The sequence below is a fragment of the Bubalus kerabau genome, chromosome 10, assembly GCF_029407905.1.
Source record: "Bubalus kerabau isolate K-KA32 ecotype Philippines breed swamp buffalo chromosome 10, PCC_UOA_SB_1v2, whole genome shotgun sequence".
NCBI lineage: Eukaryota > Metazoa > Chordata > Mammalia > Artiodactyla > Bovidae > Bubalus > Bubalus kerabau.
In genome coordinates this window covers 104,182,040-104,326,218 of record NC_073633.1, presented here as the reverse complement: position 1 = coordinate 104,326,218, position 144,179 = coordinate 104,182,040, and the positions used below count along the sequence as shown (strand labels likewise).

Below are 144,179 nucleotides of genomic sequence, written 5' to 3'. Positions count from 1 at the left end.
TTAGATAGTGGGCTTCCCAGGTGGCGTTAGTGGTAAAGAACCCACCTGTCAATGCATGTAGACTTCAGAGACAAGAGCCTGATCCCTGGGTTGAGAAGATCCCCTGGAGGAGGACACAGCAACCCACTCCAGTATTCTTGCCTGGAGAATCCCATGGACAGAGAAGCCTGGCGGGCTACAGTCCACAGGGTCACACAGAAAGTGAAAGTGAAGTTTCTCAGTCATGTCTGACTCTTTGCAACCCCATGGACTGTAGCTTACCAGACTTCTCTGTCTATGGGATTCTCCAGACAACAATACTGGAGTGCGTTGCCATTTCCTTCTCCAAGGGATCTTCCCAACCCAGGGATTGAACCCAGGTCTCCCGCATTGTAGGCAGACACTTTACCCTCTGAGCCACCAGGGAAGTCCACAGGGTTGCACAGAGTCGGGTACAAATGAAGTGATTTGATTTAGCATGCATGCAGATTAAATAGCAATGTGATATCGCTAATAATTATCTGCTTTTGAAAGTTATATGAGATGTTAACAGTTGGAGAATCTGGTTGAAAAGTGTAAGAAGATTCTTTGCATTATTTCTGCAAAACTTTTAAAAATTTCTTTGTAATTGGAGGGTAATTGCTTTACAAGGTTGTGTTGGTTTCTGCTGTATGATGTGAATCAGCTACATGAATACATATATCCCTTTCCTCCTGAGCCTCCCTCCCAGACCCCCGGCCCAGCCCAGAGTATGAAAAACTTTTGAAATAAATAGTTAAAAAGAAGTTCCTTACTTTTTTTTGAATTCATGAAATTTTGGAGATGAGAATCCTAATATTAAATCTAAACCAATGTAAATTAGATGACAATGTGGAAATAGGCTACGTTTTGGGGGAAACAGGTAGACTGTTTGAGATGACAGATTTTGGAGCAAAGATATTAGAGTTGTTGAGAAGAGTGTGACATTGAGGAAGACCTTGTTAAAAAACATAGAAATTGCCAAAGTAATGATTGTGGTCACATTTTGGAATGCTGTCACATGAGAGAGGGATTAGATTTTCTTCTCCATGAACTTAGAAGGTTAATTAAGGTCAATGGATAAAAGATATAAAAGATGATTTGAAGGTTATTATGTAAAAAACACTTCTGACAGTTACTTAAAAATGAAGTAGACTGCCTTATAACACAGTGTAATTGCCATCGCTGGGAAGTTAAACCAGAGGGCAAGTGATGCTTGCCTTTTAAAACTGCAGAAGGGGTTTCTGAATTGGGTAGGAAGCAAGAAAAAATAAGCTGTAAGGTCTTTTCCGATATTAATAGTCTATGATTTTTTTATTATTAAATACTAAAGTGATGCTCCCAGTTGTGTAATTTACTGTACCAATACTACTGTATTAATGAATACCACTTCTAGCATAATATTATGTTTAGCATGTGTATATTTGTGTGTGTGTGTGTGTGTGTGTTTGTATGTGAACCCCTAAGGTTCAAGGTTTCTAAAATATTCACCCCAAGCTGATGATTTTTACGGATTATATAAGTGGATACTATTAGATGCTGCACAGTCCTGATTAAATGTGATTTATTTGTCTGTATAACAGTAGCTCGAGACTGCTCCAAATATATCTGCAGGGTGCAGGTTTGGAATGAACGTGTAAGAGTGCTGGGACCCAGGGAGTGCACTGGCTGGGTTTGCTGATGTTTCGTGCAGCCAAGGACTCTTAACTTGATGGATGGTTGTTTCTTTCTTGATCAATGCGTGAATCATCTCTCATAGGTCAACAAAGAGAGAAATCAGTGGGTGAGCCTGCCCACTGCTGGATTAAGATCAAAGCCTGGAGAGAACTTAGCATTTCTAGGGCAGATATAAGAAGGTGTTTTTATTTGAGTCCTTGGCATGTTATTCTTTTTCAAGCTTATGTTGCCCATACTGGATGAAAAAGGACCAGTATTTTTTCTTTACTCAGTGGAATAACTTTAGATGAGATCATGGTAGACCATCCTTAGACTTCTGTCTGGATGTTCTGCACAAAATAACAGTTAATTTATAAATGAGCTGTAATAACTGTAGATTAGGGTAAATTCTTGAAAATGTCTTCGTTTCATAAATCATCATTTTTCTTTAGGAAATGAGATAGTACTTAAACATACAATATAACACTTCAATTAGTCAGTCTTGTTTCAGTCTGTAAGATGAAGGAAGAGGATCTTTTACTCCATTGCAAAGGTGCAAATGTTACTCGAACAGTTCCTATAGGTGGACCATGAAAACACAACCTAAGGGATACTGCTATGCTCAGATGCTTAGTCCTGTCCAACTCTGCGACCATGTGGACTGTAATCCACCAGGCTCCTCTGTGCCATGGAATTCTCCAGGCAAGAATATTAGAGTAGGTTGCCATTTCCTCCTCCAGGGGATCTTCCTGACCCAGGGATCACACCCACCTCTCTTGCATCGCCTGCTTTGGCAGACAGATGCTTTCCCCTAGTGCCACCTGGGAAGCCTATTAAAAAGCTTTGGAGTTTCAGATATTAGTCTTTCAGATATTATTGTCTTAAGACAGTATTAGGAATATATAGATGTGTTAAAAATAAATGGGAATTCTACAGGAAGATCCCCTGGAGAAGAGAATGGCTACCTACTAGAGTATTCTTGCCTGGAGAATCTCATGGATAGAGGAGCCTGGCAGGCTACAGTCCATGGGGTTGGAAAGAGTTGGACATGACCAAACAACTAACACTACAGGATAATCCTTACTGACTTGAATTCAGCAAACAAAAATATAGGTGAGAGAATGAATAAAAAGCCCTATCTGTGGAAAGAACTGGCTCCGCTTGAGAAAAATGGGATTCAGAATCAGATAGCTCTTTACTGATTTTGCAATATTGGAGAAATAATTTATTTTTCCTGAGTCTTAGTTTTTTTATTTTTAAAGTGGGTAAACAGTATGTATTTCAAAGGGCTGCTATGAGAAGGAAAGGAGATAATCTTGGTTAACCAGCACAATGTCTGGCACAAACCAGACACATTCAATGTTTCATTAAGAAATTAATTGCATAATTATTTTTTTTGGATAGAAAATAGTCTCAGGACAAGACTATATATGTAGTCTTCTTTTTGCTATTCTAAGACTCTAGCACTGTGCCTTGGATATAATAACTGATTAGCTATTATTTATGGTCTGAATTATTTCAATAATTTAGTTCCTATTCTCTTGGCAGTTTAATTGAAGTGTGGCACTGTGGGGTTAACACTGAGGGAAGCATTGCAGAAGCCAGCCATGAGCCTCCAAAGCCTTGAAACTGGCTACTTGAACCGTTCCATCTGTTAATACAAAGATTCTCTTTTTCCAAGAAGGAAAGATGTATCACCTGGGAATTGCAAATATAATCTTCCTCCTAGAAGTGAAATAATTCAACCTGTTCTGTATTTACAGTGAAACACTGGGGCTTTTACTGGAGGAGGAAGGCTGAAACAGTGGTAGTCAAAAGATACCAGGAAGGATAAGGAAACACAAACTTGGAAAAATCACATCATTCTGGTTTCTTTCAGGATGCCTTGCAAAGCCACAACAGAGTCAAGTCTTTTTGGATCTATCTTCTTAGATTTTAGATGAGGACAGCTGTTTCTGGCATGAGTGAAATTGTTTTTATTCCTTCAAGATTTGGAAATCAACTCCATCTTTCACACTAATCAGAGAAGAGATGACATTAACTTTCATAAGTGATTAAGTCGCTTCCAAGAAACCGCTCAACCTTTCCATGAATAGAAATGTATGTATATATGTGTGTGTTCTATCAGTTCAGTTCAGTAGCTCAGTCGTGTCTGACTCTTTGGACCCCAAGGACTGCAGCATACCAGGCCTCCCTGTCCATCACCAACTCCCACAGCTTACTCAAACTCATGTCCGTTGAGGTGGTGATGCCATCCAACCATCTCATTCTCTGTCATCCCCTTCTCCTCCTGCCTTCAATCTTTTCTAGCATCAGGAACTTTTCTAAGGACTCAGTGCTTTGCATCAGGTGGCCAAAGTATTCAAGCTTCAGCTTCAGCATCAGTCCTTCCAACGAACACTCAGGACTGATTTCCTTTAGGATGGACTGGGTAGATCTCCTTGAAGTCCAAGGGACTCTCAAGAGTCTTCTCCAACACCACAGTTCAAAAGCATCAATTTTTCGGCACTCAGCTTTCTTTATAGTACAACTCTCACATGCATATATGACTACTGGAAAAGCCATAGCCTTGACTAGGCAGACCTTTGTCGGCAAAGTAATGTCTCTGCTTTTTAATATGCTGCCTAGGTTAGTCATAGCTTTTCTTCTAAGGAGCAAGCATCTTTTAATTTCATGGCTTCAGTCACCATCTGCAGTGATTTTGCAGCCTAAGAAAATAGTCTTTCTGTGTTTCTATTGTTTCCCCATCTATTCACCATGAAGTGATGGGACCAGATGCCATGATCTTCGATTTTTGAATATTGAGTTTTAAGCCAACTTTTTCACTTTCCTTTTTCACTTTCATCAAGAGGCTCTTTAATTTTTCTTCACTTTCTTCCATATAGGTGGTGTCATCTGTGTATCTGAGGTTATTCATATTTCTCACAGCAATCTTTATTCCAGCTTGTGCTTCAACCAGTCTGGCATTTCACACGAGGTACTCTGCATATAAGTTAAATAAGTGCAGCCTTGATGTACTCCCTTCCCAATTTGGAACCAGTCCAATATTCTGGCCTGGAGAATTCCATGTACTGTATAGTCCATGGGGTCTCAGAGAGTCAGGCATGACTGAGCGACTTTCACTTTCACCTTTGTTCCATGTCCAGTTCAAACTATTGCTTCTTGACCTGCATACAGATTGCTCAGAAGGCAGATCAGGTGGTGTGGTATTCCCATAACTTTAAGAATTTTCCAGGTTATTGTGATCCACACAGTCAAAGACTTTGGCATAGTCAATAAAGCAGAAGTAGATGTTTTTCCAGAACTCTCTTGCTTTTTGATGATCCAATGGATGTTGGCAATTTCTCTGGTTCCTCTGCCTTTTCTAAATCCAGGTTGAACATCTGGAAGCTCTTGGTTCATGTACTTTTGAAGCCTGGCTTGGAGAATTTTGAGCATCATTTTGCTAGCGTGTGAGATGAGTGCAATTGTGTGGTAGTTTGAACACTCTTTGAGATTGCCTTTTTGGGGATTGGAATGAAAACTGACCTTTTCCAGTCCTATGGCCACTGCTGAGTTTTCCAAATTTGCTGGCATATTGAGTGGAGTACTTTCACAGCATCATCTTAGAGAATTTGAAATAGCTCAACTGAAATTCCATCACCTCCACTAGCTTTGTTCATAGTGATGTTTCCTAAGGCCGACTTGAGTTCACATTCCAGGATGTCTGGCTCTAGGTGAGTGATCACACCATCATGATTATCTGGGTCATGAAGATTTTTTTGTGTGTGTGTATAGTTCTTCTGTGTATTCTTACCACCTCTTCTTAATATCGTCTGCTTCTGTTAGGTCCCTACAATTTCTGTCCTTTATTGAGCCCATTTTCACATGAAATGTTCCCTTGGTATCTCTAATTTTCTTGAAGAGATCTCTAGTCTTTCCCATTCTATTGTTTTCCTCTATTTCTTTGCACTGATCACTGAGGAAGGCTTTCTCATCTCTCCTTGCTATTCTTTGGAACTCTGCATTCAGATGGGTATATCTTTCCTTTTCTTTTTTGCCTTTCACTTCTCTTCTTTTCTCAGCTATTTGTAAGCCCTCCTCAGTCATTTTGCCTTTTTGCATTTCTTTTTCTTGGGGAGGGTGTTGATCACTGCCTCCTGTACAATGTCATGAATCTCCATCCATAGGTCTTTAGGCACTCTGTCAGATCTAACCCTTTGAATCTATTTGTCACTTCCACTGTATAATCATAAGGGATTTGATTTAGGTCTTACATGAATGTTCTAGTGGTTTTCCCTATTTTCTTCAATTTAAGTCTGAATTTGAAAAGAACTCTTAGTGTAAAGTTGCTTATGTAGACCAATTTGTTCAGAAGTTCACTTACTAATTATGAGATTTTTGCCATTAGGATGCTATAATAACAGTTCTCTGATAAAAATTTTTAATTTTAAAAAGCTCTACTGAACTAATTTTTTTCTTCTGTCTCATTTTCTGTCGTTCTTTTTTTCTCCATTTTTGCAACTCATCCGAGGTCTCTGGTCTTTGAGTCACTTCTGATCCTTCACTTTTTGTGTAATGAAAGTTCTGATTTTTCCTTCACATTTATAGAAATGAGTGATTCTGTACCAGCAACCCCAAGCCCTTCTCTGAGTACTCTCCTAAGAGCACACCCTCTTTAACATTCATATCCATACAAAATGTATGAACAGACCACAGCAGTTAAAAGAAATATTTCTCTAACTGCTGTCAGCAGTTCACTTCTAAGATGGAATATAGTAAAACCTTGCCATTGGTGAAAGTTTTGGAAACAGAGAACAAGGAACCATTGTCTGCTATGAACTCCATAGGTCTATAGAGACTTAATTATCAGTGTAGCTGCATGGAATGTCACACCTGATGTAAAATGCCAGTGAAACTACACAGAGCTTGGGGCAGCGGGGGGATTTGTTGAGGCTATGCTGTAGCATGAGCTCTGAAGTCAGAAAACCTCACTTGAGTTTCTGGCCCTGTGACTTGTTATGTGATGTCTACGAGTCTCAGGATTCTCTTCTAGAAAACAGGAATACTTACATACATCTCAGGCATTAGTTTTAATGCCTCTCAATCCTCCTATGAGAGGAAATTAAGAGCATACATGTAAATACATTAGGGCTTCTGTGTTTCTTTGCTTCCTCACTAGCCACAATTTGAGAAGCAAGATGTGTCTTGGCAACTTATCTCCATCCTGGGCTGTCTGTATACATTTTGAGAAACAAACAACACTTTGAGTTAGGTTTTTATTTTCCTTCCTTCTTTCTTTCTTCTTCTTCTTTATTTTTTTAAGGACAAAAGGCACTCAGATACAGAGAGTTGAGTTAATCATCTCCCTCAATCCATTGGACACCATCGTCATTGGTCCATGCAAATGTCCTCCCATTGTATTTGTTCATTTCATTTTTATATCTATTCCTACCCTGTTATGCTTGCTTCTCATAGGTGAACCTGTTGTGGTGTTGCTGTGTATCCTTTTATTTGTATATATTCTCAGAAAACAAGTATTATTGATTTGTTTGTGTGTAGTTTTAATTTACATAAATTGTATTGTGTTCCAGATCTCATTTTTTTTTTTTTTTTTACTCAATGCATTGCTTTTTAAAGTTTGGTCCAAGTTGTGTGCTTGTATATCTACATTTTATTGCGTTGTCTACCTCTGCTGTATTTGCCTCTCTCTTCTCTCAGTTCTGGGGATCTGAATTTTCTCTAATTCTATTGGGTTGGCAGAAATTGAGAAACTGGACATTTCCAAGTGATAGGGATACAGAATCCTCATGCGCTACCTGCAGGAGGTTAGGTGTGCATACTCTGGAGAGCAGTGCCTGAGTATACGTGTGTGCACGTGCATGCATACGTTAGCAGAAGGATATAGATCTAGACTATGGAGGATATAGAAATATACTGATAAACACACACACACATGTCTTATGATCTAGAAAGTGCTCTCTTGAAGTCTGAACAATGTAGGTTCATGGCATTCTAGTCTGCAGCATAGAAAGGCAAGATAGGAGGAGGTATGAAGAAAGTGCTGAATGTCAATTCACCGTTCTGTCATGGTCTGATAATGTGTGTTATGGAAGACACAAAGTTCCTTCTGTATTCTTTCTGGTGAGAATAAGGCAAATTTCCTAATCCTCTTGGGCCATGGAGCCCTTTGGCAAACTGGCAAGACCCATGAAACTCTTCTCAGGATGTCATTTTTAAACACATAAAATAAAATTTATGTGATTACAAAATAAACCAATCATACTGAAATTAAGTTATAAAAATATTAAAATATGCTGTGTTAAAACTATCTATGCTTTGTTAATGTAGTAAATAACACACTCTAGCATCATGTCTAACAAATAACTATCTGCAACAACTGTAATGTGATAAGAAAATAACTGTGATTAAGCTGGTGATGGAAATCACAGATACTACTGACGCTACTGTGGTATTGATATTCATCACTGAAGGACGTGTCCTGAACTCTAGGTCAAGAGTCCTTGGTTTAAGGAAAGAAAATTGTCTGAGCTTTGGTCATCACTGACCTCTCCTGCCAACACCTATTTGCAGTCAGACCATTGGACGTCTGCTTGGGTCAGGATCACAGATTTAACTTCTGAAAAAGAGTCAGCCTTGGAAGACGCATGCTTTCTATAATCCTGGAAGCCTGAAGGTGGATAAACACAAGCTCAAGGGACAACAGCTACCAGTATTTGTTTCATCAACATGCTATCCCTGCAGGGCCTTTGTCTTGCTCTGCTGTTACCCTGTGGACTCCGATGGTCATCCTTTGAGACTAAAGTGCAGCCAAAGAGTGTTCTGTTGAGAGTGTGTGTAGGTGAACATTTACAGAAGAAGCAAGAGCAGAACTGAACGCTTTGAACTCACCCCTCTCTGCTCCCTCTCTCCACCCTCCACTCTAGACGTCGGCATAGCCCCTCCTGTCTTGTCTTGATCAGACACCCTCCAGCTCATGAGAATCTTCAAATTCCCCCAGTTTCTGGCAGTTTGCTTTGTTCTTCCTTTAGAACCATAATCCTCTCTTGCTCCAGTTGTTTCCTTGGGGTTTATTCTGAAGGGAAGCAATCCATAGTTCTTGCTAGTTCATCCTCTTGACAGGAATATATCAGCTTCACTATCTAAAAACTATTTTCCAGTAGTCATGTACAGATGTGAAAGTTGGACCATAAAGAAGGATGAGTGCCAAAGAATTGATGCTTTTGAACTGTGGGGCTGGAGAAGCCTCTTGAGAGTCCTTTGGACTGCAAGGAGATCCAACCTGTCAATCCTAAAGGAAATCAATCCTGAATATTCATTGGAAAGACTGATGATTAAGCTGAGGCTCCAATACTTCGGCCACCTGATGCAAAGAACTGACTCATTGAAAAAGACCCTGCTGTTGGGAAAGATTGAAGTGAGGAGGTGAAGGAGGCAATAGAGGATGAGATGGTTGGATGGCATCATGGACTCAATGGACATGACTCTGAGAAAACTCTGGGAGATAGTGAAGGACAGGGAAGCTTGGCGTGTCCATGAGGTCCCAAAGAGTTAGATACCACTTAGTGATTGACAACAATCATCTGAAAAATAGCAATTTAATATATAGTCTTTATGGGATGGTATTGAGAATGAAATGAGGCAAAGCAACATCCTTGGTACAACTGCTGGCCCTAGTAGGTATGCATGCTATCTGCCCTAGTTTTCGCACGTGTAACATGTCAACAGCAGTCTGGTATGTGCCAGTGTCCACCACTGGAAATAAGGCACGTAGCAGAGGTGCTTCCCTCTGACACAGTGGCTCTCAACCTTGGCCATGTAATAAATCACCGAGGAAGATGCATCTGTGTGGGGCCCACCCTGGTGCAGTTACACAGGAATCTCTGTGGGAGGGATCAGAGCATTTGCACTTTTAAAAATGTCTCATGTGATTTCAATATGCAGTCAAAATAGAGAATCTCTGAATGAGGTTCTTGACTTGAAAATTACTTCTATTCCTTTGTAGCTCAGTAACTCTGGGTCATCAATGAACAGAATGAAATGCTCAGTTTCTACATAAAGTAGCCAAGCTGGATGTCACCTATGCACACACTCACCTAGATACACTCTGTATGTGTGCTAAGCCGACTGTTTGAAGCACTCAAGGGTGAGACAGATCTGAGGAGGAAGAGGAGGGAAGATGACGTTTCTGGATGGCAGAGCATCTTTCCATTATTCTTCGTAGAGAATAAGAAGATATATCCCCAGCGAATATTAAAATCCTAAATTTAGAGAACCGAGCCCTTTGCAAAAGGGTTTGCTCACTTGAACTTAATAGAAACAAAACAGTAATATTCCCTGAGATGACCACATCATCCGTTAATATAAAGTTTGCCTCTGTAGGGCTGGATCTGCGGGAGATTTGTCCAAGTGAAACCTGTGGTTCTGGGTTATGTGACTCATCAGTAGTTCTCCTGGCTCTCTGCTATTTGAAATAAACCAGATTTAGAGCATCTCATCTCGAGTTATTATAAACCCTAGTGTTTTAAAGTTGCCTGCCAATTCAGAGTTATATCTGTCTGTTCTTTCCAGGGAGTGAGGCATGATATGGGGAGGAAGACTTGGCACCCAGGGCCCTTCCTTGCAAAGAGAGAGCGCAGATGGTCCTGACAGCTGGGGACGAGGAACCACAAACCATGGACGAGACCGCAGCTGAAGACGGATTATGAATTTTCCTTGGAAAATATTGCCTGAGCAAGAAGTAGTGGAAGTTTAGGCAACTCTACTATATGAAAAATACACACAAAACTTTGCAGCCAGCGTCTCAAGGTGACACTTTGAAACCCTAAAACTACCGTGGGTGATCCAACGGAGGCGGGAAACTCAGCCCTCACTAGTGTGACTCTTATGCCATTTGTTTTCTCAATTCTAACAATGTCTTCCAATTGCCACTCACTGCAAATTTAGCCAGCAGCGAAGAGCAGATTGCCAGGGCGAGAATGCAGAAAAGGAGAGAGCCTGGAAGGATGACAATTAACGTATGGCTGCCCCGAAGAAAACATCTGAGGACACCTGTCTGCAGAATCTTCCTCTTCTTTTTAACATCAAACTAAAAATCACAGGAACCCATCTGCCAGTGCCTCTGACTCAGGGTTCAGGTGGGAACTGACCCCCCCCCCCCGCCCTTTCTTTTTTCCTTCCCCAGCCCCAGTCAGATTTATCTCTCCTTGTCTTGTTTTCTCCAGGTCTACTCTGCCAAGTGACAGTAAGTTTGACAAATGACTCCTTACTCATAGATTGAGTGTTAATGCATTCATTAAAAAGTAATAACAAGCATTCATTGAATGCTTTCTATATGTCAGGAAATGTATTAAAAGCATTCACATGTATTACTTCCAACCAAGTTAACATCTTCATTTTGAAAGCTAGCTAATGATTTAACCCAAGAAGACGGCCCAAATGTCAGAACTTAGGCTCCCAGCAGGGGAGACAGGGTGTCTTTATTGGCTACAAAACATGGAGATTCTCAAATCACATCTGATGGCCTATCATCCATTTTATCCTTGGAAAGGCATTTATTAGAAAGCATATAAAATATGGGTCAGAAACCCTAAATTAGAGATGAGCATCTTTTATAGACAGTGATATTTAGCCATCACTGAAATTCTCTGAACTTTAGTCAGAAGCCCTAAATTAGAGATGAGCATCTTTTATATACTGTGATCTTTAGCCATCACTGGTTTCCCTGAAATTTAGTTTCCTTACCAATAAAAGCAATATAATCAATAAGACCTTTATGGGTGATGGTGGAGATTAGATCTCACTATCAGTTTGTAATTTATGTGTGAATGAGAAAACCCTTAATTGCAGTTGGTTAGGAGGTCAAATGGAGAAGGCAATAGCAACCCACTCCAGTACTCTTGCCTGGAAAATCCCATGGATGGAGGAACCTGGTAGGCTGCAGTCCATGAGGTCTCTGAGAGTCGGAAATGACTGAACGATTTAACTTTCACTTTTTACTTTCATGCATTGGAGAAGGAAATGGCAACCCACTCCAGTGTTCTTACCTGGAGAATCCCAGGGATGGGGGAGCCTGGTGAGCTGCCATCTCTGGGGTTGCACAGAGTCAGACACGATTGAAGTGACTTAGCAGCAGTAGCAGCAGCAGCAGCTTAGTTGCTCAGTCATGTCTGACTCTTTGTGACCCCATAGACTGTAGCCCAAACGCTCCTCTGTCAATGGGATTCTCCAGGCAAGAATACTGGTGTGGGTTGCCATTCCCTTCTTCAGGGGATCTTCCCAACCCAGGGATGGAAGCTTTGTCTCCTGCACTGCAGGCTGATTCTTTACAATATGAGCCAGCATAGAAGTCTATTTGTAATTTATAATTATGTGTATATATATAAAATTATGTATATATATATATAATTAGTCATACTGATGTTTGTTACTAATAAGTCTCCTATAAATTTTTCAAACAAGAATCACCAAGGTCACTTTGGGATTCCCATGGATATTTTTTCAATACAATATTTGGAAGTCTTTAATCGTGTAAGAACTTCATTCTAATTTAAGACAAACTTAAGACAATATTTGCCATGTTTATTATGGATTAACATTTACTTGATGAACAGATGATAATTACCTTAAAAAGGACTATTTTCAGTGAAGTGCTAGTATATCTTGTGGACAACTTTAATTTCTTACTCAGTATGTGTATGTTTCTGGGTTGTGTGGGTGTCTGATAGTCTTAGTAAAAGTTTAGATATATGAGTATAATGCTGCTGCTGCTAAGTCACTTCAGTCGTGTCTGACTCTGTGTGACCCCAGAGACGGCAGCCCACCAGGCTCCCCCGTCCCTGGGATTCTCCAGGCAAGAACACTGGAATGGGTTGCCATTTCCTTCTCCAATGCATGAAAGTGAAAAATGAAAGTGAAGTCTCTCAGTCGTGTCTGACTCTTAGCTACCCCATGGACTGCAGCCTACCAGGCTCCTCCGCCCATGGGATTTTCCAGGCAAGAGTACTGGAGTGGGGTGCCATTGCCTTCTCTGATGAGTATAATAATTCCTATTTAAGCTCAAAATCATCTCAGCCAGTAGCTGCCAAATTATAAATGGTGCTATTGTTACAAAAGTGCTTCCCAGGGGCCCTAGTGGTAAAGAACCTGTCTGCCGATGCAGAGGATGTAAGAGATGCTGGTTCGATTCCTGGGTTGGGAAGATTTCCTGGAGAAGGGCATGGCAACCCAGTCCAATATTCTTGCCTGGAGACTCCCATAGACAGAAGAGCCTGGTGGGCTACAGTCCGTGGGGTCGCAAAGAGTTGGAGACTAAGAGACTTAGCATGAACACACGTATTGTTACATAAGCACTTTTGAAAGGCCTGGGTAAAATTATTAATATTTTTTTAATGCCAGAACTTATACATTTTTCCTGGTTTGGCAAAAAAGTAGAGAGCAATAGTTTGGGAAATTTGATTCATTTGGGAAATGAATAAAAATGAAGTAAGGATTTTTCTGTTCAATTTCAGGATGTTTTGCTCATCTGGTTTGGAACTTTTGCTCATTAGTCTGATAGGTCCATATTAAAAGAAACGAATACTGCTTTGGATAAGTTTTGATGGTCATATATATAATAAGAGAAGTAGGTGATGTTTTCCATTAGTTTCTTAGTAGTGATAGTAAGAGAGATCCAGATTATTTTTGTACTGGCATTGAAGCTATTCTAAATATGACTTAAGTCATATGCAAGCCTTAGTTTTGACAACTGTTTCCCACTCCATTCCTCATGCTGTGAATTCTGCATCAGAAAAGGTAGTTTGCTCTGCTTCCTTTACTGGAGGATGAGTGAACACCTGTACAGGTTCTGGCTGTGTTTTACTTCCATTTTCATCCACAGTCTCTTGCTCAAAACCTGCACCAAAACATTCAGAATGATCTGCAGCTCTGACATCACAGTTCCTCTGGTCTCCATTTTTACCTGTGAAAATGTTACCTGAATTTCAAGGTTCTTCTTGAAATTAATATTTCTTTCATTTTCTCTTTCTTTCTTCCTCTTTCTTTGTTTCTGTTTCCTTCCTTTTCTTTTTTTTTAAGATCCAGGCTTCATCTTTCCAAATGTGGTTTTAAGAAATGTGTTTTCTATTTTCATGATAGTTTTTAAGGATATTAAAATGTTTAATAACTTATAACTTTTTTGAGGATAGAAATATTAACACATACCACCATGGTTCCCAAAGCACATGCCGTTGCACTCGGGGGCCCCACAGTGAATGTATCAGGGTGCTGCTGGGTATTTTACATTTTACAGGGAAACACTGACAGCTGGCATCTGTTGGTCAGTGCCTGAACTACAAGCTTGAGGTAGTTGGCAGTTTCAATATTGGATCACTTTATATTCCTTTTCATGATCTGCAAAGCTGGGTTTTGCTTTGATTTTTAAAAATGCAAAAAATGAATGTGAGGCAATAAATGAAGGCAGTCAAGCCCAGTCTGATACCAATATTTGAGAATTTGTACTGGTTCAACAGGCATATGCATCCTGTTAGTAAATACAAATAAAGTATAATATTTGTATATTTTCTCAATTTTAGTGCATTATTTTCAAATGGCTAGTAACTTGTTATGATAGAATAGTTAGTGTTAGTGGAGCCTAATTGCTTAATAAATGAAATGATAAGTGTTTACTTTTACTAAGTGAGTGCTGTGAAAAAAAATTATTGAGACACTGAGGGTGCTGTGAGTCAACAAAGTTTGAGACCCTTTGTTATATGTATGATATTTGTATTCTTTGCTAGCACCCAGAGTGCTCTACTCAGTGTATATTCAATCAATACTTTTTTTATTTGAAATAACTTATGTTCATGGTATAGTGGGGAGTTTACTTAGAATTTGCTTCTCTTTCACATAAATAAAATATTTGAAAGATTTCAAGATGAAAAAACAGCCAGCATCGGGTATTTGCACACCCATGGTGCTGTGCTAGGTACACTGTTATGAGATGCAAGTGTATTGCCTTATATAGTCCCCACGATAGATGTCGTTCTCAAATTACCTTTTCATATCACTTCTCTTACATATCCAGACTCTTCAATGTCTGACAAGGTGAAGGGGAAAAAAAAAAGGTATTTGACCTAACATCCGACTCGTGGACTATAAAAATTTTTATTAAAGAAGGTGGAGACAACGTCAGCCTGAACACGGACAGTCAGCATCAGTCAATAAGGGCCATGCAATAAAGCTCTACAAGTTTGGTTTTAAAAGAATCCCGAGAAGCTTGCCTCTGCGGAATTGTATTGATTGCCCTTTCCCATCAGATGCTGGGTAAATTACACAAAATGCTCACTCACACTATTACACGAGACAGGGAACAAACGGGCAGGTCAGCAGCCAGCAGCTTCTTACAGTGGGCAGAAATTCTCTCCAAAAGGTTTTGTACATGCACAATAGATCGAATATACAGGGGCACAGGAATTTCTTAGTCTCTGAGATGGGCAGTATCATGGGAGATTAGATGGAATAGCCGAGATGAGTGAATATTGTCATGGACAGATGGGTAAAAAAGGGTACAGAGGTTCCTGGAAGAGGACGAGAGAAATAGAAATCACACTTTGCAGATTTTACAGTTTTTGCCTCAGGCCAGCCTGGAGCTACCAGACAGTTTGATTGTCATTTAAAATCTGAATTCCTAGCTTATTTAAGAGAATGTGAACCCTAAAATGTCTCTTTACTTCCATTTGCAATAGGGCAAGTGAGGGTTTTTCTCACACATAACTTCTTAAGGTCATCCAAGATTAATAACTTTGTAGAAATGTAATAATTTTTGTTGCTGTTCAAAGAAATCTGTTGCCCATATGTCATCTTCTTTATCATTTGTGTTTTTTTTAGCAAATTGTGAAATTATGGTCAAGAAAGGGAAGGGAAAATAGGGAGCTGTTGCCTCTCTTAGAAACATGATTTGAGAGGAAATGTGATGTTTTGATTATATATGCATTAATTCATTTCAAAGTTGGAAATGCTGAGGTGCTTAATTGATCATTTTTTAATAACCCAGATAAGGTTGTTAAACAGTATTTACATTTAGGAGCTGTAGCCAGTCAACAATGGGCTTAGTGTTTTTAAGAAAAATTATCTAAAATTTGAAAATAAAGCCAAAAGCATGATTCAATGCCTTTTCAATGTTATTTTGGGATTTTGTAAATAGACTCACACACACTTTACTTAATTATCTAGCAGAACGCACATTTGTTTGACTTAGCTATTTACTATTTGGTTAGAGTCCAGACATCAAGAAGCTACATGTTAACATGAAGATATCTTCCAATAAGAGAGATAAGTTCAAAGGGTACAGTTTTATTGCTCTGTAGAGCATCAATTGCTTTTGTATCTATTACCAAATAAATTCCAGTATTCCTTTGATTGACTCACAGTACACATCACCATTCTTAACAGGCTTGAACTACCTTTATCATCTTACTGACATTCTTGTTAGTTAATGAGTTGAATAAAACATTAGGCACGTGGTTATTCTGTTTGCATGAGAGTCATGTTTTAATCTTTTTTGAAAATTACATTGGGGTACCAATGAGATGGATAATCTTTGCTACGTTCTCTGATCCACCTCTTTAAAGCAATCAGATCTCACACTATTAACTGTTTAGAATTCCAGACAGGCTTAAACTATAATTTGGATGAGGAAGAAGTACTCATTAGAAAAACTGCCTAGGCAGTTCAAGCGATTCATGTGTGTTGGCCATATGTTTTCTGGCCAGAAATGATGCCTTTTAACTGGAGTATATGTTGTATCCATCCCTAAAGCAGGCATCACATTATCTTGGCGACTCAATGAAGCATATTTGGGGGATGCAAGTGGTCGAGAATGAAACTGATAATTCTGAGTGCTTACCATATGTGAAGCAGTTGTTATTCATGCTCTAATTTAGTCTTTTAAATAGCTCTATATAGTAAGATTATTGTCCCTACTGTACAGATGGGAAAATGAAATTCAAAGAGGAAAACTTATTTGGCCAAACTACATGACATGGATTAAACCCAGGTTGACCTGACTCCCAACTCACAGATTTTCTACTACCCTGAAACCGAACCTGAGGGTTATTTCCATAGTTAGCTAGGAACTATCAATTAATGAGAATACTCCCTAACTCTCTAAAATCATCACATTTTTTCTTTTGAGAGTGACCAAAAATTTTGGTCAGGTATTTACAATGATATTCTGAGCACTGCGCCACCAACAATTTGTAGAGTTTATAATACATAGAACCAGAATGGGCAAATGAAGCAAGTGAAAGAAAATAGATTGTAGAATGATTTTAAGGTGAGAGCTTCTTTAGCATAATGTATTTTATAGTATATTCCAGCTTTCTAATATCAAGCATGTTCTTCTGGTTTTCCAATTCGGGGAATTCTGTATCATGTTAACTCTTGATAGTGTCAATGCTGGGTCCTGCTGTGGAGTTCAAAGAGGCTGGATCCCCTCTCTGCCTGCCTCAGTGTATCCATCAGTGGCACTTGTTGATTTTGGCTAGGCCAGTAAGTCACTCTTTCCTGATATTCTGAGACTTTAGTGGACCATGTAAATATAGGAGGCAGTAACAAGTCTGAATCACTGCAGCGGCAGGATGGTTTGCTATGGCTCCTGCTTGGCTAATCCTTTGGGATTCTCTTAATGTGGCTGAGACAATGCCCACTCTACATTATTCTTTTATTCATTTTGGTAAATTTTAAGCAGGGTAAGTGACTGACACATTCAGATGCAAACTTCCACCCCTCCTTGTAGCTAGATGTGGCTAATTGACTACGTTTCAGATAATGGGATGTGAGCAGTCCAAACACTGGTTTTCTTGCCCTGATGCTCTTTTCTGTCTCCATTTCTGGAAGTTTCAATGAGGCTGTTGTAGCAATGAAGTCCTGACCTTGCAAAAAAGGACAACAATTTAGGAAATGGCAGAACAACAAAATGGAGGGAACTGGATCCCTGATTGACTCTATGGAAAGGGTGGAACCACTTATACAGACTAGCATGACTCTTATGTGAGAAAAAAGTCCAGCATGCATAATTTGTAATTCAGGGGCATCTCCTTATTCTAGATGTGGAGTCTCTACTTTATATATTTAGAATCTTCCCAGTTTTTTTTTTTTTTTTTTTTTTTTACATTAGATCCTTCTGTCTCCTTCAATTCTGTGTACTCCCGATTTGCCTCCAATAAATTATATTTTGATTAAGATAGTCAAATTTGGGTTTTATTGCTTGCCACTAAGAATTCTGACTGATATGGTCTTCTTCATTATGTTATTTAAAGTGCTTTTAGTTTGTCCTGACGGAGAAGGCAATGGCACCTCACTCCAGTATTCTTGCCTGGAAAAGCCCATGGACGGAGAAGCCTGGTGGGCTGCAGTCCATGAGGTCGCTGAGTCGGACACGACTGAGCGACTTCACTTTCACTTTTCACTTTCCTGCATTGGAGAAGGAAATGGCAACCCACTCCAGTGTTCTTGCCTGGAGAATCCCAGGGACGGGGGAGCCTGGTGGGCTGCTGTCTATGGGGTCGCACAGAGTCGGACACGACTGAAGCGACTTAGCAGCAGCAGCAGTTTGTCCTGAAGTCTCTGCCGTAGTAATCACATTTTTTGTTTGTTTTTGCTGATTTATTTAGTGATTGCCAGGCACTAATTTTTCTCTTAATGGATCCCCGTTTACTAAATATGAGTTTAGATGCAGACAGCTCTCATCACCGTGCCTCATCATTCAAGAAAATTTTTAAAAGGTGGCATAGACCACTGACAATATCTTGAGTCGAACATCTAGAAAAGATCAGGAGGAAAATATGCTTAGTCCATCAGCTCTTCCAGGACCAGTCCCAAGACTCTAGTCTCTACTGCCTAGGACTGATTCGTAGCTGATGTCTAAAGAATGTGTGTTGAACTATTTGTTGACTATGTCATTGCATTACCAGCAACAGGAAGGACTAAGTCCACTGAAATTCTAATTAGGCAACTTCTTACAAATTCACTGAAAACCATACTTAAACATATATAAGGACAAAAGCAGGACACAACGCTCTTCTCTCTGCACCTATACTTTCCTCCTTTCTTTGGCAGAGCTTCTCTCTGAGCTGAACCTGTGATACCATGTGCTGCTTTACAGGCATTCTTTGCCCTTCTCTACCCTAAGAGGCTGGCCTCAGGGGCAACATCAGTAGGAATCCTGGGTGCTCAGTTTTCTATTGAATTTCCATCTTTTGGAAGGGCAGCCTTCAGGGATGGAGAAGTTGGGGAAAATAGTGATGTCAGAGTGTTGAACTGGGTGGTTCCTTGACTGAAGAAAAAAAAATACTCCAATTAAAAATTCTAATTCTTTATAACCATCTCTCTCTCAAGAGCTGACAAACTGTTCCCTTAGCTCAGCTCTTAGGTCCCAGAAGTGGTAAAAGCTCAGGTCCTATTAGAGCCAGGGTACTGCCTTGTCTCTTTGATTCCTCTACAAGCCCACATATATGATAGTCATTTCATAAACAAAACTTCTTAAGGTATCCCAACCTGTGTGTGCCTTTTGTTTCCTGTTGAACCTCTGGCTGACATTCTTTATGTTCAGAATTTGGAACTAGAGAGTTGTATTAGCTAATATATAAACTAATGAAAAAACTCAGTGTCCAGGGACTTAAAAATATTGGATTGTATTTCTCCTTTGTAAGGAGAAATTCTCCATCAGAGAGAAGTGGGGATCACAGGGCTGGTAGCAGCTCTGCCCTCCCTGACAGACATCTTCCACAGGGTAGATGGATGCTAGTTAGCTGCCCTGGTCCATGGTCTCCAGCCAGCATTACAGAGGAAAACACCCAAAGGAGTTCACTCCCTATCTTTTGTTTATTTATTCATTTGGCTGCATCTTGTCTTAAATTTCCATTGCATCATGCGGGATCTTTCACTGTGGCATGTGAATTCTCTCGCTGAGGCATTTGGACTCAGTAGGGGAAGTGTACGGGCATAGTTGCTCCTAGACATGTGGTATCTTAGTTCCCTGACCAGGGATCAAACCCACATGCCCTGCATTGCAAGGCAGATTCTTAATCATTGGACCATCAGGGAAGTCTCACACCTTAGCCTTTTAAGAGAAAGATTCCAGAATGAAGCACATTACTTTTCACATTGCATAGGCATTGCCTCTCATGGCTGCAGTTAGGTGACGGAAATGCTGGGAAGTTTAATTTTTCTTTGGGCAGTAATGTACCTCGCTGACTTTCTATTACTATGAACGTAGAGAAAAATTGTCGTTAGTAGGTGACTAATTTAAAGCCAGAGGTTCATTTTAGTTCAAGAGGAGCCAACCAGACACTGAGTATACCCCAAGGATACAATATTGTAAGGTATTTCCTCCTCTCTATGAATTGATGGCTTAGCAAGAGAAACAGGAGCTAAGACAGATAGTTTCAACACAATACACAGCATGTAAGGAAAGGCTGGCACAAGTGCTGTAGGTGCATAAGGGGTAGTGAGTCCTTGTTTTTAGCTGCAAAAAGGCGTAAGGAAGGACGGAGTTAAACTGTGGCTTGACGTCATGAGGGCTTCCCTGGTGGCTCAGATGGTAAAGAATCTGTCTGCAATGCAAGAAACTTGGGTTTGATCCCTGACTCAGGAAGATCTCCTGGAGAAGGGAATAGCAACCCACTCCAGTATTCTTGCCTGTGTTAGAATTCCACATCAAATTTCTTAAACAAAAGAAGACAGGAAAAATGGGCTTGGGGATGACACAGAATCTGTGCAAGTCACTAACTATTTATAGCTACATTTGGATGCTTCTGAGTCATTGCAAGGGTTGGGGCTCCAGATATTAAATTCCTGGATTCCTTTGCCACCTGGCCTAAGGCCGGCTCTCCCAGGGAGGGAGCCTGGCAGACAGGGGAGAGGAGCCCCTCTCTCCTTTCTTGGTCTCCAGCTGCAGTGGTTGTGACGGCAGCCACAGAGAGGGTGACGGTACCGGTGGCCGTAGCAGTGCTGTGATTGCAGAGGCTCCTGGGATCCCTCTCAAGAGCTGATGTCCTTCTGTGAAAGCCTCTGGTGTAAAGTGGTCCTGGGCTTTTATTAACAGGTCTTCTCTTTTTGTTCCTCCAGCCCATAGATGTAACCAATACCTGTATTTCTTCCTCTCTGTTTGAAATACCTGCAAACATTTCTGCTTTCTATTTGGATTCTGAGAGATCCAAACGGAGTATGGACGGGTGTTGGTTGCTGAAACCAATGCAAAGGAAATGAGGAATTGAAAATAACTACTGAAGAATAGTGGTTATTAATTAGGCTTTTAAATCTGTTATAAGAAATGGGTAAAGATAAGGGCTGGTGCCCTGGGCACTGGGGATGATAGAAAGGCTTTTTTTCTGAAGTGGCTGCCCCTCTTGTGATAGTTCATAAATCCTGAGAGGGACTCATGTGGTTAGATGTACAGGTGTCCAAGTCAATACTGGTCAGAGAGAGATTATTTCTCCAGTACAATTGCTGATCTAGACACCATTCACATATATGGACATTTTCAGAAACAGATTCCCCTGTCTGGTCACTGGATTGTTTATGTGAGCACAAGGAAAGGGGGAATGTTCCGTATGCCCGGAAAACTGTGGTGGCTTACTTCCCGTTTAAATGAAGGAGCTTGCCCACACAGTGACTTAGAACTGGGCTCACCCAAAGTGGATCCCTTTTCCCATCACCCCCACACAGAATCCCATTGCAGGAACAACCATCTGCGTGCTATTCTCCTGGTCCAACACAATGTTCAGAAGGTCATGGGTCTGTTTATGCAAATTAAAGGATTAGGGAGGTGTCCCTTGGAAATAAGACTGGATGGGATTAGATTAGGTGAGATAAACAAAAAGCCAAGCAGAGGTCAAATTTTTGCTAAAGAGAGAGAAAAGGCGTGCGTTCAGGCCATTTAAAGTCTGAGGTAATTGAAGTACGATTGATCATAAAATGATGGAGTTTATTGGACTGAGAATGGAGAGGGGAGGGCCAGAACCAAAAGGAGAAAATAACTATGAAAGCGGAGTCAAACCAGCACAAAGAGTCGGCAGATAAGTCCTAATGGACTCAGAAATGAAGGCTAACGGGGACTCAGCCTCCGTGAAGCCATCTGAAGGGTATATTAATTCAAAACTGAGATGAAAAAGAAACCCATAATCCCAAGGTGTAGGGAAAAGAATGGAATATCAATATGTGAGTGGCAAGAGAATATAAGAGACCAAACCAGCACAGGACATCAAGATATATCAGGAAAAATTATAAGAGAGCAAATAGCATATGAAGAGCAGGTGGTAAGGGGGTTATGCCTGAGAGTTTCACAAAAAAGAACAAAATAAATTGTGGTGCATGGGAAGTGAGATCTAGAAAAGTACAATTTCTTTTTCTTTTTTTGCAGCAAATTACAATAAGCGAGGAAGGATCTGGCATTCTGGTATATTTTCAGGGATGCTACTCTGACTTGGCTAATGCTTACAGTGACCATACAATTTATTACCCCAATAGGGACATTTCTGAGAATAAAAGAAAGAAAGAAAGAAAGTGAAATCATTCAGTCGTGTCTGACTCTTTGCGACCCCGTGGACTGTAGCCTGCCAGGCTCCTTTGTCCATGGAATTCTCCAGGCAAGAGTGTTGGAGTGGGTTGCCTTTTCCTCCTCCAGGGAATCTTCCTAAACCAGGGATCGAACCCAGGTCTCCTGCATTGCAGGCAGATGTTTTACCATCTGAGCCACCAGGGAAGAGAATGCTATAAATAGTTACACAGGGCAACAAGCATAAACAGAAATGATCCTATGCAGTTGGGATGTCTGGTTATTACACTTAACAGGGAGCAGTATACAGGAGATTAGGTACTATGAGGAAGGTTAATATGGAACACAGACAAGAGTGTTTGCAAGTGTGAGTCAAAAAAAAATGGAAACAAACAAATGTTTGGATCTGTTCCATTCTGCTTTTCTTTTCTAGCTCATTGAATGCAAATGGCATCAAAACAAATCAACACAAAGGCTCAGCCTTCCCTGGATCATTGGAAAAGGATGCTTACTCTTTGTATGCCAGAGCAACTAGCTGGACCAAGTAATACCTGCGGTCCAGCAAGTTGCCATGGTGATGAGGAAGGCAAAAGCTAGGTATCAACGGCTAAAGCTTGCAAGAATGAACAGGGCTGGAGGCAAAGGAAAAGTGAGAACAAATTAGGAGAAAGATGATGTCTCAAGTGTGAGGACAGCCAGTGGTACCGCAGGCCAAAGCTCGGGGGCATAGAGTCCCCCCTTCTCATGTGACCTTGGTTGGTAGATTCATCTTTACCCTGGAAGGTGGGGTGTGAAGCTGTGGAGGAAACAACACAAGTGCCTATAGGACTTGGGCATGTAATAGGAATAAGGGAATCTGGGCTGCTCTAAGTAATAGGAAATGCTGGAAAGTGGGGCAAAATTGAGAGTGCATTGCAATATAAAGTTAATTTAAAGCAAAACAAAACTGTTGTAGTCAAATATACATCTTCTATAGCTCCCTGGGGGCTTCCCAGGTGGTACTAGTGGTAAAGAACCTTCCTGCCAATACAGGAAATGTAAGAGGCATGGTTCACTCCCTGGGTTGGGAGGATCCCCTGGAGGATTACACAGAAACCCACTCTAGTACTCTTGCCTGGAGAATCCCATGGACAGAGGAACCTGGCAGGCTGCGGTCCATAGGGTCACAAAAAATCAGACATGACTGAAGCAACTTAGTGCACGTGCGCACACACACACACACACACACACACACACACACAATCTGTATGTACATTCCTCAACCTTTAAAGTTCTGAAGAATAATGCAGGGTGCAGGAAGGAGAGGTGGCAGAATCCAGTTTCCTCAGAAAGTCTGACAGTGGTTGACAGAAAAGTCCTGATTTTGATCACCTGGGACAAAATAGTGAATTCCATTGAGTCGTGTTTTTGACTTCTCTGCTTTAAAAGTTCATATATCCTCTTCCCTCCCCCAGTTCTGCGTCAGTTACACTGATGTTGCTTCCCAGTTTCATGGGACATCTCTGGCTCCTCCTTGTTTCTTAGTTGCCTACAGTTCTGCCCTATGTATGCAGTGCTTCATGCTCGGGAGTTGTACCCAACGACTCCCCTGCTCCTGCCCCTGTAGAAGGTGTTCTCTTGCTGGATGTGAGATCACCAGGAAAGATACTGGCGCACTGATGGCTCTCCAAGTGAGGGTGTGGAGGGCAGAATTGTAAAGATGCCCTGAAATGCCTGTAATTGTAATCAGGCAACCCTAGTTTAAGTACTCTGAAGGTCTGACAGAATGTGGTCCGCTGGAGAAGGGAATGGCAAACCACTTCAGTATTCTTGCCTTGAGAACCCCATGAACAGTATGAAAAGGCAAAATGATAGGATACTGAAAGAGGAACTCCCCAGGTCAGTAGGTGCCCAATATGCTACCGGAGATCAGTGGAGAAATAACTCCAGAAAGAATGAAGGGATGGAGCCAAAGCAAAAAGAATACCCAGCTGTGGATGCGACTGGTGATAGAAGCAAGGTCCGATGCTGTAAAGAGCAATATTGCATAGAAACCTGGAATGTCAGGTCCATGAATCAAGGCAAATTGGAAGTGGTCAAACAAGAGATGGCAAGAGTGAATGTCGACATTCTAGGAATCAGCGAACTAAAATGGACTAGAATGGGTGAGTTTAACTCAGATGACCATTATATCTACTACTGCGGGCAGGAATCCCTCAGAGGAAATGGAGTAGCCATCATGGTCAACAAAAGAGTCCGAAATGCAGTACTTGGATGCAATCTCAAAAACAACAGAATGATCTCTGTTTGTTTCCAAGGCAAACCATTCAATATCACAGTAATCCAAGTCTATGCCCCAAGCAGTAACACTGAAGAAGCTGAAGTTGAGCGGTTCTATGAAGACCTACAAGACCTTTTAGAACTAACACTCAAAAAAGATGTCCTTTTCATTATAGGGGACTGGAATGCCAAAGTAGGAAGTCAAGAAACACCTGGAGTAACAGGCAAATTTGGCCTTGGAATACAGAATGAAGCAGGGCAAAGACTCATAGAGTTTTGCCAAGAAAATGCACTGGTCATAACAAACACCCTCTTCCAACAACACAAGAGAAGTCTCTATACATGGACATCACCAGATGGTCAACACCGAAATCAGATTGATTATATTCTTTGCAGCCAAAGATGGAGAAGCTCTATACAGTCAGCAAAAACAAGACCAGGAGCTGACTGTGGTTCAGATCATGAACTCCTTATTACCAAATTCAGACTTAAATTGAAGAAAGTAGGGAAAACCACTAGACCACTCAGGGATGACCTAAATCAAATCCCTTATGATTATACAGTGGAAGTGAGAAATAGATTTAAGGGCCTAGATCTGATAGATAGAGTGCCTGATGAACTATGGGATGAGGTTCATGACATTGTACAGGAGACAGGGATCAAGACCATTCCCACGGAAAAGAAATGCAAAAAAGCAAAATGGCTGTCTGGGGAGGCCGTACAAATATCTGTGAAAAGAAGAGAAGCGAAAAGCAAAAGAGAAAAGGAAAGATATAAGCATCTGAATGCAGAGTTCCAAAGAATAGCAAGAAGAGATAAGAAAGCCTTCTTCAGTGATCAATGCAAAGAAATAGAGGAAAACCCCAGAATGGGAAAGACTAGAGATCTCTTCAAGAAAATTAGAGAAATCAGGGGAACATTTCATGCAAAGATGGGCTCTATAAAGGACAGAAATGGTATGGACCTAACAGAAGCAGAAGATATCAAGAAGAGATGGCAAGAATACACAGAAGAACTGTACAAAAAAGATCTTCACAACCCAGATAATCACGATGGTGTGATCACTGACCTAGAGCCAGACATCCTGGAATGTGAAGTCAAGTGGGCCTTAGAAAGCATCACTGCGAACAAAGCTAGTGGAGGTGATGGAATTCCAGTTGAGCTATTTCAAATCCTGAAAGATGATGCTGCGAAAGTGCTTCACTCAACATGCCAGCAAATTTGGAAAACTCAGCAGTGGCCACAGGACAGGAAAAGGTCAGTTTTCATTCCAATCCCAAAGAAAGGCAATGCCAAAGAATGCTCAAACTACCACACAATTGCACTCATCTCACACGTTAGTAAAGTAATGCTCAAAATTCTCCAAGCCAGGCTTCAGCAATACGTGAACCGTGAACTTCCAGATGTTCAAGCTGGTTTTAGAAAAGGCAGAGAAACCAGAGATCAAATTGCCAATATCTGCTGGATCATGGAAAAAGCAAGAGAGTTCCAGAGAAACATCTATTACTGCTTTATTGACTATGCCAAAGCCTTTGACTATGTGAATCACAATAAACTGTGGAAAATTCTGAAAGAGATGGGAATACCAGACCACCTGACCTGCCTCTTGAGAAATTTGTATGCAGGTCAGGAAGCAACAGTTAGAACTGGACATGGAACAACAGACTGCTTCCAAATAGGAAAAGGAGTACATCAAGGCTGTACATTGTCGCCCTGCTTATTTAACTTATATGCAGAATACATCTTGAGAAACGCTGAACTGGAAGAAGCACAGGCTGGAATCAAGATTGCTGGGAGAAATATCAATAACCTCAGATATGCAGATGACACCACCCTTATGGCAGAAAGTGAAGAGGAACTGAAAAGCCTCTTGATGAAAGTGAAAGTGGAGAGTGAAAAAGTTGGCTTAAAGCTCAACATTCAGAAAACTAAGATCATGGCATCTGGTCCCATCACTTCATGGGAAATAGATGGGGAAACAGTGGAAACAGTGTCAGACTTTATTTTTCTGGGCTGCAAAATCACTGCAGATGGTGACTGCAGCCATGAAATTAAAAGGCGCTTACTCCTTGGAAGGAAAGGAGTGACCAACCTAGATAGCATATTCAAAAGCAGAGACATTACTTTGCCAACAAAGGTTCATCTAGCCAAGGCTATGGTTTTCCTGTGGTCATGTATGGATGTGAGAGTTGGACTGTGAAGAAGGCTGAGCACCGAAGAATTGATGGTTTTGAACTCTGGTGTTGGAGAAGACTCCTGAGAGTCCCTTGGACTGCAAGGAGATCCCAGTCCATTCTGAAGGAGATCAGCCCTGGGATTTCTTTGGAAGGAATGATGCTAATGCTGAAACTCCTGTACTTTGGCCACCTCATGCGAAGAGTTGACTCATTGGAAAAGACTCTGATGCTGGGAGGGATTGGGGGCAGGAAGAGAAGGGGACGACAGAGGATGAGATGGCTGGATGGCATCACTGACTTGATGGACGTGTGTCTGGGTGAACTCCGGGAGTTGGTGACGGACAGGGAGGCCTGGCGTGCTGCAATTCATGGGGTCGCAAAGAGCCGGACACGACTGAGCGACTGAACTGAACTGAAGGTCTTTGCAGATGGAATTAAGGTACTGATTACTAATTGATGGACCTTAAAATGGGAAGGTTATCCTGGTTTATCAAGACTGTCTCAAGGTAATCAGGGAAAAGGAAGGGGGAAGAAAGAAAGTGAAAGGTGTGGCAGAAGAAGGAGGCAGAGGAAAGATGAGGATGAAGGGGAGACAGTTGAAGAGTGAGAAGGCTTCGCTCACTATTACTGGTTTTGAAAATGGAAGGAAGGGACCATACCCAGGGGATGTGGATGGTCTCTGAGGATGGCTGAGGATGACACCTGATTGATAGGCAGCAAGGAAACAGGAATCTCAGTCCCACAACCATGTGGAACTGAATTCTGCCAACAATCTGAACATTCTTGGAAGCAGATTCCTCCCAGAGCTTTCTGATAGGATCCCAGTCTTTCAATACCTTGAAAGACTTGGATCATAGAAACCAACCAAGCCCACTGGATTTCTGAACTGCAGGGCTGAAAATAATGTATTTGCATTATTTTAAGCTGATAAATGGTAATTTGTACAGTAATGATAGAAAACTAAATCATAGGGCCAAGTGGTAGATCAACAGTTCCTTGAGGGCAAACTTAGTATTTTCTTAACTCTGAAAGCCGAACAGCCAGCACACTTCCCAGCAGACATTCACGCCACAGGCACATTTAGAGAAAAATAAGGTGCTTCTAGTGGTAAAGAATCCACCTGCCAGTGCAGGAGACACAAGAGACATGGGTTTGATCCCAGGGTTGGGAAGCTCTGTCTCTGCAAGGAGGGGTTAGCACCATGGAGTCTGAAGCCTGTCTGCCTGGAATCATATCCCTGCTCTACGGTTTTTAGCTGTGTGACCTTAGCCACGGTCCTTAATCTCTTTGACTAATTCTTAATTCATAAGATGAGGATTATAATACTACTTTAAACATAATGTTGCTGTAAGGATTAAGTTACTTGTGCATAAACATGTGTATGAGCCTAGAATATAATAGTCAATGCATAAATGCTAATGTATTACTAATATCTCTGGGGTAGTGATCATGTTGTTCCTTTGTGTCCTGACCCTGTTTGGCCATGCATCCACTCGACTTGAGTGCCGGGCTGCTATTCTTTGTGCACAGCCATATCATGAGCACCTAGCGAAGCACATGTAATGAGTTCTTAGTAATTGCTTATTTCATGAATAAATGAATGGATAAGTGAATAACATCATTGACAAGCTGCATGGATTGGCAAAATCAGCAAAGACTGTTGAATCTGACAGGTGTAGGAGTTGGCTTACATGTATTTTCCTGAAGCTGTCTTTTTTTGGAAAAAAAAAAAATTCTGATAAGGGTTTGCTTTTTCCATCGTTTTTCTGTTCTAATAAATGTGCAACTCATTTAGAAAATCAACTTCAGGTCGAGTTGGTGAAGTTAGTTCACAATTAGGTATGTCTTTTTGCTCCAAACATAGAGAACCAACAGGAAGTATAGAGAGATATGAAAACACAGAGGAAGACTTGAAAACATGCTAAGTGCTCTCTGGTTTAGCCGAATGTAAGCTGACTGGGAATGGGAGTCCGAGGCAAACTGTTTCCTCGGGTTGGAAGCTGGTATTGGTGACATGAATTTGAGCAAATTCTGTGAGATAGAGGACAGGGCAACCCACTCTAGTATTCTTGCTTGGAAAATCTCATGGACAGAGGAGCCTGGTGGGCAGTCCATGGGGTCGCAAAGAGTCAGACAAGACTGAGCGACTGAACAACCACAACAAATGGTGGCAGGAGACCTGAGTGTTGATGGAAATTTAAAATGCTCCTCCTGAGTTGGGGCCAGAACCAGGCTTGGCATTTGAACCTAAAAGAGGATGTGAGACACATTTCACTGCAAAATAGAACAGAGAGATGTGCTGGGGTTCCTGTTGCTAGGGCGACAGTTTTACAGGAAGTCCTGGCCTAGGATGTGGGGAGACCAAACACATAGCCATAGCTGGGACTTGAATCAGGCCCCACGTGGTTTGCCTGCTGCATCCTTGATGCCCTGGGTGTTTCCATGAGGCAGAAGCTCTGCTGTGGGCTAAGTTGCTTCAGATCAGATCAGATCAGTCGCTCAGTCATGTCCGACTCTTTGTGACCCCATGAATCACAGCACACCAGGCCTCCCTGTCCATCATCAACTCCCGGAGTTCACTCAGACTCATGTACATTGAGTCAGTGATGCCATCCAGACATCTCATCCTCTGTCGTGCTCTTCTCCTCCTGCCCCCAGTCCCTCCCGGCATCAGAGTCTTTTCCAATGAGTCAATTCTTTGTATCAGGTGGCCAAAGTACTGCAGTTTCAGCTTTAGCATCATTCCTTCCAAAGAAATCCCAGGGCTGATCTCCTTCAGAATGGACTGGTTGGATCTCCTTGCAGTCCAAGGGACTCTCAGGAGTCTTCTCCAACACCACAGTTCAAAACCATCAATTCTTCAGCGCTCAGCCTTCTTCACAATCCAACTCTCACATCCATACATGACCACGGGAAAAACCATAGCCTTGACTAGATGAACCTTTGTTGGCAAAGTAATGTCTCTGCTTTTGAATATGCTATCTAGGTTGGTCACTCCTTTCCTTCCAAGGAGTAAGCGCCTTTTAATTTCATGGCTGCAGTCACCATCTGCAGTGATTTTGCAGCCCAGAAAAATAAAGTCTGACACTGTTTCCACTGTTTCCCCATCTATTTCCCACGAAGTGATGGGACCAGATGCCATGATCTTAGTTTTCTGAATGTTGAGCTTTAAGCCAACTTTTTCACTCTTCACTTTCACTTTCATTAAGATGCTTTTGAGTTCCTCTTCACTTTCTGCCATAAGGGTGGTGTCATCTGCATATCTGAAGTTATTGATAATTCTCCCAGCAATCTTGATTCCAGCCTGTGCTTCTTCCAGTCCAGCATTTCTCATGATGTACTCTGCATATAAGTTAAATAAGCAGGGCGACAATGTACAGCCTTGATGTACTCCTTTTCCTATTTGGAAGCAGTCTGTTGTTCCATGTCCAGTTCTAACTGTTGCTTCCTGACCTGCATACAAATTTCTCAAGAGGCAGGTGAGGTGGTCTGGTATTCCCATCTCTTTCAGAAGTTGCTTCAGTCCTACCCAACTCTTGGTGACTTACGGACTGTAGCCCGCCAGTCTCTTCTGTCCATGAGATTCCCCAGGCAAGAATACTGGAGTGGGTTGCCATGCCCTCCTCTGGGGACCTAACTGACCCAGGAATCTAACCCCTGTCTCTTGCATCTCCTGCATGGGCAGACAAGTTCTTTACCAATTAGTTCAGTTCAGTTCAGTCGCTCAGTCATGTCCGACTCTTTGCGACCCCATGAGTCACAGCACGCCAGGCCTCCCTATCCATCACCAACTCCTGGAGCTCACCCAAACTCATGTGCATCCAGTCGGTGATGCCATCCACCATCTCATCCTCTGTCGTCCCCTTTTCCTCCTGCCTCCAATCCTTCCCAGCATCAGGGTATTTTCCAATGAGTCAACTCTTCACATGAGGTGGCCAAAGTATTGCAGTTTCAGCCTCAGCATCAGTCCTTCCAATGAACACCCAGGACTGGATTCCTTTAGGATGGACTGGTTGGACCTCCTTGCAGTCCAAGGGACTCTCAAGAGTCTTCTCCAACACCACGGTTCAAAAGCATCAATTCTTCGGAGCTCACCATTCTTCACATCCATACATGACCACTGGAAAAACCATAGCCTTGACTAGATGGACCTTTGTTGGTAAAGTAATGTCTCTGCTTTTGAATATGCTATCTAGGTTGATCATAACTTTCCTTCCAAGGAGTAAGTGTCTTTTAATTTCATGGCTGCAATCACCATCTGCAGTGATATTGGAGCCCCCAAAAATAAAGTCTGACACTATTTCCACTGTTTGCCCATCTATTTCCCAGGAAGTGATGGGACCAGATGCCATGATCTTCATTTTCGGAATGCTGAGCTTTAAGCCGACTTTTTCACTCTCCTTTTTCACTTCCATCAAGAGGCATTTTAGTTCCTCTTCACTTTCTGCCATAAGGGTGGTATCATCTGCATATCTGAGGTTACTGATATTTCTCCCGGCAATCTTGATTCCAGCTTGTGTTTCTTCCAGCCCAGCATTTCTCATGATGTACTCTGCATATAAGTTAAATAAGCAGGGTGACAATATACAGCCTTGAAGTACTCATTTTCCTATTTGGAATCAGTCTGTTATTCCATGTCCAATTCTAACTGTTGCTTCCTGACCTGCATATAGGTTTCTCAAGAGGCAGGTCAGGTGGTCTGGTCATAGAAAAGAAATGCAAAAAAGCAAAATGGCTGTCTGAGGAGGCCTTACAAATAGATATGGAAAGAATGGAAGCGAAAAACAAAGGAGAAAAGGAAAGATATTCCCATTTGAATGCAGAGTTCCAAAGAATAGCAAGGAGAGATAAGAAAGCTTTCTTCAGCGATCACTGCAAAGAAATAGAGGAAAACATTAGAATGGGAAAGACTAGAGATCTCTTCAAAAAAATTAGAGATAACAAGGGAATATTTCATTCAAAGATGAGCACAATAAAAGACAGAAATGGTATGGACCTAACAGAAAAAGACGATATTAAGAAGAAGTGGCAAGAATATACAGAAGAACTGTACAAAAAACATCTTCATGACCCAGATAATCACGATGGTGTAATCACTCACCTAGAACCAGACATCCTGGAATGTGAAGTCAAGTGGGCCTTGAAAAGCATCACTGCGAACAAAGCTAGTGGAGGTGATGGAATTCCAGTTGAGCTATTCCAAATCCTGAAAGATGATGCTGTGAAAGTGCTGCACTCGATATGCCAGCAAATTTGGACAACTCAGCAGTGGCCACAGGACTGGAAAAGGTCAGTTTTCATTCCAATCCCAAAGAAAGGCAATGCCAAAGAATGCTCAAACTACCACACAACTGCAGTCATCTCACATGCTAGTAAAGTCATGCTCAAAATTCTCCAAGCCAGGCTTCAGCAATACGTGAACCGTGAACTTCCAGATGTTCAAGCTGGTTTTAGAAAAGGCAGAGGAACCAGAGATCAAATTGCCAACATCCACTGGATCAGCAAAAAAGCAAGAGAGTTCCAGAAAAACATCTATTTCTGCTTTATTGACTATGCCGAAGCCTTTGACTGTGTGGATCACAATAAACTGTGGAAAAGACGAGATAGGTGTATGTAAAAAGTTATTGATTCAGTGATTCACTTTGGTATACGGCAGAAGCTAACACAACATACTAAAGCAACTACATGTCGATGAGAATTAATTTAAGCAGTAGGAAAAAGAGTAAGCAAAAAAAAAAATTGTAAGGTTTAAGTAAAACACATCAGAAACCACAATAAATAGAAACAGATTTAACTCACTAACTAAAATAAAATAAGCACCAGATTGCTTTGGGAAAAAAAAAAAAAAAAACAAGCAGAAGATCCAACTGAAGACACTTTGATAGGAAACAGACAAGGTAGCACGTGCCAACACTCCAGGGACCGAGGGGCTGTGGGCATAAAGAGAGGCATAGGGCATCCTCTCAGCATTCTGCTTGCGTTTCCTCAAATCTCCACTTAGAAGCTGCTTAGATAGTTCTCTTGGGGAGGGAGAAAAGAAATTAGAGGGTGGTATTAGAGATGATTCACATAGCGGCTTCAATCCTATCCATGTTGCTGTATTACTCGGAAGGAAGAAATAGAAAGCAAATATGGCAAAACATTAAGATCTAATTAAGCAGGGTTATGAATGCATTGGCATTCATATTATTCTCTGCTTTTGTCTATATGTTTGGGATAATTAATAATTCAATATAATTAAAACAAAAGTCAAACTAACAAATGAGATGTTTTTCTGGTAATTTGCTTGTTCTCAGTGTTGGTTTCCTAATTTTTCAATAGTGAGAATTTGAAGAACAGTGTATATATGTCACTTTAGAAAGTTAAATCCTCCTGGGTTATCTTCTTTTAAGTGTTCTGAATTTCACTAACTGCTAATGTGACTTTAGCAACTGTATTAGCTTCTCTGAGCCTTGGTTTCCTCTTTGGTAGAGCTACTCCTTATAATGAGATCATTCTGACGTGTCTGCTGTTACATTGCTGGTTATATGTCTGCTTTTACACTCTGACCTAAAATGTCAGTGTGAGAAAACCCAAGTAGGCAAATATGATTATTCCAACTCTGGCTCCTTTACTACCTTGTCAAATGGCCTTTGTTGAGAGATTTATCTCTGGCTTCCAAATTTCTCCTCTAATAATTCATGCTTCTTATCTATTTGTTTACTTACTTTTTAATCTTGTCAACTGTTCAAGGATTGGCTGGCATTGGATGTCATAAACGTATTTCTTCTTATTCTTGGAAACTATTGATCATGAAATATTTGAGTGGAGGTGCCTAAGATTAAATGCATCACATATACTGAGAAGAACTGGTTGGTTGAGGTAGTTTTGGGGCTAAGGTAGGCAGATTATTTTGAGAAAAAGGAAATGAACAACAACAACTAATAATCCCAATGATACATTGAAAGTAGTAATATTTAGCATTTATTAACACATGTCATGTATCAGAAACTGTGCCATGAGCTTAATACACACTATCTTACTTATCACAACAGTTCTATGAAAAAATACTGTTATTATCCCTAGATAATGAGGCAGATGGTGACTGCAGCCACAAAATTAAAAGATGCTTGCTTCTGGGAAGAAGCTACGACAAACCTAGACAATACATTAAAAAGCAGCCAACAAAGGTGCATATAGTCAAAGCTATGGCTTTTCTAGTAGTCATGAACGAACGTGAGAGTGGGACCATGAAGAAGGCTGAGCGCCACAGAACTGATGCTTTCAAACTGCAGTGCTGGAGAAGAGTCTTGAGAGTTCCTTGGACTGCAAGGAGATCCAACCAGTCAGTCTTAAAGGAAATCAACCCTGAATATTCATTGGAAGGACTAATGCTGAAGCTGAAGCTCCAATACTTTGGCCACCTGATGCAAAGAGCCAACTCATTGGAAAAGACCCTGATGCTGGGAAAGATTGAAGGCAGGAGGAGAAGGAGGTGACAGAGGATGAGATGGCTGGATGGCATCACTGATTCAATGGACATGAGTTTGAGCAAGCTCCTGGAGACAGTGAAGGGCAGGTAAGCCTTGACGTGCTGCAGTCTTTGGGGTTGCAAAGAGTTGGACATGACTTAGTGACTGAACAACAACAAAGGAGGCTAACTAAAGAGTTCCAACAACACACAGAGAAAGTATCAGTCTGCAAACATCATGCACAGATCATTATGTCCCATAAATCCACCCTGGAGATACGCAGTCTTGAATGCTCCATAGCATGGCTGGTGCAATCTGTTCCACTGAGCTTTTGTCCCTTCTCAGAAGGGCGAAGCCTCTCTGGCATGATTTTAAAGAGATGTAAATGTTGGTAGGTACTTGCATGGAAAAATATGTGTCATCTTCTTATGTCCATTTGATTGACATTCATAAAAAATGACATTCACTTGCATACGAAACCCCAGGCTTGAACATATAAATCTTAATCCAAAGGCAATAGAAATAATCACAAGTAAGTGGGATCTATTAAAACAATGGGGTGTTCCATTAAAAAAACATTTTAAAGAGATGTCAAGAAAATGTTTACATTAATCTCTGTTTGCTTCCTTTTCTGAAATAGTAAAACCCTTTACTGTATAAAGTTCAGCTCTTTCACCTTAACGAGCCACTATGTTGAACACATTTAGAATAGCAGAAGGTTCCCATCTGCTATCATTTGTTTTTGAGCCAAGATTGCACAAACTTTAAGATCTATTTGTATGTAACACATAATCTCATGAGTGCCTTTAGTATAATTTTTACATTTTGGTATAGATTTTAGTTAATTATCTTTAAAATGTTATCTTAAATGTTAGCACGGTTTAAAAGTAATTTTATAAAATCTCCTTTAATGCAATATTTGATAGTATTCATCCTGTGTCAATACACTCATTTGTTTTCTCTATTCGATGCTGGCACACCAAAAGCATGACTTGTCAACAAATAAATTTTTAAAATTACATTATTGAAAAAGACCCAAGATATATCCATATATAAATTGAAGTTAAATGCTTGTCACAGCTTCTTAAATAAAAATCTGTTTTATTACCTTCTTTTGGGAGGGCTTCCATTTTCCTCTTTAGATACCCAGTCATATTAGTTCTATTTGTGTGTTTGTTTTTAAGTCATGAAATTGAAGACAGAAGCCTTTGTCTTATAGAAGTTTTTATCAACTCATTGCAGATTTTGCTAGTCTTTACCCAAAAGATGAAAAAGCTGTGCTCTTACCATTTTTCTCTTAACAAAAAGTAATAAGTGAACCTCTAGAAACATCTTGCTTTGCTTTGAAAGAATTCCAATATTCTGAATACAGATATGATGAAGATGATATTGCAGCATATTTGCAAAATGATTTTTTCATTAGTAGTTTTCATTAACTTGTTTTTCCACATCGATATTCCTCCTACTTCTTGTCCTTTGTCCAAATACCCATAATTGAAACAAATGAGTATGACTTTGAATAAAAAATAACTTAAAATTGCATAAGGGCAAGGGCCACCTTTGTAGCTGGTTGCCTTCGCTGGGCCAGGCAGAGCAGGAAGGCTTAGAAAGTTTTGAGGCAGACAGTCTGAAGCGTGGGGTCCCCCGAGACGTGGAACCTAGGGTGGAGGCTTTGTTTGATTGAATAGGAAGTTCTGGTGATAAGTGAATTAACAATGAAAACCAAACCACCTAATAGTAGCGTCATGAATTGATATCAAGTTTTAAAATAATGATGACGATCATCATGCAAATTTTAAAATAATGATGATCAACTCATTTATTCATTCATTTGATAAATATGGCTGATTATTATGTGTTGGATAGTGTTCTGGGGGATTTGGGGGAGGAATCAATATAAGACTACTCCTTGGTGGCTTAACACACATTCAGTGCATGAGATAGTTATATCTGCGAGAACATCTAGTAAGATGCATAAATTACTGTGAGAGGTATAAATTACTGCAGTAAGGAGAGGCACAGTGACGAGAAGCCAGGTTCAGTTTGAATCACAATCTAGCTGACTTTGGGTAAATAACCGGACCAGCTTGATTCTCAGTTTTCTTATTTGTCAAATGGAAATAATACCAATCTTGCAACATTTTATAAGAATTATTGATCATGGACACAACTGTTTGCCATAACCACCTGACATGGAGGAAATAAAAAAAAAGAAAAAAGAATGACAGCTACCATATTGCTCCTCCTATTTCTGCAGTTGCCAATATTACAAACCCCAAATCTTCCCTTACCCATAGTTCCAAAGTTCCCCCATCTTCAAAAAACGATTCAATTTTTCATTAACTAATTTGTTGGCAGACTGACAGAAACCTGTATTTACAGGCTGTGTTTCTACTATTTGGTGTGAATATTGACACTTAAACCTGCAGAAATACTGATATTTCACCAAGGAGTTTTGCTCCAATCTCCGTTGCAAGAATTATGCAATATGCTGTGTAGATAATATGTAGCTGTTGTTGTTTAATTTCAAAGCAACATTAAAAAGGAAACAAAATAAACAAACAAAAGCGGAAGCACAGCGGCCCCAGGTTTTGAGAAGGGACTGACCTGGCTCTTCACCCCACCTGCTGCTATGTCAAGGCTACTGTATACCTTTCATATTACTCAGTATTGAATGTTCCAATTACGATGTGTCTTGCTGAAGGTATAACTTCGCATAAGCAGATGGTGTAATTTATTTATGCACTAGAGAGCAATTCTTTCTCCAGAAGAGTATTTCTTAACTAAAAGTGTATTCTACATAAATTTTATTTGTAATTTTGCATGCTGTGGTTGTTGAGTAAACATTAAAAAATAATCTTAACAGGTTGTTATCTTCTGCTCGTGTTTTGTTTACTGTGACACATTTCTCCTGTTCCAGAGTGTTTAGTGAGATAGACAACAATTTCCTTTGTAGTCAGAACACTAACACCAGCAGAAACACAGCATAAATAGTGCTGGAACAAGCCAAGAAATATACACAGGGAAAAAACTCCAAAGATGAATGTTCCTAAAATTCACATTTAGGCTGAAATAGGAGAAATATTTATAGGCATATATATATATACTTGAAATTCAACATATATACTTGAAATATATTTACCGACATAGAAGTATATATAGAAGAGAAGGGGATGACAGAGGATAAGATGGTAGGATGGTATCACCGACTCCATGGACATGAGTTTGAGCAAGCTCTGGGAGTTGGTGATGGACAGGGAGGCCTGGCGTGATGCAGTCCGTGGGGTCGCAGAGAGTTGGACATGACTGAGCGACTGAACTGAACTGAGGAGAAGTATATGATTACTCCATTTTTGCAGCTTCAAGGTATATTTGTTCTGCCTTGGAGGAAAACACGTGCGCGCACACACACACACTTGGTTATGTCAGCTTATTTCCTCCTATTACTATATTGTTCTAGAAATGGCAACAACTATCATGAGTTATAGGCAAGGATCTTAAATACAGACAGAATATGAACCAGGGTACCATTTCCTTTTTCTATGTTGTCTACCCCTTACAGTCCCTTATTTGGTGATGGAAGCAATGCCTGAATAAGTGGGTAAATGCTCTTTGATTTAATAAACGTATTTGTGTGGACCTTGTTGTACCTTGTTACCAGAATTTTGGGGGAGATGTAGGCTTCCTGAAGACTTCTGTCCTCTATGTTACCACAGGCGCAGTATGGTGAGAAAAACCCTGTGTTTGATGAAAGACTCAAAACAGATTCAAGTCCAAGGGCCCAGATTATCATTTTTATGGGAATGTTGATGAAGGTCATCACAGAGGCCAAGCAAAATTAGACAATGATTAATCACAAGAAGGTCATTGGAAAGTTCGGTGTGATCTCTGAACTGTCAGAAACCTTTGTACAGAAAGCTGTGTAAAAATATAAAAGATGTTATAACATTATAATAAGCAGCTTTTCATGTTTAGTGCACTAAACATGGAGTCTCTATTGGACTACCTCATTTGAAAATCAGTGTGTGGATCACAATAAACTGTGGAAAATTCTGGAAGAGGTGGGAACACCAGACCACCTGACCTGCCTCTTGAGAAACCTACATGCAGGTCAGGAAGCAACAGTTACAACTGGACATGGAACAACAGACTGGTTCCATATAGGAAAAGGAGTACATCAAAGCCGAAGATTGTCACCCTGCTTATTTAGCTTCTATGCAGAGTACATCATGAGAAATGCTGGGCTGGAAGAAGCACAAGCTGGAATCAAGATTGCTGGGAGAAATATCAGTAACCTCAGATATGCAGATGACACCACCCTTATGGCAGAAAGTGAAGAGGAACTAAAAAACCTCTTGATGAAAGTAAAAGAGGAGAGAGAAAAAGTTGGCTTAAAGCTCAACATTCAGAAAACTAAGATCATGGTATCTGGTCCCATCACTTCATGGGAAATAGATGGGGAAACAGTGGACTTTATTTTGGGGGGGGCTCCAAAATCACTGCAGATGGTGATTGCAGCCATGAAATTAAAAGACGCTTACTTCTTAGAAGGAAAGTTATGACCAACCTAGATAGCATATTCAAAAGCAGAGACATTACTTTGCCAACAAAGGTCCATCTAGTCAAGGCTATGTTTTTCCTGTGGTCATGTATGGATGTGAGAGTTGGACTGTGAAGAAGGCTGAGGGCTGAAGAATTGATACTTTTGAACTGTGGTGTTGGAGAAGACTCTTGAGAGTCCCTTGGACTGCAAGGAGATCCAACCAGTCCATCCTAAAGGAGATCAGTCTTGGGTGTTCATTGGAAGGACTGATGCTAAAGCTGAAATTCCAATACTTTGGCCACCTGATGTGAAAAGCTGACTCATTGGAAAAGACCCTGATGCTGGGAGGGATTGGGGGCAGGAGGAGAAGGGGACGACAGAGGATGAGATGGCTGGATGGCATCGCTGACTCGATGCACATGAGTTTGGGTGACCTCCAGGAGTTGGTGGTGGACGGGGAGGCATTGCGTGCTGTGGGGTCACAAAGAGTCGGACACGACTGAGCAACTGAATTGAACTAAACTGATCATATACTTGGCTCCATGATGAAGCATTAGAAAAAGTTTCCTTGCCTGTCTTGTAAACATCAAATCATTTCAGAAAGGGTAGTGATTTTAGGAATTTAACTTCTCTTCCTCCTGAGAAACTATGTATAAGTGAATCTAGACACTTGACTAACACCTGCAAAAAGTGCTTATTTGTTTTTATACAGCTTGTTTTATTCTATTTGTATCCTGAGTTGATTTTTTTTTTTACACAGATGTGTGAAAGTCATATATTAGTTTCAAGGGACATCTAATTAATTAAACTTCTTGCCAGCTGAGAGTCAAAGTAGACTTTTACCCAAAAATAAGCAATAGAAAGTAAATTTCCCCTGAATCTTTTCTGTACAATTCAAGTATATTTTAGCGATGTTGCTTAAAAAAACATTAGCAAAGAATGTAGTAAGTTATGAGAACAACTTTAGGGTAAAGTAAGGAGACTATTGGGTGATTTAGGAAACTGGAGTTACATTGGAGAACTTTTAAAATTATTTTCATGAAAACGTAGCTGTAAAATTATTTTTATTTGACAGCATGTCACAGTCCATAGAATCCTATTATCTGTCCAAGGTAGATAATTTGCTTGAATGTATAATTGGCCTTAGTTTAAATGATTGTCTTTAATCTACTGACACAGAAGGAATCAATAGTTTTGCAGTAAGTTTGAATATCGAAAACATTTAAGATCCATTTCCATTTTTTAGTGACTGTCACAATGAGATCAATTTAATACATCTTAGAAAGATGACTTTAATATATAAAGTGTAATTTAAAAACTAATTTCTAGTGTCCTCTGAAGGTATTTGTCTAAACATTCAATACGTCTGTAGTGTCTAACAAGGGGTCCTCAGCAGGTATCTGTAGCCTCTCATAAAGTCTAATAAAGTAGATTTAGGACAGAAGTAGGAAAAAATGGTGGTTTGGGGGGAATAATAGAATTATAATGCTTTTCTTTCCATTAATCCATGGAGTCTTTTAAAATATTTACTTTTTAAAAAAATTTTCTTGCTTTTGCTCACATTACAGAGAAGTTGAGCTTGGTATTCCAGATTGGCTAATGGAAAAAGTAGTTATTTTATCATCATCATTGAAACAGATCTTCAAAATCTTGGGCTTGCTAGCATGGGAATTATACATAGTAAAAGATGTAAAGATAAGAAACCACTGTTCTCAAGAGAAATAGCCTATCTTTGACTTGGATTCAATCTCTCACTAATGGTTCTAAGTACTACTCTTTAGACAATTCACTTTTGCCTTTAGCATTTCTGCCTCTAGTCTCCCCAGAAAATAATCTCTCTTTTTTCTTGAAAAGTAAAGTGGTGAGGGGGTTCCCTCTACCTGAAAGAGTCTTGACCTATCCTGCTAGTTTGTGAAAACAAATACTGTCTGTTTCCTTTGTTTGGAAACAGATGGCACACTCATGGGCGATTGAAGAAAGTTTAGTCAATTTTTTACAAAGCTAAGAGCAGGGTTAAAGATCAAAGATGGATGGTAAAGGACTCAGGAGCCAGCCTTTGCCTGAAAGAAGCAATCACGGCAACGCAGGTAGACCTGTGGTGCTTGGAGATGGACCACTCAATCAGAGACTTCCGTGGGAATATGCGGCCACTGCTGGCCCACGGCAACAGAGCAGGAGCTTGGCGCCCCTGTACTTCCCTCTCTTACTCCCACCTTCCTCTCTCCTGTTGCTACCTCCCACTGGGAGAACCCGACTGGAGGTGAGGGAAGGGCCGCCTGGGTAATGCAGATTACAGAGTTTAGCTCTGGGAGCCTGGCTGGGTCCCTAAAGTGTGGAGGTGGGCAGTAAATGGAAAATTAGAGCACCATTCTCAGTTGCGCCATGCGCAGCACAAGGAAACTATAAGGTGTGGACTGTTTTATTGAACAAATGCACATTCAAGTCTAGGGTTCTCTAGCGATTAACTTTGTGACTCTGGGCAAGTTAATGGCTTCCTTTCCATCAGGTATTTAAATTTGGGACAACCTACTATTCGAATTATGGCACTAGAGCAGACTCTTGAGAGTACCTTGGACAGCAAGGAGATCAAACCAGTCAATCCTAAAGCAAACCAATCCCGACTATTCATTGGAAAGACTGATACTGAAGCTCTGATATTTGGCCACCTGATATAAGGAGCCAACTCATTGGAAAAGACATTGATGCTGGGAAAGATTGAAGGCAAAAGGAGACAGGTGACAAAGGATGTTATGGTTGGATAGCATCACCGACTCAGTGGACATGAGTCTGAACAAACTTCTGGAGATAGTGAAGGACAGGGTAGCCTGGTGTCCTGCAGTCTATGGGGTCACAGAGAGTCAGACACGACTTAGGAACTGAACAGCAACTATGCATTATTATGGTTATTAGATGAGCTAGATCCACATATACCTTAATGCCAGTGGCTGTATTCTACCTAAGAATGCTAGCCATCACTAAAAGCTGGGTAAGAGGAAGGGGAAGATTCTTCTCCAGAGCCTTGAGAGGAGCATGGCCCTGCCAACATCTTGATTTCAGATTTCTAGCCCCTGGAACTGACAGAGAGTAAATTTCTGTTCCTTTGTCTCCCAGTGTGTGATAGGTTGTTATAGCAGCCCTATAAAAGGAATGCAAGTGCTTCTTCCCACCCAACATTTTTAACATCTCAGAAATCAAGACACGTCTAGAGAAAGGTAGCATGACTGTCAGCAAGGCACATCCATAGCTCCTGAACTTGGCAGAAATGGATGTCGGCAGTTTTCATGAGGCACTTAAGGACCCGTTTTTTTAATTACTAGGAAACAAAGTGTTGGGGGAAAGGTAGGAGAAAGGATGGATTTGACAAGTTCAGAACAGTCCCAAAGCCAGAGGCCAAATTAAGCCTAACTCTAATAATTGCCTGCCTCAGGAGCTAGGAAACCAATGAAACACAATGCTTTTAATGCGTTCTTAGGATGTTTTATTACAAACACTCTTGAACTCACCAAGGACTGCCTTGTATAGTAAAATACAGTCATGACTGTTAGTCCAAAAGTGATTTGAAGAGGTAGATTTTGAGCATGAGGAAAAGTTTAGGAAAACTTACAAGAATTCATGTCAGTTGAATTTTCATTTTCAGTTCAGTTCAGTTCAGTTGCTCAATCGTGTCTGACTCTTTGGGACTCCATGGACTGCAGCATGCCAGGCTTCCCTGTCCATCACCAACTCTCAAAGTTTACTCAAACTCATGTCCATCGAGTTGGTGATGCCATCCAACCATCTCATCCTCTGTCATCCCCTTCTCCTCCTGCCTTCAATCTTTCCCAGCATCAGGGTCTTTTCCAATGAGTCAGTTATTCGCATCAGGTGGCCAAAGTACTGGAGTTTCACCTTCAACATAATTTTCATTTCAAGTATGCATTATCATGCTGTATTATCAGAATCCATTTCTGAGTAAATCTAGAAGAATTATCTTAGTGCATGTGAAATACAATCTTAAAGTAATGAACTCATTATATCATATTTTAATTGGTGCCAGTTTATTTTTTGGAGTACGCACAATGATTTACAGTTGTGTCTTAAATTCAGTGTTACAGTATTCTTTATTTAAGTATCCTAGCTCCAATGATTCAGATATATTTGGTTCTTTTCTTTAAAAAAAAAACATTATTGTGGCAAAATATATGTAAATATAAAGCTTATTGTCTTAACCATTTTAACTATAAAATTCAATGGTATTAAATTTGTTCAGAATGTTCATCTTGTAAGACTGAAGCTCTGTACCCATTAAACAGTAGCCGTTCCCCCATCCGCTGGATCATGGAAAAAGCAAGAGAGTTCCAGAAAAACATTTATTATCTTCTTTATTGACTATGCCAAAACCTTTGACTGTGTGGATCACAATAAACTGGAAAATTCTGAAAGAGATGGGAATACCAGACCACATGATCTGCCTCTTGAGAAATTTGTATGCAGGTCAGGAAGCAAGTTAGAACTGGACATGGAACAACAGACTGCTTCCAAATAGGAAAAGGAGTACATCAAGGCTGTATATTGTCACCCTGTTTATTTAACTTATATGCAGAGTACATCATGAGAAACGCTGGACTGGAAGAAACACAAGCTGGAATCAAGATTGCTGGGAGAAATATCAATAACTTCAGATATGCAGATGACACCACCCTTATGGCAGAAAGTGAAGAGGAACTAAAAAGCCTCTTGATGAAGGTGAAAGAGGAGAGTGAAAAAGTTGGCTTAAAGCTCAACATTCAGAAAACTATTATCATGGCATCCGGTCCCACCACTTCATGGGAAATAGATGGAGAAACAGTGTCAGACTTTATTTTTCTGGGCTCCAAAATCACTGCACATGGTAACTGCAGCCATGAAATTAAAAGACGCTTACTCCTTGGAAGGAAAATTATGACCAACCTAGATAGCATATTCAAAAGCAGAGACATTACTTTGCCATCAAAGTTCTGTCTAGTCAAGGCTATGGTTTTTCCTGTGGTCATGTATGGATGTGAGAGTTGGACTTTGAAGAGGGCTGAGTGCCGAAGAGTTGATGCTTTTGAACTGTGGTGTTGGAGAAGACTCTTGAGAGTCCCATGGACTGCAAGGAAATCCAACCAGTCCATTCTAAAGGAGATCAGTCTTGGGTGTTCATTGGAAGGACTGATGCTAAAGCTGAAACTCCAGTACTTTGGCCACCTCATGCGAAGAGTTGACTCATTGGAAAAGACTCTGATGCTGGGAGGGATTGGGGGCAGGAGAAGGGGATGACAAAGGATGAGATGGCTGGATGGCATCACTGACTCGACGGACGTGAGTCTGAGTGAACTCCGGGAGTTGGTGATGGACAGGGAGGCCTGGTGTGCTGTGATTCATGGGGTTGCAAAGAGTCAGACACAACTGAGCGACTGATCTGATCTGATCTGATTCCCCCATCCAGCCCCTTTTCTGACCTGCCAATCATCATCCTACTCCCTGTCTCTATGAGTCTGACTACTCTTAAGTATTTCAGATAAGTGAAATCACACTGCACTTGTCCTTTCGTTGAATTTTTAAAAGTAGCATTTTAAAAGATCAAGACTCAAACGTCTCTCTACAGAGTAGCCACATGAAAGACTTCTTTACAAAATGGCCTTGGTTGAGCAATGGCTTTAAAGTTCAAGGTGATACCTTGCATAACCAAACCTAAGAATGTCTTTGGATGATTATTTGCCAACACTGTCATTTCACTGTGGAAAGTATCAGGTCCTGAACAAATATTTTCTAAATATACCCATTAGATGTTAATGCTCTCCCTAGCAGAGCTCAACAATGTCATTTGCAAATTCATTGGCAGTTTCTACCCTATTGTATCTTCTGTTCTGTATATAAAGAAACGGTTATGAGGAAGAGCCTATTAGGTAAGTGAAAATGGAGATACACATATTAGTCTATTTTATCACTTGAAAAGAAGCATAAAAATTTCACAAAATCATTGTGTGCACATTTTCTGCATTTCAAGCCCATAAGTTAGTCTCATAACATTGACTAGGTAATATAGATTGTTTATGACATAGTAAAGGGAAGATGGCATATATTTAAGAAAACATGTTTTAATAATTTTTAAAACTTACCTCATTAAATAGAAACTATTCTCCTTCTCACACAGTGTAAAATTATAGACTTTTAAAGCTGGAGAAAAAAAATCTTAGATCATCAAGTTCACGTTGTATTTTAGTGCCTAACCTATTAGCTTATATCTCAAACTGTTTATCTTTGTGGCTGGCATTTTGTGAGCTCCATAAGGAAACATTACTCTTTCTATATTACTTCTCTTCATCCTCACGGTGCGTGGAATCCACATCATTGATCTCTGAGTCAGCAATCTCAATCTAAAATGTCTGTAGCAGTCAGGCTGGGGACAGGGTGAGTGAGACAGGCCGGGTGATGCCTGAGGAACACTGGCAATGGAATAGGGAAGAACAAATCTGACTCCATGTTGGATTTGCTTCTTTACTTTAAACTCTGGGCTCTGTTGACTGTACTTAGTCATGCTGGCTCTACACCTTCTGTGAAAGAATGTTGCCTATAGACGGAAACATACAGGGCACCCCGTTCCCAAGGCTATCCTTTAAAGTATAACACTCTTCTATTCATTCAGGTCAGTTCAGTTCAGTTCAGTTGCTCAGTCGTGTCCAACTCTTTGAGACCCCATGAACTGCAGCACACCAGGCCTCCCTGTCCATCACCAACTCCCGGAGTCCACCCAAACCCATGTCCATTGAGTCGCTGATGCCATTCAACCATCTCATTCTCTGTTGCCCCTTTCTCCTCCTGCCCTCAATCTTCCCCAGCATCAGGGTCTTTTCCCATGAGTCAGCTTTTCACATCAGGTGGCCAAAGTATTGGAGTTTCAGCTCCAGCATCAGTCCTTCCAATGAACACCCAGGACTGATTTCCTTTAGGATGGACTGGTTGGATCTCCTTGCAGTCCAAGGGATGTTCAAGAGTCTTCTCCAACACCACAGTTCAAAAGCATCAATTCTTCTGTGCTCAGCTTTCTTTATAGTCCAACTCTCACATCCATACATGACCACTGGAAAAACCATAGCCTTGACTAGAGGGACCTTTGTTGGCAAAGTAATGTCTCTGCTTTTGAATATGCTATCTAGGTTGGTCACAACTTTCCTTCTAAGGAGTAGGCATCTTTTAACTTCATGGCGGCAATCACCATCTGCAGTGATTTTGGAGCCCCCCAAAATAAAGTCAGCTACTGTTTCCCCATCTATTTGCCATGAAGTGATGGGACCGGATGCCATGATAATAGTTTTCTGAATGTTGAGCTTTAAGCCAACTTTTTCACTCTCATCTTTCACTTTCATCAAGAGGCTTTTTAGTTCCTCTTCACTTTCTGCCATAAGGGTGGCATCATCTGCATATCTGAGGTTATTGATATTTCTCCCAGCAATCTTGAAGAAGCTAGAAAGCTTGTGGTTCCTCCAGCCCAGCGTTTCTCATAATGTATTCTGCATATAAGTTAAATAAGCAGGGAGACAATATACAGCCTTGACGTACTCCTTTTCCTATATGGAACCAGTCTGTTGTTCTATGTCCAGTTCTAACTGTTGCTTCCTGACTTGCATAGAGGTTTCTCAAGAGGCAGGTCAGGTGGTCTGGTATTTCCATCTCTTTCAGAATTTTCCACAGTTTATTCTTATCCACACAGTCAAAGGTTTTGGCATAGTCAATAAAGCAGAAATAGAAATTTTTCTGGAACTCTCTTGCTTTTTTGATGATTCAGCGGATGTTGGCAATTTGATCTCTGGTTCCTCTGCCTTTTCTAAAACCAGCTTGAACATCTGGAAGTTCACAGTTCACGTGTTGCTGAAGCCTGCCTTGGAAAATTTTGAGCATTACTTTACTAGTGTGTGAGATGAGTGCAATTGTGCGAAAGTTTGAGTCATATAGGGATAAAAAGTTGCAGATTATAGAGTAACATTTGTCTTGTTGTAGGTTTATGTGACAAGACCTGTGTGGACAGCTTCTAGAACAAAGGATTCTGGCAGCAAGAAGTTTCTAACAACCACATCCTCTCCTCTTTTATTTTACAAGAAGCCTACATTCTAACTTGATAAGATGGTTCTCTAGGACAGTAGTCTGGCTCTTCTCCATCTACTGAGCTTCTGAATAAAGTGGTTATTCCTTGTCCCAGCAACTTGTGTCTTGGCTTATTGGCCTGTCATGTGGTGGTGAGGAGAATGAATCTGGACTCAGTAACAGGGACGGTGTATATTTGAAAAGGGTGGGAACTGGACTTCAGTACCAGGTGATGGGGAAATACTAAGTCAGCCCCGATGTTTCTAGAGTGTTCTTTTTCAAGAAGAGTCAGAATAAGAGTTTCCCTTGCTTTGCTGCTATGTACAGGTTATATTTTCCAGACCATCTAACTGTAAGGACAAAATAGTGCTCATTTTGCAGTTTTTAGTATGAAAATCTGCAACACATTGCTGTAGGTGATTTCAATTTAATAAGTAGTTATTTTGTATCTTCTCTGCAAAAGGTACCATAATTTTGGATTCTAGAGATAGTTACAGATAAGACATGCTTTCTTTCTCTGCTCAAAATCTTCTGGGTGGCAAATACATCCCCTCATCCAGTCTTTCTTACTCCTTAATAACTTACTGTCTGGTGTTTACATCAGAATGACAACAACTTACATTTTTGGTTCAATGCTGTCTTGAGCAGTGTGCATTATTTTTTGCAGGCATCTTCACAACAGCCCTGAGAAATAGGGTTTCTACTTTTTAATAGTGACCCCTACCATTCCCATTTCATAGGTGGGGAATCCTTGACATTACTCTCCTATTGATGCACAGATTTCCACCTAGGGCCATCTGATTCCTCTGCGGGTGCTCTTTCTAATCCCCACGAACACTATCTACGTAACTGGGGGAGACAGCGGCCAGTGTGGACTGTCACCGCCTTGTCCCCTGGACTCGGCATAGAACTTGGAGCAGCACATGCACTTTGCACTGCAGCTGCACATGGGAAGGAGCACGGTTTACTTGTTCTCACCCAAAGAGAATTTTTAAGTTCCCACACTTATAAATTCTCAAAAACACTTGCCCAGAGCTTAAAATGGGCTTCCCTTATGGGTCAGTTTGTAAAGAATCTGCATGCAATGCGGGAGACCTGGGTTCGATCCCTGGGTTGGGAAGATGCCCTGGAGAAGGGAAAGGCTACCCATTCCAATATTCTGGCCTGGAGAATTCCATGGATTGTATAGTCCACACTGTCACAGAGACTCAGACATGACTGAGTGACATTCACTTTCACTTTCAGAGATTAAAATAGTATCTGCCTTGTTGATAGCACATGATAAGAAGTTTATCTTATATAAAGATATATGGCAGATTTTATTTCCTTGGACTCCAAAATCACTGAGGACTGTGACTGCAGCCATGAAATTAAAAGATACTTGCTCCTTGGAAGGAGAGCTATGACCAATCTAGACAACATATTAAAAAGCAGAGACATCACTTTGCAAAAAATATCTGTATAGTCAAAGCTATGATTTTTTCAGTAGTCATGTATGGATGTGAGAGTTGGACCATGAAGAAAGCTGAGTCTTGAAGAATTGATGCTTTCCAACTGTGGTGCTTGTTCCCTTGGACTGCAAGGATATCAAACCAGTCCGTCCCAAAGGAAATCAGTCCTGAATATTCATTGGAAGGGCGGATGCTGAGGCTGAAGCTCCAATACTTTGACCACCTGATGCCAAGAGCTGACTCATTAGAAAAGACTCTGATGTTAGGAAAGATTGAAAGTGGGAGGAGAAGGGGATGAGATGGTTGGATGGCATCACTGACTCAATGGGTTTGAGCAAGCTCCGGAAGATGGTGATGGACAGAGAAGCCTGGCGAACTGCGCCTCACAGGGTGGCAAAGAGTTGGACATGACTGAGCGACTGAGCAACAGCAAGAATGATGATGCTGTTTACTGAACTAGGACCTATTGTGATGGGCATTCCATCCACCTACATGATAGTGATCCTTAACATCACAAAAACAATGTGTTTTTAAAAATACTAATAAAAAGATCCAGAGATTTGTTAATCAGCATCAAAGTCTCACTATGTTTGGTGAACTGAAAGAGAGACTGGTGGTGATATGAGGTGGAATTTTCAGGCAGCTGTCATTCAGGACTTTCCAAATTTCCATTAATATTAACCATATTTTTAATTTTTCTCCAATCCATGTTTTTGTTGTTCTGTCGTTAAGTTGCTTCTGATACTTTGCAACCCCATGGACTGCAGCATGCTAGGCTTCCCTGTCCTTCACCAGCACCCAGAGGTTGCTCAAACTCATATCCATTCAGTCAGTGATGCCATCCAATCATCTCATCGTTTGTCATCCCCTTTCCCTCCTCCCTTCAATTTTCCCAACATCAGGGTGATTTCCAATGAGCCAGTTCTTCACATCAGGTGGGGAAATTATTGGAGCTTTAACATCAGTCTTTCCAGTAAATATTCAGGGTTGATTTCCTTTAGGATTGACTGGTTGGATCTCCTTGCAGTCCAAGGGACTCTCAAGACTCTTCTCCAACACCACAGTTCAAAAGCATCAATTCTTCGGCTCTCAGATTTCTTTATGGTCCAACTCTCACATCCATACATGACTACTGGAAAAACCATAGTTTTGACTAGACAGACCTGTGTTGGCAAAGTAATGTCTCTCTTTTTTAATATGCTGTCTAGGTTTGTCATAGCTTTTCTTCCAAGGAGTAAGTGTCTTTTAATTTCATGGCTGCAGTCACCATCAACAGTGATTTTGGAGCCCAAGAAAATAAATTCTCTCACTGCTTCCATTATTTCCCCATCTATTTGCCATTAAGTGGTGGGGCCAGATGCCATGATCTTTGTTTTTTGAATGTGGAGTTTTAAGCCAGCTTTCACTTTCATCAAGAGGCCCTTTAGTTTTTCTTCACTTTCTACCATGAGGGTGGTGTTATCTGCATATCTGAGGTGGTTGATATTTCTTCCAGCAATCTTGATTCCAGCTTGTGCTTCATCTAGATGGTCATTTCACATGATGTACTCTGCATATGAGTTAATTAAACAGGGTTTAAAAAAATCTTTTTATGCAATAAAAAGATATTATACAATAATATAATCATACAAATGATTCAAAAGGGCACGTTCTCTTCAGTCTGAAGGCTTATGGTTGTCAGACTCTACACCCTGCAGGCCCGTTTTAAGGTGTCTAGGTGAACTCCTATGGAATTAGCCAATCTTGCATATTTAGAATCTCCAGAAGAAATGAGGTTTAACTGAAATATCCACAAGTGAGACTAACAGTTCTTTTAGTGTTTGTTACTTGACTCTCCTTAATCCTGGCAAGAAAGTAGACTAGTACTGTTCTGTTCAAGAAAAGAATGAACTGTGGCTTATGTATCCTTAGGCAAATGAATGCACTCACTTACAAGTTCATGCACAGCAAAGAAAGACTAAGGAAGATTTACGTCAAGATCTACTTCTTGACTCTAATTTATTATTCTTTGGACTTATGCAAAGGAAGCAGTGGGAACCTCATACTCTGAGCTATTATGGCTCCATGAACAACAGATTAGAAAGCACACTAGGGACCCATCCTTGATGGGTTAAGTGGGGTGGTTGTCATGGATTTGATGGTATAATCTTGGTCATCCATCTCCTCAACTTTTGTAAGAGGGCATAATGAGAAAATGTGGCTATTGGAAAAGCTTTAATCATTGTTGGATGTTCTTGTAAAATAAATAGCTGTATAATATGGAAGGGGATGAGATGTCAACCTGGGTTTTTACATAAACTGATTTAAAACTTCTGGCTCCTCCAAGCAAATGTCACTCTATCATGAATTTGCAGACTCAGTGTTCATTCTTTTGCTGGGTCCCTTGGCTATGCTTTTGCCCAATGCTGGAATCTTCTCTTAGTCATCATGTATCCTCAGGAACTAGTAAAGTGTCTGTCATAAAGGAGGCATTGGACATTTATTGGTGGCAAGAATGAGTGAGTGGATGAATAGGTCAATGAATGAATGGTGTGACTCAGTTCAGTACTGGAAATTATTTCTCAACTTTGAAAAGGGTTGATACCTCAGGAAATTCTTTTCATTTTCTCTTTTGCATATTTTTTTTTTCTGACCATAATTTTCTGTTATCTGCTTCTTTTTCTCTCTCATGCTCTTTCTCAAGAAAAGTTTCTCATCTTGTGGAATTAAAGACTAATATCAGTGTACTTTATAACATCACAATATTGTTCTGACTGATGAAATCCAGGTGACTTTCCGTATCTACTTTTTAAAAAACCTTTGATACAAGCTGCATTACTAAGCATTGCCAAGTATGTTTTCCAATTCGGAAATCAGTGAAAAGGAGATAACATTTAATTTAGGCTATGTAATTTAAATTACATAGCTTAATAACCATGAGCCTATGATGTAGGTATTTTTTCCCTCCATTCTGTGGAGGACAAAACAGGCTCAGTAAGGCTATCAAATTTATCCATGGTCATATATCAGGACATCAGGACTCAGATCTTTCTAACTTGAAAGGTCATATTTTGCACCAATGCCTCTTCCCAACCAAAGATAATATTGCAATTCAATTTTAAATTTTGAAAAATCATTTTTATATAGTGGGTAGCATTGATATATTGTGATGACTTTACATTGACCTTAAAGACATTTTGATTCCTAAAAACATATTCTCTGGGTTGTGAAATTTCTTCCCCATCCATCTTTTTAGGAAATTGCTTTCATTTCATGGGAAGGGTTGTCTGATAAACATTACAGCTTTGCTGTGAAGAAGCCTGGTAGGACATATTCCCATATCCGCTGTGCGTGCTATTCACTTCAGTCACATCTGACTCTTTGCTACCCTGTGGAGTATAGCCCATGGGGCTCCTCTGTCCATGGGCCTCTCCAGGCAAGAATACTGGAGTGGGTTGTCATGACCTCCTCCAGGAGACCTTCCCGACTCAGGGGTATGAACCTGCATCTCTTGTGTCTCCTGCTTTGGCAGCAGCTTCTTTGCCACTAGCACCACCAGGGAGGCCCGTGTCCACTTGGGGTGAGTAATCAGGCTTCACTGCTGGCATATAGATCCCACTGAGCTGCAGAAGTATGCCCCGATACTGTTCCCTGGGGTGAAGCGCAAACTTCAGTGACTCTTTCTTTGGAGATATACTGTTTGAGGACTTTTTCTCTCAAGGCCAGTCAAAAAACAGAAAAGACATGTGCCATCATTTCTCTTCAAACACATAGTGTGTCTTTTTTCATTTGACAATAACTCTCTGTGTCAAGCTCTTCCTTTTCCATCCTTTGTTTCATTGAATTAGAAACAAATAGGGCACTTAACTAGAAGATATAATTTTGTAATTTCAGATATCCGCAGGGGAAACTGCTCCTGCCCAGAACCTGGCTCCAGTTTCACCTGCTTGATAATTATTCAGAGCTAACTAAGACCGTCTCTCTACAAATGGTAATAAAATAAAAATATTCAACAAGAGAATAAGGATACTGACCTGCATGTCTGAAAGGAGTACATGGCTCATATCAGATCCTTGGAATGAGGTTTGACGGCGGTTTAGAAAAGACTGGTGCTTTACAGCATCACTGATTGACACTTAGTGTGTTCCCGCCTTCACTGGGGAGAGACCTGGTCAGGGAGGGACCGACTACCTCACTCGTCAGTACTCAGCTGACAGAACCGTGCAAGAAGACTCCTTCTCTAGGCTGTTTAGTTCTCCCTGACTCTCCGCCTTTGTTTCTATGTTTCCCTCAATAGCAGCCACATTTTTGCTCATCCTACAAATCCACCTTCTTTCTCAAAACTTTCCCCCTAAGCTCTTATTGAAAACTGAATTAAATGTTTATACTTCTTAGGATACTTACTATTTAAAATATTTTATTTTGGTTATTTCTTCTTGTGATTGCCTCACTTCCCCTTGTTAAATTGTCAAACCCTTGGGGGGAAAAAAAAAAGACTGTGCCTCATTCATTCATGTAGTTTTTTAATCTGACATAATATATTGTTAAGTATACTTCCTTCAACACGTGCTCAAATTTTATTAATTTAATTAGATCTTCATATTAAATTAAATGTATTAACTTTCTTGGATGCACTGAGGAAATTTATTAAAGTATTTGATCATTATTATGGTTGAATTATATGTTGAAATCAAGTGGTTTTCAATCCTGGTTCAATGATACGTCAAAAAATGATACCCAAACAGTCTGAACAGACTTAGCATACATTGAAATGTGATATTCTTTTATACATTGAAATGTAGATATATTTTAGGCCCAGAAAAAAAATGTTTTCCATTTCAACTTTAAGGGGTAGTATTAGCAAAGAAAACATAACGTATGCTTTATGATTGCTCCAAATATGCACCTTCAGTTTCACTTTGGAATCGATTATTTTCAGTATTAGTTTCTAATCCACTTAATAAACATCCAGTCAATTCAACACGAAGTGTCTTTACAGAGGGTCATCTGGAGTTTTGTGAAGGGTACATCGTGGGGATCTTGCATAATTTGTCAATTTTTATAATTTCATATAAGCTGCATGATAATATATCTAAATGTTAGTAGCTGTTATAACATGAAAACTGGATCATTGGCTAAGTAAATTTCTCACACATCATCTTTTGGACACCATTAAAATAGTATATTATTATGAACCATACTGTTTTGAGATAACTCACAAGTAAATTAAATATAAATTTTAAATTCAAGGATGCCAAAGGTTTACCATTTTAGCCTATACTCTGTACAGGGTATTGTGAAATGGGACCACAGTTCCATAAAAATCAAGTAAAATATGAACACTGATACTATAGGTTTAAATGGGGTATAAGTAAGTTGCTCTGAGGAAAAACTCTTGACTCTGTCTGGAAGTAAATAAAGTGAAAGGCTTCCTGGAAACAAAAGAATTGGGTAATCCAAGATGTTTAGTCCCTGAGGCATGAGTGACTGACTCTTTTGCAACCCCAGAGACTTTAGCCCACCAGGCTCCTCTATCCATGGGATTTTTCAGGCAAGAATACTGGAGAGGGTTGTCATTTCCTTCTCCAGGGGATCTTCCTGACCCAGGGGTCAAACCTGCATCTCTTGCGTTGGCAGGTGGATTCTTTACCGTTGTGCTGCCTGGGAAGCCCAGTAAGGGTGAGCAGAGTATTCAAAGGTGGGTAAGGAATTAATCTAAGATGGAAGGAACGGCTGAGAATGAAAACCAGGCTTGCTTTTCACCCTCTCCTAGTTTTGATTCATTCTGAGTCACTTATATTGTAACTCTCTTACCTTTTTCTAAATCCGCAGTATCTCCAGAAGCCCTTAAGTCCCTGCTTAATCAATCATCCTTTGTAGCTATGAGGCAAGGTCTTCTCAAGCCATTTCACACCCAAATTCATATTCTTCCCAGAAGACTGCCGTCGTTTCCCTCTGACACTCCCCTTGTCTTTTCCTAAAGTATTTAGAGTTGCTTAGCCCTCCTATTTATGTTATATAAGGTATGACACCTCTGAATGCACTAATCTATGTGCTTGTATGTGCTCAGTTGTGTCCAGCTCTTTGCAACCCCATGAACTGTAGCCTGCCAGGCTCCTCTCTCCAAGGAATTTTCCAGGCAAATATTGGAATGGATTGTCGTTCCTTACTACAGGGGATCTTCCTGATCCAGGGATCTAACCCATGTCTCTTACATCTCATGTATTGGCAGATGGATTCTTTACCACTGTACCACCTGGTATTAATGGTTAATCTCAGACCATGGTGATTTATTTTGAAAGGCTTTTTTTTTTAATAAGTTAACATTAGTAATAAAATGATAATACAAATTTAAACTGTAATTGATATTATTTTTAAAAACCATATTGCTGAAATATTGACATATAAAAAGCTGTTCATATTTAATGTATATAGTTCAGTGAGTTTGGGAATAAGTACACAACTATGAAACTGATATTACTATCAAGGCTATAAATATATCCATCACCTTCCTAAGTTTCTTCCCACTCTTATTATTATTATTATCAATATTATTATTATTATTTTCTGATAAGAGCATGTAATGTGAGACCTACTTTCTTAGAAAACTTTAAATATGCAATGCAGCATTGTTGTATTATTTTTACATGTTTACACTGAATTATTTTGATCTTTATTTTTTCAGCTTTAAGAAGGTTAAATTTCACAAAGCCTTATATATATGGTCAATTTTACATTTTAATTAAGGAAAAAAGAAGTTTTGGCTAAACCCCAAAAGATTTTATTTTACTATTTATTTCTACAGATTCTATAAGAAAAAATAAAGAACAAGCAAAAACCTTATTAAAGCTTAATACAATTTTATTCAAAGAGGAAAAGTGTATTGACCTTTGTTGTCACTTCACGGTTTTAGAAAATTAAAAATACAATTTTAATAAAATATCACAATACCATATTCATTTCAAAAAGCAAGATACATTTTAAAAGATTTTTTAACAGTGATTGTAGTGGCTAAAAAGTGATTTTACAGCCATCTTGCCATTTTTGCTTTGTATAATACAGAGGACACAGTTTACTTAGAACATTAGGAGAAAGACAGAGTTTAAAAGAGTAGGGCCCATTTTAAACATTATAACTGTGCCTGCTTCAAACCGAGCGTCCGCCAGCCAGCCTGCATATGTTCCTAGTGTGTCGGTTACACTCAGTTTACTCTCTGCAGTAGGCTTGCACATGTGTGCCAGCCGCCTGCTAAGAGCCGAGACAATGCTGAGGGCTCCCAAGTGATGATTTCCCCCACCAAACAACAAAGAGACAAGGAGATCCATTCAGGGTGTAACAGGAAGGAAGTCATTCCTTCTACCTGGGTTTATTTTCCACGAATTCTCTGTGGTTAGGAGAGTGATGACTCTTCCTTGTCATTTGTACTCTGCCTGCCTTCAGTGCATTCTTGGCCCCAGCTGGAGGCCTGTGTATTGTGTCAATAAAAATCCAGCACACTCTGAAGTGTGACCTGTCACTGGATAAGTATAGCTTAGCCCTGTCATGGAGCTAGGATCAACATGGCAGAAAGCTGTACTCAGCATGCTAGTCCATTTAAAGAGAATTATGGTTAATTGTGACTAGTCTATTTAAGATCAAATTTGAAATATTTTCTCTTTAAATTCTGGTTCTATAATTAGCAAAATTCAGCTAGATTTTTTAATAAGTAGATTTACCGGCTCCTAATGACTATTAAGGGCTTCCCTGGTGGCTCAAGCTTCCGTGGGGGCTTAGATGGTAAAGAATCTGCCAGTAGTGCAGGAGACCCAAGTTCAATCCCTGGATGGGGAAGATCCCCTGGAGTAGGAAATGGCAACCCACTGCAGTATTCTTGGGCTTTCCTTGTGGCTCAGCTGGTAAAGAATCCTCCTGCAAAGCAGGAGAACTGAAGAAGGGAAAGGCTACCCACTCCAATATTCTGGCCTAGAGAATTCCATGGAGTTGCTCAGTCGTGTGGGACTCTATGATTCCATGGACTGTAACCCACCAGGCACCTCTGTCCCTGGAATTTTTCAGGCAAGAGTACTGGAGTGGGTTGCCATTTCCTTCTCCAGGGGATCTTCCTGACCTGGCGATTGAACTTGGGTCTCCCACATTTCAGGCAGACACTTTACTCTCTGAGTCACCAGGGAAACCCAATGGACTCTAATTCCATGGACTATACAGTCATGTCCTCAAATAGTTGGACATGACTGAGTGACTTTCACCAATATGCTTGCCTGGAGAATTCTGTGGACAGAGGAGCCAGGCAGGCTACAGGCCATGGGGTTACAAAGAGTCGGACACAACTAAGCAACTAAGACTTCTTTTTCTTCTCTTTCCCTGATGGCTCAGTGATAAAGAACCCATGTGCCAATTCAGGAGATTGGGGTTCAATCCCTGGGTAGGGAAGAGACTCTGGAGAAGGAAATGGCAATCCATTCCAGTACTCTGGCCTGGGAAATCCCATGGAAGATTCTGCATAACAGGAGCCTGGTGGGCTATGTATAGTCCATGGGGTAGCAAAGAGTCGGACACAACTTAGTGACTAAACAATAACAATATTTATTGTGAAAAATATTCTAATTTTTCTACTTTTCTATTTTTCTTGATCAGTTAATATGGGGGAGATAGACATTTTACATATTTACCAATGTATATTTGAAACATTTTGTTGCAATTTTAAATAAGGAAAATCATTTAAAAACAAAAAAAATTATGAAACATTTTCTTAATTAGTTTCTATTTTTTAACCTGAGTTAATAAGACATATGTCACTGTTTAAACCAAAGTGAATGTTAGCAAAAATTGGTTTCCCTAAATTCTTTTTCTTGTTTACTTACAAAAGAAGTATAATCTCATATAGAAACCATATTGGCATTTCCAAGCTTCTTCACCCATGCTATTTACACTTTTAGGTTTATTGAGCTTTATTAAAAATAATCTTTTGATCTTTTCTTTAGCATCTTAAAGTTATTGGTCTGAAAAATATGTAACCTTCACATTCTATAATTAGCTGTTACAAGATTTTGATACCTAATGGAGCAGAGTGTATTGGAAAAGAAATTTATTAAGGTTTAATGAATGATTTATAAATGCATTTTCTATTGGAAAAAGAAAGTTTTGCAGCCCCCAAGCTTGAGAACATAATCTTTTTTCTCTGAGCTAAGGTATAATGATATTTATATGGAAGTGGAGAAAAAAATACAATGAAAGTATTGGAGGTTTTGGACATATTTTCTAGCTATGAATCTTGAAGTCATTTACAAATATTAGTTATAATTTCAATGAGCCATTTTCAGTGTTTTATTTCTAATCATCCCAAGTTGTATCATCCAAAGAAGTCAAATGGCATCAAACTGCTTGCTTTTTGAACTAATAGAGGGAGAAATTATATTAATATGAAAAACCAACAATAATTAAAAATCATAATTTATTTCTAAATTCACTCTCTTTTTAGGAAAAGCAAAATCTTTCTTACAGAGACACAATCAGATATGCTATAATTGAACTTCAGAAACAAATGTGTCCCCAAATGTACAAACATACTTTACTATCTATGTGCCTAGTAAGGCTATCAGATTTATCAAAAAGAAAAAAAAAAAAAGATAACCATTTAAATCTGAGTTTCAGAAAAATAGCAAAGTTTTTAATATAAGATGATAGATAATTTTATGTTTCAACTTAATTGGATCATGGGATGGCCAGGTATCTGATTGAGCAGAATTTCTAGGTGGTTCTAGAAGAGATTAGCATTTGGGTTGGCAGATGAGGTGACACAGCCTTCCCTGATGACTCAGCAGCGAAGAATCCGCCTGCAATGGGGGAGATGTGGTTTCCATCCTTGGGTCAGGAAGATCCTCTGGAGGAGGAAATCACCTGGAGGAGTAAATGGCTGCACACTCCAGTATTCTTGCCTGAAAAACCCCATGGACAGAGCAACCTGGTGGGCTACAGTCCAAAGAGACACAAAGAGTCAGACACGACTGAGCATACCCGCAGGTATGAGGCAATACAGATTGCCCTCCACAACGTGGGAGGACATCAATCACTCTGTTGAGGCCTGGATAGAGTAAAGAGTGGAGAAAGGGAGGATTCATAGTCTCTGTTTGACTATTGCGCTGAGCCGTCAATCGTGCCCTTGGTGTTTCTGGTTCTGGGCCTTCGGATCTGGACTGGAATCTACACTGACTCCCTGGTTCTCAAGCCTTCATATTTACATCACCCGCTTTGCTGGGTGTCCACCTTGAAGACGGCACATCACGGAACTTCTCACACAGATAATCACATGAACAGATGCCATATAATAAATCCCATATATATTTACAAATCTATCTTCTATTGGCTCTATTTCTCTGGAGAACCCTGGATAATGTATAGTTTTCAATTATCTCCAATAGTTATTGCATATGACATGCTTATGCTAAAAAATTTTTCTTTGCTTACTTGAAATCTGAAATATGCATCTTGTGTTTAATCCCCTAACCTTAGGAAGACGTTTTAATGTGTCTCCATCTCACTGGTCCTCACCAATCTTTCAGATTTTTAGGAGATGCAGAAGGAAGAGAAAAAAGACAAGGTGTAAAGATATCATTCAAGAAAGGTAAATATCTCCATGACGACACTTGCTGGTCTCAGAGAACCCTTCCTTGACCCTCTGTGGCCTCTTCAGAGCAAAAATCTTGATCATTCCATACAGAAACCGAGAAATACTTCCCCCCTTTAGAGAATTCACAGAGATAATACACAGCAGCACAAAACAAAACAAACAAAACAAAAAGTCTTGCTTTTCAGGTGTCGCCTCTGTCCCTGTGTGCTGGACTCTTCAGAGAATTAAAATCACCTTAAGCTTCACTTTAACATTGATGACTGGATTAACCAGGACATTCTGTTCATATGGTAATACCCATTCCTAATCATAAGATTAAAGGCCTAGTCTTTGACAGATGTTAGGGGAACTTACATGATTTGAACTTAAATGATTTGATCCTAATTTTAGTTTCCAGCTGCTGGTTATAGAATCTTTACAAGAGTTAGGCATCTCAGCTCATCATAGTGCTGTAGGCCCACTCTAGCGCCATGCATTATAAATGTTGCATTAATCAGAGGCATAGGACAGTGCGAGTGGATGGCAGCTCTGGGAGGGCGAGAGGTAGTACGGGTCATTGTTAAATTTAACAACTTAACTTATTGGGAACTATTTTTAAAGCACTTTGTAACCTCTATCTACTTTTTAAATTAAAATTTAACATGCAGGATTGTTCTCTCTCTCTCTTTTTTTCCTCTACAGATGTAGTATGAGTCTTTTCCCCCTCACTCTAAACTATTTGATGTCTATATTTAGCTGGTTGTATTAATGGCTGAGGGCTCAGAAGAAAACAGGCATCAATTTCTATTTTTTTTTATCTTATGATTTGAAGCTGTAAAAAGATAAGAGTACTCCACAGTTGTTTTGTTTTTCTATGTTTTTGAAATATATCTTACCTTCCTTCTATTCACCCAGGTCTTTTTCTAGCATTCTAAGATCTATCCATATCAATCACTGCAGTCATGGAAATCCCCTGGGCTTTGTAGGACTTACATAGTTTTTGAATGTGTATTGAGTAATCACCATAGACCAACTGTAATCAAATCTAAACGAGGATATTTGTCATTTTTATTTCCTATATTAAAAACCCAGCTCTTCTAAAAAGAAATGACACAAATGAACTTATTTACAAAACAGAAGCAGACCTACAGACTTAGAGAACCAACTTATGGTTACCGAGAGAGGAAGGATGGGAAGAAAGGATAGTTAGGGAGTCTGGGATGGACATATGCACACAGCTATATTTAAAGTAGAAAATCAACAACGACCTGCTGCATAGTATAGGGAACTCTGCTCAATGTGATGTGGCAGTCTGGCTGGAGGCGAGTTTGGGGGAGAACGGATACACGTATATGTGTGCTTGAGTCCCTTTGCTGTTCATCTAAAACTATCACAAGGTTGTTAATCGGCTATATCCAATATAGAATTTTGAAAAGACCTTAATTATTGTTAAGAGTGAACATGTATAATAATTTACACTGTTAACATTTGTGTTCCTAAGATTTTGGTCACGGAACTATTTGTTCAAATGGAATACTAACGTTGAAGCCTAGACAAACAATGTCTGTAAAAGCAGAGCTCCTTTGTTTGGAGTACTGGTCACCCCACCTGTTTTCCCTCTGTGGGGTTTGCTGGGCGGTCTCAGGAACGCTCTGGAATCCCCGGGGACACACTTTGAAGTGCAGTCCTCCGCTGTGCTTAGTTGCTCAGTCCTATTTCACTTTTGCGACCCCATGGACTATAGGCCACCAGGCTCCTCTGTGCACGGGCTTCTCCAGGCAAGCACACTGCAGTGGGTTGCCATTGCCTCCTCCAGGGGGTCTTCCTGACACAGGGATTACATTCCTGTCTCATTGTCTCCTGCATTGTAGGCAGAGTTTTTTCTTTTTCTTTCTTTCTTTCTTTTTTTTTTTTTTTACCACTGAGCCACTGGGAAACCCAAATTAGAGAATACAGAATTCTGATTTCAAGGGGAAATATAGAATAAGGTTATGAGTGCCTGATCATAACATTTGCATTAACAAATCAATACCTACCCTTGTTTTATGTGTGTTTTATAGATAAGACACCTTATTTAATACATATTGTTGATTCATGAACATTGAACTCATGCATGGCCAATAGCCATGAATGAACAGGCTGAATAAAGTCTACCCAATATACCTATTTTCTTTGTAAGACACATCACAGTCCTATTTACCTAGAGACAATAACCAGCACTTTAGCACCGTGCTTAGGATCCATTTATGAATAGAGAAATAACCAACAAAACACAAAAATGCAGAAAAATAATGTAGCACTGGATAAACTGTAGAAAAGATACTTGTTTACTATTATGAGTTGAAATAAGAAAAAAGAACACCACCTTCCTTGACTTCACTGAGCAGACAATCAAAATTTTTCTCTGCTCTGTGCTTTCACATGCCTGTGAATGACTTTGAACATGCCACAAATACTGATTTTGGAGTTATACTTAAATTTTAGCCAATAGGTGAATTTGCACATATTAAATCCATGAATAATGAAGTTGAATATAAAATAATGCATTGTTTCTTATATCACTAAATATATACAATGATGCACTTTTTTATTTATCAGTGCTGTTAATTACTAGGCTCTGTAAGTTGTCAAACAAGCTTTGCAACTATTAAGTCAAGTAACATATTTAAAGGGAATTAAAACATTAAAATAAGAAAACTAAAATACTTGAAACTGCTTTGTTTTAAAAGGTCCCAAGTGGAACCAAAAGTTATTCAAAAGTTCCTTTAAAATGATGTCCAAAATCAGCTGGAATCCCTAGCACAGTGGGATTTACAAATTGGACTTAAAAGCTTGATAAGGAGCTACAAGCTTGAAAAATTGTAAAACAAAAAAGAAACATCTACATAGCCTTTTCTGTTTTTAAAAGGCACCCTGACATTTGCCAAAAATGAGGAAGAAAAATCGAGAAGGAAAGGGTGGTAAGAACTCTATCAGTGGGCAGACTGTCATGTAAGCACATTACTCCCAGCCTGGCATGGAGAGGCAGTGGGCAAAGGTGGTGTAGAATTGGGGAGAGAGATTTGATGAGGTCCAGGGAAGGACAACCTATGTGGCATCCACGGATCTGACTGGGACAGAACCAATAACCTTGATCTGACTGAAAAATAATAGTTGTATGGCACTAAACTTACTTGAAAGCCTATAGGTTATAAAAGTTCTACCACCATTGGAAATAGGAATTGAGAGTAAAGAATAAGAAAAGTTCTAGTTTTGAATTTCTGACTTCTATAAGTTGTAGAAAAGTGAAACCATTTTTTAATATACATATAAATGTTTCCTAAATTTTCTTTTTTGGCTGTGGTGCACAGCATGTGGGATCTTAGTTCCCTGACCAGGAATGGAACCCCGTGCTCCCTGCAGTGGAAGCATGGAGTCCTAGCCACTGGACAGTCAGAGAATTCCTGGAAAGTGATGCTATCAGAATGGTCACAATATTAGAGGAAGAGACAGCACTTTACATTAGTAGTCTTGACCAAGACACAAACCACTATGTACAATAAATGTGGACATCCTAAAAGAGACGTGACTGGCTAATGATTAGTGTCAAGATTCCTAGGAATTGGTAGATAGCCTAAAACTGCAGAAAAGAGTGAGATTTTAGAGAGTGAGACATTTTTCTTCGGCATAAGCTATTCTTTGAGTCTCCTGAAATTGGGATGCACAAAGAAATGATGTCTGACCCTCACCTGAGAGATCCCGATTGCAAGATATTCGGGCAGGTAGGCAACCTTGCTGGAAGGGTAAGGAAGAGCCGTGGGTGCCTTGGAACTGGCTTTCTCTGCCCAAGTGTATCTGGCAACAAGAATGCATGACTCTCTCCCTTGGATCAGAGTTGAGACACATAGGAGATGTGAGTGAGCTGGCCATTCATCATCTTAGAGTCAACTTCTTCCTAGGAAGACTTCTGGGAGGCCAGTGGCGAGTTTATAGGACACAGAACTCTGAAATAAACAGGGGCCATGTGTAGGGGCAATGGGGACACAGAATACATCTCCCATGGAACAAGTGTTGTGGTTGGAGGGACCCCACATGAAATCCAAGGACCTCATGGACATGGTCATAAGAGAAAGAATCAGCTATTGAGCATTTGGCAAGCTCAGAGACTGCAAAGCCATCTTACAAGTAATAAAACCCAGTCAAGAAAGAATGTAATCAAATGATGTTAACATTATTAACTTGCTAGAGCAAGCAAAATGTTATACCATGAAGAACTGTGGAGCCAATCAGATAAGGGACTGAGAATGTGTTTGTGATCGGGTTTGGGTTTGTATGAGTGGCTTTGGGAAGGTTTAAGAAAGTAAGGGTTTGTTCTGTATTAGAAGTTATCAGAAAGCAATGCATAGTTGTGTTGGGCCTCTGAGTAGCTTTTGCAAAGGAGGTGTGTTAGTCGCTCAGTTGTGTCCGACTCTGTGACCTCGTGTATGTAGCCCACCAGGCTCCTCTGTCCATGGAATTTTCCAGGCAATAATACTGGTGTGGGTAGCCATTTCTTTCTCCAGGGGATCTTCCTGACATGGGGGTCGAACAAGGGTTTCTTGCACTGCATACAGATTCTTAACCATCTGAGCCACCAGGGAAGGCCCTTGCAAAGGAGGTAGGGGTAATAAAATTAGACAGAGTTGTCTTTGATAGAAAAGACAATGGTCCCTCGTGTTAGCCAGGAAACAAAGATGTTTATCTTTTCTGTGGTTGCCTAGTGCCTCCTTCCATTGTAGTTACAGGGTACACTTTTCTGAAATTGACAATATGTGAAATGATTTAGGATCAGCACCAAGTTAGGTACCAGGCCAGCTACCTGAGAGTTCTCATGTAACAGGAGGATTTTATTCTTGTTTTTATTTGGCTTCATTTTGATTCACTGATGAGACTCAAATAAACTTGCACTGCATCTTCTTCCTCATTTTCCCCACAGGATCCCACCAGGGAGGGATCAGCTATAACATTTAGATGTGCGTTGAATGGTAAATGGGTAAGAAAGTGGATGTGGATAAAAAGAAGTCAGTGAGAATCCCTTCCCTGAAGGTGCATGAGGAGCTCTGATGGGCAGGAGGCAAATCTAGAGATGGCTGCAATCTGAAACTTTGTCTCCAGATTAAAATTGGAGCATTGGTTTGTGTATCACACTGGGTATTATAAATTTTTATTACACTTTTCAACTTAGAGTGATCATAAAATGTTATGCTAGCATAATCAAAAAAAATCATAGGCCTCCCTGAATTTCTATCCGTAGGCAGTAAAACTTAGCATGGGAAGACAACTTGAAAGAAGAGAAAGAGACCAAAGGGATTTTCATTTTGAAAACATCCTGAGAGTCGGGAATGGTCAATAGGTCAGTTCCATCTTCTTTTCTCTGGTTTTTCTTCCTCTGTCTCATCCTTCACAAGGCACAGGTATCCAAGCAGGACACTGTCAAGAGACAGCCTGCTAGACCAGTATGTCTAAGTCATGAGTCTTTATAGTGTCTTGTTTCCTTTCTAATTATGTAGATTTTTATATCCATAGTACGTACAGAAATTCAATAGTATCAAATGAATGAAATTGTTGAAGCACAAAAAGATGGTGTAATTAAATGGTACTGTGCCAACATCATATTCAAATTGCAGTTAAAAAGAGTTTTATATGCTTTTTTTTCTAACTGTGATTCATATAAGGATGCTTTTGTTGTGCTTTTTAAATGTCAGGTTTATGGTTTATTAAAATCCATCTATTTGAAGTATGTAGTCCAATGCATTTTGACAAATGTGTACAGATATAACCGTTCTCAAAATCCATCCCCTTCAAGATCTCCCTGTGCCTCTTTGTTAGAAAACCCCTGCCTCAACACCCAGCCCCCGGCAACCACACATCTGAGCTTTGTCACTGTGGTTTTGTCTTTTCTCAATGATATACAAAGGGATCATTCAGTCGTTATCCTTTTACTGAAGATAATGCTTTGAGATGCATCCTTTCTGTCCCATATCTCAGTAGTTTTTCCTTCTTTGCTGAGTAGTTTTCCACTGGACAGAGATCTGACAATTATGTATCCATTTACCACCTGATGGGCATTGTGGTCATTTCCAGTGTTTGGCAGTTATTAGCAGAGCTGTTGTAAATGTTCAGCCTTGTGTGGATATATGTTTTAATTTCTCTTGAGTGACTATGTAGCAGGGACTTTGCTAGGTCAACTCTGGGTAAGTGTGTGTTTACTACTACCATAAAAATTACCAAACAGTCTTTTAAGTGGATGCATCATTTTGCTTTCCCATCAATGAATTGGGGTGATGGGTTGGGCTATTACCAACTGGGGGAACGTGAAGGACGGTGCATGAGCTCAAAGGTGATTGAATCAAATGTGCACAGACACTAGACTCGAGACCACCCCTGAGAGCAGTGTTAAGGGTTTTCATAGCAGCGCAGTGATGCTCTTCTAGCAGCTAAGACCCTGGAAGGTGTGAAATATATATATATATATATATATGTATTTAGAAACATATTCAAGTTTCGGCCATGTATGTACAACTGTCGTATACTTTGTGTGTGTGTGTTTGTTGCTCAGTCGTGTCCAACTGTTTGCCACCCTGTGGGCTGTAGCCCACCAGGCTCCTGTGTCCATGGAATTCTCCAGGCAAGAATACCAGAGTGGGTTGCCATTCCCTTCTCCAAGGGCTGTATACCTTGCTGCTGCTAAGTCATTTCAGACGTGTCCGACTCTGTGCGACTCCATAGACGGCAGCCCACCAGGCTTCCCCATTCCTGGGATTCTCCAGGCAAGAACACTGGAGTGGGTTGCCATTTCCTTCTCCAATGCATGAAAGTGAAAAGTGAAAGTCAAGTCGCTTAGTCGTGTCCGACTCTTCGCGACCCCATGGACTGTAGCCTACCAGGCTCCTCCGTCCATGGGATTTTCCAGGCAGGAGTACTGAAGTGGGGTGCCATTGCCTTCTCCGGCTGTATACCTTAGAGAACTGTCAAATATGAACATTTTTTGAAAACTCTTGGCAGGACTGGAGCTATCTTCATGCATTATATATTTCTCTTTTTTTTTTCCCCCAGAAATGATGTTCCATTTATTCACTGAAAAAGAGGGAGATTAGGCCTTCTTGATCAATTTCTTCCAGTCTCCCCAACTCCCTCCCTTCACTTTTCCAAAATAACACACTCAAACAGGAAAAACAAGTATATTATTAATGGTATTACTAATATTAAAATCATATAGCAATGGATAATGTTTTTGTTCCAGATATTGTAATTGCTTTACATATATTACTTAATTAGTAATAATGCTTAATAATTCAATAATAATTTGGTGACATTGATGGTAGCTAACATTTAATGAGGCTATTACATGCCCCATATCTTGTTAAGTCCTTTATATACTTTAGCTCATTGAGTCTTCATCCCAACTCTATTATATAGGCACTGTTGATATTGGTATTTTAAAAGTGAAACATCTATAGAAAGATGATTTACTATAAGATAGAAAACGAATTAGGAATAAAGCAGGAGTTTGAACCAAAACAGTCTGTATATACTAATACAAGGCAACAGGTTTAGATCTCTAGGGAATATGGATGAAATCCCAAAGGTGAAGGTATTTTTTGAGTCAGACTATGTTGCTCAGATGGGGCCTGAACTGAATGGTGGGAGGAGAGTGAACTGTCCCTGAAGGCAGACCTGATTCCTAGCAGCGCCGCTGCCTATCTGCTTTATCACATGGACAGATTACATAAGCTCACTGCATCTTGCTTTTCTTATTTGTAAAATGTTAATAATGCACCTGATTTTTTTAAATATTAGAAATGCTAGCTCCATATATTTCACACTTTCCAGTTTCTGTATATGAGATAGTTTCCAACTCAGAACCCACTGAGGAGCTGGTGCTGGAGTAGTATCCAGAAGGATCCTTGATCTTGCAGCACAATGGCAAGTGAACACAATTTCTCAGTCCTTCCCCAAGGACAACTGTTAACACCTACATTGGTCCGCTGTGGAAGGGAAACGTAGAGTCACTTCAGGACTGCTGGATCTGGGTCAGAGTCGTCATCAACACTCGAGGACCCAACGCATCATCACGGCAGCCCTGCTAGAGTAAAGATGCAGTGCCTCAAGCGAAGAAGGAAGCCCTGCTCTAGGACAGGATCGCAGCAGCTTTACTGAGACAGAAGAGGTTAGTCTAGGGAGCATTCAGAGAAAGGACAGAGGGAAACACTTTCAAAAGGCTTCAGGAGGAAGGCCACGACTGGGTTAGAACCAAGGTGAAATTTTGTGCCAGATGAGAATCGACAAAGAGGAAGAGTGGCCAGAGAGGGAAACAGAGCCTCACATGGAACCTTCTTACGGGGCCTTATGTCCTGATTGACTTTTACAGTCAATGGAGTCACAAAGGGTTTCTGAAGAGGGAGGAAATATGTGAACCTATCACAGGTCTGCAAGTTCATTCCAGCAACGATGTGAGAGATAGATTGAGACAAAGCAGGTGAGAGGGAAAGAATTTAGATGGCCAATACACAGTACTGGCAAAAAAAAAAAAAAAAAAAAAAGGAGAACTTGAACTAAGGGGCATAGACAGAAGTTAGGAGGTTCCGAGAATATGAAGAAATTAGAGGCAATGGTGTTTGGTGACTGATAACCCATACAGGAGACAAAGAAAGTGAGAGATGGTTTCTAGGTGTTTGGTTTTGTTGTTGTTCAGTCACTAAGTCATGTTTGACTCTTTGTGACCCCATGGACTGCAAAATGCCAGGCCTCCCTGTCCTCCACCATCTCCCAGATCTTAATCCTAAAGCTAAGAAGACCTTAGGATCTTCTTGACAAACTCATGTCTGTTGAGTAGGTGATGCCATCCAACCATCTCATGCCCTATCACCCCCTTGTCCTCCTGGCTTGGCTTATGCAATTGATAAACAGTGGTGCCACTTACTAAAAACCAAAACAGAGAGGAGAAAGCCCGGCACAGGCTGAAGGAGTTCAGTTTTGAACACACTGATTTGCACATGTTCAGGAGACACACAGGTGACACCACACATTAGGGAGTTGGATATATGAAGTTTCTTAAATTTGTGCAGAAAATTAAGTATGTGCAGATTTGGGAGTTACCAGGAAACAGATGGAAGCGAAGGATTAACACCAGTTAAGCTCACCTGGGTCACATCTACTGTGTAAGGGAAAGGGGCCGAGATGGAACCTTGGGATGCCCGACATGTAGAGGGAGAGAAGGTGTGGTCAGAACCTAGTGCACCAGGAAGGAGCCGGAGCAAGGTGGGCTGGTGAGAAATGGAGTGAGCGATGCCAGGCAGTGGGTATTGCAGAGAGGTGAGCTGAAATAAAAGCTGAGGTGTGTGCAGAGGCAGACCCTGTGGGAAGCTGAGGTCTCCCCTGAAATATTCCCCCTTGGTTTTGTTCAACATGCACTGAACTTTCTTGGATGGTCTCCTTTCTGCCTCAGGGCTTTTGCACCTCAGTTTCCCTTTTTCTAGAAGACTCTCTCCCCAGCTTTCTTTTGCCTACCTTCTTATCATCACTTGGTTCTCAGATCAATGGTTAGAACCTTAGGATCTTCTTAACCTGGGTGCTCTCAAGATACATCATAGTTCTGTATATGCACTTTCCACAAGAGTTATGAAATTATTTGTGAAATTGTAATTTGTCTTTTTTTTCCCCCTATTTGACTGTTGGTCAAAGGGAACAGGGATTTTATATCCCTTGTTCAACTTTGTATTTCCAGTATCTGGCAGAGTGTCTGCAACACGATAAGCATTCAATAAAGATAATTGAGCTTCTTTATTTTATTCATTAATAAAATTTATATGCTGCTTACTATGTGCCAAGCATTGTTTTAAGTACTTTATAAATATTAACTCATTTAATTATTGAATAAGGAAAACAGTAAACAAGGAGGAGATCGGGAAATTAAAAACAAACTGTCAAGAGCTTCTTTCTGAGAATGCTGTTCAGAACGGGGACAAATGAGACTTTCAAGAAAGTATATCTCAGCGGAGGGTGACAGAGCTTAAAGTCCGAATATCTGGAATCAGATGCCACCCCTGCCCCTAAATGACTGTGTGAGCTGGGTGACCATTTCATCTTCCTGATCACTTACTGTATCTCTTTTCCTCATCTGTTTGATGAGAATAATAACATGGGCTCTTATGGGCTTTCTGTGTAAAGAACTTGGAATAGAGTTTGGCATGAAATAGACTTTGTGAATTATGCTATTGCATTCTGTGCATGTGTGTGCATCCCGAGTCGCTTCAGTCATGTCTGACTCTTTGGGACTCTGGACTGCAGCCTGCTAAGCTCCTCTGTCCATGAGATTGTCCAGGCAAGAATCCTGGAGTGGGTTGCCATGCCCTGCTCCAGGGGATTTTCCTGATCCATGGATTGAACCCAGGTACCCTGCATTGCATGTGGATTCTTTACCTGAGTCACTGGGGAAACCCCCATTATATTTTGTATAATATATCATTTTTCTTCTCCTCACCTTCCCTTACTTATTTATTTCTCATATCTATCTGTCTTGGTAACAAGTCATTGGCTTTTGGTCATTAGAAACAGCCTAAAAATTAATTCTACCTCTGAGCTTATCTCCAGTCACATGTCTCATTTATCTTCTAGTGACCTGAATAGGTTTCAAACCCTCTGGTTTTTATCCGTCCATTTGTGCCATTCTAATTGAAATTATACTGGCAACTGCTTATAAGCGAAATGTAATTACTTCAGCTGGCATTTGGATATGACTATAGGCTACCCTGCTAAAAATTACATGACCCTTTCAATGACTACATCTACCTTTTTTTTTTGACATCAGCAATGAAGGGCAGATTAAAACAACTCTTCCCAACACACAACAGAGAAATGGCCCTGTCTCTGTGTTGTCTCTTATAACATGAAATCTATCATTTTTTTCCATTTAAATTTTTGCCATATTATGATATGGAAACTTAAAAAGGTGGCTTTACAAACAAATTTAATTAACTATTTAAGTCATTTATAATACAACTTAAAGAAAATATAGACAACATAATTTGGGTAGAGAAAATATTATATGTGCAATAAAACCCCAAAATCTTGATGGGAAAGATTAATATTGTTGGGAACAAAATTAAAATAGACATTAAAAAACAAAAACAAGGAATGACAAGATGTATTTTAGCTATGTGTCAAAAAGTTATTCCAAGTATAGGCGGAACTCATAAAATCAAGGAAAAGATTAATAGCCTAATAAAAGTAGAAATATACAAGAAGAGGCAATTAATGCACACATGAAAGAATTCAATGACCAATAAAGCTGAACATATTCCTTCGCCAATTCAAGCAAAATTAAATTTGCTTCCTTTTTTGTGTATTTTCTTATATGTATTAAAAATAATTTCTAGAAGAATCCTAAATGTTCATAAATAAGAAACTGTTAAATAATGTACATCCATACCATGAAATACTTTGTAGCATAAAAAAGATTAAAATGCTAAGTGACATTTAAAAGTCATTCAAAGAATGAGGTAGATTCCATGCTGATAGAGAGGCAATACTATTATTAACTGAGAGGAAAGTTCAGAATAAGAGGTAACATGATTTCCTCTGTAAAAAAGACAGACATGCACGCAGACATATGTAACAGTATACATGTTTGTGTGGGTCTGTATGTCTAAACATATATGCACATATACACACATGTGCACATTCACATCTACTTAATATAAACAACGGCATCATTTACATGGAAAATTATTGGATAAATGCTTCAGTTCAATTGAGTTGCTCAATTGTGTCTGACTCTTTGCAACCCCATGAACCGCAGCACGCTAAGCCTCCCTGTCCATCACCAACTCCTGGAGTTTACTCAAACTTATGTCCATCAAGTTGGTGATGCCATCCAACCATGTCATCCTCTGTTGTCCTCCTCTCCTTCTGCCTTCAACCTTTCCCAGCATCAGGGTCTTTTCAAATGAGTCAGCTCTTCGCATCAGGTGGCCAAGGTATTGGACCTTTGTTGGCAAAGTAATTTTAAGATGCTGTCTAGGTTGGTCATAACTTTTCTTCCAAGGAGTAAGCATCTTTTAATTTCATGGCTTAGGAAAAATTCTAAATGCTTAAGAAAGTTCTAATGGTGGTTGCGGATTGGGATTCTGAAATAGGTGAAAGGCCCACTAAGTTCCTATTTTCTTTTAGGTCAAGCTAAGGTATATTTACGTAGAAATGCTTTTAAGGATTTTTAAAATGCAGATTAAAAAGCATGGTGAAGGTTTCCTTCTTGCTGTGCAGAGCAGGTGTTCTGTTGAGTGATTGCTAATAAGAATCTAAAGCCTCATTCTTTGAGCTGACAAAACCCCGTCTGGATACTTATTTTGAGATTATATTAGCAACAAAGCATCTATTATTATAAGGGGTCTCATTTTAATATTTTTCTATTCATTTATTTATTTTTACAGTAGGTCATTGTTGGTTGCCTATTTTAAAAAGAGCCGTGTTTACATGTCACTGTTCTTTTTAAAATGACCTGCTGTAAAAATAAATAAATGAATAGAAAACTCCCAATCTCTACCTCCCCTCTGTCCTTCCCCCCCAAACCATAAATTTATGGTCTAAGTCTGTGAATCTCTTTCTGTTTTGTTCGCAATTTCATTTGTATCATTTTTTAAAAATTCGACATAAAAGTGATATCATTTGGCATTTGTCTTTCTTTTCCTGACCAATTTCACTTAGTATGATAATCAGGTTCATCTATGCGGCTGCAAATGACATTATTTCATTCTTTTTGATGGCTGAGTAACATGCCATTGTATAAATGTACTAAATTGTCTTTACCCATTCTGTAGATAGATATTCAGGTTGCTTCCATGTCTTGGCTGTTGCAAATAGTGCTGCAATGAACATTGGGACACACGTTTCTAGCCATTTTAATATTTTTTAATGGTAGTGAAAACCTGGAAGCAATGAAAATATCTAACCCTAGAATGGCAACCCACTCCAGTGTTCTTGCCTGGAGAATCCCAGGGACAGCGGAGCCTGGTGGGCTGCCGTCTATGGGGTTGCACAGAGTCGGACATGACTGAAGCGACTTAGCAGCAGAGTTACTTAAGGGTTTATAAAATGATGTAAAAATACTATGTAGCCAGTAAAAATCATGTTTTTAATAAGTCTTATACTTTGGGACATTATTTGAGACAAATGTTTATAAAGTAGATATAATCCGGGATAATGTATTATTTCACTATTTAACAGTAGAAAGATTGGAGGTATGTGTATGACACATTATGTTTATTTTGGGTAGTTACATTAGGGATGGTTTTTAATTTTACTCCATGTCTTTTTCAGGATACTTCAAATCTGCTCTAAAAAAATTGCATTTTATCTCTAAAATACTTGCATTTAATCACATACAAAAACATGCTAATTTTGGAAATATTAAAAAAACAGATAATCAATCAGAGGTAATTACTATTTAAGGGCTTCCCAAGTAGAGCTAGTGGTAAAGAATTCCCCTGGTAATGTAGAAGACCCAAGAGATACAGATTCAATCCCTAGGTCGGAAAGATCCCCTGGAGCAGCACTCTACTCCAATATTCTTGCCTGTAAAATCCCAAAGACAGAGGAGCCTGGCTGTCCCGGTTCATGGGGTCACAAAGAGTCAGATAGGACTGAGCACAATTACTATTTAATAATTTTGTGTATGTTCTTATATATGTTTTTGTTGCTATGTACTTGGAAGCAAAAAGATTATATGGTATAGTTTTATAGGTGGCATTTTTATACTAATCAACATATCAAAACATATATTTATAACAATATTTTCACTTATATAAAATTATATTTAATTATATGGATTATATAGCTTATTTGTAATCAAGATATGATGTTGGTTACTTCAGTTGCTTACAAATATTTACTATTATAATAATGCTACCATAGCATTAGCTAAACCCATTCACAAATCACTGAATGTCAATTTTGTTCTTTACCAAATAGGTCTTACATTTTGTCAACATGAAAAACATAACGTTGTACTTTCCAGTGCTCAATCCATCATTAAATTGACTACCTATGGAAAGCCTTTCTCTATCACAATATGTTTTATATCTCTAATGTTTATTTGTAGAATACATGGTTACACAAAACCTGGAACTGGAATTGCAAAGATAAGTTAACATCACCTCTCCTTAAAAAAGGCTGTTGCAAGGGGACAGGCACATACGGTTTGTGGGTTTTGTTTGTTTGTTTTCAGGGTGTACAATGTCACAGTGTGCTAAAACATTGTATTATTTCATTTTTTCAGGATCATGATGAAACCTATTCAAGTAAGTAGTTTTGATTTTAACTTGCTCATTTATCAAACAAATGAAAGAACAAAGTAGTACCTATGTTGGCTCACGTGCTCATCCATTAAAATATCAGTGTATTAAGGCGCATCAGTACACACGCATAACACATGGACATGCATTCAGATAGCACGTGAAGCCTCAGGATGCACAAGCTTGTTAGTCTCACTTTGTACTGTGATGTCTGCTGTTGTATGAATGTCTGTTATCATTTGGTCAGTTATGTGTGTTGAAAATCACCATTTATTTAACCAATGGTTATTGTGTATTTCCTAGGTACATGGCATTTAGAATACAAAGAAAAATAAAATGTGCTTCCTGGGACTTCCCTGGTGATCGGGTGGTTAAGATTTTGCTTTCCAATGTAGGGAGTGCGAGGTCCACCTCTGGTCGGGAGCTAAGATCTGACCTGTCTCTAGGCCAAAAAACCAGAACCTAAAGCAAAAGTAATGCTGTAACAAATTCGTTAAGACTTTCAAAATGGCCCACATCAAAATATCTTTTAAAAATGATAAATAAAATGTGCTTCTTACATTCCAGGAGCCTCCTTAAAGTCTGTTGAAGGAGACAATGGCTAGAAGCTTATATAATCTCAACACATGTGATGCATTAATATAATATAAAAACTGATCAGTAGATTATATTTACTTAGTCATCATCCAAGCAACTTATTTATTGAGCGCTTATATATGCCAAGCTCTGCGCTCAATGCAATAGTAAATAAGCAAACTATACATGTTACCATCATGGAGGAAAAGATAAGAATACCAATGTAAGCAGCTGCATATTGTCTTTTCATTAATATGGTTTGGAAAGAATTCTCAGTAGATTTAAGGAATATAATTTAATCTGTTTATTTGTTTCTAATATGGGTACTCAGTGTCTGCCCTGTTGTGATGGTATTTCAAATTGGAATATGAAAATATAGATAAACGAGCTTTAAAATGCTAATATAAAGAAAATGGCAGAAGTGGTATTGTCAGGGTTATTTTTTACTTTTTCTTAATCTGGTGATAAAGAGGGAATTAGTATTCTTTCCCTAGCTATAAAATTTTTAAAATAACGTTGAAATCATACAACTGGTTACAAGTTCTTAAAAGTATACCACACGATTTTAGCTATGTTTTTTTTTCTGAGTTGAAAAGATAGAAGGAGAGGGAATGTAGCATAGAGAGAGGGAGAAAGAGACAGAGGCATCAAAAGAATGGAATATTACACGAGACATTGTTTGGACAATAATCCAAGGCAAATGATAGTGCAAATTTCCCATGGAGCTGCTGCTGCTAAGTCGCTTCAGTCGTGTCCGACTCTGTGCGACCCCATGGACGGCAGCCCACCAGGCTCCTCCATTCATGGGATTTTCCAGGCAAGAGTACTGGAGTGGGGTGCCATTGCCTTCTCCCATGGAGCTATGTGTGTCTAAAAATTGACCCCAGATATCAAGGAGGACATTAGAGAACATGTTTTAATGGCATTATGGTATAAGTGTCTATTACTGTTTTGCACTACTTATGATATTTTAAAACTTACAACTATTTATTTTCTAAATATATGTCACTCAGTCTCCTCTAGGTAGCTCTATTATAAGGCATTTATTTTAAAACATGATACTCAGAAAATCTTTATTTTTCTTGGTAAACTCTGATGCAATTTACCAAATTCTAATTTATTAGATATTCTTTACTGGACTTTGTAAATTGCTACAGTACTCTACATGAGTGTGATTTTAAAAAGTGGATTGACATGTTATTCAGTTTTCAAAACCTAACTTGAATTGATCAGATTTATTCTTCATACTCCAATAACAGGGATTAATTGATGAAACAAGTTCAGTGATGAAATGAGAAAGAATATTGAGCAGCCATTAGATCAAATGGAAAAAATATTCTTGATAATTAACTGGTCAATGACCTTAATTAAATAGTCACATTACAATCTACAATGTTTCAAAGCATTGCCCTAGGAATTTTAGGTTTTTTTTTTTTAAACCATTGCATCTAGGATGGTATTGAAGAAGAATATTGAAAACATGATTTAGTGTATGCCTCATTTAAGAGAGTGTTAATGATGTTGGGATGCAATATCACTAAGAAATTATAAGGGATATATTTCTGCCTTTGGTGGAATTATTAAAGGCTATTTTATTTATAGTGCTCCTCTCATAAAAATTAGTTCCTGCAGTTAAAAAATATGAGCATTATTTACACCTTTCATATTTTGTCCACAATACTTACTACTTCGTGAGACATGGAAGAAGTGGGAGAGAAGAAGAAAATGGCACACATCAATGAGCTTGTTGTGAAGTTTTAAAATCTTTCAGGAATGCGATGAGTGGTATCACATATTCAGTCTGTTTTGACTTTCATATCTCTTGAAGTCAGCATAAACAAAAGAGACTTATCAACAAGATTTTGAACAGAAGCTGATCCAATAGGAATAGAGCAGGACTTGGTTCCAGGGAGAGGGCTTTGGCATTGACTAGGCAGGACTTGAGCTAAGATGGCCAAAGTTTTCAGAAGTGTTACATTTTTTACAAGGGAACCCAACTACTGACCAAAATCAAAGTTTCAGTGCTCTGGGGAAATGGGGCAGGTGGCGGAGAAATCTGAGGTGGAGGACTAGTTCCCTTGGGTCCATGGCTTGCTCCCAGTGTTCTAGCTACAAGACGCCACCAAGCACAACCCTGGAAGGGATGGGAACATCCCTTCCTGAATGACCTTGCTTCAGATGCACTGCTGAGTTCAGGTCCTGAACACGTGAAGAAATGCTAAAGATACAACACACATATGTGCATATATGTGCACATGTATGTGTATACCTGTGCAGTGCTTGGTCACTCAGTTGTATCCAAGTCTTTGCAACCCTATGGACTATAGCTACAAAGAGTCAGACACGATTGAACATGAGCACGCGTGTCTGTATATTGTTCAGTCACTAAGTTGTGTCCAACTCTTTTTGACCCCATGGACTGTAGCCCACCAGGTTTTCCTAGGCAAGAATACTGGAGTGGAATGACACTTCCTTCTCCAGGGGATCTTCCTGACCCAGGGATCAAACCCATGTCTTTTGCATTAGCAGGTATATTCTGTATCACTGAGCTACCAGGGAAGCCATGTGTGTATTCTTTTTTTTTAGATCTTTTAAACAGTAATATTTAATTTTTGAAAATGCATAGAGAAAAATTTTACCAAAGACAATTTTATTAGATGTAGTCTGGATATGTAATAGTCTGCAAGAATTTTATGGATTAAAGTTCAGCCAACACAGCTATGTAAGGAATAAATGCTCTGTATAATTAAAAACAAAAATAAGTCAAGTGACCTCAACTGTGGAAAATGTATGCTTATCTTAGTAAAAAAATACTGTGAGAATGGTGCTTTGGTAATCTGATACTAATTTTAAAAATATAATCATGAAATCAACTGAACTAATATTGTTCAATAACGAAGATGCTAGTCTTAGTGGAAGACTTCACCATATCAAAAATAGTGACCTGACTATATGAACAATCAATAGGCCTACAGGATGGTCAAAATCATAAAATTGTCCACAAAGCTTCTACTAAATGAAATAAATAAGCTTTGCACATTTCATACATAAATGATTAAAATTTCCTGGAAATACCACAATGTTTCAAAAATATTTGCATCTTGACCCAATCAGTAAATTTCAAGAAATATTTAATCTAATCATCAGAATTTAGAATCATTTTAGTTTTTTAATTATCTGATTTGTTGGATTTTGGTTTATGTACTGCCTTCCCATATACTCTTTTGAGTGGTGGTTTGCTAAAGGTCAGTGCAAAAGTTACATCCACTCAACTCAGGAAAGTGTCAGGAGATCTAAGCCAAGAATTGAACAAAACTTCCCTTGTAGCTCAGTTGGTAAAGATTCTGCTTGCAACGCAGGAGACCTGGGTTCAGGTCCTTGGTCAGGAAAATCCCCTGGAGAAGAAAATGGCAACCCACTTTCCTATTCTTGCCTGGAGAATCCCATGGTCAGAGGAGCCTAGAAGTCTATAGTCCATGGGGTCACAAGAGTCAGACATGACTTAGTAACTAAACCACCACAGTTTATTTACATTAATGAAGATCAACGTGCCACTGATTACTGCCAAGTTCTTGACATTTGTTTTGTGTTTTTATTATTTATTAAATTTTAAATTGAAATTTGTTTTACCCTCAACCAAACAGGAAAGTTTTTTGGGAAAAGTAGGTTTGCTAAATTATGCTGCAATAACAAATCTAAGTTCTAATTAAGCTTTGAATCTTGCATATGAGCTGGGTTTCTGTGGGATAGATGCTGCTCTATTCCATCAATCCCTTTCACTGTGGAATCAGGGCTGGAAAAGAATCTATCTGGGTCATGACATTCTCATGGCAGAGGGATGTGTGTGCTTAGTTGTTCAGTCATGTCTGACTCTTTGTGACCCCATGGACTGTAGCCCACCAGGCTCCTCTCTCTATGGGAGTCTCCAGGCAAGAATACTGGAGTGGGTTGCCTTGCCCTCCTCAGTGATCATATACATTCACATAATTTTCATGAGTTTTCCTGTCTTGCTACTGGCAGCCACAATCTATCTCATGCTTTTAAGGAAAAAAAAAATCAATGAAGTTTGATAGTAATGGAGGCAGTCTTGGAAGCTTTGCTGAGGGCCTAAAGTAAGGCAGGCCCAGGTGGTGAGGAAAATGTAGAAGAAGACAATGTCATGAACATTTCAGAAGTAGAATTAAGGCATGGCGTATTTAGATAAGAGCCTCTAGTCCAGTGCTTTAAAACCCATTTTATGCTGAATATTCCCATTTTACTTCATCCACTCTGACTTCTTGGTTAAGGATTAGACTACTAAAATTTAAATTTAGCGGCTGGATATGCATCTCACATTTGTTATATACAGAACAGAGTCCTTAATTCCTTGTTATGGCCTCTAGCTTAATTCTGTGTCTTTAGCCAATAGAAAGACAGCACCATTTACTCAGTTGCTCAAGCCAAGAACCCAGAAGTCACTTATTCCTTTTTTTCCTCCCTCCCTCCCTTCCTTCCTTCTTTTCTCTCCCTTTCATTTTGATCCTTCTTACAATTCTGACCGTTCAAACTTCAAAACATATCTTATGTCCTTACAGTTCCCTCTAGCATCAGTATCACCATTCTAGGGCCAAAAAGCCTGGAAAAGGTGGCTAGAATACAATAGGTCCTCCACAAGTTCATTTACTGAATGAATGAATGTTGTTGCCCTTGGATTTGCCCCTCCCCTTTTTTATCTTCTGTGATACATTCTCCACCTTTCTGAAAATGTAGATCAGATCATGTTACTACTCTGCTAAAAATATTTACTTGCTTCCTGTTTAGCTCTGGGGAAACAATTTTCTCAAGACTGTGACTTATGTAGCTCTGAATATTTCACTTAAAGTTATCTTTCCAAATTCATGTCATCTCACGCCATTGTTCTTGCTTTCTTCTCTCTAAATACATAGATTTCTTCCTTCCCTCAAACTTGCTAAGCTTTTTCTGCTTCAATGGCTTTGGACTTTTGGATTTTCCTGACTGAAATAAGTTTTCCTCCTTATTTCCCCTTCCCCTCCCTCCACCACCTTATTTTTGAATGATTGTCTCTTTCTTATTTTTGGTCAGAATTTAGCAATAAAAGTTTGCTCCTTTAGTTACTTTACATTATGAAAAAAATATTTTCAGCAATTATAATATTTGAAAGTACTTTACATGTTTTTGTGACTTCATTCTCCATTAGACAGAAGACCTATTAAAGCAAGGATCTGGTCTATCTGTAACCACAGCACCTAAATACATGTTGAGGGGTGCCTGAATGGTGACCCCTCAGCTGGATGAAGGTTGTGATAAGTAGTTTGGGATAGAGAATGGCCCACAAGATGGTGGATGGTGGTACCTTGATCTAGAGGGGAAATATCAGATGAAGCATAAATTGTGGAACAAAAAAGATATTTGTTATTTTAGAACCCAGTGAGTTTGAGGTGTCTGCAGGACATTCAAGTAGAGATTGCACATGTATTTGTGAAACTCACTAGAGCAGAGAAGATGGAGATACAGATGTGGGGTCATTGGTGTTAATATAAGGAAATAAAGTCAGGGAGTACACATCTCAAGCCAAGCAGAACTATTACATTTCTATTGCTGCCATAACAAGTCACCACCAAATTAGTGACAAAACAGCACAGATGTATTACCTTATAGCACCAAAGATCAGAAGTCCGGATGGGTTCTGGTTTGTACAAGGTGGAAATTGGTTTGTTGATACTCTGGGTTTTTATTGAGAGAGAGATTCTGGAAAGAATCCATTTCTCAGCTCATTCATTGTTAGTAGAATCCAGTTCCTAACCATTGTAAGACTGAGGTCTCTCTTTCTTTTTGTCTGAGAGTCAGGGGATTCTCCAACTCCTAAAGGTCTTGAACCCCTAGATCTCAAGGCAAGAGATGACATGTGGAATCTCGGTTGGGATCTGTCTGACTTCCCCTGAAGCACTGCATCTCCCTTGCATCATGTCTCTCTAAATAAATCTTCCATTTTTAAGAGTTTATGCAATTATATCAGTCTCACCCATATAGTCCAGGAGGATCTATTTTATTATATTTAGTGACCTTACATCTACAAACTCTCTTTACAGCTGCTGCTGCTGCTAAGTCGCTTCAGTCGTGTCCCACTCTGTGTGACCCCATAGACGGCAGCCCACCAGGCTCCCTCGTCCCTGGGATTCTCCAGGCAAGAACACTGGAGTGGGTCGCCATTTCCTTCTCCAATGCATGAAGGTGAAAAGTGAAAGTGAAGTTGCTCAGTGGTGTCTGACCCTCAGCGACCCCATGGACTGCAGCCTACCAGGCTCCTCCATCCATGGGATTTTCCAGGCAAGAGTACTGGAGTGGGGTGCCATTGCCTTCTCCGCTCTTTACAGCAGTATGTAGAAAAATATTTGATTGAATTATCAGAAGATGGGAATTGGAGGACATCTTTAAAATTCTGCCTTTTATGGGACAAGTGATAACATTCCTATGAAGTATGTACATCAAAGGACCTTTTGAAAGAAGTAGAACCAATAGAAACGCAGAAAGGCCAGCGGGGTTGGTTGAAATACACAGTAGAAGACAGTAATGTCTTAAAGTTAGTGAAAGACTAAGAGAACCATGGTAAAATGCTACTGAGGGAAATCATGGCATTTAAAGTTTAAGAAATCATAAAGTTAAAAAAAAAATAGAAATAAAGTTTAAGAAATCATTCATGACTTTTGAAACAGTAGTTCAACAGAGTAGGGTGGCCCCAAGCCCAGTTTTAGTAGGTTAAGGAATAACTGAGATAGTGTGAGTTGAACAGGAGAATTTAGAGAACTATTTCCAGAAGATTGATGGGGAAATGAGAGAAAGAGAAAGATGATCAGGTGACAGTGTTTTCCCAATGGGGATAATTGATAGAAAAACACTTTTTTTCTTTAAACCACAGGCTTGTGCCTTTGAAGAAGCATCATCTAAAATCAAACTAAGTTCAGGTCTTATTATTTTCTTCAGTGATTCACAAACATCTAGACCTACATTTAAAGATGAGTTTTCTAAATTAAATCACCACAACCTTTGAAGACAACTTTTATGAAGCAAATCAGATCTCTGTATTGATATGCAAAGAGAGTAGAGAACTTAGTGTACACAATTCTCACTGTACTAAAAGCATCCAGTGAAAAGGAAAGGCAGGCAACAGCAATCTTGAGATTGAAGACAAGCTGCTTGATATAAACTCTTCAAGCCTTTGTGAAGATCTCATGTTGTTACTTCCAATCGGGCATTTTCTGTCAATGCTAAGCTCTGTGTTCTTTTTCTACATTTCTTCTTTTTTCCTACTTTTTCCAAATTAGCAACTCATGGTCAGATTACACTGATCCTTCAAAACTTTCAAGGAGGCAAACAAGATCAAAGCAAAAGCACACACATTTGCTTGTATGTGTTTGCAAGAAGCAAATGGGTGCCATCTGTGAGAAGATTTCATTTGCTGCCTAATTAATTCTCCCACGTTCCCTGGTACACCAATGCAAAGCTCACAGACACAATTGGAAAAGGGAGCAGATGGTGTCTTTCAGTTACCTATTGACTACTGTGATCTTCTTGCTAATTAATCTAAATAAAACACCCATTATTTAATCTTAAACACAATTTCAACTGATAAGGTTTGGGGGTGTCATTAAGAAAATGTTTTCCTTTGTTTGCATAAATCATCTTGGTGTTTACTCTGAGTTTTAATGACTCAAACAAGTTGCAGAAACATCAACATCATTCAGAAAGCTTTCAAAGTAAGTTAAGTGGATACTGAAACTTTTAATATGAAAACTCTAAATCAGTGACGACTGTCATAAATTGAGTCCTAACTGTCATGAGTTGACTCTGCATGTTTTAAATTAATAAAAGGGACCAAAAAAGACAACAAACTATGTAATCTTCATTAGAAACCAAAGCAGTATTTTGTCAGTTCGACCTATGATCATGTACCCAGAAGCTGACTATTTGAGATGTCAGTTCTTAATTTGCTTTTAAAATATTAAATGCTAGTGATTCCTTTAAAGTTACTAAATCTATGGATTCTAAAAATATCCTTAATTGATTTTTATCTTTAAGTTTCTTTATTTTTCTTCTTGTATTGCTTCAATAACACTGCCAAGACTTTTCTTATTTCTTACTATCCTCAATTTTAGAAATTTGGAAATTATAGCCCTTGAATTTTGGAAGAGGTCTTTCCACTTGAAAACAATTTTACAGCATCTTTAGCAAGTTATTAAAGAGACACATCCAATAGAGAGTGCTTAAGAATCACACACAAGTTAGTTTCATTTCATGTAGCTGGAAAAATAGTAACTAATAATTATGAATTATTATAGAAAACAAACTCAATTTAACCTCAAGTAGGTTTGATTTCTTTTACTCTAATGAAGTCACTACTATAATGGGAAGGTGATTCTATAAAAGCATCATAACAATAAACAGTTTGGGCTTCCAGCAATATAAGATGGTTTTATATTCCCTGGCCTCAGAACTTCTTCAGCAAGTCAGGTAATTTAAATATCTATTTTGAGTAACATTTTTTCTTAAAAAATAGCTTATTGGTGAAGAATTGGTTCCTTAGAAGTTCCATTTTTCTTTATAGTTCAATTATAGCACTTATCATGCTGTATTGCTATGCTGTTCATTTTTTTTTTACATGACTAACTCATCAGTCTGAGAGGTTGGTTCTGGAAGTCAGAGACCATGTCCAATTTATCTTTTTATCCCCACCATCTAGAGGTGTGCTTGGCACATTGTCGGAGAGCAACGAACATCATCCCAATGAATGAATGATCAAATTTCACCTTAAAGAGTGATGATCAAATGCAAGAGAATCTCAAAGTACGTTGCACTCAGGAAAAGAATAATGAAGCAGATTATTTGACAAGCATGAGGAAATCCATAATATTTCTCTTAAACAAAAAGAAAGAAAAACAAAGATTCATTCATTTTCAGTTCAAAATATTTCACTCCTTTCGTCTCTGATTTGTACTTCAGGGTAAAACAAACTCGAAGGCAGTTCTTTGTAGTGTCTCAGGTTGGTATGCCTGCTGTTGTTTCCTTGGGGCAGTGAGTGCAGTTGACATAAACTAGATCATTAGCTTCCCCTGTCTTGAGCCGTCCTGACCTTGACCTGGGGCTGTCGTCTCCTGTATTCACTACTTGCATCCCAGCTTGGACAAAGGTCAAGCTCCTTGCTACTTCCAACTTAAAATGTTTTCTTCTTATTTCTGATCACAACTTAATATATATCTGGAGATCTAGATCTTTTTCTAATCAGATTCTCGACTGACTAGTTTTCCATAATGGGCATATTTGAAACAACAAAATATCTGAGAAAGCAGGTGCCTTAGCTGTTGCTGTTGTTCAGTCACTCAGTTGTGTCGGACTCTTTGCGACCCCATGGACCGCAGCATACCAGGCTTCCCTGTCCTTCATCATCTCCTGAAGCCTGCTCAAACTCATGTTCATTGAATCAGTGATGCCATCCAACCTTGTCATCCTGTCGTCCCCTTGTCCTCCTGCCCTCAATCTTTCCCAGCATCAGGGTCTTTTCTAATGAGTCAGCTCTTCGAATCAGGTGACCAAAGTATTGGAGTTTTAGCTTCAGCATCAGTCCTTCCAATGAACACCCAGGACTGATCTCCTTTAGGATGGACTGGTTAGATCTCCTTGCAGTCCAAGGGACTCTCAAGAGTCTTCTCCAACACCACAGTTCAAAAGCATCAATTCTTCAGCCCTCAGCCTTGTTTATGGTCCTTTGCTCAGCCTTAGCTACAGCTGTTGTCAATTTAATCATTCTCTCAAATTTACCTTCGGTACCCCTGATGAACAATACTCCAAGCCCTACTTAGACCTGTTGATTAAAAGGAACTTGTACCACCTTAAAAAAATCTATTCTAGTTAAATTTAGCATTTTATGCCATTTTCCTAATATTAAGCCAAAATTCATCTTTTGACTTATTTGGGAAATATTCTCAAAAAGAACATATTATAGATCCATTGATCAGCTGCTCACATCTGAGTAAGACTTCTTGCTATCTCAAGTTATATCCAAGGAGAGCAAAGTAGCATGTCTTCAAAAGGACGTTTCATACAGAGGAAAAATAAAGAGCACTTAAAAGCCAGCAAGAATAGGTAGGAGAGGGAACCCTGCAAACCTTAGATTTCAGTTACACCGCAGTTAAGGTATCTGTTAAGTAGTACTGCACTTACGACATGTAAATATCTTTTCAATTTTAATTTCCTTGAATGCAAGCAACATTGCAATACAAACACTGCATAAGCAAAATTTTGTAGTAAATATAAAAGGCTAAACATCAGACCACAAACTGAAAATTAGGACATTCTTTTATAAAATTAAAGAATAAATAAAAGCATTACTGGAGAGGAAAAAGTCACATAATCTAATAATATTTAAAAGGATATATGAATGAATGAGTAAATTAATTATGTGTGACTTGTGTATAAGTGAGTGATTGTGCATAATAATGGATGGAGGAATAGAGATAGAAGTAAGAGAATTTCAGGCAGAGGCAAAACTCAAAAATAGGAAATGACTTATAAAATCTCTAATTAGGCTGTAAACTAATCATTTGAATATCACTTAGTATTTGTGCCAGGGTGGCTTTTTTGATAAATTGTATTAAATTATAAATTGAATGCTTAATTTACATACTCTCATTATCTCTGTGTGAATATAGAGAGATTTGTGACAACTTAATTCTTGCAATCAGCTAAAGAAAATCACTCTCCTGTTGGCTGAGTTGTTTTTAATTAGAGCTCTTTTTGGACAGCAACTTACTGACAAGACACTTGGTAGAAAGAAATCAATCAGCTAAAACACAAGAATAAAAATAGGAACTACATGTGGTTTATTTATCAAGCATGTGCTATGCATCAGTCTTGTGAAACACTTTGCGTCCTCTTCTTCATCTTCTATGGTCTTTACAATGACTCTGTGAAAAAAAGTGTTGCTCAGTATTCTATGTTAAAACTGAGATGCAAGGATGTTGAGCAATGGAATAACTTGCTATGGTCAGAGCTGGTAAATCATAGAGCTGTAGTTCCAACCACAGCCGCTTGATTGGACAGAAGTAACTTACAAGTGCATCATCATGGTGGAATCACAACTTGGTGAGGGAATCAGGCCCATCCTTTTGATAGGTGCATATCATTTTACTTTCTACTTCTTGCTTCTTTTAACACTTAATATAGGTTTACCAGGAACTAAGAGAATATCGATAATATAAAAGTGGTGGGTAAGGAAAGATAAGTACCAATGTATCTAAGCAGATGCTTTAAACAACACTTTCAAGGCTGTTGGTGGCTTCCTATCTGAGGCAGCACAGGACACCACAAGCCCAGGACTCAGAGCTGTAGATGGGCAGTCCTCTGAATCTAAAATGCAGGAGCCTTCCTTTATCCAGCTCCAGGAGTGCTTGACTCTCAGCTGTGCAGTGAGACCTGCCCTTGTCACTGAAGCCTCAGAGTGAGTGCTATCTGGCTGAGCTTGGCACACAGTTTGGAAAACCACTGCGGTAAATCACCAAAGAATCCAGTGTGCATGTGTGCTAAGTCGCTTCAGTCTTGTCTGACTCTTTGTGACCCTATGGATGGTAGCCCGCCAGTCTCCTCTGTCCATGAGATTCTCCAGGCAAATATATTGGAGTGGGTTGCCATGCCTCCTCCAGGCAATCTTGCTGACTGGACGATATCTCTTATGTCTCTTAGGTCTCCTGCACTGGCAGTGTGCTCTGTATCACTAGTGACACCTGGGAAACCCTGGAGAATCTAGAATGACTATCAAAAATCAAGGGTCAAAGAGGTCTGCCATAGAATGGTTCAGTGCATGCTAATTCTGGAGAATGTTCTTTTTCTTAAAACACACACACACACACACACACACACACAGAGAGATACACCAAATTTGCTCCCATAAGGGGTTATTTTTTTTAATCTAAAAAAAAAAAAAAAAAAAAAACGAACTGCAACCAAAACCCCAAATTCCTAGGCATCCCAATATTCCAATTGCAGAGAAGAAAATTCTCAATCAAGAACAAATCTGGTCCAGTGTCTGGCAGGTGGAAAGGGCTCACTAAATATTAATGCTGTTGACTGTAAAGGAGAAATGTCCCAACTTGGTCCTGCGGTTGTAGAGTGATGTCTGAAAGAATAAATTGAGAGAATTTTTATCCTTCCAGATTTCATACTTCTCCAATTTTGAGATATTATCAATCTGAAAATACAATTGATTTATTAACATACTTTGATGAAAAACTTATCATAATTATAGTTAATTCAGTGTTGAAATATGAAAATACATGCATCTTAGAACTGAGCAAACAGGGACAATCATCTCTGAACATTCAATTAAATTCCCTGAACTTTGGTTAAGGCACTATGGTTGGACCAGTGAAGGATGAAAAGATAAATAAGACATATTACAGCCCTTTAATATTATAAATCCTTGAGTAATTGAAAATGCATCCATGCAATGATGGTGACTGTTCCACCCGGTTCTTAAAAAAAATCAATTTGTAAAGAAAGTAAGAATTTGCATCTGCCTGAAGCCCAATTAAAATGACAGATCTATATTTTCAGTTGCAAAAGACATACAAAGGGATATATAAACTGTTATCCCAAAATTGTAAAATCTGCCTCCCATTTAGGTACACAGCTTACTAAACTTGTGGGTGATTAAGTCAAGAAAAAATTAGAAGCAACAGTTTGCTTTTGTTTCTGTAGCAAATCCATAATAACACGTTTATAGCCTGTCTGAAGCAATGGCTTAAACCCTAGTTTATCTTAACATTTTAGTTTCCTTGTCTGTCCATTTATTTACTCTAGTAAATATCCATCTTTACCACTGCTGAAGATAAACTACTTGCATTCCCATCTTGCTCTTAGGAAATCCCTACAGATATTGCTACAAAAAAAAAAAAAAAAAAAAAGCAGTTAAATACGATAATAGTGTGTTAGGTATTATACATTGTATTTCTAAACCATTAACAAGAAAATGGAATATAAACAAATCAATAACAGAACCCATAAAGCATAAAAAGGAAGGACCTTAGAGTTTAAAGAATGTTCTTGTCGTTATGTTACTGGAATTTACTAAAAATATGCACCATAGGGATAAGTCAGTTTACTTTTATTGTTGTTATGGCTGACAACTCTGGGTGAAATATTCAGAAGAGGCTAAAGGAGAGTGCTATTTGGAGTCAAGTCTCCAGTCATTTGGTGAAGATTATTATAAGGTGACATGCAAAACTCATAGCAATTGCCATGCAAGATGCCACAACATTTCAGGAAACCCAGAGGAATATTCAGAAATTTTGACACATAAAGTTTTTATTCATCTGGAGACTTCTAAGCATTTCCTGAAGATGTATGTCATGCATCTTAGCTCTCAGTGCAATGGGAGTGGAATCTATGGTTAAACATTATTAACACAATAAAAGCATTAAGATAAAGTGAGTTTTTTCAAAGACTTAGTAGAGCTTATAGGATAACAAGGAAATAATATAGGATACAATTCTTATTCATGCAGCCTATGATTGGCTTCCTTCGTCTTCAACCTTTTTTTCTTTTCTTTCTTTCTTTTTTTCCTTCTCTTATTCTTGATGAGGTATTCAGCTGTTAGGAGACTTACCTAGCTGGGAAATCCACATGTTCTCTCAATTCATAGTGGTCCTGTCTAGATGGTAATAATTTTCACTGAGTTTTAATAAAGGCTTTATTATAACAAGAGTTCATGCCTGTTCTTTTCATACTCCTATTTCCTTTTCAAAGTGGCAAGGTGATCTGCCTTTGGTGGTACTCAAAGTATATTAATTACCTTGGACTGTCAAACAGAATATCACAGGTTGGGTGCCTTAACAGTTATGGGAGCTTGGAGTACAGGATCAAGGTGTCATCAAAGTTAGTTTCTGGCACAAAATCCCATAGACTGGGTATGAACTGTTATAAACAATAGAAATTTGTTTCTCACAGTTCTGGAGGATGGAAGTCTGAGATCAAGGTACCAGCATGGCCAGTTGAGGGACCTCTTCTGCTCAGAGACTCCTTATGTTTCCACATAGCTGGAAGAGGCTAGGGAACTCTGTGGGGTCTCTTTCATAAGTACACTAATCCCATTCCTGAGGGTTCCACCGTCATGATCTAATCATTTCCTTAAGGCTCACACATCCCAACGCCATTACGTCAGGAGTCAAGATCCCTGGTGAATTAGGAAAGAACACAAGCTTTCAGATCATAGCAGCAGGTTTCCTTCACGGTCCTCGTGGGCAGTTGACAGTCAGTGCAGCTAGAGGATGCCAGAATAACCAGCTTCCAATTTGGCAGAATCTTTATCATGCTACACAGGTAAAGGCATTCCTCATGTGTGTGCAAACATTTCTCAATGAACAGAGATGTGTTGGGAAAGAGTCTCATGGGTGCAGTCTTCCTAGTCCCATTCAGCCACACATGGATGCTCCTTGGGCCTGGAACACTTCCTTCTCAAGAGGTGAATGCTGCCAAACTCAAGTTTGGCTACTTGTTGCTCAAGAATCTAATACTGAGAAACAGATATTGGCCAAAAGGAAGCACAGCTTTTTGAGGAAACTGGCAATCCTGGGGAGAGGGTGGAATTAGGTCCCAAAGAACCAACTCCACAATCCGAGGGTAAAGCTTTTAAAGAATTTCAGGGATATATAGGTAGAGGCAGGTGGCTATGTGCAGAACAGCACGGTCAACTCTGGCAATCATTTTGAAATGGGTCTGTGGTGGTCTGATCAGTAGCATATGGATTGTTCTAAGTACAATTCATCCTTAGTTCCAGGGTTTGTTTGTTTCCATTTTCTCTGAGACCAGTTCTCAGAATTGTGACAGCCTAAACCAAGGCTACATTCTGGTCATTATGGTAACTTTTCCACCTAGTGGGGATTTTAGTATCTACGCAACAGCTCCAAGGAATATGGCTCAGAAAATTATCTACAACTCTTGAAGGGAAAACAAAGGTCTTTGATTTTATTTAATGACTAAAGTATTATTTTCTCTTGTTTGATTTCTTGTTCTTTCTCACTTCTTTGATTAAACCGTAAACAATAGATATTGTATTTTCAGCCCATTAGTAATTAATTAAGGGCTTCCCTGATGGCTCAGATGGTTCAGAAACAGCTTGACATGCAGGAGACCTGGGTTTGATCCCTGGATCAAGAAGATCCCTTGGAGAAGGGAATGGCTACTCACTTCAGTATTCTTGCCTGGAGAATTCCATAGACAGAGGAGCCTGGCAGGCTAGCCCATGGGTCTCAAAGAGTTGGACACAACTGAGTGACTAACACTTTCACTTTCAGTATTTAGTAGTTGTAATTGGTAATTGTGGATAAGTATTAAATACTGTTTTTTTAAAAAAATTTTACTATTATTTTAATAGTTACTAAGTTGTTAGACTTATAAGGTTGTTTGTACCTAACTACTTAATAAGTGTAACTTTTAGGTATTTTGGTCATGAAAATGGACTGGTATACTAAAAGCATCACAGACTGAGAATATTGGGGTCTGTTCTATAGTTTTTCTCCCCTTATTCCCTTTTCTTGGAAGCAAAGTTATGACCAACCTAGATAGCATATTGAAAAGCAGAGACATTACTTTGCCAACAAAGGTCCGTCTAGTCAAGGCTATGGTTTTTCCAGTGGTCATGTATGGATGTGAGAGTTGGACTGTGAAGAAAGCTGAGTACTGAAGAATTGATGCTTTTGAACTGTGGTGTTGGAGAAGACTCTTGAGAGTCCCTTGGACTGCAAGGAGATCCAACCAGTCCATTCTGAAGGAGATCAGCCCTGGGATTTCTTTGGAAGGAATGATGCTAAAGCTGACACTCCAGTACTTTGGCCACCTCATGCGAAGAGTTGACTCATTGGCAAAGACCCTGATGCTGGGAGGGATTGGGGGCAGGAGGAGAAGGGGACGACAGAGGATGAGATGGCTGGATGGCATTGCTGACTCGATGGACGTGAGTTTGAGTGAATTCCAGGAGTTGGCGATGGACAGGGAGGCCTGGTATGCTGCAATTCATGGGGTTGTGAAGAGTCGGACACGACTGAGTGACTGAACTGAACTGAACTGAAGTCAGAGATATCCTATAACTGTGGTCCTTTAGTTTTAGAGTACTTTTGTATTGCTTTGGAATCCCCTGAGGAGAGGGTTAGAATATACCTGCCTAGGTTCAACCCTGATCCATACTAATGCAACACTTCTGCTATGGGACTCAGGAGTCTGTATTTTTGCAAACTAGCAATTCGGATCCCAGGGGCCTGGGTACCACCCTTTGAGAATCAATTTCTACATGTTTATATGTCTAGAACATATTTAAAAATTAATTAATTTATTTTTGGCTGTGTTGGGTCTAAGCTGTGGCATGGCATGCCAGCCCCATGGCATGTGGGATCTTATTTCCCCTACAAAAGATCAAAACCAAGTCCCCCGCATTGGAAGGTGGATCCTTAACCACAGGACGACCAAGGAAGTTTTTCCCTTTCTAGAGCTTTAAAACTGCTTAACCCCAGTTCTGTTTTTTCAGATGTACTCTCTCTCCTGGTCTTTCGTTTTTCCTGTTCTCCCATAAGGTGGGGAACATCAAACCTTGTTGATCTGAATATACTGTGTGAAAAAATCCCGTGTGTTTGCCTTCCAGTCATGGTTGTGAAAAGCCATTTCTATCATTTCTGTTCCCCAGTTTAAGAACCCAGCCCCCTGACACTGACCTGTCACCCCTGTCAGAGACCATGTGTCCAGCAGGTCACTGCATGACTGTTGCTGTTGGATCCGGGTATTGGTCGCTCCCTGTAATTCACAGTATGGTCTTCCTTTTAGCTTCCCTTCAGGTAAACTGTGTGACTAAATTGGAGAGACATGCACGGAGTGATGAGAGAGAAGCGTGTTGATCAAGCCGCCTGTTCCCTGGAGCCATAGAGCTGGTGGCTCCCGGTTCTCTAGGGCTGTCTTTCTTTTCTGACAGCCTTCTGGCTGCACAGCACAATGTTTATCTTACAGAATTACTCCTACTTGTGTCAAAACAAATAAGCAACAAGGAAGGATCTAGCACAGAAAAAAATGAGGGAACAGATCCCAACCAGAGCAAACACGGGAAGCTATATTTCTGATCACATTTCTAGAGACAGTCTTTGGAAGCATCGAGAGATACTTGATATTAACGGAGGCAGTGTGTGGCCTCTTTTTGGTTCTGTTCTTTGCTCCTTTAGCACACTCTCCAGTTGCAAGCATGTTCACTGTTTTCCTTATTATTTTTTCTTTTGCAAAACCAGTGTCTGAATATAATCCTATAATTCAGTCAAAAATTCCAGGTGGCAGCTAGTGGTAAATAATCTTCCTCCCAATACAACAGATGCAAGAGACCCAGGTTTGATTCCTGGGTTGGGAAGATCCCCTGGAAGAAGAAATGGCAACCCACTCCAGTATTCTTGCCATGAACAGAGGAGCCTGGCAGGCTACAGTCCATGGTGTTACAGAGTCAGACATGACTAAACACTTGTCAGTAGCAATTCAGTCATTCATCCATTCTTGAATTTTCCTGAGTGCCCTCTGTATGCCAGGCACTGTGTTCCTTGTTGAAAAAAATAGTAAATAAAGCAGACAAAAATGTTTCCAAATATGGATTTAACTAGACATAGACTATGTACTGGGTCCTCTGTTTAGTGTTTTAAAATGTATTTCCTTATGTTGTCAATGATCTAAGACGTAGATTCTAACATTACCTCCAATTCCCAGTTCAGGAAACTGAGGCTACAGGACTTGACTATGATCATGTAGCCAAATGGAAAGCTAGAGTGGGAGCAAGGTGATTTCAATCCATAGGACAAATTATGATCAACTGGATTCTAAAAGGGCTTCCCAGGTGGCTCAGTGGTAAAGAACCAGCCTGCAAATGCAGGAGACTTAAGAGATGCAGGTTTGATCCCTGAGTCTGGAAGATCCCCAGAGGAGGGCATGGCAACCCACTCCAGTATTCTTGCCTGGAGAATCCCATAGACAGAGGAGCCTGGCAGACTATAGTCCATAGGGTTGCACAGAATCGGACATGCCTGAAGCGACTTAGCACACACATATGCATGCAGATTCTTAAAAAATGAATTATAAATAATAGCTAAATAACCATCTCCTCCTAACTTATTTATTCTCTAACAGGTAGGAAATCCTCAAAGGAATGGATTTCAGCTGGTTAATTTTGAACACCAGCACCTGAAAAATTGGGTTTGGGGCAGAATAGAAAGGAGAGTGATGGATGAGAATTGCATACTGGAAACCGCTGAAAGGCCCATACCCAAGCCCATTGCGTTTAGCTGTATCTCAGTCCTTCACAGCTCTCACAGAGGCATCACCCACAGAACGCGCCTGGCCCCACCCTTCCCGTAGGACCAGAGTGACGACAAGTCCCATTCCTATCATTCTCCCATGAAGGAAAGCTGGAGGGGAACAGGTTTGGTGGGGGTGACCACTGTGTTGGGAACAGCATCAGGGAAACATCTGGGACTGTGACCGAAGCCTCAGAGGAAGGTCTAGATAGGAGATAAGCATGTGTGGATCAGGTGGTGAATAAGGCCCTGGAGTGCCCTTGGCGGTGCTGAGGATAAGGAGCACAGATGTCAGAGAGTCAGGGGATGTGTTTGCATCAGCTCTTCTCCACTTTGTGATGCGCTGTCAACTGTTTAAGAGCCTCTGCTCAAAATGCTTTGTAAATTATGCAGTGCTATACAAATGTTGTTTCGTTTTTAATGATGAATGATACAAAAGGCATGCTTGCATTGCATGATTGCGGGAGAATTTAATGGGGAGACTTAGTGAAGATAAAGTAGGTGACATGGGGCCGTTTCCCTAGTCGATGAACCTGGGGAGAGTGGGCTAGCCACGGTCCTCGGGGAGGGGCAGCTGTCCTGAGATATGGACCTTGGGCTGACATACTCCTCTCCTCAATTGTGTTCATAAAGCCCCCAGGAGGCTCACTGATAGTATAGTTTAGTGTTTTATTTATCTGCTTATTGAGCAAATGTTTATTGATCGCTGATGACTGCCCATTATTCCCTTAAATGTGTATTACAAAAAGTCCCATCCCTTCTTGTAGAAATTTATAACCTAGTGAAGAATAAATGTCCTGTTTTATTTAAGCAAGGCAGAGAGTGGCATGCCCTTCTGGGTGGGGAGGAAGGGAAGCGTGCTGGCGAGGGTGCCCCAGAGAGCCAGAGGAGGATGTGGGTTGGGGGAACATGGTGGGGGGCTCGGGGAAACTGTCAGAAGGCAATTTTCAGAAAGAGGAAACAGAGCAACCCAAATTTGCAAGGGGACAATGGCAGGAGCTGAAATTAGAGAGGGAGATGAGGGTTCAGGATTGTAGGGCTCTGCAGAAAATTTGGACTTTGTATTAGTTTTCCATCATCATGAAACAAGTCAGCACTGATTCAGCAGCTTACAAGAAAATCCATTGATTATTGCACCATATCTGTGTCAGAAATCAGCACAACGTATCTCAGCTGGATTTTCTGGCCCAGATCTTCTAAGACCAAGGTCAAAGTGCCCAATGGTGTGCTCTTATGAGAAGTCCTAAGGAAGAATGGGCTTCCACACTCATTCTGGTTGACCGCAGACTTTAGTTCCTTGCAGTTGGTGGAGTGAGGTCCCACTTCCTTCCTGGCTGTCAGCTGGAGGGAGCCCTTGGGTCCTAGAAGCGTCTCTCTGGTGTTCACGTCTGGGACCACATCTTTAGGACCACACACGTGCAATTTCTCTGACTTTCCCTTCTGCTCCATCTCTTTCTGCTTTGAGCCGGAGAATGTTCTAGGCTTTTTCAGAGCTCTTGTGAACAAATTGGGGGATTCTGGATAATGCAGGGTCATCTCCCTATTTTAAAATTCATAATCCTAATTACATCTGCAAAATCTCTTTGCCTCGTAATAGAGTCAGAGTTCACGGACTTGGTTATGGACATACCTGGAAGTCTTCTTCTGCCTGCTTCACATTTCATCCAAATTAAAGACCACTGAAAGTACTTACATAGGATAGTGATATATCACCTGAGTCACATTTTAAATTCATGGAGAAGATGATTCTTTCTTTACTATGAATTTAATGAAACCTGATGATTGATCAAATTAGGGTTTGTAGCCTCCATACTGTGACTCTGGGAGTGAGAATTCAGCAAAAAGCCCAAAGAACTGGGGATGGGAGGTGAAACCCTCTCTGGCCATTGTGAATTCATACCTGACCTGGGAAGTGATGGACATGGTCAGTGGTCATTAAGCTTTCACTTTCACCTTCTAAAATATTAGGTTGTTGGTGGTGGTTTAGTCGTTAAGTCATGTCCAACTTAGTATGAACTGTAGCCTGCCCTGCTCCTCTGTCCATGGGATTCTCCGGGCAAGAATACTGGAGTGGGTTGCCATTTCCTTCTCCAAAATATTAGGTTATTCATACTTAATGGTTTGAGTAAACACTTAAGCATTGAAATACATTTAGGATAAAATTCCCACTGAAGATGGTAATGGAAATATGGATCAAATGAGAAATAGCTAAGATATATATTTTTGGATATTTATGTATTTATTTGGCTCTGCTGGGTCTTCATTGTAGCATATGGGATCTTTTTAGTTTCAGCATTCAGAGTCTAATTTTCTGATCAGGGACAGAATCCGAGCCCCCCTGTATTTGGAGCATGGAGTCTTAACCCCTAGACTACCAAGGACATCCCTAAGATATAAAATTAAATATTAAGCTAAAGCTTGTTCATTTATTTTTAAATAGATCACTTCATGTCTATAGTAATTATGGTTAGCTTCCAATGGATATATTTTAGAAGTTACTTAAAAAAAAATTACTCTGATGGTACTTTTTTTAAACAATAATCTTTATTTTTACAAACCAGTGCAAAATTAGACAGTTCCCCAAAGAGTGACTTGGAGCTAGAAAATCCATCCTGAGTGTGAAAGTGTTAGTGTTATCTGCTAAGTTATGTCTGACTCTTTGTGACCCTATGGACTGGAGACTGCCAGGCTCCTCTGTCCATGGGATTTCCCAGGTGGGAATACTGGAGTGGGTTGTCATTCCCTTCTCCAATTGACCATATTTTCTAAATGTTTCAAAAACATCTACATAATGGAGCAGGCAAGCTAGTATGGACACGAAAAACGGTTTTTAACAATGTGCAGTTAAAATGGATTACTTCCATTTTTACAAAAACACATGACTCTGTGAACTCTGCTTGTGCCTTCCCCCTGCACAGGGCCTTGGAAGGGCCCCAGGCCAGCAAAGTTCCTGGAAGCTTAAGGTTCAGTAGCTTCAAGGTTAATCCACATCTGTTTTTATTCAAATAAATGCACATATTTATTTTAGAGTTCAATATGTCTCATCGATGATTTGTGCTTTATTCTCAAAAGATTTTCCTCAAGAGAAATGCATTCATTCACCATAGTGATTTTGGTGGGCTTTGTTTTTGTCCTGAGAGGCAAAGGAGATTGCCTAATTAAAGCGGCTAAATAACGGTTGTCATTGCACCCACAATCTCACTCTACTATGCCTTCATCTCAGTTCAGAATATTCTGAGTCCAAAATGCCCATCTGAAAAGGAGTTTTGCCTCCAACAGTAATGTTACAGGTAGAGAATTACTAAGGACATTTTGTTATGTCTTGCTTTTGTTTTTTAAGTTCAATTTTTTTATTGGAGTAGAGTTGCTTTACAATGTTTCATTAGTTTCTGCTGTGAATCAGGTATCCATATACATATATCCACTCTTTTTAAGCTTTTCTTCCCATTTAAGTCACCACAGAGCATCAAGCAGAGTTCCCTGTGCTGTACAGTAGGCCCTCATTCCTTATCTATCTTATACACAACAGTGTACACATGTCAAGCAGAGTTCCCTGTGCTGTGCAGTAGGCCCTCATTCCTTATCTATCTCATATACGGCAGTGTACACATGTCAAGCAGAGCTCCCTGTGCTGTGCAGTAGGCCCTCCTTCCTTATCTGTCTCATACAGGACAGTGCACGCATGTCAAGCAGAGCTCCCTGTGCTGTGCAGTAGGCCCTCCTTCCTTATCTGTCTCATACACCACAGTGCACACATGTCAAGCAGAGCTCCCTGTGCTGTGCAGTAGGCCCTCCTTCCTGATCTGTCTCATACACCACAGTGCACACATGTCAAGCAGAGCTCCCTGTGCTGTGCAGTAGGCCCTCCTTCCTGATCTGTCTCATACACCACAGTGCACACATGTCAAGCAGAGCTCCCTGTGCTGTGCAGTAGGCCCTCCTTCCTGATCTGTCTCATACACCACAGTGCACACATGTCAGCAGAGCTCCCCCTGCTGTGCAGTAGGCCCTCCTTCCTGATCTGTCTCATACACCACAGTGCACACATGTGAAGCCCATCTGTCAGTTTGCCCCAATCTTTCTCCCCTTCAATAAATTCACTGAGCTTATTTACAAAGCAGAAATGTAACGTCTTGATCTGTCATTAAAATGAACTTTCACTTCGTTTGCTCCTTTTGGGGAAACGTGGCACTTTCTTCCTTCCTTCTTTCCTTCTCCTACTCTTCCTTCTGTCTTTCTTTTCTTTTTCTTTTCTCTCCTTCCCTTTCAAGAAAGAAGTAGGCTCTTCCGAGGCTTTCTCAGGATGGCCTTTAGGAAAGTCCATGAAAATCTGGAAAATGAAATTTGAGAACTTAGCGAACACTTGAACACTTTGGCGAATCTTTGCCTGCCCTATTTCCAAAGCATTTTGCTCTAGACCAGGGATTGGATAAGCTTTTTAAATTTTATTTTTATTAAGAGCCAGAGAGTACATATTTTAGACTTTGTGAACCAAAGTTTCTGTTGCAACCACTCAATTGTAATTCAAAAGCAGTCATAGACAGTTTGTAAATGAAAAGTCATGGGTGTGTTTCATAAAACATTTTTACCAAAAAAAAAAAAAAAAAAGAAAGAAGGAAAAAAAACAATAGGCTGGATTTAACTGTTGAATTCTAGTTTACGGACTGACCACAACGATAGACTGCTAACAGGTCTGATGACAAGTGGAATCATAGACAAATATTTCCAGAGAAATCAGTGCAAGTTAGAACTAGCACTAATGTTTGTTACACAGACAGCCTAGAGCCCATTAGTCAGCGATTTCCAAAATAAACATTCCCAAATAAAAGAGCCTGCAATGTCCCCTGGGAGATAAGAAAGGATATGATATTAGATAGAAATTGCATCATGTTCTGATGCTCTTCAAAAGGCTTTGTGCCAGAATCCACGTTAATAGGGCTCAATTAGATGAAATATATTTAAACAGAATTTGGCAAAGGTAGTAAAAGTTGTGTAAAGTTCCAAGTCAGACTAAAAGTAGCACAGATCAGTGATCTTCACTCAACAGCTTTTGCTGAGGTCACACCTCAGGATCTTGTCAACATCCACTTCAGCTTGCACATGGTTTCATCACTGCCATCCCAGACACCTACTTAATGCCTAGGGTCAGGCAAAGGTCATTTATAAGGAAGACCTGGAGGGAATCCCCATCCACCAACTGGGGTTATGTTATTGTAACAGAAATGACGAACTACAATTGGGTCACAGCTCCATAAAAGGCCTGCTATCTATAGGAAGCTGAAATGGGAAAATTCTTTAAAAAAAAATTATTTATTTTAGTTGGAGGCTAATTACTTTACAATATTGTGGTGGTTTTTGCCATACATTGACATGAATCAGCCATGGGTATACATGAGTCCCCCTTCCTGAACCCCCCTCCCAACTCCCTCCCCATCCCACCCCTCAGGGTCATCCCAGTGCACCGGCCCTGAGCACCTGGTCTCATGCATCGAACCTGGACTGGCGATCTATTTCACATATGATAATATACATGTTTCAATGCTATTCTCTCAAATCATCCCACTCTTGCCTTCTCCCACAGAGTCCAAAAGTCTGTTCTTTACATCTGTGTCTCTTTTGCTGTCTTGCATATAGGGTCATTGTTACCATCTTTATATGTGTTACCATCTTTATATGCATTAATATACTGTATTGGTGTTTTTCTTTCTGACTTACTTCACTCTGTATAATAGGCTCCGGTTTCATCCACCTCATTAGAACTGATTCAAATGTATTCTTTTTAATGGCTGAGTAGTACTCCATTGTATATATTTACCACAGCTTTCTTTTTTTTTTTTTCTGTATCAATAAATTTATTCCAAGTAAGAATTGTGCATTCACACCAGGCATATTATTTCCCCACAAAAGCCAGTATCATCATTAAAATATTTAACACTAAATATACCATAAAACTCACAGGTATGTGAAAAACTTCTCAAGATATCTATTTCAAGTCATTAAATTATTCAATATTTGTAATCCATGCATAAACATATCACCCATAATTATTGATATGCTTATTATATATATTTAAAACATCTTTTGGGAAATTTTATTTCACAGCTTTCTTATACATTCATCTGCTGATGGACATCTAGGTTGCTTCCATGTCCTGGCTATTGTAAATAGCCCTGTGATGAACACTAGGGTACACATGACTCTTTCAATTCTGGTTTCCTTGGTGTGTATGCTCAGCAGTGGTATTGCTGGGTCATATGGCAGTTCTATTTCCAGTTTTTAAAGAAATCTCCACACCTTTCTCCATAGTGGCTGTACTAGTTTGCATTCCCACCAACAATGTAAGAGTGTTCCTTTTTCTCCACACCCTCTCCAGCATTTATTGTTTGTAGACTTTTTGATAGCAGCCATTCTGACTGGCGTGAGATGGTACCTCACTGTGGTTTTGATTTGCATTTCTCTGATAATGAGTGATGTTGAGCATCTTTTCATGTGTTTGTTAGCCATCTGTATGTTTTCTTTGGAGAAACGTCTGGTTAGTTCTTTGGCTCATTTTTTTAATTGGGTCGTTTAAATTCTAAGCACAAAAGACGAGCTGCTGCTGCTGCTAAGTTGAGTCAGTCGTGTCCGACTCTGTGCGACCCCATAGATGGCAGCCCACCAGGCTCCCCGTCCCTGGGATTCTCCAGGCAAGAACACTGGAGTGAATTGCCATTTGCTTCTCCAATGCATGAAAGTGAAAAGTGAAAGGGAAGCTGCTCAGTCGTGTCCAACTCCTAGTGACCCTATGGACTGCAGCCTACCAGGCTCCTCTGCCCATGGGATTTTCTAGGCAAGAGTACTGGAGTGGGGTGCCATTGTCTTCTCCCCAAAAGATGAGAGCTGATAAAAATAACAGCAGAACCATGACAGAGATGACTGTGACCCAAAAAGATCTTTAAACATTGATTGGAATTGTGCCAGATTTCCCATCACAGCTGGGCCTGGGGAAAGTCATCTGAAATCTGCTGATCAGCCTGGTAGGTTACCCAAATCAGGGCTTTCATCCAACTTCAAGACAAGGAAGCTGAGCTGCAGATAAGCTCAGACTCTTGGGGTGATGACCAAGAGTCATCACCCAAAATACTCTATATGGTTGGCAAAAGAACGAGTATTGATTAAACCTTGATGTATTTCTTAGCCATATATCCAAATGGGAAAATTATAATCTATTATTACAAATTTTCCCCCATCACACCTTGGGGTTTTTAATGGTTAAAAGACATGACTAATTCTCTCCAAGATATGTATCTACACTAGCATTTTGGTAATATTGAGTTCCACTGGAGCAGGCTTAACAAGAAAGAGAAAAAAAAGAGAGGCTATGCATTATTTTTTCTGTTTTGCAGCTTGTCTGTACAAATATTTGTTTTTGTTGCTCATTAGCTCAGTCATGTCCAACTCTTTGCTACCCCATGGACTGCAGCACACCAGGCCTCCTGTCCTTCACTTGGAGCTTGCTCAAACTCATGTCCATTGAGTTGGTGATGCTTTCCAACAATCTCATCCTCTGTCATCCCCTTCTTCTACTTCAGTCTTTCCCAGAAACAGGGTCTTTTCTAATGATTTGGCTCTTTGCATCAGGGGGCCAAATTATTGGAGCTTCAGCTGTAGCATCAGTCCTTCCAATGAATATTCAGGACTGATTTCCTTTAGGATTGACTGGTTTCAGTCCAAGGGACTCTCAAGAGTCTTCTCCCAACACCACAGTTCAAAAGCATCAATTCTTTAGCACTCAGCTTTCCTTATGGTCCAACTCTCACATCCATATGTGACTACTGAAAAAACCGTAGCTTTGACTAGATGGACCTTGTTGGCAAAGTAATGTCTCTGCTTTTTAATATGCTATCTAGGTAGGTCATCAGAGAAGGTGATGTCACCTCACTCCAGTACTCTAGCCTGGAAAATCCCATGGACGGAGGAGCCTGGTAGGCTGCAGTCCATGGGGTTGCAAAGAGTCGGACACAACTGAGTGACTTAACTTTCACTTTTCACTTTCATGCATTGGAGAAGGAAATGGCAACCCACTCCAGTGTTCTTGCCTGGAGAATCCCAGGGACGGGGAGCCTGGTGGGCTCCTGTCTATGGGGTCTCACAGAGTCGGACACAACCATTGTGACTTAGAAGCAGCAGCAGGTTGGTCATAACTTTCCTTCCAGGGAGCAAATGTCTTTTAATTTCATGGCTGCAATCACCATCTGCAGTGATTTTGGAGCCCAAGAAAACAAAGCCTGTCACTGTTTCCATTGTTTCCCCATCTATTTGCCATGAAGTGATGGGACCAGATGGATGATCTTAGTTTTTTGAATGTTGAGTTTTAGGCCAGCTTTTTCATTCTCCTCTTTCACCTTATTCAAGAGGCTCTTTAGTTCTTCTTCACTTTCTGCCAACAGGGTGGTGTTATCTGCATATCTGAGGTTATTTATATTTCTCCCAGCAATCTTGATTCCAGCTTGTGCTTCATCCAGCCCAGAATTTTGCATGATGTACTCTGCATATAAGTTATATAAGCAGCGTGACAATATACAAGCTTTACATACTCCTTTCCCAATTTGGAACCGTCCATGGTTCCAGGCCTGTTCTAACTGTTGCTTCTTGATCTGAATATAGATTTCTCAGGAGGCAGGTCAGGTGGTCTGGTGTTCCCATCCCTTGAAGAATTTCCCACAGTTTGTTGTGATACACACAGTCAAAGGCTTTAGCGTAGTCAATGAAGCAGATGTAGATGTCTTTCTGGAATTCTCTTGTTTTTCCTATGATTCAACAGATGTTGGCAATTTGATTTCTGGGTTCCTCTGCCTTTTCTAAATCCAGCTTGAATATCTGGAAGTTCTTGCTTCACATACTATTGAAGCTTAGCTTGGAGAATTTTGGGTATTACCTTGCTAGCATGTGAAATGAATGTAATTGTGTGGTAGTTTGAGCATTCTTTGGCATTGCCTTTCTTTGGGATTGGAATGAAAACTGACCTTTTCCAGTCCTGTGGCCACTGTTGAGCTTTCCAAATTTGCTGGCATATTGAGTGCAGCACTTTCACAACATTGTCTTTTAGGATTTGAAAGAGCTCAACTGGAATTCCATCACCTCCTCAAGCTTTGTTTGTAGCGATGCTTCCCAAGGCCCCCTTGACTTCACATTCCAGGATGTCTGGCTCAGGGTGAGTGATCACACCACTGTGATTATCTGGGTCATGAAGATCTTTTTTGTATAGCTCTTCTTTGAATTCTTTCTACCCCTTCTTGATATTTTCTGCTTCTGTTAGGTCCCTACCATTTCTGTCCTTCATTGTGCCCTTCTTTGCATTAAATGTTCCCTTGGTATCTGTGGGTTAATAAATCCTATGAACCGCATTAAAGAATGTACCCAACTATATCTGGTTTCTAAAAATATAAACCTTCTGGTTCAACTGGAAGTTTATTCTCTATTAATAAATCTAAACTGTTAATAATCACTGATGAACCAAATCCTGAGGCTCTATCCAGATCTGGGAAGTAGGCAATATTCATTGAGCACTTATGATGTGACTTGCACCATCCTAAGCTTAATAGTAATAACTGATTTAATGCTTACATCAACTTTATAGGTGGTTACCACAATTTAGGCTCAGAGGGAGTTATGTGATTTGCTAAAGATCACACAGCTGGACAGGACTGCAGAGTCTAGATTGAAACCCTGCAAGTTAGCTCCAAAGTATGCTGTCATGGCGTTTTCCCACTTGGAATATTCTATTTTAAAATTGATACCTCTAGACTCAGAATCTCTGGACAGTATGTTGTTAAAAACCCTTGCTTGGATCACAGACCCTTCCATTTATTTAGAAATTTATTAGAAAGGCAACACTCATTAGTTGGTTTCTTTGTGTCATCATCAAAAAAGAGAAAAAAAGCCTGCCTCCTCCATATTTCTATTAAAGTAGCTGAAAAGATGAACCTTTGTTGGCAAAGTAATGTCTCTGCTTTTTAATGTGCTGTCTAGGTTGGTAATAACTTTCCTTCCAAGGAGTAAGCCATCTTTTAATTTTATGGCTGCAGTCACCATCTGCAGTGATTTTTGGAGCCCCAAAAAGGACCATCTAGTCAAAGCTGTGGTTTTTCCAGTAGTCTATGGATGTGAGAGTTGGACTATAAAGAAAGCTGAGCACCGAAGAATTGATGCTTTTGAACTGTGGTGTTGGAGAAGCCTCTTGAGAGTCACTTGGACTGCAAGGAGATCCAACCAGTCCATCCTAAAGGAGATCAGTCCTGTTCTTTGGAAGGACTGATGCTGGAGCTGAAGCTCCAATACTTTGGCCACCTGATGTGAAAAGCCAACTCATTGGAAAAGATCCCAATTCTGGGAAAGATTGAGGGCAGGAGGAGAAGGGGACGACAGAGGATGAAATGGTTGGATGGCATCACTGACTCAATGGACATGAGTTTGGGTAAACTTTGGGAGTTGGTGATGGACAGGGAGGCCTGGTGTCCTGCCGTCCATGGGGTCGCAAAGAGTCAAACATTACTGAGCGACTGAACTGAGCCAAATAGACGTCTAAAAGGTAGAAAGAGGAAGAAATGAATGTGCAGTGGGCCGAGAAGAGGAAGATAAAGACAGATGGGTGGGGAGGGGGCTCTAATCTGCGTGCGTGCTAGCATGACATCTCCCAGCAGTTGTCCTTTTCCAATCAGAAGGGGTTTCACAGCTGAGGCACCACCTCTGCTAGCCCCAGCTCATTGCCTTTTGAGACCTTGTCTTTTGTTATCCTTAATCTACATCAAATAGTCCCTCAGCTCCCATAAACGGGCACAGGACCAAAATTCAGAGCCGCTTCCTAATACAGCTGCTGCTGCTACTGCTAAGTCACTTCAGTCGTGTCCCACTCTGTGGGACCCCATAGATGGCAGCCCACCAGGCTTCCCCGTCCCTGGGATTCTCCAGGCAAGAACACTGGAGTGGGTTGCCATTTCCTTCTCCAATGCATGAAAGTGAAAAGTGAAAGTGAAGTCGCTCAGTCGTGTCCGACCCTCAGCGACCCCATGGACTGCAGCCCACCAGGCTCCTCCGTCCATGGGATTTTCCAGGCAGGAGTACCGGAGTCGGGTGCCATTGCCTTCTCCACCTAATACAGCTACTTTCTGTTAAAAGGCTTGAAGTTACATAACACACGTTTACTCTACAATAAGTTTTACAAATATATTTAACTTTTAACAAGGTTCTAGAACAGTCATAAAGTTGTTCACAACAGTGATGGAGAAACAGCATCTCTGGGAACAGATAAAAGCTGATTTTCCTCCCACATAATCTGGGGTAAACCGACCAGCGCGCTGTCATCTGCGGCGCGTGCCCTCCTCAAGCAAGGTGCAGGGGGTTTCACCTTTATCCACACACAATGTGCTGGCAAACGTCAACAAAAGCTTTTGCAATATGCAAGCTATTTCACTCTTTTTTGCCGGACTATTTCATAGGCTCAAGTGAGGAACGTGGAAGGTTATGAGGTTTGAGACCAGGTTTGAGATGAACAAACCCAGATTAGAACAGCGACTCTCAGCACCCAGATGCGATCCTGACCGTGGCAGAATTAGAAAATGGAAGACAGTTGTGTGTGTGTGTGTGTGTGTGTGTGTGTTAATGTTAAGTATTGGACTAGTCCAGACTCCTTTTCTATATAAAACCTAAATCAAACTCTTAACCCCAGAAGATCAAACTGTACTTGAAACTACTCCAGAGACACTCTCGCCTTCTAGGTGTCAGCTGGGGCACCTTGTCATCTTTTAACGCACCGAGCTTTGTGAAATTATGTGAACATTTTATTGGGTTTTAAATTTGACTTTTTTTTTTTTAATAAGAAAGTGCTAATTCTCATTTTTGAAAATGAGAACTGGTCTCAAGCAATGTAACTGAGACACAGGTGAAAGTATAGGTGGGCTGAAATGGTGACTCTGACTTTACTTGGACACACACCGGACTTAAGGTGTGTGGCGGTAAGATAAATTTGGAGGAAAAAGACAAGTAAATACTGTGTATTAGTGGCAGATAAACATCATGGTTATATCTACAAAATGAGTCATGTTTGCATTGCAGGTTCATATTCTCTTGGAATAAATTTATTTTCTTCCTATAACTTCCATTTCTATTATCTGACAAGTTCTAGAATACTATTATAGTGTTAAAATACAGGAATTTCTGTACTTACAGTCACAATCATAGCAAAAAGTTTAGTAGTAGTAGCAGTTCTAGTGTTAGAGGTAGTTAAAAGCAATACAATAGCGATAAAAGAAAATAATCTTATTGTATTATATAAAATGTGATGATGCACAAGTCGTTTTGTTTGTATTAAGCTCTAGACAAATATTATTTTCTGCATTGCGGTACAGTCTATATTTTGCAGTAAATGCTCAATCATGCATTGATTAAACAGGGATATCTTATTGACATGCTTGGTAACTTGGTTCTAATTCATAATTTTCCATTACTAATTAGGAAATAAAGCTCTTCAGTCCAAGGTCAGACCCATGAAGAGATGAATGTCAAATATAACCCAGTGACAGTTAATGATTGTTTTTTATTTGAATCTAAAGTTTTCTGGCCTGACATATAGTCATCTTCCATACCATTTCCACTTGCCTTGTAGCTGGATGTTTAGAATGTTTATCCTATGACCTTTGAAGTCCTTTGTGCTTGAAGCTCTGAACTATGATGAGGAAGTGGTAAACACTGCAGGACCGAAGGGGAGTGAGCCTTATTTCTTGGACTGAAAGGAGGTGACTCAGTGGGTAAAGTATCTACCTGCAATGCAGGAGACACAAGAGATGTGAGTCCGATCCCTGGGTCAGAAAGATACCCTGGAGGAGGAAATGGTAACCCACTCCACCCTTCTTCCCTGGAGAATCCCGTGGACAGAGGAGCCTGACAGGCTACAGTCCACAGGGTTGCAAAGACTTGGACACAAATGAAGCTACAGAGCACGCCCGAGGACTATCTGGAGTTGTACCCTGGCTTATTGTTGCTGAGAATTCTGCTGCAATGAGACAGGTAACTGTTAGGAAGGAAAGATGGCCAAATCTGGAGTGGCAGAGACCTGCCTGCGGAAGTCCCTTCCTCTCTGTCACACGTACTGTGCTCTCCCTGGAGCCCCTTTCCATCTAATATTGCTTTTGTTCTCTTCAAATGTATAATCAAAGGAGTTGATATGAGATTCCTTTGAAGATGAGAATATAAAGATAAATATATAAAAATTTCAGGTCTATCATCCCATCTACATCTGAGATAACATCTGGTTCTAAGTCAAGGTTTTCTTCCAGTCATATTCTTAGGTGGATACTCTAAAAGGCCACTCGTAAGCCAAATGTATGTTCGCCAAGCCAGTCCACTGAGTTTATATTGCCTGCTGAATGGCGTTATTTCATGCAGTTGAATAGACTGGATTTGTTTGTCCTGTCTTTGCTTTGTTGTTAGAACATATTTTATTTCAAACTTGAGCTGGGTCAACATAGTGCTGATATATCTCAACTGGAGTTCCTTTCATATAAACCTGTGGGATGGACAGGAGAGAAATGAAAAAGTGGGTCAAGAAAGCCATAAAAGTGTAGCCAAAATCAAAGATTTGTCTCAATTTGGTATTTAAGTTGTCATACCTCCTTCTGAGGGATGATGAAGACTTGATCTTGTGTCTTGGCAAGAGTATTGGGCTTTGTAATACATTTTATTGAGTAAATCTCCAAGTGTGTTAGTTGCCCGGTTGTGTCTGACTCTCTGCAACCCCATGGACTGTTGGCTGCCCGGCTCCTCTGTCCGTGGAATTCTCTAGGCAAGAATACTGGAGTGGGTAACCATTTCCTTCTCCAGGGGATCTTCCTGACCCAGGGATCGAATCTAGGTCTCCTGTTTTGCAGGCAGATTCTCTACCATCTGAGTCACCAGGGTTCAGATAGTAATTCTATAAAATTCATTGATATGACACCTAAGACAATGACTTGCCCTCTCATTTCTTACTCATCTCACCTAGCTTATTATTTTTTTTTTTGCTCTGAATAAACAAGAATACACAGATTTTAGTGAATTAAGGAACATAATCAAGACATTGGAAATAAATTATGATTTAAACCAACCAAATCTTTCAGCTAAGCTAGAACCAAATGGCTTGCGGTGTCTCCAGGAAGTGGGAGGTTCAATGAACTGTGAGGAGACGTGACGCTTACTGTAGTTTGTCCACTTGTTTCTCAATTAATTGAGATTGGCTTAAGTCGAAGTGTGTTTTTCAAAAAGTTAGGAATCATGGTCCATATCCTCATAGAATGACTTGTATAATTCATATGAATTTCTTACAGGATGAACCAATGTCAAAAATTTTAATTCATTAATGAGAGAACCAGAAGAATGGCAAATCTGGAGAGCATTTGAAGAGCAGGGGTTTATGTAGTCAGGAAAGGCATGCTAAAATAGTTGGTCCATTTAGGGACAAAACTTGTGTAAGTCTTGGACTGCATAGTATTTGGAGTTATTTTCTCTTTAGGACTGGTGTTACTTGAGTGTCTACAGGATGGAAAGTGATGGAGTCTAGGCCTCAATCAATAGTAAATTGCAAATTAAATAAAGGCAAAATTCCTGGAGAATTAGATATTTCTTGAAAGTGCCTATTAAACAATGATGAAGTATGACATTAAAAGAATATGCAATCATTTTTTTTTTCCTAATTCAAATTTGGGATGTTTTAGCAGTTTTTCTGGTGATCATAAATAAATAATGGATCTTGAAAGATTATTCTTATGAAAATGCTGATCTCATTTTGCTTTTGATGGATTAATTTTCAGAGGTGCATCAAAAAGTGTTAATTAACCATGTAAGCCTCTTTGCCACTCAGCAAATCCAGAGGCTCAAAGGGTTGCATAAGTACCACGGCCAGATAATTAACTTCTGATTGAAAAATGTATGAAGAATCTCAGATTGCATTTTCAATGACATCTATTATTTTTGATTACCAGGTGGTGCAGTGGTCAAGAATCTGCTTGCCAATGCAGGCGATGCAGGGATGCAAGTTCAATCCCTGTGTCAGGGAGATTCCCCGGAGTAGGAAATGGCAAACTTCTCCAGTATTCTTGCCTGGAAAATTCCACGAACAGAGGAGCCTGGCAGGCTGCCTTTCATAGGATCTCAAAGAGTTGGATGAGACTGAGTATGTGTAGATGCATGATTATTCTTGAAACTTTTTCTTTTAAAAAATTGCTTCTGCTTAATCTCCTATACCATGGTTTGGAAAGCAAATCCAAACCTGAAACATTCATATTTACAGGTTGCGTCTGAAGTTCCTATAAATTTGGGAAAATCTCTGTTCAAAGTCTGCCAAATCTGATTAGGTTCTGCCTATATGAGACCCCGAGTATATGAGACCCTGTAAAACACAAAACAGGTATTGTCCCAGATTCCTGGGAAGCCTTTGTGGCAACAGTTCTACATGTGAAGTACAATCCCTAAGGCCTTAATGGTGGGATTGTCATGTCTAATCACAATGAGATTTATTCTCAACTATGTTATTACAACTACAGCCTTGATTGTAAAATCAATTTATCCAATTATGTCATGGACATAAGGAAGTCAAAGTCTGGCAAATAACTGCACTTCCAAGAAAAGTAGTGAGACTCAGAATAGTTTTTGTGCGTATGCGTGTCTGTTCACTTGGGTTTAAATTTAAGTGTCAGGGACAAGATACCATTTACAAATTAAGGAATAAAGAGATATTCAAAAGAAGAGAAAGAGCTTCTTTTATCATTGGAAAAATAGAAGTTAAAACTAATACAAAAACATTCCCAAATGACTACGATTAGATTTCTTTTCCTTGCTTATTCTCTGCTGTGTGAGTTACATTTTGACCTTTTGAATTTAGAGTCAATAGTTGGCTTTCATGAAAGTTGTCTACTTCTGAATGAAAATGGCTCCTGGAAATCCTCTCTCAATTCAGAGTTAACTTGGAAAATCTCAGACTTGGCAACTGATGCCTGTTCAAGCTTCCAGGCTTGGTTCCTTGAGTTTATTTCTTGAAATATCATTAGTTTAAAGCACCTGATCGAGTCCTTTTTACTGAGGCTCTGAGACTATCCTTTTTTGTTAAAAGTTCAATTTCCAGTCTATAGCTTATAACAAACTTTTAAGTATCTGCTGATGAAGTGCTCATGGTTAATTTATTATGATAACCAATGACATCAAGTAGTAAGAATCTGATCAGTATTTCTCCTGAAGGTAAAAACATATCAAAGTTGGCAAGACAAAGGATGAATCTGTGAAATACTTGTAATTACTATTCCTACCTACATAAAATTAAATCTGATATAAGTGAAACTTCTTTGATTGGAGAAAACCTTTCCATGTAGCTCTTATGATAATTTTTGGAGTAATAAAACCTACAGATATATCAATCAAACCAAGTTACTTTTGCCATCTCTCTTTGTATAGAATGAAAGAAGAAATTTGTGTGTGTATCCACCGAAATCTAGTTTTACGTGTAAGATACTTAATACACATAGTTGTTGACTAAAAAATATAGTCATAACCTGAAAGTAGTTATTTTATTTGGTGAGAATGTTTAGGACTCTGAGCCCAGGAGCCCAGCATCTCAGTAGCTCTGAGAAGACTGCTCCAAGGAGGCAGGGGGAAGTCAGGCTATTTACCTCTGCAACAAAGGGAGCAGGCAGTCTGAATATCAAAGATCAGGTATCAAGTTAATGAATTTAGCATTCTGTGTGTGGGTGGATGCAAGCCTCTGGGCTCAGTGAATTCATTCCTTTCATAAACACCTCAGCTATCTGCGACCAACCTGTTTCCTTTTTCACCTTGCTTCTTGCATCCCTCTAACTCCTTAGCAATGACCTGGGGGTGGAGGCACGCACCACTGGATCAGTTTGGGGGCCCTCATTCACATTGGAGGCCAGAAATCGCTGATGGCTGTAACATTTCTCGTTTATTGATATGGCAGGAGATATTTTCATTTCACACAGTTAATAAATAAAGTCTGATCTTAAAGAGGCAAAATCAACAGAGTTATCAAAAAATATTTGGTCTCTTGATTAAGATCGGTTCTTGAGTCCTGATAATGTTGGCTTGATTACTAGTTCATCAAAGTAATGGTGCAATATTTTAAATAAACATAGAATATAAAACAACTACAAGGAAACATCTCTTTCAGGAGTGAAGAACTTTTCTGGTTCTTTGTTTTTTTCAGATCATAGAAATAAAATTTGACCATAACACAGAAAATGATTCTAATGAGAGAGAGAATCTGCTACCTGGGTAAATTATAAAGAAAGTAATTCTACTTTAGCAAAATTTAGTATTTACTCTATCTTAGAGACTATTAAATGCCACAAGATTATGTTATTTTATCACTGAGAAAATATTCTAGTCTGCATTAATATAATATTTGGCAATAAAAGATTAATAAGCTATAAATAATTTAAAAAAATAAGCCAACTTTGTAAGATTTTGATGTATTTCATTCCTTTGTTCATGATCATTTGCAATTATTAGAAACCAAGATGAATAATATTCACTACACTCAAATCTTCTGAAAACGGCTGTAAATTTACTCATTTATCCTTTATGATAATATCATGTTGGGAGAATCTGATAAACTACTCTATTTCTTCAAAAACAAAAATATACTCCACGTACTGTATACACAGTTGTAATAGTGACAATGTCTCAATATTCTATCTTATACTCATTATCCATATATCCAAATATTATCCATTAATTAACTTATTTTAACAATAGATTAGAAGCTGAGTAGACGCTGAAGCTGAATAGATGCTGAGGCTGAAATAGATGCTGAAGCTGAAATAGATGCTGAAGCTAAAATAGATGCTGAAGCTGAAACTCCAATACTTGGGCCACCTGATGAGAAGAACTGACTCATTTGAAAAGACCCTCATGCTGGGAAAGTTTGAGGGCAGGAGGAGAGAGGGATGACAGAGGATGAGATGTTTGGATGGCATCACTGACTCCAAGGACATGAGTTTGAGTAAGCTCTAGGAGTCGGTGATGGACAGAAGGGCATGGCCTGCTGCAGTCTACAGGGTCGCAAAGAGTCAGACACGACTGAGCAACTGAACTCAACTGAACTGAACAATAGATTAAGAGTTTAAATTAACTATGGATTATGAGAATCATAATCAGAAAATGCTTTAGAACACAAATATATGTAATGTAATGTAAACATGTTTGTCAAGACTAGAATTAAGTGCATAATTTTATATATTTTTAATTTTAAATATGTAGTGGAAATATTACTAATTTATCTGAGCAATAAATAAATAGGAGAACTTTGAGACATTCATATTTATAGTCTTAAAATAAACCCAATCTTATAAAATTGTAAAATTTTGTGGAAAACAAAATTGTATTATTTACCATACTGATAAGAGAAATAACACAGATAGCTGTTTATAAACCAATGTTACAAACTACTCCAGAGATTCATCTTGCTTAGGTGAACTTAAATTCTTTTGAAAGACACTCTGTTTTTGTAAGAAGGATTTTTTTTTCTTAAATGTATGGCACATTTAAAGTATTATAACTTCAGTTTCCTTATTTTCTTGGCATTCTGGGAGTATGAGATTCACACAAACATCTATTCAGACCTCCCTTATTTTGGGAGAATTTATAATTTAATTTATTAATGCTCTTTAGAAGTTAAGAAACACTTCCCATTTACATGAGGAATTTTTATGGAATTGTGGAATCTTTCTCAATTTCAGACACACAGAAAGCATGCAGCTCCCATTGAACGAGGTGAGCAGGAGCCCAGAGGTAACTGTAGAAACGCAAATCCATCAATTCAGATCTCAAAGAGCAGCTCTGTGTTCTGGTGAGCATGACATACTTTTAAAAGTATTTCTCTCAGTTCACAGATAAACAAATAAACAAATGAAAGTGACTAATAACCTGAGTTAGGTGTGGACAGACCAGCAAAACAGACCAAGAATCAGAAAAAAAACCCAATAGAATTAGAAATGGGAGGAGAGAAGTGACTACTAGCCAAAAAAAAAAAAAAAAAAGTACAACAAAAATCATGTTAGAATCAACAAAAATAAAACCCTAGTGTCACCTGGGATTCACTCCTGCAAGCAAGGAGGTGTCTCCCTATGTTTATACAACCCAAGAGGTTCATTTCTCAGAAAATGCCCTTTGATTGGCCTTGGCATTTGAGTCTGCTTGGGCATTTCAGTGGGATGTCCTCTAAAACTGTCAGTGTGCAATTTTCAAAAAACTAAAAACCTGAATCTCATATAACTATTGAATAAAAGTATGAGTAAACCAGAACAAGAAAACTGGTTCACAAAAGCTTTGAGAATCGGGGTATAAGTGAGTCAGCGAGGACAAGCATACTGAACGTGCTGGCTCAGTGCAGGGTGTGCGTGCGCGCGTGCGCTGATGCTTTGGTTGTTTCTACTCTGTGTGACCCTATGGACTGTAACTCACCAGGCTCCTCTGTCCATGGGGTTATCCAGGCAAGAATACTGGAATTGGTTGTCATGCCATCCTTCCAGGGATCTTCCTGACCCAGGGATTGAACCTGGGTCTCATATCTCCTGCAGGGGCGGACTGTTTTATTTTTTCCCACTAGCACCGCCTCATGGGAAGCCCCAAAGCTTGTTAACGTCCTGTACAGTCCACAGGGTCGCAAAGAGTTGGACATGACTGAAGCAACTTAGCATGCACGCATGCATGCAGGCACGGCAATAAAACTATATTATTAGGGATTATTTTTTATATGTGACGAAATTATTTGCATCTCAACAGACAAAAATCTATAATTGAGCATTCATTTGCAAACTCTAGACCCTACTCAATAGTAAATAGCAAATCAGAAAAGCAAATCCCTTAGACGCATAAATAATCCTTGAGTGTGCTCTTACAGCATATTCCAGCACTATATTAAGAAGCATGCAATCATCCTTTTACCTATTTCCAAGATTTGGATACTTTTTCTTACTACTGAACAACTAACAGGAAATCAGTTTGAGCAAAATTTTTCTAGGTAAGACTAATCTTTTGATTGTTGAGACTAGGAATTTAGGGTTGCCACAGACTTAATATTTTACTTATTGTCAGTAGTCCATGTTGTCAAGAAAATGGACATTTGTATTGTACACTTTATAAAATTGGATTGAAGACCTGGGATTGGGGATAATTTTACCTTCAACAGTATCTTATCTTTTTTTTAATTTTATTTTTTAATATAAATTTATTTATTTTAATTGGAGTATCTTATCTTTTTACAGCAAGAACTCCAGAGAGTGATTGGAACTTAGCCAGGGCAAATAACCTTGGCTTCAGTTTTCCTTTTGCCATAGAATCTGTTTCTAATTAACCCCCTCTGGAATTTTCATGCCGACTTAAATTCTGTGCTAAAATACTCATTACTTTTCTGTAATAAAGCTGGCCAAAGTGCATTTAGTTACAGAAAATAAAGCTACTGCTACACAGATACTTTTAATAGAGATGTAATAGAATAGTAATTTCTTCAGAAACAACTTGAAAAGATCTTGTTGGAAACCTTGTTAAACCTCACACTCATACCCTCAGGCACCAGCGTACATGCACGTTCACCCACACACGCCAACTCAGATTCCTTTTAAAAGCTATGATGGCTATTTTTGTTTTGTTAGTTGTCTACAGCTTGCTCCCCCCAGAGTCTCCAGTGAACATCTGTCATTTGTTTAATTGGTTGCGATGTTAGCCAACTGCTGGGAGTTTACTCTCCATTTCATTTTGATCTCTTTCAACTCCTGCCCTGGTTTGACATGTTATACAGAAATGTCAACTATTCCCCAGCAAAGTCCCTAAAACACCTGCAAACTCTTTGAGCTTGATTGCATGGCAGCTGATGTTGATTGCCATGGGAGCCCTGCTACTTTTTTTTCTCAGAGTTTCTAACTAACGTGTAGAAATTAGAGAAGAGCAAGACCAACTAAGGCACTCAACTGCCTCCCATTGTTCCCATGAATACATTGCTCCTGGGTCACACAGTTTAAAAGGTGAAATGTTGAGATTTGTGAGACAGGTTGCATATCCAGTACAAAAGATTTCCAAGGGACATTTTCTTTCTCATAATGTTGCATGCCTTTAAAATATAAGATGGTTTTACGTCTCACTGAAAGTTTGAAAGAAGGGTGAATTAGAAGACTTGAGACCAACCTGAAGATCTTTAGAAACTATAGAGGGAAGACTTCCAGATGAAGAGTTGCATACTCAAATGACTTTACTTTTTCATCTTCCTTCCTAGGAGGGGCCTTCCTCCTGGGGTCACATGGCATGGTTAATGCGGGAGTGCATGATTCTTTTGACAAAGTCATGACATTGGTCATTTTTCTGTTTGACTCTTCCATTGATTTTACTGTGATGTTTTTCAGATTAGTGAAACCTCTGTTATGAATTATGAAATGTGTTGAGGATGCCTTCAAACGGCTGTGAATTATATTTGTGGCTTAATTTTTGTCTTGTCCATGGTGATCAGAGATTTTTGACTTCTTAAGAGGCTCAGCGTGGAAGCTTTTCTGAAAGCTCTGTGTGGAGGTCCTAAGCCATCCTGAAATAGAGGAAGAAACCAGAACAGAATGTTCACATAAAACTTGTAGGTTGGATAATAATCATCTTTAGCACTTATATAGCAGTTTTCGTTTCCCAAACACTTTACAAACAGCAAGTATATAAACCTTTCTACAACTCCATTAAATAGATTAATAAGCATTATTATCTTCGCATTCTGTTGGGGAGAGGAAAAAGAAAATCTTTGCTGGTATATCAAGCAGGAGATTATTTCAGAATAATGATTCCAACTCCTGTGTCTGAAAGCCAGTCTCCAGCTCTACCTGTTCCAATTTTCTTTTCAAGGGAACTGATTAATCGGTGCTCGTGTTCGCCATTGTGAAAGTTCAGTCAATGCCACCTCTCTCTGGTGGTGTAAGTTCAAAGAGTTACTAGGAGATGAGTGCCTGGGAAGGTTCCATTAGAGTTCCAACTTAATAAAGAAAAAATGAAAAAGAAAAATCTGAAATCTGTAGAGGAAGTGAACTGCCAGGTCTCTTTCAGTTAGCAAGTTCTCCTGGTTAGCAGTAATGATGCTTCGCAGCCACGTAATTAAACCCTCGCCAAGGCCTGGTGGAAGACTGCATACTGCGTGTATTTGGCAAGCTTCCGAGATGGAAACTTTCAAAAGCTAGGAGTGTATTTATTTCTTTTCTTATTATTTCCTCAGGAGCATAGAGAGTCCCTACCTACCTGTTCCAGCCTCAGGGAAGATTTTTAACATATGTATCGTTTGCTCCATTTTCTGCTGTACACTTGTTTTTTGGGGAAAAAAAGAACCCCCCCCCCCAAAAAAAAACCTGCCTCTTTCTATTCAAAAGAGTCATGTGGACATAAGTTCTTCAACTGAAGTACAATTGGTTTGCAAATGTTGGCATGGCACAAATAAACTGTTTTGTGCCATCATTTATTCTTCAATGGCTTTGTTCTTAAAAACTTCAAGGTGCCAAATCAGTTCTCATTTATGTTCTTACATTTCAGCTGAAAGCCTTCCTAAGATGCAAAGGGTGGTGATTGAGAGTGCAAATTCTAGTACCAGATTGCTTCACAAGTTCTTCAATCTCTCAAGACTCAGTGTCTCAACAGTGAAATGGGAACATTGATAATACCTGCCTAAGTTGGTTATTATGGGAATTCATGATGTGATGTGTTTAAAGTGGGGATACAGTGCTGGGTCCATGGAATGGCTCAATAGATATTAGGGGCCATCTTCACCATCATTGTCACCGTCGGACAATATTATAATTAGAACAGAAAATAAGATTTGTTTAGAGAGACAGTAATCATATGAACCTGAGATTAATTGGAATCCACTCAATTCATCCTGATTTTGCTTGATTCTGTAAGAATTGGTTCAGCCATAGTCATAATAGAAATGCAGAGTTCTAGAGTTTAGAAAGAACACAAAGACCTGATGCCAGGTAAAGAGAGCGTAGAGCTAAAAACCTCAAAGGAAGCTCCAGTTCATTTTATAGAAAGTTCTGGGTGGAAGAAGGGAATGTGTTTCTTGAGTGTGTGGAAAGTTCAAAGTCCAGAAGTAGCTAGACAAAAACTTTTGGCAGTGGCAGTTGAAAAAACAGATGCTTCACCCCTTGACAAAGTTCAGAAGGTTAGAATAAATCTGCAAATCAGTGGGTCCTGGAAATCTAGAGGGAGCTGAGGGCAGGGCAGAGGGCAGCTGTGTGAAGGCCGCCCATCTCCATCTACATGGTGGCCCAGGAGGGCCCACAGGGGACTCACCCAGCCATGTGAGGTCAGCAGAAGCTGGACACTGTGCAACATGGGTGATGGCCCTCTGGCTCCCGTTGGTCTACCAGCGAGGCAGAAACGGAACGTGGGACAGCATCAAACTCAAGGAGACTGCATCAAAAATCCACAAAATGTAGGATCCTGTGGCTATTCACAATGTTGAACTGTCCTACCCCTTAGAGAGCTTGAGAAATTTTGAAATTTGAGATTGTGGATGAACACTGCCAGGATGTAGACTTGTTGGTAACCTGGTTGACACTTTGAGTTACTCCTGAGTTTCATCCATCAATTCCTTCATTTATTTGGATGTTTACTTTAAAAATAAGTATTGAATGAAGCAAATATGATCTTGCCTCAGACATTTGCATCACAGTTCTACATGCAAGTGGGCTTCCTTGATGACTCAGATGGTAAAGAATTGGCATGCAATGCGAGAGACCTGGGTTCCACCCCTGGGTCAGGAAGGTCCCCTGGAGAAGGGAATGGCTACCCACTCTAGTATTCTTGCCTGGAGAATCCCAGAGACAGAGGAGCCTGGCAGGCTACAGTCCATGGTGTTTCAAAGAGCTGGACATCACGGAGTGACTAACACTTTCATTTTTTCTACAAGCAAGCAGAGTTCTACATTGTGTATATACATTATGTATATATTAGTATATTCAGGAACTAAAATAAACCAAAAGGCATATAAAGGAGATCATACAGGGAAATCTAACATATTCTTAGTATTTATTTTTCTTACTTACTCATATTTCAGAATGGTGAAACATTTTAAAATATCAGTTTTTTATTAAGCACATCAGTTTAGTCTCTCAGTCATGTTCGACTCCTTGTGACCCCATGGACTGCAGCTCGGCAGGCCTCCCTGTCCATCACCAACTCCCAGAGTTGACTCAAACTCATGTCCATTGAGTCTGTGATGCCATCCAAACATCTTATCCTCTGTCATTCCCTTCTCCTCCCACCTTCAATCTTTCCCAGCATCAGGGTCTTTTCCAGTTGAGTCACTTCTTCACATCAGGTGGCCATAGTATTATTGGAGCACATGATTAAGCATATTAAGCACATGATATAGACATGTTTTCTCATAATACACAATTCAAAATATATAAAAATGTTTAGAAAAAAACACAAATTTTTCCCTTATCTCTTTATCTATTCCCATTTCTTCTATCCCTGTTACTGTCAGTGATTCTGTGTATGATTGATTTTCCAGTGCTTGGTGTGTATGTTCATAGATATATACAGCTTAAATAAGATTATGTTATATATATTATTAAGGAACTTTGATAATTTAATGATATGTCTTGAAGATCACCCCACTCCAGTACTCTTGCCTGGAAAATCCCACGGACGGAGGAGCCTGGTAGCCTGTAGTGGACCCCAATCCATGGGGTCACACAGAGTCGGACACGACTGAGTGACTTCACTTTCACTTTTCACTTTCATACATTAGAGAAGGAAATGGCAACCCACTCCAGTGTTCTTGCCTGGAGAATCCCAGGGATGGGGGAGCCTGGTGGGCTGCTGTCTATGGGGTCGCACAGAGTCGGACACGACTGAAGTGACTTAGCAGCAGCTTGAAGATCTTGCCATGTCCATATACTTAGACTTCTGAGTATGCCGTATAATCTTTGTGCTATAACTTATTTACTAGTGAGTATATATTTTCCTCCACCTTTTGCTATTTCAACTAAATACAAAGAATAGTTTTATATATGCATCTTTGGGCAGATGTAAAACAGAATTGCCAGGTCACAAGCTAAATATAGTAGTAATTATGATATATACTCCAAACTAGCTCCTTAAGAGAATTTACCAGTCTCTAATTCTACTGCAGAAGGAAATGGCAGCCCACTCCAGTACTCTTGCCTGGAGAATCCCATGGACAGAGGATCCTGTTGGGCTACAGTCCATAGGGTTGCAAGAGTCAGACATGACTTAGTGACTAAGCCAATTCTACTAGTAGAGCCCGAGACCAAGGAGGAGTTGAATATTATTGATATTCTGTGAACATATATTTGTGTATTTGTTACCAAAAGATACTATAATTGGAATGTCGACTTTTTTGAGCTAAATGAATATTGTAAAAACTTATAACTTTTTTTCCAAAAGTATTTACAAAGGATATGCATTGTTATTGATAAAATAATACTTTGTGAAATGAATTCTCTATGGGCTAACATACTATTTTCTTCTGCTTACTTTATAATAAGCTTTACTATTTTAAAAACATGGCTCTAATATACCTTCATTTTAATTTTCCCACCCTTTTTAAAGAGAGTATTTGAAAATTACCCAGTCTTTATGTAGCAAATAGAAAAATTGGGAAATAGCATAACAGTTGAATAAGAAAACCAAGATATGTGAAACAGACCAGAAAAGTGAGTTAAATAGACGTCCTTCAACACAAGTACATATGACATAATTCACTTGATAACTTTAAACTAGTGTTGGGCAAGAGGGACGGCACACGGCTGACTCAGTGTAGGTTCATCAAGATTTCTGGTGCACCAGGAGCAATTCTCTTGCTGTTTCCAAGAACCTGAGAGGAGTAATGGGCACCGACAAAAAGCATCACAAGTACAACCCATAATAATTAATAAAAACTGCGCTGTGTGCTTAGTCACTCAGTCATGCCTGACTCCTCGTGACCCCATGGACTGTAGCCTGCCAGGGTCCGCTGTCCATGGGGATTCTCCAGGCAAGAATACTGGAGTGGGTCGCTGTTCCCTCTTCCAGGGGATCTTTCCAACCCAGGGATTAAACCCAAGTCTCTTGCATTGCAGGCGGATTCTTTACCATCTGAGCCACCAGGAAAGCCTGACAATACAGGAGTGGGTAGCCTATCTCTTCTCCAGTGGATCTTCCTGACCCAGGAATCCAACCAGGATATCCTGAATTGCAGGCAGATTCTTTACCAGCTGATCTCCCAGGGAAGCCCAATAAGAAATTAACTATCATGTCTGCTGCTGCTGCTGCTAAGTCACTTCAGTCGTGTCCGACTCTGTGCGACCCCATAGACAGCAGCCCACCAGGCTCCCCTGTCCCTGGGATTCTCAAGGCAAGATCACTGGAGTGGGTTGCCATTTCCTTTTCCAATGCATGAAAGTGAAAAGTGAAAGTGAAGTCACTCAGTCGTGTCCGACTCTTAGCGACCCCATGGACTGCAGCCCACCAGGCTCCTCCATCCGTGGGATTTTCCAGGCAAGAGTACTGGAGTGGGGTGCCATTGCCTTCTCTGAACTATCATGTCAATGTATGGCAAAACCCACTACAATATTGTAAAGTAATTAGCCTCCAATTAAAATAAATAAATTATAAAAAAAAGAAATTAACCGTCTTTATATTAACTTAAAATTCCCAGGTGGAGCTGTGGTAAAGGAGCTGCCTGCCAATGTAGGAGGCCCAGGAGATGCGGGTTCAATTCCTGGGTCAAGAAAATCCCCTGTAGGAGGAATTAGCAACCCACTCCAGTATTCTTTCCTGGAGAACCCCATGAACAGAGGAGCCTGGAGAGTTACAGTCCATGGGGTCATAAAGAGCGGGACATGACTGAGAACACATGCAAGATTCATTACCTACTTTATTTTTTTTTTTTTTCTTAGCATTACATCAATTCCACAATATGATTAAGGGATAGTAGTGTCATACTCCATTAATAGGTGAAAAAGTTGAGATAAGAAGAGGTTATTGCTTCAACAATTATAATATCATTCATCAGCAGAGCACACAACTACCTAAATTTGGGTTTTCTGATTTCATATCCTTTGTCCTTTCCAATATACATTTCCTGCCTGCTGGGCCAAAGCAAGGTTTTTGAGTCTATCAATCAGTTTAAATATTTCACAACCCCATGAGATGACCTTATTATTTCTTATAGAATTGAGTTTAATATAAAGTGGGTCATCTTTGCTCCTCATCCAAGGTGTCTCGTTATTGAAGTTCAAACAGAACCTTGTTATAGAACAGTATGCTTGGAAGATATCTAACAGTGTAGGTCACAGAAGAGTTAGCCTCATAGAGAAAGGACTCCAGGAAAGAGAAAACGCTCCATGACGGATGAAAACAGAGGTCTGCCTGCTTATACCTCAGTGGGTTGCTCTTCTAGATTCGCTAAATTGTTTGACTGTGTATTTCACCCTTGAGACTTGTCTGAACATCTCTTTTCTAGTAACAGAAATATATGTGCTTTCCTTCTGGCAGAATGGGTATTTTATGGACTTAATTTTGTCTGCCCTGAGAGATTAAGAATTTTTATCAGGTGTTTGGAAATTTATGGTGTGTAATCTCTGACCACTTTTTTTGTGACTTTTGAGGTGGACCACTTGATGCAGTCCTAGTGGAAAGCGGAAGTAGAATTCTGCTTTTTAAGGGTGATTTATCCGGGAAATGTTGAATATTTAAAGTCCTGGCATCACCATCCCGTCTCTGCATACTTTAATTTCACTGTACTTGTTGAACGAGATTAGAATGGCCTGATAATCTCATACTATGACATTGGGAAGCCAAATCACCTATTTCCCTCTCCCAATATATAAAACTGGATTTCAGTGGATGGTGTTTATGGCCCTTTTGAATCCTCTTCTTCTGTCTTTCTCTTTCTTTTTCATCATAATCCCAAACCCTGTGCACAGCAAAGATCTCCATAACTCCTGATGGATGATTGTTTATTCAAATAAAATAATTTAAGTGTTTATAAACACCTTCCCACCTCCCTTCCTTCCTTCTTCCTTCCTTTTATTTCTTCTTGTTCCTTCCTCTTTTTTCCACGTATTCAATCATTCATGCTTTGTGCATTCAGTAAGTATTTGTTGAACATCCCTGTGGTTCCATTATCTCTCCATTTGCTATACTTCTAAGAGCTGGTGAAATATCCTTTTAGGCAGCCATAATAATCACTACTAAAATTTTACAGCTTACAGAATTCCTTTAACCACATTTTAATTTCTATTAAAAAATCTTTACATAGATTTTGTTAATTTAATCTGGCAACTTTTTAAAAAAGGGTGAGAGTTAAGTAACTTGTTTAGGACCACTAAAGAGTCAGTGACTCAGGCCAGGACTTGAATGCAGAAAGTCTGTCTGACTCTAAATACCAGGCTATTTTCTCTAGGCCACATTTTCTTTCCAAGGATGAGACAGCAAGAGTTACAATTAAATCAATGTAACCAGCACTTTTCTAGAGAACACATTGCTTGTCAAGACATGCATGTTGTGTGTCTTTTCCATTAGAATTTTATTGAGAAAAAGGACTGTATGCTCTTTCTGTGTGTAAAGAAGTCATCTCAAGGTAAAGATGCTTGGTTCTCACTGTCCCTGTTAGAAGATGTCAGTTTTCCTTTTTTCCCCTTAAATTTCACTTGCCTGATGACCCCGTTTTCCACCCTACCACTTGTGTCAGATTTCCCTGTTGACTTCCTAGTTTTTAATAACTTTTCTCTTCACCTTGTTACTACTTGGTTGTATAAATCATTTGTTGCTGAATTTTCCTTTCTACATGTGCTATTCCTCTAAAACCAGCTAGTCCTGGGAACGAGCGATAGGATGGCTCTGGCTCTGTGTCATCCTCGCTGCTAAGTGCACGTCAGTGCTCTCCTGGCTCTGGGACAGCCCTCGCCATCTTTTGTGAAAAGAACTGGTGGGCGCTAGTCACTGTGGTGCCAGTTAGTTTTGCATCAACTGAAATGCAAAATTGCATTAACTTTTAATATTTTCCATTTCTTTCCTCATTATTCTGGTCAGTAGCAACAACTTTTTAGAAGAGGCTTCTTTGGTTTTCCTTTAAGAATGTGAGTCATGCTTATTGAAACGGTATAACTAGTGAAATTGTGGATTCTCATTAAAACTCAAGATCAGCTCTTTTACTATTTGAATACATACAAAATAGCCCTACATGTTAAAGAAATTGTAGCCAGCTCTCAACCCTAAACACATATTATAATCACTCAAGGAGATTTGTTTTAAATCACCATTCCCAGCTGTCTTTCCCCAAGATGAAGATTTAACTGGTCTGGAGAGAGGCCTGCCCCTTACGTGTTTGAAAGCCCCACTGGCAATTCTGATTGGGAGTCAGGATGGTGATTTTGATGAACACGGGTGGGCAGCAGACCTCTCACACACAGTGGTCTGTCTCTGCTATGAGTGTCTGAACTCCACCACGCCCCCTCCATGGGCCTGAACCTTTCTGTGAGAATAGTCAGGAGAGCATTAGTTCACCCTGAAATGTGCTTTCTTATGTTTCTCAAAGTGAAGACCAAAGGCATACTTTTGTAGCATCAACTCCATTGTTACTCGATCGGAATATCTACAGTTAGAGCTTGAAGCATCACATTTTTATTATCAGAATCAGTGATTCCGATTTACATTAAAATATGAGAACTACTCATCTAGACCACACATCTACATCCAAAAGGACTCTTGGTGTTTTTAATGTTTCAGTGTGTTACTCACTCAGCCATGTCTGACTCTTTACGACCCCATGGACTGCAGCCCACCAGGCTCCTCTACCCTTGGAATTCTCCAGGCAAGTGTTCTGGAGTGGGTTGCTGTTCCTTTCTGCAGGGGACCTTCCCAACCCAGGGATCGAACCTGGGTCTCTTGCATTGCAGGCAGATTCTTTACCATCTGAGCCACCAGGGAAGCCCAAGTTCTTTCTAATCTAGAGAAGCTCCTGTCTTTTTATAAATACCATTCACACACACACACACACACACACAAACACACAATGAGATACTACTCAGCCTTTAAAAGAATGAAATATGCCATTTGCAGCAACCTGGATGGAACTAGAGAGTATCATACTAAGTAAATCAGAAAAATACAAATTTCATATGATATCACTCATATATGTAATCTAAAATATGATGCAAGATGAAGTTATATACAAAACAGAAGCAGACTCACAGACATAAACAGTCTTGTGGTTGCTGACAAATGGGAGAGCAGTGGAGGAGGAAAGGATTCGGAGTTTGGAACTAGCAGATGCAAACTAGTACCCAGAGGATGAATAAAAAAGTTCCTACTGTACAACACAAGGAACCACATTCAACATCCCGTGAAAAACCATAGTGGAAATGAAGATGCAATGAGTATGTATACATGTAAATGAATCACTTTGCTGTACAGCAGAAATTAATAGCATTGTAAATCAACTACTTTGGGGGAAAAAAAAAGATACCATTGATTTACTGAAATGATCAGACTAGCCGTCTTATAGAAAGTTCCATCCTTAGAATTTAACTGCTTCTTTGTGATGTCACTTTCACTGAATTTCCTATAAACTAGAAGCCAGGTCTATAGGCTTATTTATGTTCAGGTTAAATGTTATGGGCAAGCACCTCTGAGAGTTGGTGTTTTATATATCATGTTGCATAGCATCAGTAAGCACATCCTGTCTAACCTTCCTGCTATTAGCACTGTTGTTTTTGATCCCAGGGTGAAGGTGTTGGCTGCCCGTCATAAAATCAAGTTTGCCCCTTCATGATCAGGAAGTAACCCCACTTTGACACCACGCATATATCCAGTTTCCCGTCAGCCTCTCACCTTGGTATTTGCATCCATGGATGCATTATTTTATTGTGTTCAGTGCTCAGTCGTGTCTGACTCTTTGGGGCCCCGTGGACTGGAGCCCACCAGGTCCTTCTACCCATGGAATTTTCTGGGCAAGAATACTGGAGCAAGTTGCCATTTCCTACTCCAGGGGATCTTCCTGACCCAGGGATCGACCCTAGACTCTTGTGTTTCCTGCATTGGCAGGTGGATTCCTTACCCCAGCACCACCTGGGAAGCCCCATTATTTTATTAGGGGTTGGTTATAAAATGGTAAAATTCGATTATTCTTTCTAAATGATTCTCTCTATTTCTCCTGTAAAGAAGAGTAAGAGCGTATCACCCTTCTGGCTAACCTTCTTCCCCAGTGAGTTCTCCTTTGAAGACCTCGAACACACCTCCCCCGACATCCCACTTCCTCACTGACTTCATCTCCAGCTACTCCCTTCCTGACCCTCACTTCTGCAGCCCCCTTGCTGGCAGATGAGAAGCATCTCCTGATGCCTTGCTGTTCCCTCTCTTTGGAAGGATTTCCCCTAGCTCCCTTCAACAATTATTTCAGGTTTCTTCTCAAATATTACCTTACCAATGAGCCTTTCCCTTGCTGCCTTCCTTAAAGCAGTGATCCATCTAATATCTTCTAACACAGCAGTCCTCAACCTTTTCGGCTGCTGAAACCAGTTTTGTGAAAGACAAAGTTTCCACGGACCTGGGGTGGAGGGTGAGGGGTGGTTCAGGTGGTGGTGGGAGCCACGGGGAGAGGCAGACAATATCTGGCTCTGTCTTTGGCCACTTACCCCTGAAGTGTGGCTTGGTTCCTAATAGGCCAGGGCAGACAGAAGCCTGGGACTGGGGATGCCTGCTCTAACACCCTCTCACTTCACTTTTCTCCATAACATTTACCACCAACTGACATGGTACATATTTTACTTAATTCTTTCCCTGTTTACAACTCAGTGAGGATTAGAATTTTTCTTTATGGATTTATCCCCAAAATCTATAAGAGTTCCCCATATATAGGATCAAATATTCTTGGTGAATGGTTGCTTGGCTGAAGTGAATAGAAGTGCCCAAAGGGGCTGAATAGCCTGACCGATATCACTCATCCAACTGGAAATGAGAAAGCAAATCATAGTCTTGCCAGCTGTCAGTTGGGAACTGAATGGGCATGAAAAACTAGGTCTTGGTGTTCTCCTGTTGAATATAAGCAGTTTTACCAAACACAATGTCAGACGAGGTTACTCTGAGACTATGATGGAGGGAGGTGAAAACCAGACCCCTCCCATGATGATGTCTAAGCACAGGCAAAACATAAACACCCAGAAGAACAGAGAGATGCTCAAACATCTCCTCTCCCAGTGAAATACAGTTGTTTTACTACATCTTACAATTGCTTGCTATGTGTAACTCATCAAGATGCTTAAATCACGAATTTCCTGTAGTTGTGGTTACAAATTTCCACAAACTTGGTGGCCTAAAACAAGAAAACCATATTCTTCCACAGTTCTTGAAGCTGGAAGTCTGAAATTCAGGAGTGAGCAAAGCTGTGTCCCATCCGAAGGCTCTGAAGAAGGTTGCCTCCATGTTTCTTCCAGCTTCTGGTGGTGGTTCAGTTGCTCAGTCATGTCCAACTCTCTGTGACCCCATGGACTGCAGCACCCCAGGATTCCCTGTCCTTTACTATCTCCTGGAGTTTGTTCAAACTCATGTCTGTTGAGTCAATCATGCCATTCAACCATCTCATCCTCTGTCATCCCCTTCTCCTCCCGCCTTCAATCTTTCCCAGCATCAGGGTCTTTTCCAATGTGTTGGCTCTTTGTATCAGGTGACCAGAGTATCAGAGTTTCAGCTTCAGCATCAGTCCTTCCAGTGGATATTCAGGGTTGATTTCCTTTAGGATGGACTGGTTTGATCATTTCTTCCAGCTTCTGGTGGCAGCTGGCATTTGTGGTCTGTGGCTGCATCACATTAATCATTGCTTCCCTATTCACATTGCCTTCTCCTCTTAGGTCTGGACTCAAATCTCCCTCTCTCTCACTCTTTCTGGACACTCGTGATTGCTTTCAGGCCCCATATGAATCACCCAGGATTATCTCCCCATCTCAAAGGCCTTAACTTAATTACATCTTCAAAGACCCCTTTTAAAATGTAAGGTTCGGAGAAGGCAATGGCACCCCACTCCAGTACTCTTGCCTGGAAAATCCCATGGGTGGAGGAGCCTGGTGGGCCGCAGTCCATGGGGTCGCTAAGAGTCGGACAAGACTCAGTGACTTCGCTTTCACTTTTCACTTTCCTGCATTGGAGAAGGCAATGGCAACCCACTCCAGTGTTCTTGCCTGGAGAATCTCAGGGATGGGGGAGCCTCGTGGGCTGCCGTCTATGGGGTCACACAGAGTCGGACACGACTGAAGCGACTTAGCAGCAGTAGCAGCAGCAACACTTCAATTTCCAGGGATTAGTACCTAGAGTAAAATGTTTCCTTGAACCTCCTCAACTCCCCACCAAAGCCACGTACCTTAAGCTGAAATTCTATAAGAAACACTTCCTAACCTCTTTTTTAATGGCATGCCCCATGGTTTCCTTGGTGATAAGGTTTCCATTGCTGCAAATAATAAAGCCAGCTTTGTGTGACACAAGTGGGTTCCTGGTAGTCTCTGGCTAGTGGGTATGGACACTCCCATGTGCATCTTGTCTTATTCATCTGCTACTAGACCTTGGAATTTCAATTGCTCCATATTTTCTTTTGCCCTAAAACATAATCACTGAGGGATCTGAGTCACTGGTTTCCATGGGTCACTGCAGGTTATCATAAAAATAGTCTTTGCTATTTATGTGCAATTACAGGACATTTGAAGGCATTTTATTCCTTTAGAGGATGAGAAAGAATTGTCCTGGTTCTCTGCTATTAGATACACACAAAGATCAAAAGTAAAAACTATTAAACTATTTTTAAAGCTTATTCTGAAAACTAAAGCTTATCTTTTCCAAATGTATTGCCTTGGATAAGGAGCAGAGGTCATCATTCTAAATGCCATTTTGTATGAAGTTGTACATTATTTCTGGTACCTGTGGTTTTTTTCTTAAAAAAGTGACCTCTCAGTAAAGGCTTTTGCAAACTAGAAATCTCTTGAAGTGTGTATGTTAAATTCAATTATAGAAATATATTTGAAGAAAAGATATGGGTAGAGATGTTTCTAAACAGAAACACTGCATTAATATGAAAGTATAGAAGAGATTAAAAACACTTCAAAAGAACAGCCTTGACAAAAATTAAGTTCAATCGACCATTCAGTACAGTAGTAGCCTGAAAACGATAAGCAGTAAATTTTGGCAGGGACTAGAAAAGGAAGTACTCTTAGTCGTTGCATGTGAAGATGAACCATTATAGCGGTGATCATAGCTATCTTCTCAGCTTTCCTTTGGTTACGGGAATGGTGGCGATGTTTCTCATCATGTTACTTTTGTCATATTGTTGCAGTTATTTATCTCAGAACTAATTAAGGGAAAATAATGTCAAGAATATATGTGTGTATACACCTTAGTCTATGCGTTAACATCATTAGCAGTTCAGTTCAGTTGCTCAGTCGTATCCAATTCTTTGTGACCCATGGTCTGCAGCACACCAGGCCTCCCTGTCCATCACCAACTCCCAGAGTTTACTCAAATTCATGTCCACTGAGCTGGTGATGACATCCAACCATCTCATCCCCTTTTCCTGCTTTCAATTCTTCCCAGCATCAGGGTCTTTTCCAATAAGTCAGTTCTTCGCATCAAGTGGCCAAAGAATTGGAGCTTCAGCTTCAGCATCAGTCCTTCAATGGATATTTGGGACTCATTTCCTTTAGGATGGACTGGTTGGATCTCCTTGCAGTCCAAGGGACTTTCAAGAATCTTCTCCAACACCACACTTCAAAAGCATCAATTCTTCGGTGCTTAGGTTTCTTTATAGTCTGACTCTCACATCCATACATGACTACTGGCAAAACCATAGCCTTGACTAGATGGACCTTTGTCGGCAAAGTAATGTCTCTGCTTTTTAATATGCTGTCTAGGTTGGTCAAAACTTTTCTTCCAAGGGGCAAGTGTCTTTTAATTTTATGGCTGCAGTCACCATCTGCAGTGATTTTGGAGCCCCCCAAAATAAAGTCAGCCACCATTTCCACTGTTTATCCATCTATTTGCCATGAAGTGATGGGACTGGATGCTATGATCTTAGTTTTCTGAATGTTAAGTTTTAAGCCAACATTTTCACTCTTCTCTTTCACTTTCATCAGGAGGCTCTTTAGTTCTTCATTTTGTGCCATAAGGTTGGTGTCATCTGCATATCTGAGGTTATTGATATTTCTCCTGGCAATCTTGATTCCAGCTTGAGCTTCATCCAGTCCAGTGTTTTTCATAATGTACTCTGCCTAGAAGTTAAATAAGCAGGGTGACAATATATAGCCTTGAGGTACTCCTTTTCCTGTTGAGAACCAGTCTGTTGTTCCATGTGCAGTTCTAACTGCTGCTTCCTGACCTGCATACAGATTTCTCAAGAGGCAGGTCAGGTGGTCTGGTATTCCCATCTCTTGAAAAATGTTCAGAGTTTATTATGATCCACATAGTCAAAGGCTTTGGCATAGTCAATAAAGCAAAAATAGATGTTTTTCTGAAACTCTCTTGCTTTTTAGATGATCCAGCAGATGTTGACAATTTGATCTCTGGTTCCTCTGCCTTTTCTAAAACCAGCTTGAACATCTGGAAGTTCACAGTTCATGTATTATTTAAGCCTGACTTGGGGAATTTTGAACATTACTTTGCTAGCGTGTGAGATGAGTGCAATTGTGAGGTAGTTTGAGCATTCTTTGGCATTGCCTTTCTTTGGGATTGGAATGAAAACTGACCTTTTCCAGTCCTGTGGTCACTGCTGAGTTTTCCATATTTTCTGGCATTTTGACTGTAGCCCTTTCACAGTATCCTCTTTTTAGAATTGAAATAGCTCAACTGGAATTCCATCACTTCCACTCGCTTTGTTCATAGTGATGCTTGATGCTTCCTAAGGCCCACTTGACTTCACATTCCAGGATGTCTGGCTCTAGGTGAGTAATCACACCATTGTGATTATCTGGGTCATGAAGATCTTTTTTGTACAGTTCTTCTGTGTATTCTTGCCACCTCTTCTTAATATCTTCTGCTTCTGTTAGGTCCATGCCATTATCAGTTAGAGAAAACTAAACCACACTGAATATTCATTGGAAGGTGTGACGCTGAAGCTGAAACTCCAATACTTTGTGAAGAACTGAGTCATCTGCAAAAACTCTGATGCTAGGAAAGATTGAAAACAGAAGAAAGAGAAGAGAGCAGCAGAGAATGAGATGATAGATGGCATCACTGACTCAATGGACATGAATTTGAGCAAACTCCAGGAAGGACAGAGAAGCCTGGTGTATTACAGTCCATGAGGTAACAAAGAGTCAGATACAACTTAGTGATTGAACAACAACAGAAGTTGATGAGGTTCTTTAAATATTGTCATCAAAATCTACACAAAATGATTTTACATCAGTATAAGAATTATGAGAAATAATAAGTGTGTTTATAGTTGTCTGCCAATATTTCTGGGCTCACAGAAGAGAGATATGTCAACAGAAGACCTAATATACCATGAACTCAGATGTTATTGAAGTCCCTCATTCAGATTTACAGTTGGAATCACCCATGGGGTTTTCAAAATATGTTAATGGTTAGGTATCCTCTGGGCTTTCCTGTGGCTGAACTGGTAAAGAATCCGCCTGCAATGCCAGAGACCTGGGTTCGATCACTGGGCTGGGAAGATCTCCTGGAGAAGGGAAAGGCTTCCCACTCCAGTATTCTGGCCTGGAGAATTCCATGGACTGTATAGTCCATTGGGTCACAGAGAGTCAGACACAACTGAGCGAGTTTCACTTTCAGGTATCCTCCAGCACAGTTAAATCTGAGTCTCTGGGGAACAGGACTGGGTATTGAGATTAGGATGCCCTGTGCTTGTCACCCCAATTCTGCCTAAGTTTGTATGTTGTATGAAGGAAAAGAATGGGCTATTTAAAAGCAAATCCACTGTATTTCTTTGCAGACAAGTTAAAAGAATAGTTGGAAGCAGCGATCTGATATAACATCTAAGGGGTGTGTCTTTGTTTAAAATGTGAAGCAAAGATGATAGAAAGAGAATACTCTCATGTTTGCAAGTACAGACAAGTGGGAAAAAGATAAGAGGAAAAAATAGCTTCTACAAAAATCGAGGTGGAAGTGGTTGGAAGAATGGCATCTTTTTAATCCCCAATCAGTGGGCCCACTGCCCAGGGCTTTTAACAGTGTCGACTGGCCGAGAGAATACTGCCCATGGAGAATACAGAAATTGGTCAGGAGATGCCACATGATACAGAAAAGTGAAACTACAGAGTGAAGAAGAAAAGTCTTGCACAAACTGGAGTGACAAAACGCAAGGAAAGAATACATTCAGGGAAAAAGAAAAGGAAAGAGTTCCTTGTTCAGAATATACACCAAAGATGATGGTAGGCTCTAACATTCATTAGACTAATATTCATTATTCTCCAGGATAAAAGAGAAGAATAAGAACAGATAATTTATTTATGGGGCTTCCTAAAGAGGGAAAATGGGCTTCCCTGGTCAGGCTCAGTGGTAAGGAATCTGTCTGCCAATACAGGAGACACAGGTTCAGTCCTTGGTCTGGGAGGATCCCTTGCAGAAGGAAACAGCAACCCACTCCAGTATTCTTGCTTGGAAATTCCCATGGACAGAGGAACCTTGTATGCTACAATCCATGAGGTTGCAAAGAGCTGGACACTACTTAACAACTGAACAACAATAATAACAAAAATCTATATACCCCAATAAATTTGATTTGAAATTTAAACAAGAATGAGGATGATCTCTATGTATGATATGAAAATAGCCCCAGGATTTAATGTTAACTAAGAGAAATTGAGTTGCCATACATTGTAGAGAGATATGAAGATTGTATATATTGTGTATATGTACTTATGTGTGTGTGTGTGAATATATCTGAAAAGAGAACATGAAAACTGTGACTTACAAAAGGCAGTATCCTTACAGCCAGTAACGAGGTTAGTTGGGAGAACCTCACTACTAGCTGTAAGGATACTGCCTTTTGTAAGAATCATCCTTTGTGGTATAAGGTTGAAAAGTCCTAAGTAGAGAAATGACCAGGCCAACGATTGCAATGTAAGTATTTTATATAATTATGAAATGCAGAAAATTCAAATTGAAGAAAATGTCTTCTTCTAAAAATTGAATTCAAAAGGAAATCTAATTATAGATAGATTTGGCTATTTAATCAGAAAGACAGACATTTTTCCAAGAACAGATGCAGTTTATTCTATAACAAATTGGTATTGAGTATCATCCAACATCTTGCTGTTTTAGCAGCTGGAAAATTTTTGAAGATTTTTGAAGGAGTAATATGAGTTTGTTTTCAACTGCAATGGCTTTCTGAATCAAGGAAGGTGAATTTGATTCACATTTATGTTATGTCCTTAAGAATTAATTTTCTGGGATTGTGATATTGAAAAAACAATACCTGGCTTTATATGAACTCTGTAGATAAATTTTCCATTCAAGACACTGACTTTTAAAGTTCTTTGTCTCCAACGTAATTGCATTAATAAGAAACTGACCACACACATCTAGCCTTGTAACAAGAGTCCAGTGTAATACCCATGATCATGTTTAGTACATGAAAACAGATCATGAAAACTATAGACAGTTCTTTATTTATATTCCCTGCAGCATTTGTAAACCCAGAGCCTCATCTTTCTATTTCCAAAGAGATTTAGTTCTCCACTGAGTGACTGAATTCTCTCTGCAGGTTTTCTGGAGACGGTCACAACAACTGCACGTCCATTTAGGTATTTTTGAAAGTTGTTTTTGTTCTTGCAGTAGGTATGGCAGAGAAAGAACTACTGTAAGTGACTTTATAGAAAGATTACACATACCTGTGGGATATATTCAAGCAAAGAGAGCTCAAAGGAAGCAGAAAGTATCTTCAACGGTCTTAGTGTTACTAATATGATATCATTGTTACTTTGAACATATCATTTATTTAAAATGATGCAAATGGAAACTTAAATATTCAGGATAAAAACAAATAGTTGTGAATACAAAGTTCACAATTGGAACATCATTATCTCTTTCATCAGTGTTTCTGCTTATATTTTCTGTCATTTCTTTCTTTGGTTGTTTTGTTTGATCTCCTTGTATGTCCAACTATATTTGATTGATTGCATGGCATTTTATATGTAAAACATTAGAGATATAATTTGAAGCTTGATATATAATATACATATATACATAGATTTGTGTATTTATGTTTATTTTATTTTATTCATTTGCAGGTTTTCTACTTGTTTTTCAGTGGCTAGGTTGGTGAAATTTGCATAATCTACTACCCCCAGAGGAATTCTACTGTTTTGTTTTTCATCAGAACACTGATAGGAATATAAGAGACTATTTTCTTTTACTTGGCAAGAAGCACAATATACTTCTGCCTGCTGCTGCTGCTGCTGCTGCTAAGTTGCTTCAGTCGTGTCTGACTCTGTGTGACCCCATAGACGGCAGCCCTCCAGGCTCCCCCATCCCCGGGATCCTCCAGGCAAGAACACTGGAGTGGGTTGCCATTTCCTTCACCAATGCATGAAAATGAAAAGTGAAAGTGAAGTTGCTCAGTCGTGTCCGACTCTGTGCGACCCCATGGACTGCAGCCTACCAGGCTCCTCCATCCATGGGATTTTCCAGGCAAGAGTACTGGAGTGGGGTGCCATTGCCTTCTCTGATACTTCTGCCTAGATACTCTGAATTACCTCAACTATTCAAATGTGTTGATAAGATGGAAGGCTCATTATGGTCTTCCAGGACATTTATGTAACCATTTGATATTGATAATATTACATTTAAAGTGAAAATAAATGAAAAAGTGTGATAGCCAAGCTCCTGATGATCTCCTTATATTTAGATTCTTGTCCGGCTCTTTTCCATACTGAATCAGTTCTTGCCTATGTGACCGATAGAATACAAAGGGAGCACAGTTCTATGACTTCCAGGAATAGGTCATAAAGGCATTGCAACCTTCTCCTGGATCTCTGGGACTGCTTACTCTGAGGAAGTCAGCTGCCATGTTATGACAATACTCAAGCCCAAGGAGAGGTGCAAATGAAGTGAAACGCACTTGCTAACATCAATGTTCCAGCCACAAGAGTGAGCACATTGGAAATGAACCCTCCAGTCCCAGTCAAGTCTTCAAATGAATGCAGCCAACATATGACTGCAACTTTGTGGGTAATAGAGACCAGAACTGTCCAACCAAGCCATTCCTAAATTCTTGATTCATAGAGATTGTAAGAGATAATAAATGATTATTGTGCCTGGGTCGGAAAGATCCCCTGGAGGAGGAAATGACAACCCACTCCAGTATTCTTGCCTGAAAAATCCCATGGACAGAGCAGCCTGGAGGGGTACAGTCAATGGGGTCGCAAGAAGTCGGACATTAATGACTAGCACACATACACAAACACACACACACACACACACACACACACACACACACACTGTTCTTTTTATTTTTAGCCAATACGTTTTGAGATGAGAATGTGGAGGAAGGTGAAGAAGAAAATGAGGAGGAAGAGGAGAAAAAAATAACTGGAGTGATTGCAAGATTACTCAGTTATGAGAAGAAGTACATTACCGAATCTTTAGGAATATCACTTACATCACTTTATAAGGTAATACCCAAAACAGGCAAGTATTTTATGTAGGAACATAAATGAGCCTAACTAAACAAAAGTAGCAATACAACAGACTATGCTTTTGTATCAGTTTCGATGGACCATGAATTCACTTTAGAAGTGATAGTCATTTTGGACTTTGCAATTAAGGTCATAGGTGGTCTCTATGCAATCAAGTATGACAATCAATGACAGCCAATAGAATCTGGATACAAGAATTTCCAGATGAAACCAGCCAGCTCAAAGCTCCTACCCAACCAACTGCTTCCAAGATAATTGAGTCTCTCTGAAACCAAGAGCTAATACAACATATACCTATGGCCATATGAATAAAAATTCCAGAAGCAATATGGTGTTATTCAAACTCTAGGCTGTTTAAAGCTGTTCAGAATTTTTCCTAATCAAATGAAATAGATTGCATCTCTGGGAAGGGGACAAACCAAGCAAATGCCCACATTATATTTGAATGTCCACTTTATACTCAAGGACAGTAAATAAAATGGGCCCTCTATTTAAACAATGCTTTCTACATTAGTAAATTAAAGATTTAAGGAAAGTTCTTTGTTAATTTAGACTTCTTTGAAACAATTTAAAAGAACACAAAGACTCTGGTTTAGAGAAAGCAGTATCCTTGCAATTATAAGGTTAATTAGATTTCTGCTTTTACACTAGTACTGTAAAAAATTCTGAATATGAAAATAATTAAGCCAATCAGTATAATATTCATGAACAGTATGAAAAGGCAAAAAGGCAGGACACTGAAAGATGAACTCCCCAGATTGGTAGGTCCCCAATATGCTACTGGAGATCAGTGGAGAAATAACACCAGAAAGAATGAAGGGATGGAATTAAAGCAAAAACAACACCCAGTTGTGGATGCAACTGGTGACAGAAGTAAAGTCCAATACTGTAAAGAGCAATACAGCATAAGAACCTGGAATGTTAGGTCCATGAATCAAGGCAAATTGGAAGTGGTCAAACAGGAGATGGCATTCTAGGAATCACCGAACTAAAATGGGCTGGAATGGGTGAATTTAACTCAGATGACCATTATATCTACTACTGCAGGCAGGATCTCTTAGAAGAAAAGGAGTAGCCATCAAAGTCAACAAAGGAGTCTGAAATGCAGTACTTGGATGAATCTCAAAAATGACAGAATGCTCTCTGTTCGTTTCCAAGGCGAACTATTCAATGTCACAGTAATCTAGTCTATGCGTCGACCAGCAGTGCTGAAGAAACTGAAGTTGAACGGTTCTATGAAGACCTCCAAGAGCTTTTAGAACTAACATCCAAAAAAGATCTCCTTTTCATTATAGGGAACTGGAATGCAAAAGTAGGAAGTCAAGAAACACCTGGAATAATAGGCAAATTTGGCCTTGGAGTACAGAATGAAGTAGGGCAAAGGCTAACAGAGCTTTGCCAAGAGAACACACTGATCATAGCAAACACCCTCTTCCAACAACACAAGAGAAGATTCTACACATGGACATCACCAGATGGTCAATAGAGAAATCAGATTGATTATATTCTTTGCAGACAAAGATGGAGAAGCTCTATACAGTCAGCAAAAACAAGACCAGGAGATGACTGTGGCTCAGGTCATGAACTCCTTATAGCCAAATTCAGACTTAAATTGAAGAAAGTAGGGAAAACCACTAGACCATTCAGGTGTGACCTAAATCAAACCCCTTATGAATGTACAGTGGAAATGACACATAGATTTAAGGGATTTGATCTGATAGCATGCCTGATGAACTATGGATGGAGGGGATTTGTGACATTGTACAGGAGGCAGTGATCAAGGCCATCCCCACAAAAAAGAAATGCAAAAAGGCAAAACAGTTGTCTGGGGAGGCCTTACAAATAGCTGAGAAAAGAAGAGAAGCTATATGCAAAGGGGAAAAGGAAAGAGATACCCATTTGAATGCAGAGTTCCAAAGAACAGCAAGGAGAGACAGGAAAGCCTTCCTCAGTGATCAATGCAAAGAAATAGAGGAAAACAATAGAAATGGTAAAGACTAGGGATCTCTGAAGAAAATTAGAGATACCAAGGGAACATTTCATGCAAAGATGGGCTCGATAAAGGACAGAAATGGTATGGACCTAACAGAAGCAGAAGACATTAAGGAGAGGTGGCAAGAATACACAGAAAAACTGTACAAAAAAGATCTTCATGACTCAGATAATCATGATGGTGTGATCACTCACCTAAAGCCAGACATTCTGGAATGTGAAATCAAATGGGCCTTAGGAAGCATTATTACAAACAAAGCGAGTGGAGGTGATGGACTTCCAGTTGAGCTATTTCAAATCATAAAAGATGATGTGGGGAAAGCGTTGCACTCAACATGCCAGCAAATTTGGAAAACTCAGCAGTGGCCACAGGACTGGAAAAGGTCAGTTTTCATTCCAATCCCAAAGAAAGGCAATGCCAAAGAACGTTCAAACTACCACACAATTGCATTCATCTCACACGCCAGCAAAGCAATGCTCAAAAATTCTCCAAGCCAGGCTTCAACAATACATGAAGCATGTATTTCCAGATTTTCCCGCTGGATTTAGAAAAGGCAGAGGAACAAAAGATCAAATTGCCAACATCCGCTGGATCATCTAACAAGCAAAAGAGTTCCAGAAAAACATCTTCTTCTGCTTTATTGACTATGCCAAAGCCTTTGACTGTGTGGATCATAACAAACTCTGGAAAATTCTTAAAGAGATGGGGGTACCAGACCACCTGACCTGCCTCCTGAGAAATCTGCTTAACTTATATTCAGAGTACATCCTGCTTATTTAACTTTTATGCAGAGTACATCATGAAAAATGCTGGACTGGATGAAGCAGAAGCTGAATCAAGATTTCCAGGAGAAATATCAATAACCTCAGCTATGCAGAGGAGAGTGAAAAAGTTGGCTTAAAACTCAACATTCAGAAAACTAAGATCATGGCATCACTTCATGGCAAATAGATGGGGAAACAATGGAAACAGTGACAACTCTCACATCTGTACATGACTACTGGAAAAACCATAACTTTGACTTTTAGAGACCTTTGTTGGCAAAGTGATGTCTCTGCTTTTTAATATGTTGTCTAGGTTGTTTTCACAGATTTTTTTCCAAGGAGCAAGTGTCTTTTAACTTCATGGCTGCAGTCACCATCTGCAGTGATTTTGGAGTCCAAGAAAATGAAGGCTGTCACTGTTTCCATTTCTTCCCCATCTATTTGCCATGAAGTGATGGGACTGAATAAAAACTATTTAAAATTGCCTATCACCATTTGAGATAGAGCCATCCTAAGACCTTTTCACAGATATGTAAGGACAATGATATATTTAATTTTTCAGTCATTTTTTAAGTGAGTAGAGGGCAAGAAATGGGATTATACTCATATATCTGAAGTTTAAAAAAGGTAGTAGTGAATAACTCAGTGCAATAAATTTGTGTCAGATTTTAAGATTAACCTGAAGGCAAAGAGCTAGAGGGTTGATTCACAGAAACCACTGCTAAGTGGGTTAAACAGAACCTTTGTTAAATGCAGCAAAGTCCATGCTTTCTCACTTGTCACTGGCTCCTAATTGGGGGGTGGGGGGTGAGGGTGCTGCATTTGTTCTTCAATTATGATTGAAATACAATCAAAAGACTTGGAAAAGCTCTGTGCAAGATGTAGAACCTCTGATATTGGAATCCAGCCATGACAACTCCTTGTAGGACAAAAATCAGGCTGGAATGGGTGAGTGACACGCATAGTCAATGGGTTTTTCACACCCTTATGAAGTAACCTTGATGTTGTAAAAGTGGAATTTCCATTGAAAGAAACTTAAGAAAACACTTGGGTCCTTAGTTTAACAGGAAATGGGCATGTGTTTCAACTCTGTGCTAGGGATTCAAATGAAAGGCCGTCAAAGGGGATACTATTTGCTCTCACAAATAAAATTTTTTGCTAATGTACAAGAGTTCTATGGAGTAAAGACAGGACGTGCCTGTGGTGCAGCAGCCGTGAGTCCCACCCCTGGGTGGGAAGATCCAGGAGAAGGGAGTGGCAACCCACTCCAGTATTCTTGCCTGGAGAATCCCATGGAGAGAGGAGTATGGCATTATCACAAGAGTTAGACACAACTTAGTAAGTAAATCACTACCACCAAAAGACCTATGAGTCTGCCAGTAAGAGCGGTTTTGTTTCTAGCCAGTATGCTTCAATGGCATTTTCCCCAGTTAATGACAAGGTATTTTGAAGAATTAATCTTCTCACAATAAAATGAACTGGCTCAAGAAAGTAGAAGAGCTATTTAGATTGCATTAAATCCTGTCCATTAGAGCAAGACCAACCAGAGGTACTCTCTAATTCTCCTGTCACGTGGTGGTCAAACTCAAACACACAAGCACACAGAGGTTTCCAAGGAAATGGCAATACAACTGAAGTACTAGTCAGAAGCAGAAGCAGAAATAATGTTCAACTGAGACCAGACAGCACAGTGAAGACGAACAAGCTGAGGAAAACACGGATAAGGTAGAGAGGTAAAAATTGACACTGTCGTTTTGGCATAAATTGGGTGCTGACTTTTGAGAATGGTTGTGATAGTAATAGTATCTCTTTGCAACCTTTGTGACTCATTGAGAAATTCTTCATTTTTGATGAATGACTCTAACCCCAAAGTTACTATATTCCTATGTTTGTGGGTACTTAAACTGGATTACTTTTACTGTGGTGACTTATGTAACAATTGCTAAAGCTATATATATAAATATCCCCTCAGTAATACGATGACCCAGATGCAGTGTTAGTGACATCAATGCCCTAATTCTATCTTCATCATGAACAACACAGAGCGTCCAATAATACAGGTGTTTGTATAAGCACAGCAACTAGTTTTGTTATCTATTCTTTGTGAACAAAATCCTACATGTTGAAGAAAACAAACTTCGTGTGTTATAAAAATGTGTCAAGAGCACTCTACTGATTAGTTCTTTATGAAAAATGAGTCTCATCCCATGAACCAGTGTAAAAATTCTGTGATTTTCAGTCAGGAAGCAAAATATTATTTGCTGCTGATGCTAATTTGCTGGCCAAATTTCATACCTTTTGTAATCTTAAGGTTTGTTCTATTTGGGATGTTAGGTCTCCTTCATGTCATAGAGTAATCCAGAGGTAACTTTTGTATTAGAAATGGAAAGGTCAGGATCATTAGCAAGTCAAAAGTTAAAAATAAATGATTTGAGAGAAATGCTAAAGAAATTCAGCAACTCTGAGTACTATTTTCAAAACTGACTTTATTATGTAAATAGACATTAAACCAGAAACCACCTTATGCTGGCAATAGGGGATTTCAGAGCCTGCTGTTAAAATCTCACTCCATTTTGATAAAACAATATTATATATTCCTGTTCATTTATTCAACATTTTCTTTTACCTAAAAAGTATACTGCATGCTGATGTATGGGCCAGGAACTTTTCTAGGCACTGGGAACTAAACAGGGAGGAGAAGACAAAAATCCCTGCCCAGTGGAAGTCATATTCTAGTAAGTAGGAGATGGACAATACACATATATACACTGATGTGAAATATATGGGATGATGGCTTGTGGATGGAAATACTGAAGAGAAGATTGAGCAGGGTCCTGAAGAAGGTGGCAGTGGTGAAGAATCCGCCTGCCAAAGCAGAGACACAGGAGACAGGTTCAGTCCCTGGGTTGGTAAGATCCCCTGGAGGAGGAAATGACAACCCACCCCAGTATTCTTGCCTGGAGAATCCCACCGACAGAAGAACCTGGCGGAATACAGTCCATTTTTTCTCAACGAGTCAGGCACAACTGAGCCAATGAGCACACAGCATGCTGAAGAAAAGAAAAATCATGTTCAAACGCAGAAATGCTTCATCTAGACACTTCTAATTAGTAAATAGATCATAGAAATCTGATCTTAACATATATAATGGAAATAAATGGAAAATTCCCCTAGGGATTGTGTTAATGATGATGCCTGTGACAGAAATTTGGCTAACAGGTCAGTAGGTGAGGATCTTTGAAAGACAATTGGCCTCCACTCCCCACTTTGATCATGGCACTTATAATGAGAAAAAAAATTAAGATCGGTGTAAACCACTATTATTTCTGTGGCATTATCATGGGTGTGAAAGCCATTCTTAAATGTAGAAGGAGTATTAAACCACAGGTATATCCGTTTATTCACAGGACAAAATTTATACTAGTTTATTTCAGGAACATACGACTTTCAGGACTGACTAGACAAAAAGGCCATATTCTGTATTAAAACACTTTTGAGAATAGGATTGTTACAGCTAAAATTCATGAAGTTAAATAGTTTTAGTGTAGAAACAAGGTATATAGTATTCACATCATTTCATTTACAGGTCTCTAACAGTCTCAGAATTAATCAGACATTTAGCCCATATTTTAGAGTTGTCATTTAAAGGTCCCATGACATGTGGCATGGTAGAGTGGGACTGTGATGGAATCAGGATTTCCTGGGAATCCCAGCCCTCTGTGAAGTCCTGTCCTTGTGACCCAGGGTACCACCAATAGAGATTTACCAAGTTGCAGAGAATTTGTAACAATCTTCTCACGCATGGATTCTGCTTGTCATATTCTAGTCTGTTTCAAGTATTAGATTGGTCTAGAGAGGGAACCTCATGTTATTTAGATTTTCAACAAAGCTCCAAAAAAAAAAAAAAGACAAAATCTCATAACAATAAACATAAAGATATTAATTTTAGGGCAATTTTACAACAGACCATCCTGCGGTTTTGCAGGGATGATTTCTTGGCAGGCATGCCATATCTCTGGCATGCGTGCTTTAGTGAATATTGGTCATCTAAATAATTGCTAAGGCCATATAAAAGAACATGAGTTGGCCAGGCCAGATGTACATAAATGGCACTAGGGGTAATAGAGCAAGCTGGAACCGAACATTAGGATTAGAACATTATAAAATTGCAGGAATCAATCCAGCATCCAATAAATGATACAATCAAACTGTTTAAGATACATCTTGGGAATGCCACAGCAGAAAGGTGGCATTAAATGGGTTGAGTACATGCTTACATGGGGCTACATAAGACTTGTTAAGGAAAGTGCCCTGTGGAATACAGACACTGAAGGGAATTTCAGTAACAACGTGAAACAAATAAAAATGGTGGTAAAACTTAATTATTTTTCCCAGAGAACTATCACAGACCACATTGAATGAGGAATACTGATGGGACAGAGTTGATTAGAGATGTGCATTTAGACATCAGTAAACTCTGGGTACTGAAAACTAAGTTTAGAGGGAAGAAAAAAAACTGAACAATTTTCTTGCCCTTCTGTTAAGTGCTATGTTTCAGGGTAACTGAATAGTCTTTGTCAAAAGGGAAAGATCTATTTGACCAAGGTTCAGATAGAAATACAGAATGACTATTATGAGTTGAAAAGCAAAAACATACTTTGCAGTCACTGGCATACAGTGTTAAAACCCTTTGTGGATGGACAGTTATGTGATACCAAAATAAAATCCACTAATCACATTCTGGTTGAAAAAGAGAAGTATAATTTTACCGTGGAGGAATCAAGCTGCCATTACCTCTATTCAGGGATCAATTTTAGTTTTGGTAATAGTGGGATGATTATATATTTATTCCAGGTGTCATACAATACAGAGTATAAACCATTATCCTTCCTATTTTTGTGTTAAAGATATTCATCATCAATCTAATTTTCTACATTTAACTTTCATTTTACAAAGATTACCAATGATAAAGTAGTCTGCTCTCAATATTTGCACTTCCTTGTGTCCATATCATACTTCATTCCCTTCCCTTGAGTATGGCCTGGATTCAGTGACACACTTCTGTTGAATGGAACTCAACATTCATTTCAACTCAACTCAACCTAGTCATTTCTGAGACTAGGTTACAAAAAGCATCTAGCTTCTTAAGGACCTAACCCTTCCCTGGTGGCTCAGAGGACAAAGCGTCTGCCTGCAATGTGGGAGACCTGGGTTTGATCCCTGGGTTGGGAAGATCCCCTGGAGAAGGAAATGGCAACCCACTCCAGTATTCTTGCCTGGAGAATCTCATGGACAGAGGAGCCTGGTGGGCTACAGTCCATGGGGCCGCAAAGAGTCAGACACGACTGGGCAACTTCTCTTTCTTTCTCAAGGACCTACTATATAGCGTGGGGAAATATACTCAGTACTTTATGATAACTTATAAAGCAAGATGATCTAAAGAAGAAGAAACAAATGTTCAAATAAATAATTGAATTGCTGTTCTATACCCACAGAACTAACCCAATATTGTGAATCAAATATATCTAACAAAGAAAAAGCATCTAAGACTTCCCTGTTGGTCCAGTAGTTAGGAAGCCACCTGCCAATGCTGGGGACATGGGTTCAGTTCCTGGTCTGGGAAGATCCCACAAGCCTCGGAGCAACAAAGCTGTGCATTGCAACTATTGAGTCCAAACTCTAGAGCCTGTGCTCAGAAAGAAGAGAAACCTGAGAACCGCAAGGAAGAATAGTCTCCACTGCAACTAAAGAACGCCTGCACGTGGCAATGAAGACCCAGCACAGCCAAGACTAACTAACTAAATAAAAATTTTTAAAAATCTAGCTTCCTTTTTGCTTGTCCTCTGTTGCTTGCTCTCTCACTTTCTCGCTGTCATGGAAACAGGTGCCACGGTGCGAGTTGTCATGCAAGGAAGACTATACAACAAGAAACTAAGGCATTTCTCCTGCCAGCAGCCACCCAGGACCTGAGACTCTAAGCCCCGATAGCCCAGGAGGACCTGAATCCCATCAGCATTCAAGTGTGTGAACTTGGAAGGGATTCCTCCCCCAGTCCAGCCTTGAAGTGACTGCAGTCTCAGTTGATAACTTAATTGTAGTCCAGTGTGAGACTCTGAGTCAGAAGCAAAGAACCCGTGAAGTAATACATGTTTGTAATTGAAGAGGCTGAGTTTCAGGATAATTTGTTACACAGCAGCAGATAATTATTACATAAACCAAATAGCATCATGAAGATGCATTCAAGTAAGTTTAGAAGATGGAGCATTCTACAAAACAATGATCATGCATTCTTCATCAAGGCAGATACCATCGCCAAAGGGACTGTTGAATACTGGAAAAAACGTGAGATGTGACAGAGTTTTGCTTTGTATCTTGATTTGCACAGAATAGAAACAAAGACATTCTTGGGATAGAAGAATGTGAATAAACACTGGGCATTGCAATATACTGAGGAATTATTAATTGTGTTGTTAATAGTCAGGATACTGTTGTAGGTTCCCACTAGCTATTGGTTTTATACATGGTGATGTATATATGGTGATTTATAGAAATCAACAGAAGAAGACACAGTTAGCTTAAAGGATTCTTAAAACAATTTGATTCATAAAATATAAGTGATGTGAAAGACTTGGCTTTGATTAGGATAATTAAATGTAGTTCACCACCCTTGGGGCTTCCCTGGTGGCTCAGCTAGTGAAAGGATTTGCCTGCAATGTGGGAGACCTGGGTTCGATCCCTGGGTTGGGAAGATCCCCTGGAAAAGGGAAAGGCTGCCCACTCCAGTGTTCTGGCCTGGAGAATTCCATGGGGTCCATGGGGTCACAAAGAGTTGGACACAACTGAGCAACTTTCACTTCACTTCACTTTACCACTCTTGTGTGAAAATGAAGTGTAAGTGTTCAGGTATTCTGGCAGACACACACACGGATGCAGCCCCTCTGGTCCAGAGCTCCAGGGTGCCAACGGTCTCAATAACCTGACCCAACAATAGCAGTGACTGTCTCCCTAGTGGACTCATCACAACATCTGTCTTGAAGTGAAATTTCCATTCTAGGCACTGACTGTCAGGATGTCCAAAGCCAGAGAACAGGAATTTCCCAAACTTAGCAAGCAAAGTCTATTTTGCCAGTTTGAGGACCTGTTTGCCAATATGTATCATTTGTCAGAATTTAGTTGAAAACTTGCTTTCATTGTTAAAAACCACCCCATATCCAGGTTTCAGAGGAGGCAACATATGGTTCCCACCTTGCCCTAACATTCCTGGAGGTTACCAGCTGTGAATGCCTGTGTCACTACTTGCCCCCATGTATGACTTTCTCTTCTGGTGGGAAAATCACACTTGCTCAGCTTGTAGAACTCAGGCAGGGTGTGATGGCTTGTACAGCAGATAAAGTGAGCCAGAGGTGTGTGTGTCATTTCTACAGGGAAACTTCGGGAGCCAGGGCATGCCTCACATGACATGTTCTGTTTTCTGTCCTCTACAAGTGTGCAAGTATGTGACAAGGAGGCGTTTCTATCTCTGGGTGTGTCATGACCAGGAGGAGCAGAGATTCCCTGACAATGCCCGATGGATCTGTGACATGAATGAGACGTAAACTGTTGTTCTTAGGCACTGAGACTTTTAGTCCACTGCACGGCCTATTGACTCAGCAAACTTTATCAGACAGGCCTGATGGCCAGTCATGGGTAGAAAAAGTCTTGCAAAACCAGCTCGCTGGAAATGGACAGTGAAACTTGGGAATGAATAAACCTGGAATACGTAAAAGGCCTGGAAGAGCAGAAGACAGGCAGAGTGACCAGCAATGGCTTGTGTCAGATAAATCACCTCATTCTAACGCTTTAGACACTTTGACTTCTTCTGAAGTTAATTCCACTTAACTAAGAAAATTTGAAGAAATTAACCACGAGGCACACAGACTTCCATCATCAGCTTTGTTTGTCGCTAGCCTCTTTGCACATATTGGACCATCTCTTTTTCCATCATCATGAACTGGCAAGCTAACCTGTGTTGTGCACTAAATCCCACTCCTCCCAGCTTCCTCAAGAATACTCCTCCCACCTTTGTCCTCTGCCCAGTTTCTCCCATTGCAGCTTCATTCTCATCATCGTTTAACATAATTCCTCAATCATATTCTGATACTCCTATAATAGCAAGCCATATGGGCATTCTTACTGTCTCCTAAGGATGCAAAGCATTGGCATAGTTCTATGCTTTCCATGAGCTGTTGGTCTTCTCTTTGAAAGGTTCAGTAACATCCACCAGCCTCCCACAATACAAATAGTTTGATTCACAACTACTCATCCTTGAAAAATATGCTCAGATGTCACCATGAAGCTTTCTCTGATTTCCCCAAGTAGAATTAATAACTTTGTTCTTTGTTTTCCCAATTTCTCCTTTCATTCGCCATCTATTGATTCCCAACTGAGCGATTTCACTTTCATTTTTCACTTTCCTGCATTGGAGAAGGAAATGGCAACCCACTCCAGTGTTCTTGCCTGGAGAATCCCAGGGATGGGGGAGCCTGGTGGGCTGCCGTCTATGGGGTCGCACAGAGTCGGACACGACTGAAGCGATTTAGCAGCAGCAGCATTGATTCCCTACTATGTGCATATTACTGTGCAACATGATAAAGATACGTGGGCTTATTTGGGGAGCTAGACACATACTAACAACACAACACAATCATCCTAGTTATGTTTTGGATCAGATTCCAGATGTAAACTTTTATGGGTAATCATGAGCAGGAATA

At 39.8% G+C, this 144,179-nt stretch overlaps 1 long non-coding RNA gene across 1 annotated transcript; it reads left to right on the top strand.

Moving 5' to 3' along the window:
- Positions 1-57,095: 57,095 nt before the first annotated feature.
- On the top strand, positions 57,096-110,308 carry LOC129621891 (uncharacterized). The gene is made up of 5 exons (XR_008699804.1): positions 57,096-58,154; positions 58,694-58,755; positions 73,034-73,055; positions 106,978-107,168; positions 109,760-110,308. It is a non-coding gene; the product is annotated as an uncharacterized LOC129621891 (long non-coding RNA).
- Positions 110,309-144,179: the final 33,871 nt, after the last annotated feature.